The sequence below is a fragment of the Rattus norvegicus genome, chromosome 4, assembly GCF_021556685.1.
Source record: "Rattus norvegicus strain SHRSP/BbbUtx chromosome 4, alternate assembly SHRSP_T2T, whole genome shotgun sequence".
Lineage (NCBI taxonomy): Eukaryota > Metazoa > Chordata > Mammalia > Rodentia > Muridae > Rattus > Rattus norvegicus.
Window position 1 is genome coordinate 170,113,267 of NC_141537.1, and position 143,719 is coordinate 170,256,985.

General features: G+C 47.0%; 3 protein-coding genes and 2 long non-coding RNA genes across 8 annotated transcripts; 3 read left to right on the forward strand and 2 right to left on the reverse strand.

The window, feature by feature from the left end:
- Positions 1-25,387: 25,387 nt before the first annotated feature.
- Fam234b (family with sequence similarity 234, member B) lies at positions 25,388-66,642 on the forward strand. 4 transcript variants are annotated; one of them, NM_001108652.1, is made up of 13 exons: positions 25,388-25,457; positions 37,267-37,665; positions 39,845-39,943; positions 44,332-44,523; positions 46,085-46,215; positions 52,390-52,537; positions 52,864-53,005; positions 54,118-54,261; positions 54,445-54,526; positions 56,443-56,598; positions 62,006-62,123; positions 63,664-63,884; positions 64,376-66,641. In NM_001108652.1, the coding sequence occupies exons 1-13, from the start codon at positions 25,421-25,423 to the stop codon at positions 64,379-64,381; spliced, it is 1,875 nt and encodes a 624-aa protein (NP_001102122.1). In that variant the 5' UTR covers positions 25,388-25,420; the 3' UTR covers positions 64,382-66,641. The 4 variants fall into 4 exon arrangements, with proteins under 4 accessions (NP_001102122.1, XP_087514411.1, XP_087514412.1 ...); XM_087658285.1 differs by having other exon boundaries at positions 25,399-25,836; positions 39,815-39,943; positions 64,376-66,642; XM_087658286.1 differs by having other exon boundaries at positions 25,399-25,836; positions 64,376-66,642.
- A 1,117-nt stretch (positions 66,643-67,759) lies between these two features.
- Positions 67,760-84,033, reverse strand: Gsg1 (germ cell associated 1). Its single transcript, NM_001013166.1, has 6 exons — positions 83,857-84,033; positions 74,436-74,754; positions 72,378-72,548; positions 71,732-71,884; positions 70,668-70,779; positions 67,760-68,179 (listed from the first exon to the last, which is right to left on the reverse strand). Exons 1-6 carry the CDS (start codon positions 83,902-83,904, stop codon positions 67,834-67,836), a joined length of 1,149 nt encoding a protein of 382 aa, NP_001013184.2. The 5' UTR covers positions 83,905-84,033; the 3' UTR covers positions 67,760-67,833.
- Positions 84,034-96,751: 12,718 nt separating this feature from the next.
- On the forward strand, positions 96,752-100,408 carry LOC147995110 (uncharacterized). The gene is made up of 2 exons (XR_015686215.1): positions 96,752-96,900; positions 99,361-100,408. It is a non-coding gene; the product is annotated as an uncharacterized LOC147995110 (long non-coding RNA).
- A 32,368-nt stretch (positions 100,409-132,776) lies between these two features.
- Positions 132,777-134,071, reverse strand: Pbp2 (phosphatidylethanolamine binding protein 2). The gene has a single exon (NM_001105756.1). It carries the CDS (start codon positions 134,020-134,022, stop codon positions 133,459-133,461), a length of 564 nt encoding a protein of 187 aa, NP_001099226.1. The 5' UTR covers positions 134,023-134,071; the 3' UTR covers positions 132,777-133,458.
- On the forward strand, positions 132,788-142,455 carry LOC147995111 (uncharacterized). The gene is made up of 2 exons (XR_015686216.1): positions 132,788-133,369; positions 141,813-142,455. It is a non-coding gene; the product is annotated as an uncharacterized LOC147995111 (long non-coding RNA).
- Positions 142,456-143,719: the final 1,264 nt, after the last annotated feature.

Here is a 143,719-nt window from a genome sequence, read left to right on the forward strand (position 1 = left end):
GGTAGGGGTTGGGGGATGTTGGCCATGAAACCGGGAAGGGGAATAACAATCGAAATGTAAATAAGAAATACTCAAGTTAATAAAGATGGAAAAAATATTCAAAAAAATATTTAAAAAAAGAAAAAAAAAAAGAAATGTACCATGGAAAGTGTATCATTCTCACGGTGCCTTAGGCTGTCTGCTTAACCTAAGCCTATCCATTTGCTTTCTAGTTCATTTGTTTTCTCTCTCTCTCTCTCTCTCTCTCTCTCTCTCTCTCTCTCTCTCCCCCTCCCTCCCTCCATCTTCCTCCTCTTTCTCCTTCTCCTCTCCCTCTCCTCCTCCTCTTCTTCCTATCATTATTATTGTATTATTGTGCATGTATGCTACCTGTGCAGATGCCCATGAAGAACGGGGGTGGGCACCGGATCTCGTTGGTGCTGGAGGAAGAGAGAAGAAAACCCCCTTTTCCTTCTAAGCTGTCTCCACAGTTCTTACTCATCCTGTTTCTTGAGGGGCTGAGGGAGTTCAAGACAGGGATTCTCTGGGTAGCTCTGGCTGTCCTGGAACAAGCTCTGTAGACCAGGCTGGCCTTAAACTCAGAGGTGTGTCTATATTGTTCTTTTTCTCTCTTCCAGACGTCTAACATCTAGGAAGAAGACCTCCAATGTCATAGTCTTCACACTTGCCACTTTTCATTCCAGTCATCACAAATGAGACCTTTTCTGTTCGATTCTTTTTAAGTCTTGCTCTTTTACCCCGGCTGCCCTGGATCTCACAGCAGTGAGCTAGCCTCAGCCTCCCAGATGATGAGATGGTGGGTATGAACCACCATGCCCAGGGTTATCTGAGAAAAACACCTTACTAGCTTACCTCATGGCCATCACATAAGCTTCTGGTAGCTGTTAGGAATCCCCAGGAAGTCCCATGGAATGCCCATAGGAACTGTTGGCTTCAAGGGAAGGGATGTTTGCTGTTGGTTTATCTTGAACGTAATCCTGTACATTCCTAGTCAGAGACTGCTCAAGGCATGTTAACGCTCACATTTTCAGCTTTTAGAAAAGGGATTTCCTTCCCCAGCCCTCTTCTATCTCCGTCTGTCTCTGTCTCTCTGTCCCTCCCTTCTCCATGTCTCCCTCTCTTTGTACAGTATCTTGCAGCGTAGCCCAGTCTGGTCTGGAACTCATGTGCTTCCCGACTGCATCAGGAATGCTGGGGTTAGATGCACGTGTGGCTGACTCAGTCATTTTATACAAGCTTCAGAGACAACGATCGATGAGGGTCTTTAAAAACTTTAATTATAAATGTTAAAAAACATTAGTATACTGTGTGACAGTGGCTCTGTCTATTGCATCTAATCCTATGTGGAATGCCCCATCTCTGTCATAAGACTCCCTTCAAACTGCTTCCTCGGCTTTTCCTGATCTCAGGCTCTAGCGTCTTCCTTGTTTTCTAGCCCCACCAGGCAAGCAGACCTCCTGCTCACCAAGGAAACGACTCAAGTCACTGAGGCTCCAGAGGCAAATGTGGTAGAGTGAAAGTCGTCCCTAGAGGTCCTCGTAGCTCCTTAGTTGGTGTCATGCTAGGCGACCTTGCAGAGAGATGGCATCCGGTTAATACAAACCAGAAGGCGTTTCATGAGTCACCGCTCCTATTTCTTTCTTGTTTTCCTTTTTGAGACAGAGCTTCACATCCAAGGCTCACAGTGAACTGCTGACCTTCCTGTCTCTACCTCCCAAATATGGCATCACAGGTATGGACTGCCATACTTTCCTGGGACTCCTATTTCTAAACCAAACCTTTCTTTCACCTAACTTCTTCAATTTTTATTCACTTCAACTTTATTCACTGACATACTTACTGCTCAAGTCTCTGTATGTGTGCATACGTAATAGTTTAAAACATCAACTCCAACGACGTATTTACTTTATTCTTTCCTTGCACACAGGTACAGTTTTCATACTAGTAATGATAATCGTTAACCATTGTTAACAATACAGTCCACGGATATAATTCAAGATTCTTTGATGTTTCCTTTTTGTTGGGGTCTTTTCTCTGTAACCTAGGCTGTCCTAGAGCACATAGAAACCTGCCCCCATGCCCATCTCAGCATTTAAAGAGCTAGGGTTACAGGTTGAATGATCACACCAGGCTAAAATATTTTTGAAATACTATTTTGCCTAGTAATAGATCTTATTAGAGGAACAAGCAAATCACTGAGTTTTTTTTAAAAGTTATAGGTTTATTTATTTATTTTACATATGTGACTACACCGTCCCTCTCTTCAGACACACCAGAAGAGGGCATTAGATCTCATGACAGTTGGTTGTAAGCCACCATGCGGTTGCTAGGAATTGAACTCAGGACCTTAGGAAGAGCAGTCAGAGCTCTAAACAGCTGAGCCATCTGTCTAGTCCCTCATTGAGTTTTTTAAAAGATATAATTTATATTTTAAATAGTTTCTCTCTCTCTCTCTCTCTCTCTCTCTCTCTCTCTCTCTCTCTCTCTCTCTGTGTGTGTGTGTGTGTGTGTGTGTGTGTGTGTGTGTGTGTGTGTGTGTTGGCTCCTCTTGAGTTACAAGAGGTTGTGAGCCATGACATGTGTGTTAGAAATCAAACTTAGGTTCTCTGGAAGAACAGTACTTGCTCTTAACCTCTGAGCTGTCTTTCCAAACCATGTTTTTTAATTATTTTTAAGTGTGTGTGTGTGTGTGTGTGTGTGTGTGTGTGTGTGTGTGTGCCTGTGCACACACACATGCACCTGTGAGTGCAGGCACCTGTGGAAGGGGCTTAGGACACTCCTAAGCTAGAGATGTAAGCCACACAGTGTGGTTGCTGGGAACTGAGCTTGGCCATCTGCAAGAGCACTGATGCTCTCTCTAGTGCTTTGCTGGGTTTTGAAGTCCTCAGACTGATTTCCTCTTTGTGGTGAAGCTGTCACCTTGATATGTTTGCCATTTGCTTTGAACTTTGAGGGATTGCTGTCTTCTCATCTCAGCTTAGTTTTGTCTTATAATTATAAAAGCCTTACACGTATTCACAAGTCCAGTGGTGTAAACAGAGCATAGTCAATGATATTGGTTTTGTTCTCATATGCTTACCCTTCCCTTCTCTATAGAACTTCAACTTTCCCCCCTGAATGTTCAAATTTGTTACAGTTAAAATAAACGGGTAACAGACTAATGAGAAAGATCATAACAAAGTTAATTACCTGTAATTTTATTTGACATGGGAGCCTTTAGACCTAAGACCCAAAGACCCAGGTATCTTACTCATTTTTCCTCTTAGGTTGGATGGGGCATGGGCAGACTTGTAGATCAGAGATTGAGCACAGAGTGAGGAGCTCACGCAGTGCATGGAGGGCAGGTGCCCAGCAAGGATGTGCGCATCACATTCTTCTTGGCTCTTCAGTAACAGCATTTCTTCTTCCTGGTTGTGGGGGACAGGGTCACTTCTGGAATGGGAGTCTTACAACTTAAAATCAAACAAATGGTGTTATATAACTAGCTTATTTAAAATTAAAAAAAAACTGTGTGTGTGTGCATGGGATGGTGTGTGAATGTGTCTATGTCAGTGTGTGTGTGTGCATGTGTGTATGTGTGTGAGCACATGTGTGTCTGCCTGTGTGCTTGTGTTCATATTAGTCTGAACATAGGATATAACATGGCAAGTTTGTAGAGATCAGACAGCTTTTAGGAATCAGTTCTCTCTTGTTATCATTTGGGACCTTAGGATCAAACTCAGGTCTTCAGAGGCAGCAAGCACCTGTATCCTCTGAGCCATTTCACTGGTCCCTAATTATTAGCAGGCTTGGAGGTCATTCATGATTGGCAGCTTGTAAAACCTAGAACAGACACCATAAGACTCGGGAGGCAGAGGCAAATCATCTCTGAGTTTGAGGCCAGCCTGGTCTACCAAGTGAGTTCCAGGACAACTGGCCACGGGGGTGCTACAGAGAAAACTTGTTTCAAACAAGAGAAACCACCAAAAACCTACCAAAGCGCTGCTGCTGGAGAGAATGGACTCTGAGCCACGCCTCTGTCCTTGGAGGAAGGAAGGCCTGAGCCACGCCTCTGTCCTGGGAGGAGGGGCGGCTCTGAGCCACGCCTCTGTCCTGGGAGGAGGGGCGGCTCTGAGTCACGCCTCTGTCCTGGGAGGAGGGGCGGCCTGAGCCACGCCTCTGTCCTAAGAGGAGGGGAGGCCTGAGCCACGCCTCTGTCCTGGGAGGAGGGGCGGCTCTGAGTCACGCCTCTGTCCTGGGAGGAGGGGCGGCTCTGAGCCACGCCTCTGTCCTGGGAGGAGGGGCGGCTCTGAGTCACGCCTCTGTCCTGGGAGGGGCAGCTCTGAGCCACGCCTCTGTCCTGGGAGGAGGGGCGGCTCTGAGCCACGCCTCTGTCCTGGGCGGAGGGGCGGCTCTGAGCCACGCCTCTGTCCTGGGCGGAGGGGCGGCTCTGAGTCACGCCTCTGTCCTGGGAGGAGGGGCGGCTCTGAGTCACGCCTCTGTCCTGGGAGGAGGGGCGGCCTGAGCCACGCCTCTGTCCTGGGAGGAGGGGCGGCTCTGAGCCACGCCTCTGTCCTGGGAGGAGGGGCGGCCCAGGACATTTTGAACTGACTGGAAGGTCACTAATACAAAATTATCTAAATGTTACAAGATCGTTATCCAGTCACAGGCTTTGGTCAGCGGACAATGCTGTATCAGTGCTTCCTTCCATAAAGATCAATCAAACGAGCCCATCAATCACTTGGACAGGAAAAAGCACAGCAGGAAAAGCCGTCTGTTCTTAAGAATTGATAAATTTCATAAAGCCAGTGCCACTCTTGCCCTGAGAGCGGCCCTCTCTCCTTTGCAGTAATCTACTGACCACACTGTGTCTGTCCTATCTGAATTCTTTTGATGGCTATCGCCAAGCCCAGGAAGCCAAACAGAAGCTACAGCTATGCCCTGACTGGGAGTTCATTTATGGTCAGTTCTTATTCAGAAAGACAGGGGGAATGTAACTATTTTGAGGTTGGCTGGCTTCAGGGAGGATTCTGGGTTCTATGACTTGCTTTGGGAAAGAGAAATTTGAACTTTTCAGGGCTGTCTCAGCAGAGACTGGTGGGTAAGAAGCATCAAGGGCCAAAGAAAACTTTTCTCCTGAGGATGCTTCTGCATTCGCTTTTTTTTTTCTTATTGCTGTGTCAAAATGCACATCAGAAGCAACTTAAAGGATTTCTTTGGCTCAGGGTTTAAGAGAATGTAGTCATCATGGTGCATTCCTGCAGACAGGGTCATGTGACTGGGGCTCTCCACACTTCTTTTTCTGTCTTTGGTTTTGGGTTCATGGGAACCTGTCCTGTGGGGATGGTGCCAGTCACAGACTGGGTATATCTTCCCTCTTATTTAAAATTGTCCGGAAATTGTCTCACAGACACGCCAAGAGGTGTGTCTCCCAGGTCATTTCTAAATCCAGTCAGCTTGCGATGATGCTCAACCATCATGCTTTGGTGTGCAATTTAAGAAAAGTGTTGGGCAATCTTTCGTTTCATTACAATTCATTAATCAACTTTTTGAAGTATGCATGGATGTTTCAAGTTCCTAGCCTTTCTTATTAAATGGTAGATGATTACTGTGGAGGTTCAAATAGGAACGGTCCCTGCAGACTTGTGTATTTGAATGCTTGGTTCCTGGGGAGCGGCACTATTACTATTAGAAGGTGTGGTCTTCCTCTGATTCCTTCAACGGGGGTCCTATTCACAGTTCAGTGGTTTGCTGCTGGCATTCGCCTATGCATTTGCTGTATTCTGGCTGTGTCTCTCAGGAGAGATCTACATCTGGTTCCTGTCAGCCTGCACTTCTTTGCTTCATCCATCTTGTCTAATTGGATGGCTGTATATGCATGGGCCACATGTGGGGCAGGCTCTGAATGGGTGTTCCTTCAGTCTCTGTTTTAATCTTTGCCTCTCTATTCCCTGCCAAGGGTATTCTTGTTCCCCTTTTAAAGAAGGACTGAAGCATTCACATTTTGATCATCCATCTTGAGTTTCATGTGTTCTGTGCATCTAGGGTAATTCAAGCATTTGGGCTAATAGCCACTTATCAATGAGTGCATACCATGTATGTCTTTCTGTGATTGGGTTAGCTCACTCAGGATGATGTTTTCCAGTTCCAACCATTTGCCTACGAATTTCATAAAGTCGTTGTTTTTGATAGCTGAGTAATATTCCATTGTGTAGATGTACCACATTTTCTGTATCCATTCCTCTGTTGAAGGGCATCTGGGTTCTTTCCAGCTTCTAGCTATTATAAATAAGGCTGCTATGAACATAGTGGAGCATGTGTCTTTTTTATATGTTGGGGCATCTTTTGGGTATATGCCCAAGAGAGGTATAGCTGGGTCCTCAGGTAGTGCAATGTCCAATTTTCTGAGGAACCTCCAGACTGATTTCCAGAGTGATTGTACCAGTCTGCAATCCTACCAACAATGGAGGAGTGTTCCTCTTTCTCCGCATCCTCGCCAGTATCTGCTGTCACCTGAGTTTTTGATCTTAGCCATTCTGACTGGTGTGAGGTGGAATCTCAGGGTTGTTTTGATTTGCATTTCCCTTATGACTAAGGATGTTGAACATTTCTTTAGGTGCTTCTCAGCCATTCGACATTCCTCAGCTGTGAATTCTTTGTTTAGCTCTGAACCCCATTTTTTAATAGGGTTATTTGTTTCCCTGCGGTCTAACTTCTTGAGTTCTTTGTATATTTTGGATATAAGGCCTCTATCAGTTGTAGGATTGGTAAAGATCTTTTCCCAATCTGTTGGTTGCTGTTTTGTCCTAACCACAGTGTCCTTTGCCTTACAGAAGCTTTGCAGTTTTATGAGATCCCATTTGTCAATTCTTGATCTTAGAGCATAAGCCATTGGTGTTTTGTTCAGGAAATTTTTTCCAGTGCCCATGTGTTCCAGATGCTTCCCTAGTTTTTCTTCTATTAGTTTGAGTGTATCTGGTTTGATGTGGAGGTCCTTGATCCACTTGGACTTAAGCTTTGTACAGGGTGATAAGAATGGGTTGATCTGCATTCTTCTACATGTTGACCTCCAGTTGAACCAGCACCATTTGCTGAAAATGCTATCTTTTTTCCATTGGATGGTTTTGGCTCCTTTGTCAAAAATCAAGTGACCATAGGTGTGTGGGTTCATTTCTGGGTCTTCAATTCTATTCCACTGGTCTATCTGCCTGTCTCTGTACCAATACCATGCAGTTTTTATCCCTATTGCTCTGTAATACTGCTTGAGTTCAGGGATAGTGATTCCCCTGGAAGTCTTTTTTATTGTTGAGGATAGTTTTAGCTATCCTGGGTTTTTTGTTATTCCAGATGAATTTGCAAATTGTTCTGTCTAACTCTTTGAAGAATTGGATTGGAATTTTGATGGGGATTGCATTGAATCTGTAGATTGCTTTTGGGAAAGGACTGAAAGAGCTTGAAGGGGCTTAAGACCCCATATGAACAACAATGCCAACCAACCAGAGCTTCCAGAAACTAAGCCACTACCCAAAGACTATACATGGACTGACCCTGGGCTCCAACCTCATAGGTAGCAATGAATAGCCTAGTAAGAGCACCAGTGGAAGGGGAAGCCCTTGGTCCTGCCAAGGCTGGACCCCCCAGTGAACGGGATTCTTGTGGGGGAGGGCGGTAATGGGGGCAGGATGGGGAGGGGAACACCCATAGAAAAGGGGAGGGGGAGGGGTTAGGGGGATGTTGGCCTGGAAATGGGGAAAGGAAATAACATTTGAAATGTAAATAAGAAATACTCAAGTTAATAAAGATGGAGAAAAAAAGAAGGTGTGGTCTTGTTGGAGGAAGTGTGTCACTGTGGGGGTGGGCTTCGCGTACCCCATAAAACTGCAAAGCTTCTGTAAGGCAAAAGACACTGTTGTTAGGACAAAATGGCAACCAACAGATTGGGAAAAGATCTTTACCAATTGTACATCTGATGGAGGGCTAATATCCAACGTATACAAAGAACTCCAGAAGCGAAATAACCCTATTAAAAATGGGGTACAGAGCTAACAAAACATTCTCAGCTGAGGACTATCAAATGGCCAAAAAGCCCCTAAAGAAATGCTCAACATCCTCAGTCATAAGGGAAATGCAAATCAAACAACCCTGAGATTTTACCTCACACCAGTCAGAATGGCTAAGATAAAAAACTCAGGTGACAGCAGATACTGGCGAGGATGAGGAGAAAGAGGAACACTCCTCCATTGTTGGTGGGATTACAAACTGGTACAACCACTCTGGAAATCAGTCTGGAGGTTCCTCAGAAAATTAGACATTGAACTACCTGAGGACCCAGCTATACCTCTCTTGGGCATATACCCAATAGATGCCCCAACATATAACAAAGACACATGCTCCACCATGTTCATAGCAGCCTTATTTATAATAGCCAGAAGCTGGAAAGAACCCAGATGACCTTCAACAGAGGAATGGATTCAAAAAATGTGGTACATCTACACAATGGAGTACTACTCAGCTATCAAAAACAATGCCTTCATGAAATGCATAGGTAAATGGATGGAACTAGAAAATATCATCCTGAGTGAGGTAACTGAATCACAGAAAAATACACTTGGTATGGACTCACTGATAAGTGGGTATTAGCCAAAAAGCTCAAATTACCCAAGATGCAATCCACAGAGCACAGGAAGCTCAAGAAGAAGGATGACCAAAATGCGGATGCTCCCACTCCTTCTTAAAAGGGGAAAAAATATCCATAGGAGGGGATATGGAAGCAAAGTTTAGAGCAGCGACTCAGGGAATGGCCATTCAGAGCCTGCCCCACAAATGGCCCATATATATACAGCTACCAAAACTAAATAACATTGATGACGCTAGAAAATGCATGCTGAAAGGGACCGGATATAGATCTTTCCTGAGAGACACATCCAGAGCATGTCCAATACAGAGGTCAATGCTAGCAGCAAACCAAACTGAGAACAGGATTCCCTTTCGGGGAATTAGAGGAAGGATTGCAAGAGTTGAAGAAGCTTGCAACCCCATATAAACAACAATGCCAAACAAATAGAGCTTCCAGGGACTAAACCACTACCGAAAGACTATACATGGACTGACCCAGGGCTCCAACTGCATACGTAGCAGAGGATGGCCTTGTTGGGGCACCAGTGGAAGGGGAAGCCCTTGGTCCTGCCAAGGTTGGACCCCTAGTGCAGGGGAATATGGGGGGGCAGTAAGGGGGATGTATAGGGAGAATATCCATATGGGGGAGGGGGAGGGGGAGGGAGAGGGGGGAGGGGAAGGAGTAGGGGCTTATGGACAGGAAACTGGGAAGGGGAATAACATTTGAAATGTAAGTAAAGAAACATATCTAATAAAAAATTAAAAGAAAAAGTTTCTCTCTAATAACTCTGTCTTTAACACATTTTTGTTTGTTTGTTTGTTTGTTTGTTTAGAAAGACCCACCCCTGATAGCATGGGCTGGCCTTGAGTCTTCTGTCTCCTGATGCTGGGCTCACAAATGTGACTCACCAAACTCAGATGCTTTCTCTGTCCTGCTGTAATTCTTAAAAAAAAAAAAAGGTTTGCTAATTCTGACTGAATATGGTGGAGCACACCTTTTATCTCAGCACTTGGGAGGTAGAGGCAGGTGGATTGCTGTGAGTTCTAGGTCAGCCAGGGCTACACAATGAGACTCTGTCATAAAAAAATGTATTCTTATCATTCGTCAAAATAAATGGCTATTTCCCTTTGGGTGGCCATGCTGCCTTCTTGGCAGTCTAGTTCTAGTGACAGTCTGGAATGAACTCTTGCACACGTCGATGTGCATGCGTACAAATGCTTTTCTGCTTAACTATTTTTTTTTACTTCACTGAGAAGTACACACATATAAAATTGAAATGAGCTGCACTTTTTATTCATTTTAAAAACACACAATCATCAGAATAGCTAAGCATGTTAATATATGCTTTTAACCTTGGCACTTGGGAAGCAGAGACAAATGGGTCTCTCTGAGTCTGAGGTCAACTTGGTCTCCACAGTGAGTTCCAGACCAGCCGGGGCTACCTGGTGAGACCACGACTCAAAACAAATAGATAAACTAAGTAAGTGATCTCAGTCATTGATGCCTGCTATACCCCTTCTTTTTTAAAAGTTCATGTATTTTTATTTTATGTGCATCGGTGTTTTGCCCACGTGCATACCTGTGTGAGGGGTCAGATCCCTTGCAGCTAGAATTTCAGACAGTTGTGAGCTGCCATATGGGTGATGGGAATTGAACCCCAGTCCTCTGGAAGAACAGTCACTGGTCTGAACTGCTGAGCCATTTCACTAACCCCCACCCCTTCTTTTTAATGTCTCTAGTTTATATTTTAACCTGTCCACTAAAGAGAACCACCTACAGCTACATACAGTAAGGGACTTACAGAGGGGACATTGGTGACAGAAGCAAAGACACTCCCATACGTGACCCTTCCAATGAGGAGATAGAGAAAAACATACAATACTCTTTCAATTAAGATGGCCTTCCTCTACACAAAAGAGAAACAAGCCGAGAAAGAAATTAGGGAAACGACACCCTTCATAATAGACCCAAATAATATAAAGTACCTCGGTGTGACTTTAACCAAGCAAGTAAAAGATTTGTACAATAAGAACTTCAAGACTCTGAAGAAAGAAATTGAAGAAGTCCTCAGAAGATGGAAAGATCTCCCATGCTCATGGATTGGCAGGATTAATATAGTAAAAATGGCCATTTTACCAAAAGCGATCTACAGATTCAATGCAATCCCCATCAAAATACCAATCCAATTCTTCAAAGAGTTAGACAGAACAATTTGCAAATTCATCTGGAATAACAAAAAACCCAGGATAGCTAAAACTATCCTCAACAATAAAAGGACTTCAGGGGGAATCACTATCCCTGAACTCAAGCAGTATTACAGAGCAATAGTGATAAAAACTGCATGGTATTGGTACAGAGACAGACAGATAGACCAATGGAACAGAATTGAAGACCCAGAAATGAACCCACACACCTATGGGCACTTGATTTTTGACAAAGGAGCCAAAACCATCCAATGGAAAAAAGATAGCATTTTTAGCAAATGGTGCTGGTTCAACTGGAGGTCAACATGTAGAAGAATGCAGATCAACCCATTCTTATCACCCTGTACAAAGCTTAAGTCCAAGTGGATCAAGGACCTCCACATCAAACCAGATACACTCAAACTAATAGAAGAAAAACTAGGGAAGCATCTGGAACACATGGGCACTGGAAAAAATTTCCTGAACAAAACACCAATGGCTTATGCTCTAAGATCAAGAATTGACAAATGGGATCTCATAAAACTGCAAAGCTTCTGTAAGGCAAAGGACACTGTGGTTAGGACAAAACAGCAACCAACAGATTGGGAAAAGATCTTTACCAATCCTACAACAGATAGAGGCCTTATATCCAAAATATACAAAGAACTCAAGAAGTTAGACCGCAGGGAGACAAATAACCCTATTAAAAATGGGGTTCAGAGCTAAACAAAGAATTCACAGCTGAGGAATGTCGAATGGCCAAGAAACACCTAAAGAAATGTTCAACATCTTTAGTCATAAGGGAAATGCAAATCAAAACAACCCTGAGATTTCACCTCACACCAGTCAGAATGGCTAAGATCAAAAACTCAGGTGACAGCAGATGCTGGCGAGGATGCGGAGAAAGAGGAACACTCCTCCATTGTTGGTGGGATTGCAGACTGGTACAACCATTCTGGAAATCAGTCTGGAGGTTCCTCAGAAAATTGGACATTGAACTGCCTGAGGATCCAGCTATACCTCTCTTGGGCATATACCCAAAAGATGCCCCAACATATAAAAAAGACACGTGCTCCACTATGTTCATCGCAGCCTTATTTATAATAGCCAGAAGCTGGAAAGAACCCAGATGCCCTTCAACAGAGGAATGGATACAGAAAATGTGGTACATCTACACAATGGAATATTACTCAGCTATCAAAAACAATGACTTTATGAAATTCGTAGGCAAATGGTTGGAACTGGAAAATATCATCCTGAGTGAGGTAACCCAATCACAGAAAAACACACATGGTATGCACTCATTGATAAGTGGCTATTAGCCCAAATGCTTGAATTACCCTAGATGCCTAGAACAAATGAAACTCAAGATGGATGATCAAAATGTGAATGCTTCACTCCTTCTTTAAAAGGGGAACAAGAATACCCTTGGCAGGGAAGAGAGAGGCAAAGATTAAAACAGAGACTGAAGGAACTCCCATTCAGAGCCTGCCCCACATGTGGCCCATGCATATACAGCCATCCAATTAGACAAGATGGATGAAGCAAAGAAGTGCAGGCCGATAGGAGCCAGATGTAGATCGCTCCCGAGAGACACAGCCAGAATACAGCAAACACAGAGGAGTATGCCAGCAGCAAACCACTGAATTGAGAATAGGACCCCCGATGAAGGAATCAGAGAAAGAACTGGAAGAGCTTGAAGGGGCTCGAGACCCCATATGTACAACAATGCCAAGCAACCAGAGCTTCCAGGGACTAAGCCACTACCTAAAGACTATACATGGACTGACCCTGGACTCTGACCTCATAGGTAGCAATGAATATCCTAGTAAGAGCACCAGTGGAAGGGGAAGCCCTGGGTCCTGCTAAGACTGAACCCCCAGTGAACTAGATTGTTGGGGGGAGGGCGGCAAGGGGGGGAGGATGGGGAGGGGAACACCCATAAAGAAGGGGAGGGGGGAGGGGGATGTTTGCCCGGAAACCGGGAAAGGGAATAACACTCGAAATGTATATAAGAAATACTCAAGTTAATAAAAAAAAAAAAAAAAAAGATGGCCTGGAGGTGGTGGCACACACCTTTAATCCCAGCACTCAGGAGGAAGAGGCAGGCGGATCTCTTTGAGTTCCAGGTCAGCCAGGGCTACAGAGAGAAACCCTGTGGTGAACTCCTCACTGCCCCCCAAAATGACTGATATGAGAGCTCGAGGGGTGACTCACACCTGTAACTCAATGACTTGGGAGACTGAGACAGGAGGATTAATAAGAGTTTGAGATCTAGCCTAGGCTGTATAATGAGTTCTGTATCAGTCTGGGCTACAGAATGAACCCTGTGTCAGGCAAACAAGCAAAACAGAACAGCCAAATAAACATAAAAAATAAAGTGGATGGAGTTAAATTAAAATGGAGTTAAAATAAAGTGGATGGATAATTAGAAAGAAAGAAGAATTGATGGCTGGAGAGATGATCCATTTCCCAGCATCCCCATGGCAGTGCACAACCTTCTGTTTGCAGCTCCAGGGTGTCAGGAGCCGTTTACTGGCACGTGCACACACACACACACACACACACACACACACACACACACACACATACACACACAAATACACACACAAATACACACACAACACACACATACACACACATACACACAAACATACACACAGACACACAAACATACACACATACACACACAACACACACATACACACACATACACACATATACACACACACATACACAAACACATACACACACATACACACATACACACACATTCATACAAACATACACACACATACACACACATACACAAACACATACACACACATACACACATACACACACATACATACAAACATACACACATATACACACACATACACACATACACACATACACACATACACACACATACACATACACACACACACACACATACACATACACACACACACACACACACACACGGTACATAGACGCACAAGCAGGCAAACACGTAAAATAGAGATAAATCAATCTTGGGAAAAACAACAATTAGGAAGGGATTCTTACGACAGATGCCAAACTCCCAGCACCTTTTTCTGGGGTGCTTCCTCTTTTGGGGGGCTGGTCTAGGAGAGCACAAAGGGTCTTTGCTCTTCCAAAAGGGAACAAACTCTCAGTGTCCTTGAAGGCGGCAGAGGAAGAGAAAGGAGGATGTGTCTGGGATGGGAGGCGTCCAGTGGTTCCAGATCTGTTCTCTTTTTAAAAATCCTTATAATTCCAGCCAGGGAAAGTCTGGACTATTGGGAAGTCATCCTGGGCCAGACTGAGCTACATGTGTACACACATACACATCTCAAGCAAAGAAAAATGAGATGTGTGTGGGGTGTAGTTTGGTCTTTAAGCCCCTACTATAGATACAGAATTTCCCTTATACTATTAATTTTTAAAATATATTGTGTTTGTGTGCGTACACAGAAGCAGGTACCGGCCTGTGTCTGGTGTGCTTGTGGAGGTTGGAGAGGACTGTGGGTTGAACATCAGGCCTGATCACCACGCATCTGCATTTGCTGAGTCATCTCCCCAGCCCAGCTTTAGAGTCCGTATCTAGAGCCATTATTTACAGCCCAGGGGTGGGAGGAAATCCTTCTGACTCATTACGTCACTAGCCACATCTCCCGGGATGCGTGGCTTGATTCCTGAAGAATCAAGGAAAGACTCAAAGGAAAGACCGTTCAACAAGAGAAAATTGAGCGCACTTGAGGTGAAGGGAAGTGTGTGTGTGGAATGTGGGGGGCGGCATTTTTGAGATTTTGAAAACAGCTTTAAGCAAAATTTATTAAGAATCTTGAGTCAGAATTCCTGGCTGAAATGGCATGGGAACTAGGGATTAGACCTGTTTCCATGCCTTCAAAAAAGTGCCATCGTCGCTGGGTGGCACGGGGACAATGTTGTACAACAATGGGTGTGATGGTTAGCCTTGAGGGTCAACTCGACTGTCTTATAGTTGCCTAAGACCTCTACAGACCTCTGACTGTATCTCTGGGGCATTTAGTTGAGGAGGAAAGACCCACCCTAGATGTGGTGACACTACCGTAAGGCTGGAGCCCTAGATTGTGTACATAGGTAAGAAGGAGAAAGTGAGCTGGTAACCAGCCTTCATCTCTCTCAGCTTCCTGACTGTGGGTACACCCACCAGCTACCTCATTCTCTTGTCACCAACCTCTTGGCCATGATGGATTAGTATCTGTACTGGCTGGTTTTGTGTGTCAACTTGACACAAGCTGGAGTTATCACAGAGAAAGGAGACTCCATTGAGGAAATGCCTCTATGAAAGCCAGCTATAAGGCATTTTCTCAATGAGAGATCAAGGAGGAAGGGTCCAGCCCATTGTGAGTGGTGCCATCCCCGGGCTGGTGGTCTTGGGTTCTATAAGAAAGCAAGCTGAGCAAGCCAGGGGAAGCAAGCCAATAAGTAACATCCCTCCATGGCCTCTGCATCAGCTCCTGCTTCCTGACCTGCTTGAGTTTCAGTCCTGACGTGTGGAAGTGTCAGCTGAATAAACCCTTTCCTCCCCAACTTGCTTCTTGGTCATGATGTTTGCACAGGAATAGAAACCCTGACTAAGACAGTATCCCTTTAAAAACTGTGGGTGAAACAAAGCTTCTTGTTGGGGTTGGTCTAGTGCTGCTATGTATTCAAATGCTAAACACCGTATCCCAAGACCCAGTTGCCCCAAGACCAGTGAATTCTCACACACACCAATTTTTGCTGTGAAATATTGCCCCTAAGTTATCCTTGATTGGTTAATAAAGGTGCCTACAGCCTGGGATAGGCAGAAGAGATGGAGGCATATCAAACGTTCTTGGGTTTGGGGGGCGGTCTGAGGCACCAGGAAGAAGAAGGAGGAGGAGGAGGAAGAGGAGGAGGAGGAGGAAGAGGAGGAGGAGGAGGAGGAGGAGGAGGAAGAGGAGGAGGAGGAGGAAGAGGAGGAGAAGAAGGAGAGAAAGAAGAAGTCAGCATGTGGTAGTGTAGATCTTGAGGCCTGGCCTGATGGAGTAGGAGTAGCCCACACAGAACATGCCAAGTGTTATCTCGGGGGCCACCACAGGCAAGTAGACACAATAGCATAAAAAGTGGCTACCTGTCCAGCTCTAGTGCTTTCAAGCTTATTATAAATCTAAAGGTTTCTTTGTCTTTTTTTGGGGGGGGGGATTAAATGATTGAAGTGGGGTAGAAACTCCTAATAGATATTTAAAGGCAACAACCCCCAGAGCAACAATTTCATAACAGCCTCTCCCTTTAAGTTTCTTCTGTCCGATATTTTGTCACAGCAAGGCAAAACAAACAACAACTACTACTATGACCGTGGACACTAACCACATGGCGTCAGCTCTCAAGAGCTAATGGAGCCCAAAGAGATGGACTGCCAGGATACAGAAGCAATTGCTACTTCCTGTGGATTAGATCCGTAGACTTCTGAGCTACCATCCAACTCTTAAGTTCCTGTATTTTTAAAACCACACCTGTACATAAATCCCAGTCACCAGGGCTAACACTGAACCTGGGTAGAAATGAGGTAGGGTGGCTGTGTGGGGATGAGAGACCAGAGAATTACTTTCCAGTTAGGCTCCCTCCATACAAACGGTTTGATTTTAAGTGGAACATTCACTGCATGGACCGTTGGGTGGAGGTAGGGTGGAAGAGTCACCCAGAAGCTCCGTGAGGAAGGACAGATTGCTGCGGTTGGCTAAGGTGCCAACACACCTAGTGCTCTCAGGCACTGGAAGGGACCATGAAAATCTCAAGTCGGACACCCCAAAGCATGCCCTGAAATGGAATGCCCAGAATACAGGCCTTTCTGCTCCACTGTGAAGGCTTCAGTCTGAACCTGCCAGCCGGGGCTCACTGAGAAGTCATGAGGTTTGCTCGGTAGGTAGACAGCTCAAGTATTACACTGTGCTTAAGATACAGGAAGCCGACTGGGGATATAACTCAGTGGTAAAGCTTGGCATACCTAATACCCTAGGTTTAAACCTTAGTAATTCACATGCCCGAGTGTGTGCATGAATGTGCACACACACACACACACACACACACACACACACAAACACCAGAAGTTATTTTTTATTCCATTTTAAACTAATTACCCATTTTCTCCCTCAAACCTTTATTAAAGTTATAATTTGAGAATAGGTAGCCTTGAGGCTAGAGATGTAGCTCACTTGATCTTATCTAGATGCACACAACACTGGGTTAAATCCCCGAGGTACAGTGGTTTGTGCCTTTAAGCTCTGGGGATGTGGGAGTGGAGGCTGAGGCCAGCGAGGGATACCATAGTGAGATAGTGTAAAAACAAATCTAAAAGCAAACAAACAAAAACAACCCCCCAAGAGATTGCATCCTTGTTCTGCTTTGATGCTGTTGGAGGTCAGAAAATGAATCTCCAGACTGTGGTGCTTTGACCTGCTGAGAACTTGAATGAACAGACGCTGGAGGTCTTTAGAAGCAGCCTCAGAACCAGGGTGTCTCTGCTCTCCCCGCCCTAACCTGCCTCTTGTCTTTGTTCTTTCCCAACATGAATCCTAGAAGTCAAACTTCTTCTTGCCCAAGGCAGGCCATAGAAAAAATATTCCTCTAATCTTCCCTCACCTTCCTGGATAGGGAGCCCGAGATAATAACTTCTCTGTGTAACACTGCGGTAGGCAGCTCTTTCCAGTGATCCTGCTCCACACAAAGGGAGGCTGTGAGGGAGGCTGTGAGGGAGGCTGTGAGGGAGGCTGTGAGGGAGGCTGTGAGGGAGGCTGTGAGGGAGGCTGTGAGGGAGGCTGTGAGGGAGGCTGTGAGGGAGGCTGTGAGGGAGGCTGCAAGTCAGGGGCCAAGGACTGAGTAGAGCGGCCATGCTGGGCTCATCTCCTTGGTCTCGCCCAGTTAGTGCTGTGTTTTCTGTGCACTCATGTTTCTATACCTCTCTTCATGGTTCAAAGTTAAGTCATAAAAATAGATAAATTAATAGGGGCTGGGGATTTAGCTCAGTGGTAGAGCGCTTGCCTAGCAAGCGCAAGGCCCTGGGTTCGATCCCCAGCTCTGAAAAAAAGAAAAAAAAATAGATAAGTTAATAAACGTACTTTTTTTTTCAGAGAAAGGTTTTTGTCGTTGTTGTTGTTGTTGTTTGAGACAAGGTCTCTCTTAGTCCTGGTTGTCCTGGAACTAGCTATGGAGACCAGGCTGGCCTTGGGCTTACAGAGAGCCTCCTGGCCCTGTCTCCCAGGTGCTGGAAATTAAAGTCACACAGCACCAGTCCATCTAGAGTAGTTTTATATATAATCTACCGAGACTGTATTCCAATCAGTCATTTCCCCATGAGATTAGTTATTCTTATACTTCCTTGTATGCTGGGATTGAAGACCTTGGGTGTTTACTTACCTGACTTTAAATATTTTTTATGCTATACATCTATAATTTAAAAAATTGTGATAGGGTCTTACTACATAGCCCAGGATGTTCTCCAGCACACCATGTAGACTAAGGTGTTCTTGAACTCAGAGATCTCTGCCTTCCTCTGCCTCCTAAGTGCTGAGAAAAAGGGCATGTGTTACCTCTGGCCATTTAATTAATTCTTTATTTGTTTAGTTAGTTTTTTTATTTGTTAGTTTTCTAGAGATAGGGGTATTTTTGTGTAGCTACCACTGTCCCTCAACTCACTCTGTAGCCCAAGTAGGTCTCGAACTCAGAGATCTGCCTGCCTCTGCCTCCAAAGTGCAGGGATTAAAGGCACACAGCACCACCACTTAATTTTTGAGACAGGATCTCTCTATGTAGCCCTGACTGTCTTAGAACTCTTTGTATAGAGCAGGCTGACCTTGAACTCACAGAGATCAGGCATGTGCCACTATGTCCAGCCTTATATTTTTATATTTATTATTATTATTATTATTATTATTATTATTATTATTATTATTATTCTTTATGCATGTCTCGGTGTCTATGTGTATGCTATGTGTGTGTCCAGGGAGGTCAGAAGAGGGCTCAGAACAGATAGTGTTTCCCTGGACAGCTGAGCTATGGATTCTGAAGTTGATTCTAAGCCTGGTGGCAAGGACACAGGACAGATGTTAGCATACGTGTTATGTGATGCCTTTGCCAGAGATGGAATGACAGAATAGCGTCATGGTGGCACACACCTTTAATTCCAGCACTCAGGAGGCAGAGGCAGGTGGATCTCTGTGAGTTCAAGGGCAGCCTGGTTTACATAGCATTCCAGCAAGATGCTGCTGGTAAAAAGAAAGAGAACAACCTCCATTCGATCTCTATTTCATAGGATCAGTCTATCTTCAGGTGAGCAGCCTAACGTAACACAATGTCAGCCTCTAGTTCCTCACTGAAAGGTTGGGCGCCTCCTACACAGTAGGGCTGTTGCGACAGTGAAATAGATTAATACTGGAAGAACAATGTCAAGAACATTGTATGGGTATTCTACAGCATGGAGTGACCGCATCCACGGTAAGTTGCCTAGGAGATGGAGGTGAGTCCAGCCCATGTCAACGTTCATAGCAGGAAAGATGGCAGGAAAGAAAACCCAAGGGCAGAACGGACCCACATGTGTCCTGCTGGAGGAGACACAGTGATGAGACCAGAAGCAAAGACCAGGGAGAACAGATGGGCCTAACGGGTTTTTGTTTTTGGAGTAATGATGAGGGTCATGACCTCTATCTCCTTGCTCGTAAATCATCAGGAAAACAACTACTCAGGTCCCAGTTTGGCTGCTCCCTGATCGTTTTTCTGAAGCTGATGAAGTGGTTGAGGTCTGCTGCGAGACTAACATGGGTCCTACACAGTGTGCTTTCTTACGGGTGATAAGGGTTCGCCAGTGATAGCTGTCACCTCCTGCGCGCCAACCTCAAGCGTGTCACAGGCGGATGAACAAGCCCCACTGAATGGTAAGGTGTGCGTGTGTGAGTGGATCTCGGTTGGATTGGGTGGATCTCTCCTTAATTGTGCTGTCATTCTCATACAGATGTCCCAGCCAGGGACTTAAGAAGCCTTTGTTTAAATCTCAGGGACTAGAAAGCACTTGAGAGTCTGGATAAATCTAGGTGTGTATAAATCTGAGCTGACGAGCCTTTGTGCTTTATTAAAAGACACTCTGAGAACAGGAACCTGTTTGTCCTCTCCAGCTGTGCCATTCTGGGTCTGACTCAGTTCCCTAAAAGAAGTGAATAAGCCACAGGCCACAGCCTTCTTCCAAGTTCCTGATGCAAGACTGATTTCTCCAGTTTCTTGACACTTGCATTTAACCTCTAAATGTTCTTGGCTGGGCTGCTTTTGGGGGTTCTCTCCATCTCCCCACTGTTTGGTTATGGTCTTTTCTTTCCTTCTGTTTTTAGGTCTCCTCCCTGTTCCTGATTCCAGCCTGAATCTTTCTCTTTAGCCCCAGGATATCAGCTCGTCCTTGGCCTTCAGAAAACTTTCACCAGAGGAAGAAGTTGCTTCTAGGGACAGGTTTATTTTTTTAAGGTAATAATTTTTAAAAATAATTTATTTATTTTTATTTCATATGCATAGGTATCTGTCTCTGTGAGGGTGCCGGATCCTCTGGAACGGGAGTTACAGTTGTGAGCAGCCATGTGGGTGCTGGGAATTGAACCCTAGTCCTCTAGAAGAGCAGCCGGTGCTCTTGACTGCTGAAACATTTCTCCAGCCCTTAGGGACAGCTTTATTTTAGACACAGTGGCAAGTGGCAAGCTCCTAAGCCAGGAGGACAACCTCAGCTCAGGGACAAGGCCTGGGATCTTTCTCTATATGAAGGGCTCAAGTTCCTATTTATTTAGTTTGTTTATTTGAGTTACTCACCACACTGCTTTAATATGGTCAGTACCTCACTACGTAGCCCAGACTGGCCTCATGCTCACAACGCCCTCAGTCTCTCAGGCACTGGGACTAGAGACGTGTGCTGCCACCTTCTTTCAAGCCTGTATTCTGCAAACACGAGAGGTTCTTAACATAACACAGTGTATCAATGTGTCAAACACACTTTCTTTTCTTCCAGGACCGCAGCAGGAGCTGGGATGCAATGACCCTAAAGAGGCCCCCAAGGCCTTAAGATAGAGAAGCATTAAACAGAAGGAGCCCAGGTCCCCAAATGACAGGGGAGAACAGGGCCCAGTGTTGCCTGCCCTGCCCCCTTACTTTGTGACTTAACTAGCGATGGATTTGTATTCTCTAATGTCGCTGCAACCTGGAGGTTATTTGTTCTGGCAATTGCTTTCCCTGGTTGACTCACCCACTAAAATTGGAAAGGGCTAATGAAAATGCTCTGTTTGACCTTGAAGAACAGACAGAACAGGCATGCAATTTCCTGAATGTAACCTAGGAAGAGGGAGCCAGTGTTCTCCACTTTCGCCGTACCACAGGGCTTCTACATTTTTACAGCACTAACCCCTGAGAGCAGGCAGAGTCTGGCAGTCCCAGAGTACTGACAGCAATGGCTGGAAGCTGTTGGTGGACTCAGTGGTCCTAGATCCTAGAGGAACACAGTAGGAGGCTGGTCAGGACCATCACAAGTGTCTATGGTGTCCACTGAATAACAAATATTAGAGAACATGATTTGACCTTCCTTTGATTAAGTGCAGGAAACTCAAGAGATTTAAATCGATGTATCAGGTGTGTCACCAAGACAACAAGAGGTGACAAATGTGGGTTCCTGTAAAATGAATTGAATTATACCTATCCCTGTCTAGCTTACAAATGAATAAAACTCAAGCTATGATTTATTTATTTAGCTTTTGTGCAATTACTGGGGGATTACCCCTAGTCTAATTCTCTAATGGCTAGAATGGCTACTTCCCAGCTGAGCTCCCCAAGTACTTGCTGTCGTGTCTTCTTGCTTCACTAGCCTGTCCTCTTTGTCCATTTCCCTCGGGCATGTGCTTCTGGTCCATCATATTTAATGAAGACCTCCTATTCTATCTCTCCTGTTCTATCTGTCCATCTTCCTCCTCCCTCTCTCTCTCTCTCTCCCTCTCCCTCTCTCCCTCTCTTCTCCAGGTCCCTACCTGCCAGATAACTGAAAACCTACCCACCTCTCTCCCCTCCAATAACTGCCTGTAGCCACCTTTGGTGTACTGGGAATTTGCTTGTCCTGGGTTACAGAATTTAGCTTGAATACATAGTAGCGCCAGACCAACCCCCCAACAGGTTTCTTCTGTAAGCGACTGAGATGTGTGTCCGCTTGGGATCAATGCGGCTTTAATTGTGATTTCTAGAACAACATTTTCTATTCCGAGGAGGCGCGGCCATCAGGCGTGACAGGCTGTTCCAGGTCACCTCTCTCAGTCACCTTTCTTTGACTTTCCTTGGAGGCAAGCCAGGTTCGGAAGCCAGGGAGTCCCGGGGAATCTGAAGTTTCTGTAATGACCTCAGTGGGTGTTTTGGCATCCAAGATATTCAGTCTACTGCCAACGAGTGAGAAGCTCACGGGTGCTTCTGTGGCAGAGGCAAGGATCCTGATATCTTTGGTGACTGCTTTGAGGGTCCCCCCACCTTTAAATTGAGAGGAGAGCCAGGAAGCAGAGGCAGGAGGGTTGACCCATGTTACTCAAACTCAGTGAATTAAGAACCAGCCCGGATTCTGTCCCCAGAAGACTCCTCCTCCCAAAAAGAAATGCTAAAACAAACTGGGGGTGGGAGGAAGGCCAGTTACATTTGAGAGACCTGATTCTGAGCTGTAATTCTCACGCTTAAATGGGGAAAATGTGACAAGAGGGAGGCATCTGAAGGGACAAGGCAAACAAAGTGGATAAAAGCCAGGAGCCACGGATTCTTGGCATCTTGCACATCTGGCATGTGTGTGTGGGCATATGTGTGACTACACAGGTGGAGTCTAGAGATCTAGCCCAGGATCACCTGACCAGGGGTGGCACCGCCCACAATGGGCTCTCACAGCAGTCATCATTCAAGAAAATGCCCAGGGGCTTGCCCACCGGCCAGCCCGATGGTGACACTTTCTCAATTGAGGCTCCTCTTCCCAGATGACTGGAGCTCTGTCAAGTTGATAGAAACCAACCAGCACTCTCACTGAATCTGAAACTCAATGTTTCTGCTAGTCTGACTGGACAGAGAACCCCAGAATTCTCCTGTCCCCCAGCCAAGCGCCGGGACTACAGGAACATGCCATCAAGCCTAGCTTTTATGGGGGTGCTGAAGATCTGAACTCAGGTTGTCATACTTGTCCAACAAGCACTTCACCACTGAACCATCTCCCTGGATCCTTTTTTTAAAAAAAACTGAGATAGTATCTCTTTACACAACCCAGGCTGGCACTGAACTGGATCTCCAAGCTGCCACAGCCTCCTGAGTATTGACTTTATAGGTGTGTCGCCGTGCCCAGTTGCGAAGTTTTCAAATCGAAATGTGCACAATTTGACTTCATTTGGACTACACGAACAGGGATATTCTTTTATCTTTTCACTACGGAAAGTGCACGGGCCCTTCTCCTTTCGCTACCCCGTGTAACCTGGCTATTCAGGGTCACCTCCCTGCTCCATGTGCTCGATTTCCTGTCCTTCTATATCCTCATGCTCTGGGGTCACTGACATCAGTCTTCATATCTCTGAATGTGTTCTTTAATTATTTTTTATTTATTTATATTTTTAGATTTATTTATTTATTATATATAAGTACACCGTGGACAGTTCAAATAATTATAGAACATCGAAAGCGTTAGCACATTAAGGGGCCAGTGACATGGCTTAGTGGTGCTTGGGGTCAGCACTGACTACCTGAGTTCAATTCCCGACACCCACCCAGTGGAAGGAGAGAATGGGTTTTCAAAAGTATGCATATACCAGACTCACAGACACACACACGCGAGCGCGCGCGCGCACACACACACACACACACACACACACACACACACACACACACGATAGATAAATGTTTAGGAAGAACTAACACTTAAGTCATTAAGCCAAAAATTATTATCATTGTTGTTAATATTAATTGTGATGTATGGTGGGTTACTCCTTTTATGTAAGAAGTTTCATTTATTTTTATGTGTCTGAGTGCTTTGCCTGCATGTTTATCTGTGTACCATGTGGGTGCCTGTTGCCCAAGGAAGCCAGAGTAGGCACTGGTGGAGTTACAGAAGGTTGTGAACTGTCATGTGCCAGGGGCTGTGGTACATGTCTATAATCTCAGAACTAGGGAGGCAGAGGCAGGCAGACTGACCTCTGGGAGTTCCAGGCTAGCCTGGTCTACATAGTGTGACTCTGTCTCAAATAACAACAATAAGACATCAACCAGAAGGACACTAGGTTAGTGATGAGACATCACTTGTGGTGCTAAGTGCTTTGCACTTTTACGTTTGCTCTCAGACAACTCTTGTGGAACAGGAGGGGTTTATCAGCATTCAGCAGATGGTGGGGGGCCATGACTAGATAACCAAGAAGCTCCAGGGTCAAGGTAATGGTTTCAGGATTTCTGCACTACAATGCCGAACTCTTGGTGCTTGTGAGTGAGAAACCAGTCAGCTTCTGTTTGCGGGACCTTGCAAGCCAGGAGCAGCAGGTAGAGTGGACGTAGAAACCTGGAAAAGAACTGAGATCAGGACACCCAGGTCAGAGCCTCAGCACGCCTCAGCCTGCACTTAGGATGGGGGAAAGAGTCACAGGAGCTGTGTGCTTTGAAAGGATGGCGTTGCTTAATTCTCTAAGCAACAAGGAGATGGCATCATTTTCATTTCAAGAGAGCCGGCCAGGTGTGGTGCTGCATGTCTGCAATTCCAGCACTTACACAGTGAAGGCCGGGGATTAGGAACTCCAGGCCAGGTTCAACTAAACGGCCACCTCAGTGCCAGTCTGTACTACATGATCGAAATATACAAATAAGTAAACAAATAAACAAATCTACAAGTGAGTAAACGAACTAATGAATACATCTATGTATGTGTATATATGAATGTATGAATGTATGTATGTATGAATGTATGTATGTATGTACATATGTTATGTATGTAAACATGGTCTCACTATGCAGTCCTGACTGGTTTGGAACGCTATACAGACCAGGTTGGCTTCAAACTCAGAGATCTTTCTGCCTCAGAAAGGCAAATCCAACCACACCAAGCAACGGATAAATAAGTTAAACAAATTTGGTGCTTGGAAGTGGAAGCAGAAGGATCAGGAATTCAAGGCCACCCTCGCCTATAAAGCCAGTTTCCATTGAGACTATTGTCTCCAAAACAGATGGATAGCCTGACTGACAGACAGGATGGACAAACGAAGAAAGCTGAGTCTCAGTGATTTGCCAAGATGGTCCAGGTAATAAATAGCGCGGGCAGGCTTCAAATCCAGATTGTTAATTCCAAACCCACGAGAACTTCACAACCTGGCACCTTCCTAACTATCTACAATATCATTCCAGTCTCTGCACACAAAGGTTAAGGAACGATGACTTTCCTTACCGGCTGCTGAAGCACGAGCGACTCAGAGAGACTCAGCCTGGCGCTGGGCCCGGCGGGTGACCAGCGACAGTGGGCGTCTCCTCCTAGCCTGGCTCGCGCAGGTTACACCTTTCCCGCCCGCAGCCCCACGCGCGGCCCGCAGCGAACTACACTTCCCGGCAGGACGCGGCGCGCGCACGCGCACGGGGGGCCTCCGCCATGGCGACAGTGCTGTCCAGGGCTCTCAAGCTCCCGGGTAAGGAGTCTGCAGCCCCGCGACCACGCTGTGGAGACATGGCTTGGGGAGAGAGGCGAGGCGAGGCGAGGCGCGGCGGGGCCTGGCTGTTAGCTGGGAGGGCTGCAGTGTCCGGGGAACAGGAAAGGGGCGCCTGGGTGTGAATCGGGGACCGGGGACGCTCGGGGACACTTGGGGACTCTCGGGGACTCCCGGGGCAGACACTGCTGGAGGCGCGCGGGGCCGGGTCGAAGGTGGAGGGGCGCGACAGTGACTGTCAGGTCAGAGCGCATGTCGCTGTGGTCTCCGAGGGAAGGCCGGCCATTGGAGCATCCTTCCCTGAGCACCGGGACTAGCTGCTGCTATCTGGACCAGAGGGGGAGCCGGGGGCTGCAGGACTGTAAGTGAGTGGCCTGGGCGGAACAGCATCCACTTACTGACAGCCACCTTGCCGCTGTGAGCTAACCCAGGCAGGTGTTCTCCTTCCTCCTGTGTGGAAGAGGAAAGATTAGGAAAATGGCTAATTGAATTACACGGGGTCACACAGCAGGGCACTGTGCTGTTTGAATTGCACTGTTTTAACCAAAGCGTATTTATTCTGTCGTTAACCAATTTTAAACATTTAGGGCTTTCGAAAAGAAAAATCGTGGCTCCACTTAAAAAAAAATTAAACACGAAGTTATAAGCGTTTATTGGCCTATCACTTAAGAGGGAAGCAGTTGTTTCCCCTGCCACGTTAGAAAGGGTATCTCTGATAGTTAATCAGCTTGAGGCCCTAGGAGTGCTGCAGGGAGGGACCGTGTTCTCAGAGTTTCTAGTCTGCTACCTTGAAAAAAAAAAACGGCCTTGTGTCTTAGATGACTTGAGACTCCATGTCTTTAGATCTTTCTCCCCTTCACTGGCTGCTTGGAACACTGGAAAGGACATTGATAAGATCTGCCTCCAGTGTGTACATAATACTGAAATTAAGAGTGAGACAGGTTTCCCCTGAAGGATTCATTTACTTTGAACCCCGATGGTTTGAATGCTATCTTCTCAAAGGCATAATTAAATGGCAGGCGTTTGTTTGTTTGTTTGTTTTTTAGAGTCTTTGTTTTATTTCAGCATAGATGATTGTTATTCTCCGAGAATAAAACTGCAAAAAGGGTATGTACCTCAGGGCACGTGCTTACTTACCACCCACAGAGCCAAGTCCCCAGCACTGAAGAAAAAACTAGTAATAGTCAAGAGGAGGTGGGACAAGAGATAATACTGGGATGAATATGAGAAAAGCCACAATCCTTTTGTATACTCTTCAAAATAAGGGGGAGGGGGAGTTTCTTGCCTGTGCTCTTTTGTGTCTTCATTCTGAGAATGTGGTGCATACAGAATACTCCTTGGTCTATTGGGTTATAGTTATTTCACCAGCGGAGAGTCCCGGGTGATGCATTCCTGTGTTTGGAAGTCAGTTTGGCCCTAAGGGATGAGCTGTGATCAATACTAAGGCCTACATACAGTATCAATATTTACTATATGTGATGTGGATTTTTTTTTTTTTTTCTGTCTTCTGGCTTGTTTTTCTCCTGTTCTCAACTCAGCCCTTTTCCTTCACTACCCCATATATAATTTGTGGCTTTTGTATTAGGTAGAAGTTGCTTTCTCAAAGCTGTTCTTGGATACCTTGTAACTGGGACTGTGAGATTGCAGTCCTGGCTGTGTTACCTTAGTTAACTCTCTTACCACTTATCTGTGCTGAGGATCCCATCCTGGGCCTTGTGTTGTTAGGCGTGCAAGCTGCCAGCTGAGCAGCTCAGACGCTGAGCTACATCCCCAGCCATGCCCCAGACTAAATGCATTCTTCACTTGCTTAGCTCTTTAAGCGTTTCTAGTTTCCTCATCTGCAATAGCGGTGTTGTTCTAGAACATTCTCCACATGCCGCACACTACTTCGCATATTTGTCTCACAGGGTTATTTGGAGTAGTAATAGAAATAGTTGTCCTTAGGAATTTAATTAGCTCCTGACACATTAGCTCTATAGTTTTGGTCATTAGTAGCTCATGAGGGTGATACCTGACCGAAGGCCTCATCCAGCGGATCTGCGGACAAAGCTCTGCCGGGGATGCATTTCATAATCAAAAACCTGTTCACTGAGCTCAGGTTGGAAAGGTGTTTGGCTCCCAGGCCTGGCATGAGGTTAATAAGTAACAGAGGGACAATGTGGCCTTTATAAAGCTTGTAGGGTAGCTTATCTCTTAGGTATATGTTTCTTTAGCTTTAAAGTTTGAAGGTCAAACACTGGAGGGACTGTTAAAGCACAATGTTATTGTTGTGGTTTGTTTTATAATATGCGACTTAGAGAGTCTGCGCCCCTAGATAAACTAACCTATACTGGGCGTCATTTACTTTAGTATAGGTACACATCCCATCGCACGTGTAGGTTCAGTATATGCTGGGCTGCCGGCTGTCACAGGGTAGCACGCTCTTCAGTAAGGACAGTTGGGCACAGCACAGCTGCTTCCTCCGCACCATTCAGGGACACTATTGAGTCACTGTCTCAGCCTTCTAGGAGGAAGAGCAGGCTCTGCAAAGCTTTTATGTCTGTGTTATGAAACCATCGTCTTCTCTTATATTCTTTGCAGACATAAAAAAGTTAATTACATAAATGTGTATGTGTCTGTGTCCTGTGAGTGTGTGTGTGCCTGTGTGGGTATGTTCACGTGTTTGCAGGAGCCCCTGGTGGCTGGAGGCATAGCATCCCCACCTGGAGCTAGAGGTACAGGTTTCAAGCCTCTTCACGTTGGTGCGAGGAGTTCAGTGCAGGTCCTCTGCAAGAGCGGTGCATGCTCTTAGCTACTAAGTCATCTCTCCAGTGCCTCTTTGCAGACATTTCATTGGGTGAAAACTGGAGCCTGGGAAAATGCCTCAGTGGGCAAGAGAGGCTTTGTACATGCCTAAGGAACTGAGTTCGAATTCCTGGCACCCACATAAAGAGCTGGGCACAGCCACACGTAAACCTAGTAACCCCAGTGCTAAGGTGGGTAGAAATGGGAAGATTGCTGGTGCTTGCGAGCTTCCAACCGAGTGTGGGTTCAGTTTGAGATCTTTCTCCAAGAATATAAAGTGGAGAGCAATGCAATAGGGTTCCTGGCATCCTCTTCTGGTATGTACATACACATCAGCATGTATACATTGAACATATACCACACATGCACCCTTCTTATATCATACCACACACACATACTGCACATACATATACACCATCTATACATACACCACAATACACATACATACACAATGCACACACATATATACCATGTATGCATACACCACAGTAAACACACTGCACATACATATACACTATGTATATATGATATATATCATACATACACACACCATATACATGTATACCACACACACATAATATACATCACACATCACATGTGCACACCACACACACACACACACGTACACACACACACACACACACACACACACACACCTGTGCTCACTGAAAGCAGCAGAGTCAGACTGAGTCTGGCTCCTAGACTGTGCAGCACAGGTTCAAGTCTGGCCCGAGTATGGCCTAAGGCTAATCAGAGACTTCTTGTTCTGCTCATTCATTGTCTTTCTGTGAATAGAAAAAAACCCTTTGCCTAGCCAAAATTTGCAGTCTGTAGTAACTAAGCCAATGTTTGTTTCCATACTCTGTGTTAGTGTAAATGCAAATATTTATCATGCTCTGAAGGTTGGTCTAGATCTGTCCCCAATCTCCTGGGATCTTTTAAAGGCAGCAGCCAATGGTGGCTCTATGATCTGGGGTGCTTACTTCCTACTTCGGAGGCCCTGAACTTTATATCATAAGTTCTTTCCCTGAGGACTTTGTAGTTCTATTACTCTCTTCCCACTATTCATGTAGCCTAGGCCGGTCTGAAACTCATCACACAGCAGAGATCGACTATAAATGTCTGATTCCCTGCCTCCACCTCCTAAATGTTGTGATTGTAGGCATGTGCTAGCACCTAGCAGAAATTAGCCTAGTAAAAGGTTTTTTTTTTTTTTTTTTTTTTTTTTTCTGGGGCTGGGGACCGAACCCAGGACCTTGCACTTCCTAGGTAAGCGCTCTACCACTGAGCCAAATCCCCAACCCCGTAAAGGTTTTAAAATACATTTATTCTTTTGTGTGTGTACAGGAAAGGAGTCAGTTTATACCACGTGGTCTTGGGGATTGAACTCCGATTGTCAGGTTTGGCACCCACTGAGCCATCTTGCCATCCCTTTCCCAGGCCGTCCTCAAACTCTTGAACCTACCGAATTAGGTGCTTGACTGCACCCCATTGCCTTTTGTCATTGTTAGGACTTGAGTCCCCTAAGCCTAGATGGCATGCTGTATTCCTTTGTCCTTCCTGAAGCCTTGTGCTTCTATGAGAATGCTCAGTGATGGTTATTCTGTACTGGGTTCCCTTTGGTCCTTGTGCTCCATTTATTCCAGTTAATTGCCTGTATCCCAGGCTTCTCCATCTTCCTTTGAATCTCCTTTAAGTACCGGGTCCATTTTCTTTTCCTCTTCAGTTATACGTCTCTCTGTATTGATCAGTTTCTTGGGTTTGTGTTTGGTTTGAGGTTTTTAAATTTTTTTTTAAATCATGTGTATGTGTTTGTGGGCGTGTAAGTGTAAATGTGTATGTGTAAATGTAAGTGCGATGCCTGTGGAGGCCAGAAGAAGTCGTCGGATCCTGAGTTGTCAACCGCCTAAAACAGACAGCAGCTGAAGTCATTGAACTCCTATTCCCTGGGAGAGGCCTGTGTGTGCTTAACTATTGAGCCATTTTTCCAGCTCTGGATTGAATGTCTTGGGACTGGGTCTCCTTTTGAAGCCTGGGTTGGTCTGAAACTCACTAAACAGCCCAAGCCAGCCTGGAATTCCAGGCAGCCTCCCACCTGACCCCCTGCCTGCCTGAGCCGGCTGAGTTCTGGAATACAGGCCTGAGGCTCCACACTTGGTCTGTTTGAAAGCTTTGACCTTGGGAGGTAGGAGGAGGGAGGCCAGACTGCCTCAGTTGGAACTTACTTGCTTTTTAACTATGTGGGCCAGTTTTCCAAATGCTCCAGCCTCAGTTTCCCCCTCCAGAAAATGGGAGGCATTTCTGTCTTAAAGCTGTCACACAGTTTCTTGAGGGGAGATATTCAAAGTGACCAGAGGAATGGCCATTTGTGTAATTTAGGAAGGTTTTGCCTTCAGAAATACCCTTTTTTCCCCCTAATTCTATAATTTTCTTTTGTTGTTGTTGACTTTTTTGACACAGAGTCCTAACCATGTAGCCTTCAAATTTATGGTTCTCCTGCCTCAGCCTGTATGCAGACTGGGGGTGTCGGACCAGTAAGAATGTCTTTTCTAAATTTGCTCTGTTGTTGTTTTCCCGCTGTTCCTGGCTCCTGATAGTTAACTTTTCATCTCCTGAACTGTGGTTGCCTCTTAGACGTAGCACATCTCTTTATGAATCCTTATTTCTGAAAAGTCCTTAAGTACTCAACCTTTTTTTTCACCTTCTGGTAGGATTGGTGCCCCCTCCTCCTGGGAGCTGAGCTGAGGGTAGAACCCAGGACCCCATGCATGCTGGGCAAGGGATAATCTCTGTTCCTACCTGCTGCTCCTCCCCTGACGTCTTCTTTTCCTGAATTTGCATGCAGTGTTTTGTTGTAGCCTTTCTCCAGCCTTTGTAGAACTCTGCGGAGTCTCATGGCGTGAATGCCAATGTTGGTTTCTTTCTCCAGACTGCTCCTGTTTTGATGGGGTAGCTGTGTTACTGGCTGAGTGGGGAGCAGGGTTTGCCAAGGCAGAGAGCTGGGGCAGTTGGAAGCTCGGATTTAATGAGGACTTGGAGCTCAGATCCCTTTCCCAGCAAAGCACTTCCTCTGCGGTCTCTGCTGTCCCGGCTAGCAGAGCGCAGGGGCTCAGAGTCCCGCTGAGACAGCACTCACTTCTTTTGTGCTGGTTTTACATCTCTTGAACCCGTGAACTTCACACTTACCTTTGTTGCTTGAGTTGTGAAAGTAGATCTGGGCTCTTTTTTGTTTCATTGTTTATTCTGTTTTTTGTTTTTGTTTTCTTTTGAAGACTGAGTTTCACTGTGTAGACCTGGCTGGCCTTTTCTCCGAGCGAACCACCGTCCTCCCTCCCGAATACTGGGATTAAAGGCATTCACCACCAGGCCTGACACCCTTTACTTTTAAGATGTGCTCTCCCTGTAGAGTTTGGGCTGGCTTTTTATGTAGACCAGGCTGGCCTGGAACCTGTGGCAATCCTCTTGACTCTGCTTCCCATACCCAGGTGTTTTGTTTTGGAAACAGGATCTTATGTAGCCCAGGCTGGCCTGCGACTCATTTTCCAGATAGGGCTCTGATCCTCCTGCTTCAACTTTAAGTGGGAGGACTGCAGGCGTGTAGTGCTATGCCAGGCTTTGTGTGGGGCCTTGTGCTTGCCAGGCAAGCCCTCTCGGAGTTTTCCAGTTTATGCTTTAGTTGCCACAGCTTTAACTTTTCCAACCAAGATTATGGTTATTTTGCACAGCTTAGCGATATTTTGTATCGAATCCTCTGATTTCTTGTCTGGTTTCTGTCTCCCGGCTGGTCTCTGTCCGTCAAAGCAACCAGCCTCTTTAGGATTGATGATGCCTAGAGTTACTTTCTAACCACTGGGCAGCTTGCATCTTGTAGAGATCTGGGTCGCCAGCACTTCTTGGTTTTGTATTTCTGCTTTGTGTCATGTTCCGTGAAATGGGGCTCATAGGTGTTTCTGTGACCCTAGACTTCATTTTTTCAGGGATGAAATTATTGGTTGGTTTATATATTCGCGAGACAAGGAAGGGTCTTAGAACAAGTGGGCTCTACGCTCCCATGCCTGGGTGTAAATCCCGGGCTTCGCCTCTCCCTCCTAGGTCCTGTGGTCATTAGGCAAATCACCTCTGTGTTTCAATCCTTTTGTCGATAAAATCGGCATTTACCCCTCATATAGGGTCAGCATGAGGATTTGATGAATTAAGACGTCCCAGATGTTCCGGCCAGTGCTGAGGTTGGTAGGCAGTGGAGACATTTTAAATTCTTACCACAGTATCATCAGCACCATTAATCCTGTGGACTCCAGTCCCTGTTCAGGTACTGATGCACGCATCTCCCGTTACTGCAGGAGACGGAATTTCCCGAACTGGGCGGCAATTGTTCATGCATTGTGTGTTGGGGATGTATTTCGTTCTCCCTCCTCCCCTCCCCCCACTCCCTCCCCGCCTCTTGTTCTTTTTCTGTCTCCTCCTCTCTTCTGGTTTTAAGGAAGGTTCAGTGACAGACGCACCTTCCAGGACATTATTAATTAGACGTGTGTATTCCTACAAAAGAACATCCACTAATTATTTTTTATAGATTCACTAAAATTGCGTTTCCATAGCATGTGGTGCCAGGGCCTCTTCCTTCCCAGTAAAACCGAATGGCCTCTCAGTTGTTCTGCTCACTGGGTCTTGTCAGTGGATTCAGTTGCGTTTCTTTGGGAGCCTTGGGAGGCAGAGACCACCAAGGTCGATGGAAGTAGGTGCTGCTGCTAAATTTTTCACTTGGTTCTCAAGACCCAGGGCTAAGGGGATAGATAGGGTGGCCTGGGGGTGGTTCAGAATCCAGGAACCTTTAGGAGGATTGGTGTGCGAGGCTGCCAAGACGGCTGCCAACCTTTACTGAAACAGTGAATTATCTGGAGTGTGATGGCATGGCTCTGTCCTGTCTGTGGCCACACCACACCCTTGCATTTCTTTCACTTCCAGAAAACCTATTTTTTAAAAGTATGGGCATGCCACACTGTACAGAGAAGGGTCACCCAAAGCGCTTCCTCAAGCCATGGGTTGAGGAAGGTGGAGAGGTCTAACCTGGAGACAAGAGGCTGGGCAAAGGCTGTTGACGCATTTAGGCAAAAGTAATAGAGGCCCGAATTGATTCTGACCATAGTCCGGGCACCGAGGGCCATCCGTATGGCCTTACCTAAGCCTTGTAACAACCAGGAGGTAGGAATGATAATTATTGTTTATAAGTGGGGAAGCTGGGGCCCTGTGGAGTTAGGAGAAGGAAGGACACGCGTAGCTGGTAAGTGAGACAAACTGGTCTTTACGTAGTGAACAGCCGAACCCTTTTCGTTTGGGACGAGAATTCCATTAGCCCTGCAGCCCAAGCTTGTGTACACTCACTATGTAGCCGAGGCTGTCCTTGCCCTCCTGACCTTCTATTTAATAACGAGGCTGTCTTGGCCTCCCATATGGTAGATGGAGACCGGTGGGTTCCCTGACACTGGTCACATTCAGCTGGGTGCCAAGTGACTGCTCGTCGGATGTTTGAAAGGAGATACAGTTTGAAACAGGGACTATATGAACTTTTAAATTTCACCCCAGGATCAAGATTCGATATGTTTTCCTTGGTTGTCAGGAGTATTGTTTTTGAAATTATTTATTTATCAGGCTGGGCAGTGGTGGCACACACCTTTGATCCTAGCAATGGGGAGGCAGAGGCCTGTGGATCTCTAAGTTTGAGGACAGTCAGGGCTACACATAGAAACCTTGTGTCAAAAAAAATGTATCTTAAGTGTATGGGTGTTTTGTCTACATGTATGTATGAACCACAATGTATGCCCAGTTCTTTCAGAGGCTAAAAGATAGCATTGGATCCTCTCGAAGGGGAATTAACAGACAGTTGCTGGGAGTTAAACCCTGGTTCTCTGGAAGGGAAGCAAATACTCTTAATTGATATGCCGTCTCTCCTTTTTGCTTTTAAAAACTTTCTATGTGCATGGTTGTTTTACATGTATGTATGTATGTATGCATGTAGTGCCTATGGAGGTCAGGAGAGTATATAAGACCTGCACAGACTGGAGTTACAGATAGTTATGAGCTTACCATGTTGTCTGGGTTAGCCTAGAACTCAATATATAAACTAGGCTAGCCTCAATTTTGGGTTGGTCCTCAATCTTTTTGCTCTGCCTCCAGTGTGCTTAGAGTCAGAGATAGGAAGATCCTGAGGGTTTGCTGGCCAGCTATTCTATCCCAAAATGGTCAGCTCAGTTTTAGTGACTGTGTCTCCAAAAAAAAAGAGAGAAGACCCCAAAACTTGACCTCTGACCTTTACCTAGGCACATGCACAGGCAAATGCATCCCAGCCAAGCATGACGGCCTGCAAATATCACTCCAGCATTTAGGAAGTCAAGGCACAGAGTAAGATAGACCCAACCTAATAAACAAAAGGTCAAATTCGATGTTCACCGTATACAACGAATAGCTTTGAAAAACGAAATAGGGAACTGGAGAGATGGCTCAGCGGTTAAGAGCACTGACTGCTCTTCCAGAGGTCCTGAGTTCAATTCCCAGCAACCACATGGTGGCTCACAGCCATCCATAATGGAATTCGATGACCTGTTCTGGTGTGTCTGAAGAGAGTGACAGTGTACTCATATACTCATATAAAATAAATAAATAAATAAATGAATAAATAAATAAATAAATCTTAAAAAAAAGAAAAACAAAAATAAAGAGAAACTCCTAGTTAATTGATTACCACATTACCTAGTGTAGTCCGTGTTTTTGGAAAGTGCTAAGTGCTGTAAAATGATCCCGTGGGATGCTGTTTGATGAACAATTTATTATACCGATGCTAAGTTTCACCCTGCAGGTCTCCTCTCACATCTGGTCTCCACCTCTGTTTTCCTGCTCTGTTTTGTGTAATATGCACACAGAAGTAATATCCCCAGGGGTTTCAGCAGACGGAGACCTGTACCAGGAATCCGTCCTCCTCTATCTGGACTGCCTTCCCCTTTTTAACTGAGTTAAAGGCTTAACAGTCATTCTCATTAGTCATAACTTGCCTGGTGGTTTCCAAAGAGAAAAGCTTTGCTCAGCCATAGCCTGACATGAAGGCACAGGTCACCCCCTGGGAGCCAGGGGTCTGTGTGGGCATGCACCCAAGCCTCTCTGTAAGTTATCCCTTAGAGTCAACGTAGAGTCTGAGTAGTAGCAGTATGCAGGCCATCTGCCACCTCTCCCAGGACGCATGCTCAGAATAGCCGTCTTTCCCCCTCTAATGAAAGCTGTTCTTAAAGGATATTCAAATCACAGGACAGTTCTAAGAAGCGAGGTTTTGTCAAACTTCTTCTTTTTTTTTTTGGTTCTTTTTTTTTTTTTCGGAGCTGGGGACCGAACCCAGGGCCTTGCACTGCCTAGGTAAGCGCTCTACCACTGAGCTAAATCCCCAGCCCTTGTCAAACTTCTTTAGCTGCCATGTAGTATTTGACTTGCTAACTTGTTTCCATAGAAACAACAGGAAAATCATAGATATTCTGTGAGAGACAACGTACAGATGGGAATTGTTCTAGTTTATCAGGAACAATCACGCCTCATGGCTCTGAGGAAATCTAATGCAGGAACAGACTAGGTATGAGGAAAGTTTGCTCAAGAGCCAGAGCCTTGAGCTGGTTGTGGGGGTGCACACATATAATCCCAGCACTGAGGTAGGAGGGTCACCACAGGCTCAAGGACAGCCTGGGCTACATAGTGAGTCCCTGCCTCAAATTTATAGACGAATTCATGCATGCATACATGAATAAATAAATTAAAAAAACATTAAAAGTCAAAGCCATGGCCATCTTTGGTAGTGACGTTCAATCGAATTAAGAAGCTAATAAGAGGAGCAGGTGTTTGGGCTGGCAAGACGCTCTGCAGGTAAAAGCGCTTGCCTCCAAGTCTGGTGATCTAGTTCAATCCCTCGGACCCACAGGACAGCCATAGTTATAGATTATGCTACAGAACGTTGGAGGTTATTTTCCTATCCAACTGCAGCTGGTAACAGCTGTTCTGTTCTTCTCTTTAAAACAAGTATTTATTTGATGTGTACGGGCATTTTGCATATTTGTAGGCCTGTGTACAAACACGTGCCTGGCGCCCAAGGAAGTCAGAGGAGGGCTGCAGAGCTCCCAAAACTAGAGTCACAGCTAGTTGTGAGCCACCTTGTAGGTGCTAGGAGTAAAACCTGGGTCCTCTGAACCGCATCGCCAGCTTTGCCTTCATTTAATAAACCGAGAGTCTCTTACACAGCAAACTGGCCTCACACTAAGCTGAATTTCAGATTCTGCCACTGGTTCCCAAGTGTTAGAATCAGAGGCCTTCACCGCCATGCCTGGTTTCTGTGGTACTGGGGCAAACTCAGAGCTTTGTGCATGCTAGGCCAGCATTTCACCTTAAACTGACGTCCACCCCTGACTCCTTTTATGTTTATTTTGGGGGACAAGATTTATTCTTATTGTTACATTTTAAAAAACTATATGTATTTGCATGGGAGTGAGGTCAGATGACAGCTCATGGACGTGAATGTCTCCCATTGTGTGGGCCCTGGGGATTGAACTCAGGTCACAGACCTGGCAGGAATTGCCTTCACCTACTGAGCCATACCACTACTAGCCCACGGGAAAGCCCATGTAGCCCAGGCTAGCCTCAAACTCATGGCAATTCTGATATAGCATCACAAGCATTGATTGATATTAAAGGCGTGAATCATTATGCCTGGCTCCCTGCTCTCATGATTACTGCCTTAGCTCCCACACGGGGGAGCATGTATCTGTCCACACCTGGCTTATTTTGGTTAACACAGTGTATTCTTCTTTAACCCTGGTCTTTTCAATTTTCTTACCCACCCCAAGACAATAATTCTGGAACAATGGACTCCCGCTGACCTCCTCCTGCACCACCTAATTATACAGAAGGCCACTGCAGTCTAAATGCTTTGAGGCTAGGTTTGTTGTTGTGATTTTGCTTCCCTATCTGTCTGTCTTTCCAGGGAAGAAGAGCCCAGACCTCGGCGAGTACGACCCCCTTACCCAGGCCGACAGTGACGAGAGTGAAGATGATCTTGTACTTAACTTGCAGCAGAAGAACGGAGGGGTCAAAAACGGGAAAAGTGCCCTGGGAGACCCGCCAGAGCCCGACTCCGATGCGGACGTGGCTGGGGCTTCAAAGCCACATCTTTCAGAAGTCACACCGGAGGGTTTCCCCTCGGAGCCCCTTGGGGGTCTGGAGCAGAAGGCCACGTCTTCCCTGGTGTCCTACGTGCGCACATCTGTCTTCCTGCTGACACTGGTGATCTCCATGGTTCTGGTCCTCCTCTGCGCCTTCCTCATCCCCTGTCCTCCCAGAGACCTGCATAGCACTTGGAGCCGGCGTCTGGGCTCCCAAGGAGGTGAGTTGCGGGATTTTAAAGAAGTAAATCTGTAAATTTTCATATGTTAGTTCCCCTCTGAGTCATTCTGTTTTTGTTCTCACTTAGTTTAGTGTAGTTTAGTTTAGTTTGTTTCCTTGAGACAGGGTTTCACTGTAGCCCTGGCTAGCCTGGAACTCACTGTGTGGACCAAGGTTTTGAACTCACAGAGATCTCCCTGCCCCTGCTTCCCAGGCAGTCAGAGTAAGGGCATACACCCCCACTCCTGGCCTAGTAGATTTTTGGAGAAAGTGTCTCTTTCCCGTTGCCCTGATTGGCTTAGAGTTCCCTGCGTAGACCAGATGGCTTCCTGCCCTCACCTCCCAAGTGCCGGTGTCACAGCTGCACACCACTCTGCCTGGCTTCCCTCCAAATCTTAAATTAATGTGTGCCGTGCAGTCTTTTCCCCTGTGCATAGGGTTGCTTAGGTGGTAGAGGTTAGACATGAGACAGAAGGCTAGACCTCTGGGCCTCCGACCCCGCTGTCTGAGTTCCCCGGAGATAGCTTGAGTTTTCCGCCTTGCTGCTGCATCCATCACCCACCTGAGGAAACAGAACATCGTGGAGGCCTTCCAGTCCCCCAGCCACATCCCTGTCTGTCCCCAGAAGACTCTGGCCCTGGATTCAGCCAGATTACTAGTTGGCTTGAAAGCTTTGCCACACTGATATAGACACTGATATGTTCATTAATTTTGTCTCCCTTTGAATTTCATATATACAGAACCATAGCTCTCTCTGATTTTTGTTCAACATAATTTTTGTTTCGGGGGACAGGGTCTTACTGTGAGGCCCAGGCTGGCCTTAGCCTTGTAACTTCCTGTCTCAGTTTTCTGAGATTATTGCCATGCGCCGCCACTCCTTGCTCGTCGATGCGAGTTCTGTGCTTGTTTGTTCCTGAGACACCCTCCTGTGGTTCAGGTTAGGCTTGAACTCGGAGAGTAGCTGAGTCTGACTTTGAGCTCCCGATCTTGCTTCCACCTCCAGAGCGCTGGGTTACAGCATCTGGTGCCACTGACATAGTTTGGATTTTTTTTTTCCTGTGCTGGAGGTTGAAGCCAGAGCTTCATGCATACCGTCTATAACTACTCTGACACTCTAAAGTCCCCATCCTTTAAAAAGAGACGTTCCTGAGGTTGATCTATCCTGACACACTATAGCTAGAGTCCGTTCATTTTCCCCATGTTAGGATAGCACAGGCTTTGCTTTTCTAGGGTGAGAAACATTTGAATGAGTTCCGATCTTTTTAAAATAAGCGATTCTAAGAACATTTTTATACACTTCCAAAGGGTTATGCACAGATTTCTCCAAGGCAGAAGCCTAGTAAAGTTGCCCCTCGGAGGGAATGGACGTGTTCTTTCTAAACAGTTGCCCCTGTCTGCTGAGGTGGCTGTACCCACTTGTGCTTCCACTCTTGTCTGAGCTCCCTGCACATTTGGCAGGCATTCTCTGACTCCTCAGACACAAGGAGGGGATCCTCCTCCCTCACCTCTGCTCTGCACAGGCCTCTGCTGCCTACTGAGGAGGAAGGCCAGGGCTGGCCGGGTAGAGCTTCAGACTTCCCTCCCCACTGCAGGTGGGATGGCATTTCCCACCCCCACCCCACCCCTGTGCCTATTTTGGCCTCAACTCTGGTGGGAGGGGAGGGTGACATGGTGGTGCCAGAACAAGGTTCCATTAGTCAGGTTCTGCAGCCTTTGCTGTGGGGGTGGGGGTGGGGTCATTATTATCTATAGTCAATTTGCCTTGCCAGGCTGCACCCTTCCTGGGCCTCTGTCCAGGGAAGCAGGTTCCTTAGATCTGCAGTGGCCCCATGGCAGTTGTGAGTTCTGGGTTATTTCACTATACTTTATCTAGTTTGGCCAGAAACCCCAGGGAATTCTATACATTACTTTTCCTTAGGTCTTGCAATCTCTAGTCAAGCTGACTTACCATCCCCTCCTTTCAGAGCCTGTCTCTGCTTGCTTTACATATAATGCCCAGGGCTCTGGGCGGGCATCAGGGGAGATGCTTATCTCTGCGGTCTTATCTGGGAACAGGCCGTCCACCTGGGCTGGGAGGGGTGCTGGCGGCATTTGTGTCTGTCTTCTTTCTAACCCGGCAGAAGAGAACTAGTCTGTGGTAACTGGCTCAGGCCCTTTTTGTTTCATTATGTGTACGCCAGGCGGGGACCTGTCTCCCCTGGAGTTGGCTGACGTGAATAGAGATGGCCTGCGGGACGTGCTTCTCACCTTTGTGACAACCAGGAATGGGACTGAAGGAGGTAAGAGACACATCTGGAGGCTGCCACAGGAGAAGTGTCAGCTGTAAGAAAGCATTAGTCAGCTTCCCAGGGCCAGTGCACAAGGAGGTCTGCAGGGGACAGGTCACTATAGGTCTGCCATGCGTAATGAGCCCCATCAGAACAGTCCTGACGTAAATAAAGACCATTTCGAAATAAAAGATCATTGCAAGAAACCAGGGCCCAGCGTGATGGTGCTCGCACACACACACACACACACACACACACACACACACACACACACACACACACACACACCTTTAGTCCCAGCACTCAGAAGGTGGAGGCAGGCCAGCTCCTGTGAATTTGAGGCCAGCCTGCTCTACACACTGAATTCCAGGACAGCCAGTGTTAAGAGGGGCCCAGTCTCAAAGTACATCCCTCCTGCACATACATAAAAGGAAAGAATGAAGGAAAGGAAGAAAGGAAGGAAGACAGACTGAGGCATAGCTGAAGGGACTTTGAGTGGCCACCCAGACTGTGAAGAAGCCAGTTCTGAGAGGTGACTTGCCCATACCTTGTAGTGACAGCCTTAGTAATTAGATGTGTGTGTGTGTGTGTGTGTGTATGTGTGTATGTGTATGTATGTATATGTGTGTGTATATGTGTGTGTATGTATGTGTATGTGTGTATATGTGTGTGTGTATGTGTGTGTGTATGTATGTGTGTGTATGTGTGTATATGTGTGTGTGTATGTGTGTGTGTGTGTGTGTGTGTGTGTGTGTGTTTGTGTGTGGTGTTCTTGGGGGCAGAGGAAGCCTCAGGTGTCATTCCTCAGGAACTGTCCTGTAAATGGATTTTAATAAACTCTAGGAGTTATTAATGACCCGGATAAGCCCCCAATAACAGCGGCAGAGTTCTCTGGGTTTATTTAATCAGCTTAGCGCGATTACTGGGGGATTAGCCCAAATCTACTTTTCTATATGCTAGACTGTCAATTCCCCAGCTGAGCTCCCCAAGTTCTTGCTGTTTGAGTCTCAACTGGGTTATTTCTGTTCTACCAGCCTGTCCTCGGGGTTATTTCTCCCTGGGTCATTTCTGCTCTATCGTCTGTCCTTGGGGTATTTCACTCAGCCAAGTGCTGCTGCTCAGACACGTCTCTTCTTTCTCCTCCTCCTCCTCTCTCTCTCTCTCTCTCCTCTTTGCCTCTGACCTGTGACCCCAGCTCAGTAACTGAAAATTCCACGTACCTCTGTTTTTTCCAGTAAGTTACTGTAGCTGCTTTTATTTAACCAGTGGCTTTAAATTGGGAAGCAACATTTATATAGCATCACTAGGGGTGAGAATCTGCTAGTGGGACATGGTAGGGACAACCAGATTTTGGGGGCCAGTATTTAGCATTTGAATACATAGCAGCTCTCAACACAGTCCACATGATGTCTTGAGACAGCGTCTCTTACTGGCCTGGATCTGACTAGCAACCCTCAGAGGCCGCCTGTCTACCTCCCCAGCACTGCAGTTACAAATGCGCCACTTCTCCAGGCTTTTTCTGTGGGTTCTGGGGATTGAACTCAGGCTTTCTTGCTTTTGTAGGAATCACTTTGCCAACTGGGCCATCTCCCCAGCCAGTTTTCCAATGCCCCCTGGTTACAGTGAATGCTGCTTCTACCTTGCTCTCTCTGTCCTCGAGGGTTTGGTCGTCACTCACGGTCATCACACAGATGAGTGGACCTGTGGCCTTCCTTTCCCCTTTCAGTTAGTTTTCCAGCTTTGTCCTCCCTGGGAAGGCTAGACAACGTGGAGGATGTTTATCAGCTCCCTAGCCTTGTGCGAGAGACTGAGGAGAGTGACTAACTTCCCTGCTTCCCTCACAGCTGAGGTTGGCCATGGGTCAGAGCTGGTCTCAAGTTGCCCCTCTTAGAGGACTTTCTTTTTTGTCCTCCTTTGTCCCTGGGAACATTAACAGCTTTGAGGGCCTATGCTGCCACAGTGGGGTCCTACACCCTGACACACCTCTGTCAATAGTCTCTTTATTAAAGCCTCCATAGCTAACACATGATAAGCAACCAAGCAACCAACCAATGAACAATAACACCCCTTACCCCCAAACCCAAAAAAGCAAACAACAAGAAGAAGCAAAAATGCCTCATTTCCATGATCGCTACACAGGGTCCTGGTTTGCCTGCAATGGCTACTGAATTGGTAATGACTACAGTATGTCGGCTGATGGAAGACCCCACCAGGAGGGCGAAGAACTCCTAGCAAGTGCGTTTTGATCATTAGACCCAGAGTGAGTGTCCAGGCACGCATCAGACATTTCCGTGGGTGCATTTGCCTGACATCACTGAAACACCTTTCGGAAGCATGTTTGATATATGGATGCAACTTCGTGACAGGGAAAGCTGCTGGGTTTGGAGCAGACCTTCCTGTGATCTTACCTGATGGCATGCAGTAGGGTGAGAGATGCTGAAGCTGTGTGAGATTTGCTCTATATCAAGATACATAGTGGCAAGACTGAGGGGCTTGGATACTATGTAGACAAACAGGATTTGCCCCCAGGTTGTAAAAGTAAGAATATAACTATATTAGTAACTTCTGTGTGCCTGTGACAAAATATACCATGACCAAAACCAATTTACAAATGAGTTTATTTTTGGCAATGAATTCTTAAAGCCCTCCCTCCCTTGGTGATGTACTTCCTCACATCTTAAAGGTTCCATAATGTCCTAAAATGATACCACCAACGGGGGACCAAGTATCCAAATACCTGAGGCTGTTGGGGACATTTCTCCCTCAAATTGCAACAATAACCACCATTAGGAACTTTCGGTGTGCTGCGCTCTGTTGTAGGCACATAGCCCAGGAGAATAGATTGCTTCTCAACACAATCTTACCAAGTAGGCTAGTATTGCCCCCCCCTTCCAGATAAGGAAACTGAGGCACACTGAGGTTGAGGAACTCTTTAGAGTCCCACATTTGGTAAAACAGACTTGGAGTTCAGCTCCAAGTATGAGGTTCTTTAATTCATCTCCCCAACCCTCATGCCTTATGGATGCTCCACTGGAGCAGAGGGATAGAATCAGTTGCTCATGATCCATTCAACAAGTGTGCATTGGCTACAGTAGGCCCTGTTCATCCTCTCTTGGTTCAGTGATTCTCCTGTCTTTGCCTTCCAAGTGCTGGGGTTAAAGGCATGTACCACCATGCCTGAGCCTCTCATTGGGGTTCTTAAGTGGTAAGACTAGCATAGGACTGGTCTGGAAAAGTCTAGAAGGTAGTCTGGGAGGTCTAGCCCAGCGAGCCACATCCTGTTTCCCATCTGAGGGAAGTTAGTAGCACTGAGGAACAGGAAGACTGAAGCCTAGAAATTTGAGATGTCTAAAAGTAGAAAGCCTAAGTGAGTCAAGATGCCCGGACCTCAGAGTGAAAGTAGGACTGGCAGGAAGTGTCACGGTTACTAAACTGTTACTAAGTCACTCACACCCTGGCCTGAGCCCCTGTGGCTTCCTTTCCCTAGGACCGGCATGGTCTTTTCCTGCAGAGGGCGAGACCTGCTTGCTGCTCACCTCTCTGTAAACTGCAGGTCATTTCTGAAAACCTGCTTTTCCGTTTCGGGAGCCTTTGCTGCTGCCCACTGGGTTTAGGATTTAAGCCCTGCTCTGCACAGATTCTAGGTCAGCCTAGGCGTCCCTGCACATTCCTTTCCTGCCTGAGTGGCTTGGTTTTCGCCCTCAACAACTACGACGTGCTGTTCTGGATTCTGCTCCTGCCTTTTGATTTTTTTTAAATTACATTTATTGTGTCTGTGTGTGTGTGTGTGTGTGTGTGTGTGTGTGTGTTGCGTGCACACATGCGTGTAACAGAGCCCATGTGGAAGCCAGGGGATGACTTTTAGGAGTTGATTCTTTCCTTCTCCTTTGTAGGAATGCTGGGATAGTGCTGGGGGCTGGAGACTGAACTCAGTTCTCCATCCTTGGCAGCCGATGCCTTACCCCACCCACTTTGCTGGCCTTACCCCTGTCTTTTGCCCAGCAAACAACCGGCAGCTCTGTGTATCAGGCATCTTCTGATGTGCTGAGAAATCAGCTATTACTGTCTCTCTTTAAGGATGCCACTGTTCAGTGCGGGCTAAGGTGGCAGACAGGTAAACAGATACGTTGGCAAAGGTGCCAAAATGGAGACGTGGTAAGGCAGTGTAGAGGCGCCCACAGCAGCTGGTCTCATATTTGTCCTACACGAGGTGTGAGGCAGGAGAGATGACAAGTTCTGTGTTCACACCTTGTCAAAACCACAGGAAGGAGCTGAGCACACAAGTGTGAGCTGCTGCTTCACCACCCACCGTTCACGGTTGGCGTTTAAGTTAAGCACGTCTCGCTTCTCCTCCCTGACTTCCCCTCTGCCCCTTCCTCACCTCCCTTCCCTGCCTTTAGGCGGTGGCTCACAACCAACAGCAGATCTTGTGTGCCTTTCGGGGATGAACGGCAGCACACTGTGGTCCAGTCCCCTCCCAGAGGAGGCTCAAGACGTCACATGCTTAGATCTGATACCGGGAAGCGTGGCCAAAACCATCTGCCTGGTGACGGGGACTCGCAAGATGCTCAGTGCATTCAACGCAACATCAGGTAAAGAGTGGCCTTGAGCGCACAGTGTCACCTCCGCGAGACTCTAAGATTTGAGCAACCTGCAGGGGAAAAGATGGTTGTCCTGTAGCAGGCTGGAAACTGCTTTGCTACTCTGGTTCAGAAGGTGGTTATTAAGGGTAAGAGATAAGGGGCTTGGGCGGACAGAGTAAGTAGATTCTTGTTGGAACCCGTTTGGTGATAAGACAGGGTTAAATAAACTCTTACCCAAACAGATGCTGCCTGGGGGCCTGGGCTGTAAAGAGTGTCTCTGCTCTGGTCTTTGTACAACAGGCAAGAGAGTATCACCTCCATGTCTTTGAATTATGCTGGTCTGTATGTGACCCTGGGTACTGGCTGAACGCTAGGGAAAAGAACGCTCAGTCTTGCACTGATACGGCCTTTAAGCTTATTTCCTGTTTTAGCTTCACAGGCTAGCAGTGATGCACATGAGTCTCGTATGAAAAAGATATCTCCATATACTATACTCTTCTATAATACACTATAATGTACTATTCTATGAGCCATAATCTCAAGAGAAGTTAAATAGTGACGTCCTTCCCACATCAGAGGTACCAAAATGGGGTGCTTGAGACATGGTTTTACACTGTACCCCAGACCTTGAATTGATGAGATCCTCCTGCCTCAGCTTCCCAAGTGCTGGAGTTGTAGGTGTGAGTACCATACTTGTCTAGTGGGGTACCTCTGAGTGGGGAAAATTTACACACATACACACACACACACACACACACACACACACACACACACACACACACAAACACACACACCACTTTGTAGAGCGATTCCTTAGCATGCACCAAGTCCTGAGTTTGACTCCCAGCAGACACAGGTCTGTAATCTCAGCACTCATTTCAAGAGGTAGAACTAGGATCTAAAGTCAGGGACATCCTTGGCTACATAGTAAGTTCAAGGCTAGCCTGAGCTATATGAGCGCCTATACTTAAAACAAATCCTCAGAGTGCACTTACTATCCTAGCTCAGGACTGAAGTTCTTGATAGCCTTCTGTGGTTTCTCTGGTGTGGGCTCCTTAGTGCCTGCAGTGTCCTATGACAGACACATTCCTCAGCCCTAGTAGAGTGAGCCCCGACCTGCCAGGAGGACATAGACATCTCTCTTTGATATGCAAAATCCAGATGGTTAGGGCTGGAGACATGGCTCAATGGTTAAGAGCACTGGCCACTCTTACAGAGGACCTGGCTTCAGGCCCCAGTAACAGGGCAGTTATAACCAGCTGTAACTCCAGTTACTGGGGTTCTGATGCCCTCTGCTGACTTTCCAGGGCATCACCCACACGCGCTGCACAGGCAGGCAAAGCAGCCACCCACATAAAACAAAACAATAAGCAAATAAGCTAAAATCCGATGGGAGGCCATTACACGCACATGCAGCCAGATGCTTGAGGATTTCAGATCCCACGTCCTGCTTCCTTTGTCGTCAGACAAAATCTAATGGGAAGATATGGGGGGAAGTTTTCGCTTCTGGACCTGCCTTTTGCTGAGACAGAAAGTGGAAGTGATGCTTTACCTCTGTCTCCCTCTCTAGGGAAAATCCTCTGGACTCTAAACCCAAACTATCTGTCCAACGGTACCTTGGCTGCCCCGGTTGTGGTGCTGCCAGACCTGGATGAAGACGGTGTCCGAGATCTGGTGGTGCTGGCCATTGGAGAGTTGCAGGTACGATCGGTCTCTAGTGATGGTCACTGTAAGTGCCGCGTAGGCCTTGTTGTTGCAATGGCTTAGGCTGAAGTAGATTCTCTTGGTGAGGGGTAAGTGAACCAAGAAAACTCTAAGTTCATTTCCTATGATACACGGTGGTTCTGAGGACTGTGGTTTAGGAGTGCACTGGAGTGGACAGATGGCTTGTGTGTGAATTCCTTCTATACCACTCTGTAGCTCTGTGGCCCAGGGCAAGTTGTACCCTATCCATGCACGAGTTCCTTCACACGTCTACAAGAGAAAGTTCATCTTTCCCTGGAGGCCGCTTATGAAAATGAAAGCTAACAAATAAAGTCCTAAAACACTGCGTATTTTCTACTCTGTAAACGTAACGTTAGTTTTACTATACGTATTTAAAGTTTACTTCAATTGTAAAGCAGGGTGGATGGACAGAAGGCTCATAAGACGTAAGTTTGGATAAAACTTAGTTTGGTAGCGTGATGGCTTAGCACCCATGAAGCCCTTGTTTGGTCCCCTGCAATGCATAAATCAGGTGTGGTGGAGATACTCCTGCACTCAGAAGCTCTAGGTCATCTGTGACAACATAGTAAGCTTGAGACTAGCCTGACACGTGTGTGGGGAGACCCCCAACAGCAGCAACAACAACAGCAGCAGCAGCAACAACAACAACATCATCACAAGCAAATGCTTCACCCTTGTAATCGCAGCACACAAGAGGTTTGAAAGTTCCAGGTGAGCCTGGGTTGCACAATGAGACCTGTCTAAACTTGTAGCTTGTGGTTTTAAACATCCGTACCACCTTTTCCTTCATTGGACTGAGCTCTGGCCACTCCCTGCTTTCCTTTTGCTTTACCCAGCTTAGCTCCAGGATCTGCTGCCACCAGCCCTAACCTGGACACACACACACACACACACACACACACACACACACACACCACACACACATACACACACACACACACACACACACACACACACACACAGAGCTCTGGTACCTTTTAATTTGCCTACTAGGCATAATTGCTGGGCACGGATCACTCCTGCCTAGAAAAGTGTGCCCTTACCAATTTATTATCTCCATTTTCCTCCTGCACCAAATGTAGTGGCTCGTTCCACCTAGTCCCTGCAAACATCTTTGGCCATCTTCCCATAGTGGAGGCCACAGGCCCTAGCTGCCCCCTGGGGCCTTACATGATTGCTGTGTTCTTCTTCCAAAGTACGACAGATCTGCCACTTTCCTTCCTTGTGTTGTCTCCTTTTCCTCCTGGGATCTGGAAGTCCCACCTGTACCTTCCCCACCCCTCCTCTCCCGCCCCTCCTCCCCACCTTCTTTATTGACACATCAAGAACCAATTGATGAGTGGAATTTTAACATCAGGACCTCCCTCTACATAAACTAACCAGACTAAAATCCTTTCTGATTCATCAAGGACCAAAGGGAGTGCCAGAAGAAGACAGATTTTCAGTGTGGATGTGGTAGCTCATATTTATAATTCTAGCACTTGGAAGCTGAGGCAGGAGAATTGTTGTAAGTGCAAGGACAGCCTGGTCTACTTAATATGTTCTAGTCTGTCCAGTATACCACAGTGATGCAATGCCTTGATTTCCTCCCTTCCCCCTCAAGAAAGATGAACTTTGATTCCAGCACAGTGACCTCATAAGTCACAGTTCAGACGTTGTGGAGCAGCCGCTTGGTACACAGACGAAATAAAAGACCTTTTCCCCAGTCTCAGAGAAGATCAAATTAATGAGCAGTTATCTCAATTAAAATTTTGTTTGTTCTTTTGAGACAGGCTCTTACTATGTAGCCCCAGCTGGCCTCAAACTCACCTAGATTCACCTGCCTCTGTCTCCCAAAGGACTAGGAGTAAGGTATGTGCCACCGTGACTGGCTTGCAATTTAAATTCAAGCTATATGCAGCTGGGTGGTTGCGGTGCACATCTTTAATCCAAGCACTCGGGAGGCAAAGGCAGGCAGATCTCTGTGAGTTGAAGGCAGCCTGGTCTACAGATTGAGTTCAAAGACAGCCAGGACTATACAGAGAAACCCTGTCTTAGAAAAAACAAACAAACAAAAGGGGGACTGTATATATTTTATTGTATATATGGATGCTTTACCTCCATATATGTCTTTGTACCACTTGTGTGCCTGGTGCTTTTGGAGAGGAGAAGTGGGCACCGGATCCCCTGGGACTGGATTTATCGACATTTGCGAGCCACCATATGGTTGCTGGGAACCAAACTCAAGTCCCCTGCAGAAAAACCCATCTTTGCTGGTCCCGCCTTTCTTACTTTAAAGATCAATATCACTGGCTCAGTCTGTTTTATTTTTATTTTTGAGACAGGGTCTCCTTTTGTCCCCCTGCCTCAGATTCAGATTTGCCTGCCTCGGCTAAGTCATTGACCTGATATAGGAATTATTCACATAGAGTTTTATTTTAAATAATTAATTTCTATGTACGAGAGCCCTGTCTGCTAGTACACCTGCATGCTGGAAGAGGGCGTCAGATCCTGTTGTTGGAGAATTGAACTCAGTACCTTTGGAGCGGCTGAGCTATCTCACCAGCCACCTCACACAGCGTTTTTAAACTTTGTATCCTAGCCAGTATTCAACGTGGGGGTGGAAGGACTTTGTTCCTGCTATAGGACGTGATTTTCTGAAGGCGTGAGAGTGTGGGAAACTGCTTTCTGACGGAACCCAGTTCTCATAGCCCAGCAGGCCTCATTCTTGTGCATCAGCACATTTGGAGATCTCGGTTCTTTTGTTTGAGATTTTGGGGGACAGAGTCTCACTGTTATCTCAGGCTTGCCTTAGTCTTCTGATAAGTTTCCCTAATACTGGAATTTCAGGTCTATACCACCAGGAGTAGCAGAAATTCTAGTCTCAATGCCCCGTCTGCTTCTTATGCCCGGGAATGTGAAGGGCGGTGGGCTAGGCTTTTGAGACTCTCCACACTACAGGGCCCTTGTGAGAGGAATCAGCTCGCCTGCTCTTAACTCTGACCCTACCTGTCTGTTGGTCAGCTGTCCTCACAGAGTTTACTCATTTGAGCAGTAGTATGCAGATGATATAAGAGTCTCCATGTTGCCTGAAAGTGACAGTTACGGGATGTTCCGAGAGAGCAGATGGATTTAGGCCGTGCCTACTGCCCGCTTCTGCCTTGATTACAGGCAATGAGTGGGAGGAGCTGTGTGAGGCACAGACATAGAAAGGGAATACATTTAGGACTGTGACTTAAGAGTAGACGAGTCCTTAGGTCTGGGAGGGGTATGAGCTGAACCTGGCAGAAGAGCCTGCTTCGGTACGTGGGGACCAGTCTGGTCCAGAATGTTATGGAGAAGGGACCTGAGAAGCCTGTAGCCATTGCAGTCACACTGTGTGTCGGTGTGAATGTGAGCCCAGACCCATGGCCCTGTGTGTCCTTCTCACGCCCCAGGCTAACGCTAATGGCACTGATGTGTGAGCCCCCTTGCATTGCTAATCAGCTCGTGGGCTGCAGTGTTGGTGGAGGAGTTTATGCTCCCAGCCTCCATTCAGAGTTCCACTTCACAGTTCCCATTTGGCATCTTGGAGTGAATCGATCTCCATCTAGCTCAAACCCAGGGACTGCCTGACCCCACTAAGTCAGTTACTCCAAAGGCTAAGTATCCATTGCTGACACAGTCTCCTCAGAGACAGGGTGCTCCTCTTCCCCTGAACCCCATCTGCCCATAGGTTCTTTAACATCCGCAAAGAGCTCTGTTCATGGTTACCTCCACCCGAGGATACCATTACTTCTTTTAATGCAGATTCAATTTCTGTTCGTAGCTGAAGACTTTCTAACATTTGCTCCTGGCTTATAGTCACCAAATGAGCTCCTCTCTTTTCATTAATCAATGTCTCAGTCAGGGTTCCGTTGCAGTGAAGAGACATCACGGCCAGGGTAACTCTCGTGAGGTCAACCTTTAATTGGGGCTGGCTTTAGGTTCAGAGGTCCAGCCCATTATCACCAAGGCAGGAGCATGACAGTGTCCAGGCAGGCATGGCAAGGGAGGAGCTAAGAACCCCACATCTTGATCTGAAGCTCACTAGAAGATGGATTCCCTCAGGCAGCTAGGAGGGGAGGGTCTCAAAGCCCACCCCCATCATGACACACTTCCTCCAACAAGGTCACACTTGCTAATAGTGCCACACCCTGGGCTAAGCATATTGAAACCACCATAACCAATTAATTGGTAAAATGATTTCTTCCTATAATTTTGATTCATCTTCCAACCTAAGGCCCTTTAGAGCATTAAGTTTGCTATATAGTGTTTTAGCTGTGCTATATGCTTACTCTAGTGATGTAGTCTTTGACAGGATGTTTTAGGACATACAAGAGCAGAGTGCTATGACCTTCCCCTAAAATCTCCCCTCTGGTATTGACAGAATAAGTCATTTTTGATGCGTGTGCTGAAAACCACACTGGTCTATCTTTTCTATAAGAATTCATAATTATAAACCTTGTCAAGCACTTTATCGAGGGTCTGGGGCAGTGACTCAGTGGTTGTGCTTGCCTCTCTTTCAGGGCACTGGAGCCTGGTACCCAACCCTTGCGTCACATGACTCTCAGCTGCCTGTAGCTTCCCTTCATGGGGATCGAATGCCCCCTTCTGGGCTCTAAGGGCACCTGCTCACACACAGCATATACTACCCGTGTGCACATGCGCGCGCATGCACACACACACACACACACACACACACACACACACACACACACAAAATAATGGAGAAACAGAGTCTTTAGAGCTCAGGCTAATAAGCTGTGGCCAGTGGGTTAAGTTCGTCCCACTGTTGGTTTTCCCACATAAATTTTTGTTGGAGCATAGTCATTTCCTGTTCTCCCTGTGACAGACTCATGCCAGGAGAACAGTAGAAAGCAGTTGCTACTGAGACCTCACCACTGGAGAGGCCTACAATATCCACCAGCTGGCCATTTGCAGAGAAGTGTTACTGATTTCCAGAGCGAACTTGACAGTGGCCAGGCCAGACATGTGACGTTGTAGGAGAATTCTGTGGGCTGATACAGGGGCACACCAGTGTGTTAGCCACTGCTGAGATCTAATACCTGGCAAAGTCATCTGAGGGGAGGAAGGTTTCACCGTGTCTTACAGTGTCAAGAGCCAGGATGCGGGGAAGGCATGGTGGGGGCAGCAGAAGCTGAGGCACTGTCACATTGTATCCACAGTCAGGAAGCAGGGAAGTCCATGCTCACTCCTTTCTTTCTATTGCAACTAAATTTCATTTATGTGTGTGCATGTGTTTGTATGTATGTCTGTATGAGTCTTTGTGCACACATGTGTGTATGTGAGTGTCCTTGGGAGGCAGATGAGTTTTGATCCCAGAGCCAGAGTTGCAGGGATTCATAAGCTGCCTGACTTCAGTCCTGGGATCGGAACACCGGTCCTCATGGTTGAACAACAAGTACTTACAACAGCCTTCTCCGTAGGCCCTGATTTTTTTTTTTTTTTTAATTTTTGTTCAGTTAAGACCCCAAGCTGATAGGATGAAGCTGCCCACATCTAGATTTGGTCTTCCTACTTGATTAAACTTTCTAGCTGGAGAGATGGCTCAGTGGTTAAGAGCACTGACTACTCTTCCAGAGGTCCTGAGTTCAATTCCCAGCAACCACATGGTGGCTCACAACCAACTGTAATGGGATCCGATGCCCTCTTCTGGTGAGTCTGAAGACTGCGACAGAGTAGTCATATACATAAACAAACAAATCCTAAAAACAGGATACTTAAGATAAATATTTTTAAAAAAAAGAAAAAGAAAAAAGCTTTCTAGAAACATCTTCAGAGACACCCAGAGCTGTGTTTCCTTGGGGATTCTAACTCCTCTCAAGCTGGTCATTCGGATCTCTCTGGTAAAAACTGGTTATTGAGTAAAGACCCTCCCTTGTATCAGCATCGTATATTTAACTCTCCATCTTTAGGCGATGACACAGTCGATGACCACTGTGATTCCTCATCTGAGGAATCTTAGATACTCTTCATACACATCTAATCGGGAGTATGCATTCGCCCCGGTTCTTATCTCCGGGGGAATGAGCAAGCACGTTAGGCTTCGTGCTCTCCAACCACTTAGCTCATGAAGCCTTCGGAAATGAAAGGCTCTATTAATACGGCTCCTTTCTTTTACTTCTTCAGCCAGATCTGTGTTTCCTGCTCGTATCTGGCCGAACAGGGAGTCCCGTGGGCCGACCTGTGAAGTATAACATCGTGGGAGTGGGGAATCTGATTGGTCCCCAGGTTTACATCACCGCCAGTGGAGCTGTCTACATCCTGTTTGGCTTTGGTAAGAAGCAAGGCTGGCTTTGGCTTCTGCTCCCCTGGTGTAGGTGTCCTGGCTCCTGTGAGACAGGGGCTGCTGGCGTTGGCTCTTTTCCGTCTCCATTATAGGGCCTGTCCCCTACTGCAGGTCATGAACTCTGCCTCCCCTTGATGCGGTCTCTGGAGAGGGACAACCAGCATCAGCTTGATCACTTTCCCATCACTCCAAGTGGGACCGCACTGGGGTGGGATCCGCCCTGTGTCCCCTGCCCAGAACCCCACCCTGGGAGATAGCCTGGGCGAGTTCTTTTAAACCCAGCTTCTCAGTGTTGGCTCTTCCTGTGGCACTAGGAAACATACAAGCCGTCGCCCTGCGGGACATTTTTGTTCAGGCCCAAAACCGAGACAGCTCACCACCCTCTCTGCAGATAGAAGAGCCCGAATGGGAGAAGCACAGATCTGTCAACCTTTCTGAGCTCATCGATGTTTACAGGTATTGCCCATCCATGTCTTTGACTGTAGAGAGGCCTTCTGGAGACTCATACATCATGGGGTCTCTGAGTTTGCGCTGACTAGTGAGTGAGGGCAGAGGTGTGGGGAAGGGGAGCTAACCTTAAAATACCAACCTATGCCAAACACAGCGAGGAATCGTGTCTCTTGGTGTGGAATGTTGGCTGTAGGATTATGTCATACATAGACTATAAGGATTGGTACTAACATGGTTAGGACAGCTAAAGGATGCATTTATAAAATGGCTGGAAAGCTGTGTGGAAGCTTTCACCTTTTCTTCCCTGTATTTTCCTCCTAACCAAAGATTCATCATGATAGACCAGGAACAGGATACATGAAATAAAATATTTTAATTTTTATGTACTTCTCAACTTGTGTTGTCATATGCAGTGATCTATGTATTTTACCTACACAACTCTTGGCTTGAGTAATAATTGTTTTGTTCCTTTCTGTCAGAAGTTGCAAGTCATTTCTAGCATTTTCCCTCCTCCGGTATTATCATGTTATTTTAGCGAATTTGATGGAATGGTTCCAGTAATGTAGAAAAAGAAATAATTTGATGAAGTCAATGCCAAGAGTTACTGCCCAAGCTTAATGACAATTTCAGGCCACCTGTTCCCATCTCTGCCTGTCCTCTGTGTCCTTGTCCTTGGCTCTGTTACTGTCCCCAGAGGGTCCAAGTAGAGAGGATTTCCAACCAGGAAGAGTTGGGAGTCCACATCATGGACTGCGGTTCACTCCTCTGCAAATTGAAAATATTTGGAAAGAATTGTGTATGCACCCAACACGTACAGGCCGTTTTTTTCTTGTCATTATTTCCTAAAGTGTGTAGATTGCAAACATTTATACATTGTACTGAGAGTTATGACTAATCTAGACATGGCTCACATTACATAGGAGGATACTGGTTGTATGGAGAAAATGTATCGTTCAGTGTAAGGATGATGGGCATGTGAATTTGGTACCTGCAGTAGGTCCTGGCACCAGACACTAAGGGACAATTGAATACACAGTTGTCATCAAACATCAAACATCAAACTGAACACATTTCTCATCCACACCAGAGAGTGACTGTTGGGTTTTTGTTCAATGTAGTGATGGAGTTGAGCTTCTCCAGTTGGTGAAGGCACCAGATTCCAACAGCAGCAGCCTCCTGATTACAACCAGACAAGGCCTGGTCCTGCTTAGGGGACAAGACCTTACGCCTCACTGGAAACTGAATCTTCAAGGCCTGCGCAGGTTCGCAGCGCAGAGCACCCTCGGTGACTGCTGTTCTGAGCAACTCTCCTCAGAGTTAACTCTCCCGGGTTAAAATTATCTAAACCGATTGCTCGTTGCCCGAGGCTGGTGCAGGGGAGGGGAAGGAGGGAGGCGCCCTTTCTTTCTGTAAATACTGTTGATTGCCCCCTTGTCTGTCTGCAGCCAGCCCACTCCTGGGTATTTCACTGATGACCAGACGCTGGACTTCCTTCTGCAGACACAAGACGGAGTTGGGATGAAAAAGGTAAAAGAGGGTCTCGAATCAATCAGAACGTTCGGAAAGAACGAGCTGTGTCCAGCCCTGGGTGAGACACTGGGAAGAATAAGAACTGGAAGCCTGGTCTCTCCCTTCAGAGAACTCCAGTCTAGTAGATGGATAAAGTGGAAACTCACAGACCTTTGCTAACATCTGCAATAGCAGCTTTTTTTTTTCCATCTTTATTAACTTGGGTATTTCTTATTTACATTTCGATTGTTATTCCCTTTCCCGGTTTCCGGGCCAACATCCCCCTAACCCGTCCCCCTCCCCTTCCCCTCCCCATCCTCCCCCCATTACCGCCCTCCCCCCAACACTCACGTTCACTGGGGGTTCATTCTTGGCAGGACCAAGGGCTTCCCCTTCCACTGGTGCTCTTACTAGGATATTCATTGCTACCTATGAGGTCAGAGTCCAGGGTCAGTCCATGTATAGTCTTTAGGTAGTGCCTTAGTCCCTGGAAGCTCTGGTTGCTTGACATTGTTGTTCATATGGGGTCTCGAGCCCCTTCAAGCTCTTCCAGTTCTTTCTCTAATTCCTTCAATGGGGGTCCTGTTCTCAGTTCAGTGGTTTGCTGCTGGCATTCGCCTATGTATTTTCTGTATTCTGGGTGTGTCTCTCAGGAGAGATCTACATCCGGTTCCTCTCGGCCTGCACTTCTTTGCTTCATCCATCTTGTCTAGTTTGGTGGCTGTATATGTATGGGCCACATGTGGCTCTGAATGGGTGTTCCTTCTGCCTCTGTTCTAAACTTTGCCTCTCTATTCCCTGCCAAGGGTATTCTTGTTCCCCTTTTAAAGAAGGAGTGAAGCATTCACATTTTGGTCATCCTTCTTGAGTTTCATGTGTTCTGTGCATCTAGGATAATTCAAGCATTTGGGCTAGTGTCCACTTCTCAATGAGTAATAGCAGCTTTTCTAGACTAATTTTAGGTTCTTTCTGGAGCCTGTACTTTACAGTTAGGTGGGAGGGATCATTTACAAGTCTGGGTAGGGAAAGGTAGGTATAAATGGATGTCTTATTCCAATACAGTCACAATCAGGTTTAGAGAAGTCAGAGCTCAGTGTCTGGGCATGTGGGAAGCTTTTGCTTAAAGACATGGGTAGGGTCTTTAAGATTGGATTTATGCTATGCACAGCACAGATAACCAGGTCAGGAACACTAAGACCAGAGCTCAGAGGCAGAGGTGCCATGACAGGTTGAGGGATGCTGACCCACGGTGTGAGCATTTCGCCTTTTCTGCAAGGTTGTGTGTAGGCGGACGCAATGCTTTGGCAGCCATTTTCCATTCAGTGTTCAGAGTTATAGAGTTTTTGTGTTCCTTTGTTTTGCTTTTTTGAGAAAGGGTTTCTCCGTGTAGCCCTGGCTATCCTGGATCTCTCTCTGTGGACCAGGCTAGCCTTGAACTCACAGCAGCCCTCTTGCCTCTACCTCCTGAGCACTGAGATTGAAGGTGTGCACACCGCTGCACAGCTCCGAGTTTTAGTTTTAAAAAACAACCTGCCTAGATTTTATGTTGACAATCAAAGCCAACCAACTAGGGGCCGAAAATGGCCAATAAAACTGTTTATGCTTCAGCCTTGCAGACTTTCCTCTTACTATTTCTTAAGTAGCACTGCAACAACTGTTGATTTGGCGTTCATTACCCTGCAGTAGGTCCAGCAGGTAACCTAGAAAATGATCTAAGTGCACACGAGAGCGTGTGTAGCTATGTGCAAATGCTTGCCCTGTATAAAGGGACTGGCTCTGTCCCCATGTCATGTCAGGTATTGGAGCCCAGCGCCTCACAAACATGGAGGAGGATGAATACCCGCTCTCGGGAGTGTTTGCCTTAACGTCTGCCTTTGTGCTTTCTTGTCCTCTGCTCTCCTATGGACCGGCTCTCCCCATCTTCTCATTCGCAGATGACGGTGGTAGACGGCAGCTCTGGCTCCATCGTCTGGAGTTACAGGGTTCCATGTCACGTGAAGGAAACCCCAACCACTTCTGCAATCACTTCAGACCAGAAGTCCGTCTTCCTCTTCTGGGCAGAAGCGCTGACTGCTGCCTCTCTCAGTTCTGTGAGTGAGGGGGGATAGAGGGATAGGCGGTGGGAATGGGGGAGGGTGGGGCAGTTCCCTTCTCTGTCTCACAGCCATAGCTGCGGTGGCTCCACGGGGCTGACTGGGGCTTGTGATGTTTTCTCAGCAGTCACCTTCTAAGGGCTTGAGTGGAAACAGATTTGTGCTCCCCAGGTGGTCTTCCCCTTTGCCTTCTCATGAAGGATGCGAACACTGGCTGCTGCCCTCAACTACAGACTGACTACAGTGTCCTCAACTACAGACTGACTACAGCGTCCTCAACTGCAGACTGACTACAGTGTCCTCAACTGCAGACTGACTACAGTGTCCTCAACTGCAGACTGACTACAGTGTCCTTAACTACAGACTGACTACAGTGTCCTCAACTACAGACTGACTACAGCGTCCTCAACTACAGACTGACTACAGTGTCCTCAACTACAGACTGACTGACTACAGTGTCCTTAAGTACAGACTGACTACAGTGTCCTTAACTGCAGACTGACTACAGTGTCCTTAACTACAGACTGACTGACTACAGTGTCCTCAACTGCAGACTGACTACAGTGTCCTCAACTGCAGACTGACTACAGTGTCCTTAACTACAGACTGACTACAGTGTCCTCAACTACAGACTGACTACAGCGTCCTCAACTACAGACTGACTACAGTGTCCTCAACTACAGACTGACTGACTACAGTGTCCTTAAGTACAGACTGACTACAGTGTCCTTAACTGCAGACTGACTACAGTGTCCTTAACTACAGACTGACTGACTACAGTGTCCTTAACTACAGACTGACTGACTACAGTGTCCTCAACTACAGACTGACTACAGTGTCCTCAACTACAGACTGACTACAGTGTCCTTAACTACAGACTGACTGACTACAGTGTCCTCAACTGCAGACTGACTACAGTGTCCTTAACTACAGACTGACTGACTACAGTGTCCTCAACTGCAGACTGACTGACTACAGTGTCCTCAACTGCAGACTAACTATAGTGTCCTTAACTGCAGACTGACTATAGTGTCCTTAACTACAGACTGACTACAGCGTCCTCAACTACAGACTGACTACACTGTCCTTAACTGCAGACTGACTACAGTGTCCTTAACTACAGACTGACTACAGCGTCCTTAACTACAGACTGACTACAGTGTCCTTAACTGCAGACTGACTACAGTGTCCTTAACTACAGACTGACTACAGCGTCCTTAACTACAGACTGACTACAGTGTCCTTAACTGCAGACTGACTACAGTGTCCTCAACTGCAGACTGACTACAGTGTCCTCAACTGCAGACTGACTACAGTGTCCTCAACTCAGACTGACTACAGTGTCCTCAACTGCAGACTGACTACAGTGTCCTCAACTGCAGACTGACTACAGTGTCCTTAACTACAGACTGACTAACTACAGTGTCCTTAACTACAGACTGACTACAGTGACCTTAACTACAGACTGACTACAGTGTCCTCAACTACAGACTGACTGACTACAGTGTCCTCAACTGCAGACTGACTACAGACTGAGTACAGTGTCCTTGACTACAGACTGACTACAGCATCCTCAACTACAGACTGACTACACTGTCCTTAACTGCAGACTGACTACAGTGTCCTCGACTGCAGACTGACTACAGTGTCCTCAACTGCAGACTGACTACAGTGTCCTCAACTCAGACTGACTACAGTGTCCTCAACTGCAGACTGACTACAGTGTCCTCAACTGCAGACTGACTACAGTGTCCTCAACTGCAGACTGACTACAGTGTTCTTAACTACAGACTGACTAACTACAGTGTCCTTAACTACAGACTGACTACAGTGACCTTAACTACAGACTGACTACAGTGTCCTCAACTGCAGACTGACTACAGACTGAGTACAGTGTCCTTGACTACAGACTGACTACAGCATCCTCAACTACAGACTGACTACACTGTCCTTAACTGCAGACTGACTACAGTGTCCTCTACTGCAGACTGACTGACTACAGTGACCTTAACTACAGACTGACTACAGTGTCCTCAACTGCAGACTGACTACAGCGTCCTCAACTACAGACTGACTACAGTGTCCTCAACTGCAGACTGACTACAGTGTCCTCAACTGCAGACTGACTGACTACAGTGTCCTCAACTGCAGACTGACTGACTACAGTGTCCTCAACTGCAGACTGACTACAGTGTCCTTAACTACAGACTGACTGACTACAGCGTCCTCAACTACAGACTGACTACAGTGTCCTCAACTGCAGACTGACTACAGTGTCCTCAACTGCAGACTGACTACAGTGTCCTTAACTACAGACTGACTACAGTGTCCTTAACTACAGACTGACTACAGTGTCCTTAACTACAGACTGACTACAGTGTCCTTAACTACAGACTGACTACAGCGTCCTCAACTACAGACTGACTACAGTGTCCTTAACTACAGACTGACTGACTACAGTGTCCTTAACTACAGACTGACTGACTACAGTGTCCTCAACTACAGACTGACTGACTACAGTGTCCTCAACTACAGACTGACTACAGTGTCCTTAACTACAGACTGACTACAGTGTCCTTAACTGCAGACTGACTACAGTGTCCTTAACTATAGACTGACTACAGCATCCTCAACTACAGACTGACTACACTGTCCTTAACTGCAGACTGACTACAGTGTCCTTAACTGCAGACTAACTATAGTGTCCTTAACTGCAGACTGACTACAGTGTCCTTAACTACAGACTGACTACAGCGTCCTCAACTACAGACTGACTACAGTGTCCTCAACTGCAGACTAACTATAGTGTCCTTAACTGCAGACTGACTACAGTGGTAGTCATGGGTGGGTTAGGGGTAAGAAAAGCACCGTGAGGTACCATGTACAGAACCACAGGACAATATGCTGCCGTGGACGAGGAGAGATCATTGTTTGGATCATTGTTGGGCAGAAGTTGGCCAGACTCTAAATCAGTATTTTTAGACAGCAGAGTGTAAGAAGGGCGGGAGAGTGCTGGGAGCTGGGTGCAGAGGAGGCCTAAGCTGAGGGGTCGGTGGGAATCATGGGTAGGAAAGAAGCTCTGATACCTTGAAGGCAGATGTCAGTTTTTTGTCTCATACCGCAGTATCCGGGTGGAGTGTGTGAGCAGCAGGGTGGGGTGGGCGGGGCTGCTCTCTAGAATGTGTTGGAGCTCAGCCGTACCCAGCTGACTTAGTCCAGGGGAATGGGAACGCACTCTGCCTCATTTGTTATGTGCCAGATGCTGGGACTATCTGTGGGAAACTGAGCTTAACAGGAACCTCTGGAGAAGGCAGGGGGTCCCAGGACAGGGGGGCATGGTAGACACACAGTTCTGAATTTGTCAGCCATGACCTCCCTACAAGTTACTTTGTTCTTTTTTTTAAGACCCTCTGTTCTGTACTCACAGAGATGCTAATCTGTCCCCTCGCTTTGAGGATCAGACTTATCTGAAGTCCAGGGTATGGTTCTAGTTCAGCCATGCCCTCAGTCCTGGTTTCCTCATGTACTAATGAGGGGATTGGACCAGATGCTCTTCCAAATGAACTCCTGTATGGAACTCCAAGGGTATCTTAAGAACACGGGGGCCCAGATATGAACTGTGGATGGGGCTGGCAAGATAAAAATGTCCTTGTGAGTAAGTTGACCAAGGTTGACAACCTGAATTCAACCCCTGGGAATCCTGTGGTAAGAGAGGAAAACTGACACCCCTCCCTCCTAACCAGGAGTCTTCCAACCTCTGCTTGCACACTGTGGCACATGGGCCCATATACGCATACACACAACATACACAGGTGTGTGAACAAAAGAAGGGACATTGATTTTAGTCAAGGGCGATTAGGGAGTATTTTGTGAAGGAGGTTGGTTACAAGTTAGGGCTGAGGACGAGAGGTTATATAGGAGGCTGCGGTGGGGAGGGTGCTTAGATGGGCGGAGACAATGTGAGTGATTGGCACTGGCTCTTTAAGGAACCAGAAGGATTTGATGTGGATGGAGAATATCCTCAGAAGTTTCTTAAAGCACAGGGTTGGTAACAAACAAGTGCAGATGGAGTTTAGAGTTCAATGATGTGAGAGCATTAGCTTTTTGTGTGGTCGGTCGGTTTTGCTTTTGTTTTCATTTTGCTTTGCTTTTGAGATGGCATCTTTCTACATAGCCCTGGCCATCCTGGAACTCACGATATAGACCATGCCGGCCTTGAACTCACCAAAGTTCCTATGCCTTTGCCTCCCAAGTGCTGGGTTTAAAGCATGCTGCGTGGCACCCAGACTGAAACGCTTCAACTTTTGTGCTGCGAACGTTGGGCTCCATTCTGTAGGCGTGAGGGAAGCGTTCAGTTATTTTCATGTCATGTTAGCTGAGCCTATGGTCTGTCCCTCCATACATGGGCAGACAGAAATGGATTCCTCTGCTTTAAGGCCTCACCGAGGGAGTGTCCTGGACCCGCTTCCCCGTCAGAAGGGTGCTTCTCATATAGAGTCCTTGGAGGCGGGATCCAACTATCTCTGTACTTTAACAAGTGTGTGGCTGTCCACACATGGGCTACCACAGTCCGTCCATCCCCACTCAGAAGGCATGATGATAAAGTGCCCCTGTGGGTGTTTCTCCTGCTGCCGGTTTCGTCAGCACTCAGATCTTAGCACATTGTATTTATAATTGGTGGTTTTCCTTGGTTTAGTAAGTCTGGCTCTCTGAGGGGCTGCTAGGTGATTCTGGTATTTACCCTGATGCTTGCTATTGCTGTCAAACCAAGTCTTTATATACGCTAGGCAAGACGACCATGGAGTCATATGCTAGCCCTGTGCAGTTGGTTTTGGCGTACAACGAAAGGAGAGAGATGTGGCTACTGTTCAGGACAGTTTTTCTCTCTGCAGAGTCTTACCTGCTGTAAGGATGAGAGAATTCCAGCTCTGCCCTAGGTCGAAGACAGGAGTCTCCACAGACTTCCTGCTCTCTCTCCTCTGCGTTCCCTCCTTTCTGCTTACACGTGCAAGTCTTCTCTTCCCTCCACCTTCCCTTCTCCTTCCCTCCTCCTCCTCTTCCTTCCTCCTCTTCCTCCCTTCCCTGCTCCTTTCCTTCCTTCCCTCCTCCTTTCCTTCCTTCCCTCCTCCTTCTGTCCTCTTTTCCTTCTTTCCCTCCTCCTTTTCTCCTCCTTCCCTTCCTTCCTTCCTTTTTCCCTCTCTTTCTCCCTTATACATTGTTGGCTGCAGACGATGGCTTAGAGTCGGGAGAAACCTGTGCTCTGGCCTCTGTGTAATCACACGGTCCCTGTAACTGGGATCAGGACAGGGTCTGACTGGACCCCTCTGCTCTGCTCCTTCCCCTGAGGGTGTCCCATGTGGGAAGTGTGGTCACCCGTGCTCTCCTTTTCTGTGACTGTTGCCAGGACGACAGCTCAGGAGCCGAGCCTTCCGGTCTTTACCACCTTTACCTGCTGCATCCAGCCTTCCCCTCTGTCCTCCTGGACCTGAGCAACACCACCGGCATAGTGACAGCTGCGGAGGGTGAGTCCCCGTGACACAAGAGTGTCCTGCCGATCGATACCTTTGCTCACCAAGGGAAGGATAAGGGCATTCCAAGAGGCAGTAGTGTTACTTCGCTTGGTGTACCCCAAACCAGGGCATCGCTGGGGAGCTTTCTCAGAGTTCTAGGGTGAGAATACATAGTCTCTGGATGCGCTGAGAGCTGAGGGGAGGTGTACCCTCACTCCAGGACTCCAGGGGTGATGGTGGAGCCTCCACTGTGTACCCGATGACTGTAGGGTTTAGGATTGGCAGTTAACTGTGTGGGGAATAATGGAAGGATAATGGAAGGATAATAATGTTGGTTTAGCCTTGCTTCTGTGAATATTAAATACATTGTATCGAAAGTGGAGTCAACAGAAGAAAGAAGCAGAGGAGAATTGTTACCGATAACCTGACCACTCTGAACGTTTGGGAGTATTCTTCATTGTGCATCTGTCTAAGTCAACTATAAAGCAGACTTGAGAGCGTATCCTGGAAAGACATCATTCAGGAACCTCAGCCCTGGAAACAGGCCTACTGCTGTCTGCGGGTCTCAGCTGGGTGGGCAAGGAGAGAGACCAGTCTAGCCACATCTCCCCGGTGTCTTTCTTTTCCAGCTGGGGAGGGAACAATTTGACAGGCCTCATACAGAGCAGGCTGACCTCAGACTGGTTCTGTAGCTGAGGATGGCCTTGAACCATCCTGCCTTTACCTCCCAAGTGTTTGATTGCAGGTGTGTAACTCTCACACCAAACTCCTTCATGCCTTTTTATTGCCTCCCGTCAACTTGCTCCTTACAACCTTGAGCTGAGGCAGTACCATCTGCTGTCCTCTACGCCCTGGGCTTCATGGGACAGAAAAGCTCATCTGGAACGTGCAGGCTGTCAACTGGCTGGGGAGTGGGTGGGCGTCGGCTTGCAAATCCACGCACGACATATAAATAAGCTGGTTTGCAACTTCTTCATGAGACTCGGTAAATAAGAATCTCACAGGCCGGGGATGTAGCCCACTCGGCAGAATGCTTGCCTGGCACGCAAGAGGCCTGGGGTTTGATCCCAACACCGGGGAGGTAGAGGCAGGAGAGTCAAAGGTTGTCCTTGGCTACAGAGCCAGCTCAGGGCTGCCTACCAAGCTAGGCCAACACTCTGCCCTGTGGTCTGTGTGTCCTCCAGAGTAAGTTGCCTGAAACCCTGGGCAGAGAAGAAGAGAAGAGCAGCTATAGAAGAAGCAGAGCGAGCTGAAGCAACGGATGGGAGGGACACTGGCTGAGTTTGAAGCCCATAGTGACAGCGTAGTAAGGGGAGGTGCCAGTGAGCCTGACAGGGAGTAAAGCTCTACAGTTGTATGGAAGGAGAAAGGAGGCAGAACCTCACGTTCTTCCCTTTCAGACTAGCACTGCTAATTCCTATTTTAAAGCCAAGGCAGGGAGTCGAGTGCAGGAGCTTGTGCTTGTTGTGCAAACCCACGCCATGATGAGCTGCGCTGCTGGCCAGAGCCATCCCTCTCCTGCTAACTGCTTCTCGTCCTTGTCCTTCCTCAGTTGGAGTCAACGACATCTGGAAAGATGCCTTTTATGTCACCAGGACAACCGGGATGAGCCCCGAAGGACACACTACCTCTCTGGTGGTCAGCAAGCTTAGCCTGCGCTGGGGACTCATGGAAGGCCAGATGGTTCAGCTGAAGGAGACCACCCCGAAAATCGGCCGTGGGGAACTGCGAAGATTCCTATCTAGGATAAAGTTTGTTGATTCTCCCTACCAGGTAACTAGCTTATTAATTACTTCTTAACTAAAAACGAAAAAAAAACTTTTTAAATCACATCTACGTGTGAGGCTCACACATGTTCTGACACAGGTTTAGTGGTTAGTGGACAGTTACAGAAGTTCGTTTTCTTCTGTGTGGGTTGTCAAGCACTTACAGATGTGGAATTTCTTAACCACCCCAGTGACTGGATGGGGTAGATCTTCCTGGATCTTCCTGGCATTTACTTACGTAGGGACCACTGATGTTTACGTCCATGCAACTCCGGTTGACAGAACCTATATACTACAGTTACCTTGCTAAACACACCAGCCCTTTCCCTTAAAAAATTTTGTGCCATGTTCAAAGTTGAAGAGCTTGTCACTGAGAAGGACCAAGTCCCTGGGGCTCGAGCCAAGCTACAGGACTGGGAAGAAGCATTCCGATCTTTAGATTTCCCCCTGCTTTGGAAATCCCATTTAAAGAGGGTAATAACAGTCCTTTCCCCACAGATGTAGTGCAATGGAATTCTTCAGATTCGGAAGAACTCTCCGGCCCGGCCCCTGTGTCAGTTCCCTCAGGATGACCACCTCGGGGCCACGCAGCACTTGAGACCACTGTACTTTGGCAGCCAGTTGGAGCTGTGAGACGTAGCGTGGTCCGCTTAGCTGGGGAGTCTCGAAACCTTCCTGTCCTTGCACTAACCCCTTCTCCTGAGAACTCTGTGTGGATCATTTGGAAATGTGACTTAGAGCTGTTCTATTTTTTATTTTTTTTTTGTACCTTTAATTTATAAACCCTTGTGGGGAAATCCAGAGGCCTAGAGCAGGATAAGTGTTGTTTTGTATTAGGCCCTGTGTGTGCGTGTGCGTGTGCGTGCGTGTGTGTGCGTGTGTCTGTGTGTCCAATGTTGTAACAATTTCTTTTGAGATACGCCCCAAGCTTCAGGGATCCCATTTCTTGACCTCGTGAAGTTCGTCTGGCTCAGCCATCTTGCTGTGTCTGGATGGCCTATCTCTGATCCTGAGGGTCACACACTACTGTTTTCCCTCCGCCTGTACTGTGGTTCCTCTCCAACTCTAGACAGCAGTGAGAAACACTGGACGTTACGATGGGGCTGGTTATGCAGTAGGCTCCTCTGTCTGTCTCCTAGACTCTCCACCTGTTGAGTGGCCATGAGAACAGACATGCTTCTGTCACAGAGGGGGTAGGGAGGGACTTTCGAAGACTCCACTGTCCAGGTCCTTGTGTCATGCCCTTTGCGCTTAGATGGCGCTGCAGCTATGAGCTTCGATTCTGCAGTAACGGCAGAGGGGTTGCATGCACACTGTCCTCGACTTAAAGGTTGGCAGTCCCACGGCCTTGTCCTGCCGCCGCTCTACCCTCTTGCTCTGAGTCTTCTCTGAGGCATCTCCATCTCTTCCCGAGTCCTCTTTCATTCAGGGATCTGTTTCCGCTCTGACCCATGTTCTTTCCTCCTTGTAGAGCGTTGGAGCATATTCTGAGTTAGTTCTCTTGTAAATACTGCAACTTTTTATAATAGTCAAGTTCTTCAGAACTATCGCCATCCTTTTCTGCCCCTTCTATGTAAATGCGTGACCTCTTTTAACTCTTTCAAATGTCTGTCATTATCCGATATGTTGTCCGTTCTCATGGTGGCCAATGAAAACTTGTTCTTGAGGAAAAAACAGGTTCTCTCCTCACTTGGGCGTGTGTCTGTTTAGCTTGCGTTAATAAAGAAATCCCAGGAAACTAGATTCTAGGTGTAAGGGGCTACTATGAATTGCCTACAATAGGTGTTATGGGTAACAGAGGTTGGTACCTGGTCCATCCTGCAGACTGGCCTCACCAGACTTGGTGGTACCTCTGCCATAAAGGCCAGAAAAACATATTCCAAAGTCATATGGGGCCAGGTTGGCTTTGAGTAGGGGAAACAATGAATGGGATCCTTTTAGAGTCTGAAGATGGTTCTAGGTTCATTTCTAGTAAGTTGAATTTCTGCCAATAAAAGGGCTTAGAATATAGTTTGGGTTGTGGACTAGTTTTCAGTGGACCAACATGTCAAATGGGTGGTTGTCATAAGGCCTGGTTGAGTCCCCGTAGGCACAGGGTGTCCTCTGCAGCGATGTTCATGGAGAAGCCAGTCAGTGCAGGAAGGGGTAAGATACAAAGCTGCCCAGGGGAGACCTGGTGTCGCTGGAGGCTGTTTATGCTGGCTGAGTCTTAGGGGAGAGGAAGCGACACAGATGCTGTCACTGAATGCTCCGTGTTCTGGTAAATAACACCCTAACTTCTCCTTACTAGAAGTGTGAGTCGCTTCCTCACTGAGTGCAATGGAAACTCTAGGCTTACCTCCTGTTGCAGCTGGTACAGAAAGGTAGCTAAGGGCTGAGACAGCTTCATCCGGCCTCGTGTCAAACGCCTTCCTAAACTTCCTCCTCCTCGCAGGCAACGGCTCACCCAGTTATCCAAGATAGGAAGTGTTCAATGTGGCAGCCCGCAGAACCAACCTGAGCACTCCTCGGAAGTAGTGCCCTGTGCAGGGCAAGGGTCTCCCCTCCTCTCGGCTTCCCCTTTCCTTCCTTCGTAAGCCCCCCTCCCCACCCTGCACATCCTCCTCACCAGCCCCCGAACATGTGGCGAGGTGACACCAGTTAACCCCAGTAATGTGAACGGCTGTCCACGTTACCTGCGTTGAGGAGCAGCCGGGTTTGTTGCCGGAAAGTACCGTTTAACATGTAAACTGCTACAGAACAAATAAACGCTGTGTACAGGCAGACACACGTGTGCCCTTCTCGTTCTTCTTGCTAACCAGGATTCTACTTCCCTTGTAGAATGAAGGTGCGTAGACGGCTGGCATCCCTTGTGGGTAAAACAGGACCAGTTTGAGATGGACAAGTGGGTCTCCATAGGGGAACATCTGCCCGGTCTCAACGGTAGAATGAGACTGTGTGAGACTCCTCTGGGAGCCCGGGAGGCCATTTCTAGAAGGGATCCTGATGCTATAGGTTGTAGAAACCTCCATGTGGTAGCATGCTACCCTCCTAATGGCTTTTAGGGCCATATTGTTTTAAAATTTTATTATTTTATGTGCCACGGCACGTGTGCAGACGTTAGAAGACAACTTTTAGTCCGTTTCCTTCCACTGAGGGATCCAGGAACCCACTTCAGGCTGTCAGGCATGTGTGGTAAGCACTTAACCTCCGAGCCACTTCACCAGCCTAATTTTTTAAAAAGCTGTTTTGAGATTTATTCTGTGTATATGGGTGGTTTGCCTGCCCGTATGTCTGGCCCATACGCACATGCTTGTGCCTGTGGGGGCCAGGAGAGGGCGCTAGATCCCCTGGAGCTGGAGTTACAGATGGTGGAATGCCACCGTGAGTGGAACGCAGGTCCTCCGCAAGAGCAGCCAGGGCTCTGAACCACCGAGCCTTCTTTCCGACTCTAACCAGCCCGTTTAATCATGCTTTACTGGCCACCACGAGGGCTCGAGACACTTGTAATGCAAGTGCTCAGGACGCCCTCGTGGTGCCTCTATCTTCCTGCGCCTGACTCCCTCAGGGATCCGAGCACATCGCAGATAAGCCACCATCAGATGGCTCAGCTGTGTTTCGTCAACTTCCAGACAGCTGAGCAACCTTTACCAGACTCTCAAAGGTAGGAACTGTCTTATACTTGCCCTTTTTATCTGCGTCACGTAGTCTAGAACCTGCCTTAAGTGATCAGGGAAGAGAAGGTGGTTCTGGGAGATGGATAGAGCGAAGCAGTGTGAAGGGGAAGGAGGCAGAGCAATGCCCTCTGGGTAGTGGTGGTGCACACCTTTAGATCCCAGCGCTTGGGAGGCACAGGGAGGTTCTCTTAGGCTTAGCTTCTAAAAATAAGGCTCAGGAGACAAGTTTGCTTAAGCAGATGTTGATAGCGAATGACACCTATGGTAGGGCTTAGCCTGCTTCCCAAACCCACTTAACTCCTAACACTGCTCTTCTACAGATGACTCGGTCGCTTCCTTTAGCTCCTGGCTGTTTTCTTGTTGAAACTTCTTGTCCTGTAGCGCGGCGGCCGAGTAGAGGTCTATACTTTCGGAGACAGAGCGGATGGGATGGCTGGGGTGCTGATGGCAACTGGTCGAAGGTTCCCCTGCGTGGACTGCGCAGGTCAACGGAGGAAGGAAACAGCGGTGGTGCTGTGCCCGGCAACTGGGGTTGGTGTTAAAACTTGTACCGTGCCTACACTTGAACTCCAGCACCATCCTGGTGTAGGTGTTGAAGGTGGTGACTGCTGATACCATACAGCAGGTGAAGGAAACCCAGGCCGTGCTAGGGGCAAACACAGGAGGGCCAGTAAGAGTCTGACTCTGGAAAGAAAAGTGTCATGCATTCTACCAGAGATGAGGTGCTGTCTTTAGGGTCATATGGGCGCCTGAGTCTATTGCCTTCTGCCACGCTACCGTAAAGAACGGCGACCAGAGGACTTCATTGGCCTTCGTTTTGTAGTCAAAGAGGAAACAGGAGGTCTTCTGCACTGAATTCCCCAACTTGCCACTAGCTGTGCGTTGATGCCTCCCTGTGGTGTGTTTATTTACCCCTATAAAATTTCCTAGATCCCACAGACTTCAGGCTCTGATCTATGTGGTGGGCAGGCTCTGACACACCCCTGTCCCCCCTTCATTCTTCCCTCCTTGGCCTGTGTCAAAGGGATCCTGAAGTAAGCCTCCCTCCACTGTCCAATGTTGTTGTTTAGAACTTAACTGTTTCCAAGCTGAACCTTTTGAATCATTCATGAAAACATTTTACTACAGCTCTGAAGGATTCAATTATTATGGATACTGTGGTTCTTGGCACAGGGTAGTTTACAGTGGAAGCTGGGTGGATCTGAGAAAGGACAAAGCACTTTCCTAAAGACCAGGGAGCCAAACCCCTAAATCTCCCTGTCATCTTGGGAAGCCCAGGAAACAGGAAGTTTTGTGAGGTTAGGACCAGATGCCTGGGGACCAAAGGCTGGTAAAGGCAGGCCCAGGGCTGTCCTATACACTGTTATCCCTGACAGTAGATGCCTTGCAGCCTGAGCCCCAGAGTTCTGTTTCTTTGTGTGTGTGTGTGTGTGTGTGTGTGTGTGTGTGTGTGTACAGCCTCTTGGATCTGTCCACCTTATTTGAGGCTGCACGTTTTTTGTTGTTTGCCACTAAGTACACAGTGCAACTGGCCTGTGAGCTTCCAGGAATTCTCCATGCCTCCCATCCCTCTCCATCTATACTGCTCAGGGATTATAGACACATGCTACCGGGTTTGCCTTCTATATGGGTTAGAGTTCCATAGATAATGCATGCCGTCAGTCTCAGCACTCAGGAGGCAGAGGCTGGCAGATCTCTTGTGAGTTAGAGGCTAGCCTGGTCTATAAAGCAAGTCCAAGACCGCCAGGGCTACCCAGAGAGAGAGAGAGAGAGAGAGAGAGAGAGAGAGAGAGAGAGAGAGAGAGAGAGAGAGAGAGAGAGAAGAGAGAGAGAGAGAGAGAGAGAGAGAGAGAGAGAGAGAGAGAGAGAGAGAGAGAGAGTATATATATGAGAATGGGCAAAAGGCTGACAGGTTGGGGCAAACAGCAAAGCTGACATGGGGCTGGTGGGCTGATTCAAGTCCTCAATGGTAAAACATTGCAGCTTGGGAAAATGGCTAGGATCTGACGTGGGAAAGCCCCAGTGTCCCTTGATTCTGATGGAAAGGTGAGCCCAGCAGAGTGTATATTCTGTGCCATTAATGCCCTCGACATTTTGTTGTTGTTGCAGTTCTAATGTAGGTTCTCAGGAAAAGTGAGAAAGGACGCCTGAAGGTGGAGGGGCTCCAAGTAAAGATAACGTTCAGCCTGGATGCATGGCATACACCTGTAATCCCAGCACTTGGGAAATAGAGGCAGGAGAAGCAGGAGTTCAGGGCCAGTCTTGGCTACATAGTTAGAGGCTACCTTGGGCAATGTGAGGTGTATCCTACGCCCCACAAAAGAAATTTGAAATGATTGATTTGAGCCCTTTGTTTTCAAGGTTAGAATGTGGAAGGGAATGGTATTGTGCGAGGCAACTGGTGTTGGCGGGCGCTCATGCTGAACTCCAGCACCGACCTCATGGTGACAGCTGGCACCAGACAGTTCTATTTCTAGCAGGTTTGGTAGAATTTGAAACTCTGGAGTTAGGAAGAAGTTACTCTTGGAGTAACGGTGTATATACTGGATGCAAGAGATTTCAGTGGAGGCTCATGGGCAGATCAGATGGAATTCCATCCAAATTTCAAGATTATAATTATTGTCCGTATTTCTCTAATACTCCGAGTCATAAGCTATAGAACAAAGTTCCTACAAGCCATGTAAAACCAGCCTTGCCGCTCAAGGACAGTGTGTAGATCAAAGAAGCCACTGTCACTGCCGCTGAGCAGAAAACCTGACCAGATTGCATCCTAAGAGAAAGAATGTTCTGTGCACCCTCTGAAGCCAGAAAGAAGAGATAGATAGATAGATAGATAGATAGATAGATAGATAGATAGATAGATAGATAGATAGATAGATACAGATGATAGATAGATAGATGATAGATAGATGATAGATAGATAGATGATAGATACAGATAGATACAGGTGATAGATAGATGATAGATAGATACAGATGATAGATAGATAGATATATAGATATATAGATAGATAGATAGATAGAGACAGAGACAGAGAGAGGAGGGGGTCTCCCTGGTCCTGCTCTGCATTTGACTGGCGGATGAGGCGGACCTGGAGTTGGGTTGGGAAGGTCCAAGGCATGAGGGTTACTTACTAGAAAGCCCAGCCATAATTCCAAGAGTGTGGTCTCCAGTCCTCCGGACCCAAGTTGGCAGTTGCCTGGAAGACTTGCAAATATAGCATATGAGCTACCATCCCCAGCAGGCCTACGGAGGAACAAGAAAGCAGAGGCTTGTGTGGCATCCAGCTGTTGGCACCCAGGTCAGTCTGCCCCAGGCATCTCCTCGCACACCTACAATGGTCAGGAGCTGTGACAAAATCTGAGTTGGTCTCATGGCCATTGCTCATTTTGAGTTCTTCCTAGACGTTGGTCTTCACCGTGTGTGTGTGTGTGTGTGTGTGTGTGTGTGTGTGTGTGTGTGTGTGTGTGTGTGTGTGTGGTTTTATTTCACTTTAAATTTTAACCAGCCATGACAGGGAGGTAAAGCTATATACTCCGGTTGGAAAGTAAAGCCAGCCAAAAGTTTTACACGTTGAGAAAGCTTGCAAATAAAGGAACCTAGAAGTGAGGGCATGTATGAAGGACAGAACACAGTTTCACATGCTACCTCAATTTAAAGCGAAAACTTAAGTTGCCTTACTCTGTCGCCTCTCTGTGTGTCATTGTAGGCACGAGCGTGCGCGGCTGCCTGTGTATATGCACGAGGGTCCTCAGGTTTCCCAAGGTCTCCTGCTGAATTTGGAGCTCACCACTCTTTGCCTAGGCTAGCTGGCCAGCAAGTGTTAGTAATGCCCCTGACACTCTCACACCCAGAGCTGGGGCCGCAGGTGCAGGTGGCTGAGCCCAGCTTTTTATGTGATGCTGGAGATTCTAACTCAGGTCCCCCAACTTGAGCACCAAGAGCTCTTACCTATTGAGCCACCTGCCCAACTCCTCCCCCACCTTTTCTCCTTGCCCCCCGGGCCTTTCCTCCTCTCAGGGACACAATTCCAAGCCTTGAAGGTGGCTCTTCACGCTGACCCCTGTGAACCAAGGCATGGTGCTGTACACCTCGAATGCCAGCCCTTGGAAGTGTGAGGCCACCCAGCACTTGAGTTACTCTGTGTAGTCTTCCTACCCAGGAAGGCCCTGGGCTGTGTCGCTGCTCGGTCACTCACCTGACAGGACCAAGGAGACTGCTGCAAAAGCGCTTAGCTTGAGCCCACAGCCAGGGTTGCTGGTGAGCAGCAGATCTGTCAGTAGCAGGAGGAAGCTGATGAATTGAAGTCCGATATAGGCAGTTTGTGCTCCCAGCGACAGCCAGAGGACCTCTGCAAGGAGCCAGGGAAAGAAACCCCACCCAGACGGTGAGCAACCACTGTGGACGCACGTGCCCACTAGAAGTCAGAGGCCCAGAAGAGCAGGAGGAGAGAGACAAAGCTGAAACAAGCACCCAGTGTCCACGAGGAACCTGTGTGTCACTGTGTGTGTGCGAGTGGGAACATTATGTTTTTATTTTCTGGTCCTCTCTCCTTTTAGTAAGGAAAAACTTGGATGAGGCAGCGTCCACCTGTAGTCCCAGTGGTAGAGACAGGAAGAGAGTGACTTCTCAAGGCCAGCCCAGCTACAGAGACCCTATCTCAAGGAAACAAAACCAAAGGCAAACATCCCCTCCCCCAACACTAAGAAAATAGGGAGGGAAAGGAGTGCCTTTTGCCTTGTGAGCTGCATTCCCACATGTGAGAGTGAGGTAGAGAAAGGAGACCACAGCGCAGTTTAGATCCAGAGAGGCCCAGGTCCACGGTTACCGAACACAGCACGTACTTGCCAAGGGCCCCCAGGGGAGGTAGAGGAGAGAAGCCATCTCCATTAGCCACTCCCCTCCAAATCGGAGAGTGGGGTGACATGAGCCTTGCAACGTGGCAAATTCCAGTAGTCCTTTCTCACCTCTCTGGGCTGGTGGTGTGAGTTCAATGAAACGTCGGCACTTCTCCCCTGAAACACATAAGGGTCAGTGTCACAAGGCGCTTCTGGGAACTGTGGCATGGAGATGGCCCACGGAACCCTGCTCCATGTGCTCTGGCAAACCGGAGCAAAAGCACTGATGAATTAGGCATCATTTCCTGGCCTTCACCTCTGATTGTGAAGAAGAATCTAGGTCAGAGCTTCAATTTCCTGTCTTGATGTTAACAAGTCCTTCTCTGATGGACCAAAACTATGTGTAGAACTGGGACTGGGACAGGGTCAGATACCACAAGGCTATGGGTAATAAGCATCTGTGCTCTCTCTCCTCCCTCCCTCTCTCCTCCCCATCCCTCCTCTTCCTCCCCTTCCCCTTTCTTACCTCCCTCCCCCATTTTTATTTCTCTTCCATGTTTTTCCCCCTTAGCCCACTTGGTAGAGATTTTAATACCAAGTTGAACATGATCTCAGGTTTTAGCCCCAGTGTGACTTTTAAATATTCTGAATGGGGAAGAGGAGGTGGAAGCAGAATATGGGTGTCGTTCTTTCTAATCAAAGGCATACACATTGACTGGTGTGAGTTGAACAGTGTTTTTTTTCAGAGACTTAGAAACATCTATCTGTAGTTCCTCCAGGGCATCCTAAAATCAATCAATCAATCTTCTATATTATCTCTATAATATCCATCTTTTATACTATGTATCTATCATCTATCTTTTATATTATCTATGTATGTATCTAAGTATGTATGTATTTATCAATCTGTCTCTTTTCATCTATCTATCTATCTATCTATCTATCTATCTATCTATCTATCTATCTATCTATCTATCTATCTTTCCATCCATCCATCCATCCATCCATCCATCCATCCATCCATCCATCCATCCATCTATTTTGAAACCCCAGGAACCAACACAGGGCTTGCACATGCTAACTATTCAACCCCAGCACTACATGTCCAACTCTTTTCAAGACTGTCTCACTAGACAGTCCAGTATGCTCTTGAAATCACCATTTACCTCAGGTCTTCCTCAACTCCCCATCCTCCTGCCTCAGCCTCTGGAGTGTTGGTTCTGTCTATAGGAGCATGCCACTATAATTTCACCTTACCCTTTAAACTGCAACACTAGTGCTTAGCCAAAAAGGGAGGAGGACTGAGGCGTGCTGTACCTCCGCCCTTTTATTTAACAGGAGCGTCAAGTCCTACAGGAATGAAGTTGCTCATGCAGAGGTCTGGTTGGGCAGAACTAAGGTTGTTTCTAACAGCAGTGGTAGCCCGCTTGAAGGAAGATTCTAACGATTCTAATGTGTCAGGTCTGAAAGCCAACGCATTGTTAAGCCAGATTTGCTGAAGTTAGAGAAGATGAGAAGCTTCAGGGGGATTTTGACTGTATTAAAAGGGGCCACAGAGAAGAGGTAGCAGAAAGTAGAGCTTGGGCGTGAGGCCCATGAGGGTTTGGGAAAACATACACCTTCCCTTTGCTGCTCTGACTCTCCTCAGCCCATTGGACTTTCTTTGCCTGCATAAGATCCCAAGATTGCCTGCCTTAGCCTGGTATGGTGTCTCATATCAAGAAGCCATAGCAGGAGTTGCGGAGTTGCGGAGTTGCGGCAAATTCTAGGTCAGCCAGGTATACACAGTGAGTTCTAGGACAGCCTGGGCTACCAAGTGAGTCAATGTCTCAAACATTTTTCTCTTTGAGAGGGCAGGCAGGATGGCTCCAGTGCATGCTTGCCAAACCTGGCTACTTGAATTCGATCCCCTGGTCCCCCAGCTGGAGGGGGAGAATGGATCCCTGAGTACTGTCCTCTGACCTCCACATGCACATGCAAACCCCTGTACACACCCACACACAACACAAAGAAAATGTAATGGAGAAAGCAGGTCGGGCCCTGCAGCTGGTGAGAGAGAATTACCTGGCTCTTCCACGGTTTCCTCACAGGATAGCCACATGCCACTGCGGAAGGTAAGGAAGGAGAAGCGGTCATCCCCAGCCTCCCAGGTGTATTGTACCACCTCCTGGGCTGATGCGTTGGTGATGCCCCCATCCAAGGACATCGGCATGTCAAAGCACTTGGCTGCCAGACTTTGCCCGCACAGGGGCTTGGGCACCTTCTGTGCCCCCACAAACCACTCGCTGCTGAGCAGGGATGCTGTGGAGAGGCCGAGTGATAGCATGTTGAGGATGGCAGAAACGAAGGTCCGCTGGTCAGAGGGACCCTTCTGGAACTCCATCTGCAACACACAAGCAGGGGAGGACGACAGAGCTGAAGAGTGTGCCCCACTCTCTCATCTTCCCTTCAACACTGACGAGCAAAGCCTGCCACTCGAGTGCTTTCTTCGGGAGCCCCGTGGAAGCCTTGCTTCTACGTGGCCAGGAGCACTGTAGTGATGTTCGCCATTAAATTGGACCCCGTGTGGCTCCTGCAGAGCAGCAGTGATTTTCATAGTCAGAACAATGGCTGGATAGACCCGGGACAGGCTTCCAGAGGGACAAAGGTGATACCAGACGGGAGACATTAAGGTGGGGGATTCTAAAGTCAGAGTGAATTGGATGTGAGCAGGGCAGTATCTTACCTATCTGCATCTGGAGGCAGGAGAGTTCCGTGTTTGCCTGGCTTCTGGCTGGCAAGCCCCAGGGAATGTGTGCACGTGTGTCTGGGTGGAAAACCTCCTCAGGACCCCACTTAGAGTTTGCAGCCTCAGGTAGAGGCAGCAAGGGGACAAGGACAGCTCATTGCAAATGCTCTGAGCTGTCAGCCTCCTTTTGCATACTTTTCACAATTATTTGTTCATGTATATAAAGTAGTAGGTTTTATAGTGACATTTCCATACTTACATATTATATTTTGCTTAAATATTTCCCTAAATAATTTATTGTTTCTAATTTCATGTCATATGTAATATACATCAATCTAGGGTCTGTGTTTAAGAGAAACATGCATTATGTCTCTCCTCTGTTATCCCAAGCCATTCTTCTCTCTCCTTTTATTCACCTTTTATTCTTCTGTTTTTCTATCCTGTAGACATATATTTATTCATATATATGTTATATATATTATATATATATGGGAAAAATGCAATATTTGTCCGAGTCTGGCTTACTTTACCAAGTTTCGCTTGTTTTCCTATAAATAGGTTTATTCCTTACAGCTGAAGGTAACTCCATGGTGTGTCTGTGTATGATCAAGTTGTGTGACCCCAGGGGAGGCAGTTGGAACTTCTGCTGCCTTCAGGATAAAAGATGGCAGAGTGTACGTATCTCATTCTGAGAATGCTTGCTTAGAATGCATGGAGCCCTGGGTTTGAACCCAGCACTGTTTAAATCCAGTGCAGTGGAGCATACCTGTGGTCCCAGGACCTGAGGAGGAGAGGCAGGAAGGTCATTCCTCGCTACTTTGAAGCCAGCCTGGGCTACATCAGATCCTGTCTCAAAAGTAAAGACCAGTGTTAACCGTATCAACCTCATTACGATGATGCGATTTGAACTGAGTTTGATTTAGAAAAATAATCGTGGTCCGTTTTGAGCACCATAAGGTTCTTTAGTAGCCGGGGAGCAGCAGAGAAGCCTGCGCTTAGCTTCCAGATGGTTCTTAAAGCAGACCGCCCTGAGCTTCCATGAGATCTCTCCCATCAAAATTAATCAGGCCCAAATCTGCTTAGCTTAAGGATGTAGATAACCTCCCAGGCCAACACACAGACTCCACAATCTCCGTGTACCCCAGCTTAGCAGAGTCTACATCTAACAGCTTATGAGGGTGACCCCTCGCTCTTCAGGATCTCCGGGGATGGGAGCACTCCACATCGCATGCACCGCAAACGTGACACTGATTCCGCACACAAACATCCAAAACATAAAACGCAAGAATAAATGGCCCCTGGAAACTGATCTGCTAATATGGTTTTTAAAAAGAAGCACCCAACGCGTGAACTCCACCAAGAAACATAAGTCTTCGTAAGACTCAGGGTGACCTGGACTGAGGACAAATCAGTTCATGGATCAACCCATCTAGGAGCAGGAGGGATGGTGGCTTGCCAGGGTCCACCGTCAATTGCCGTCTGCTCCACAAGCTCAAAGACGTTATCTTCCTTTTGGTCTCCAAAGTTATGGGCTTCCACCCTCGTTCCAGCTTCATGAGCTACCCTCGTGGAGTATTCTGTTTATTGATTTTCATAAATTAGCAGCCAACATAGTAGGCTTCACGGTGGCATTTCCCCTTTGCTCTTGCTCTTTGTCCCCAAGTCACTGCCCACTGCCACCAACCCCTTCCTCAACCCTTCCATTCTACGACCCACTCCCTCCTTCCTTTTAGAGCTTTTCTCCTCCTCACGATCCCTTTATGGTCCACGAAACTCCTACGTGAAAATAATCAGAGCACCTGTAGATGAGAGAAAGGCAGTGTTTTCTCTTCTGGGTTTGACTTACTTACACAACATATGTGTGTCCACATCCATATATTTTCCTGCAAATTTCGTGATTTAATTTTCCCTCCCAGATGAATACAGTTCCATTAGGTATGTACAGCAGATTTTCCATATCCATCTGTGGTAGTCATGTAGGTTGGTTCAGTGCCTTAGCTCCCATGAAAACTGTGGCATTGGACATGATGTGTGAGCATTTTTGTGTGTGTGGGTATCCTTTCTAATTATCTGACATCCATGGCTTGAACAGGAAAAGAACTTCAGGTGAACATCTTTAATCATTCTATAAAAAGACCAAACCTGAGATTTAGGCAATTCCCAATCTCCACCCAAGGGTTCTATTTTAATAGGGATATTGAGCCATCTACTCTCATACCAGACCAGCTCTCGGCTTTATCATTAATCCGTTTCAAGTCACATATTTACATATGTCCCTGTAGGTTATTCAGAGATAAAGAATATCGAGGCTTACCTCAGGGACGTATACCTTGTGGCCTCAAGCAAGATGCCAAGCAGATAATGAAAGAGAGGATGTGAGAAACAAAGGATGAATAACTTGAAAATGACCCAAAGAGGCTCTTTCCAGACAGAACACCCACCAGGGATAGGCGTTGTCCTCTCTCGTGTCCCCACTGGTTGGAGACAGGGTCTCAGGTCGCTTGTGACCTCAATCTGACTACGTGGCTTTGTGCTTTGAAGCTGATCCCCAATCCTCCCGCCCCACCTCTCACGTGCTAGAACTACATATATGTGCTGCCTTGTCCAGAATTGTGAATGCTGGGCAAGCGTTCTACTGAGCTCCCACAGCCCCAGATTGACAGTTAGAAGGACATCTCACCAGGGAGACTTTTCAACAATTCCTATCCCCCATGCAGCATCTTTCGTCACATGACTTCTCTCTGTAGTTGACACTTCAAACTTGAAGAACAAATCTCATTTCCCATGTTCCTTAGGTGTCTTCTAGAGTGACAGAACCTAAGAGCTCTCTCTCTCTCTCTCTCTCTCTCTCTCTCTCTCTCTCTGCATATGCTGACAGATCCCTTCCCGAGGTGACCCTCTCCTCTCTAAAGAGACAGGGTACAAGCCCTGTAACTGGCACAGTAACATCCATGTACATTAACAGAAAAACATGGCATTAGCGAATGACAACAAGGACAGTCGGTTGACGGGGTTCACCTCTTCACAGAGCCAGGGGCTAAGGTTTCCCCTGCAAAATCAAAGGGGGAAGCTGGTTACCTTGGCCATGGTCGGCTTCTGGTGGCCTGTCTGGAAGGGTGGACAGATTTCATCTGCACAGGTCTCTTTGGTGCAAAGCAGCAAGAGAGAATGCAGAGTTCCCTCCCTCCTCCCTTGCCTTCCCATCCCTCCCCTTTTAGCTCATAGTTTGAGGAATGCCTCTTGATTAAATGCTGCTATGCAGTGAACGTGGGCATTTAATAATTGACAGTGTAATCACAGCCCAGATGTTCCTGGAGATTATGCCAGAGTCCAGAGCAGCACAGATCTGCACTTGCAGAGGGGACATTCTGTACAAAAAGCAAAGAGCGATTGAAGTTCCCTCTACCTCTTGTTCCCTAGGTGAGGGGTGTGACCATCCAGGGCTAGACTTTTCACAGCAATACACAAAAAATATTGATCCGCTCTAACTTCTCAGTGTCCTGCAAGAAGCAGCTTTAGGGTTTGCATTGTTAAAGCTTCAGGAGCCACAGATAAGACTACTGGCTTGTTCAGTGTGCAGTCTCCCTTTTCTGGGCAGTTCGTGAACAGTTGCTCCTCTCCTCTCATGGTGAATGTGTTGGGTGGGGACGAAGATGAGGATGGGGTGGAAGAGAGCAGGTCTGAAGATCTGGAGAAGAGCTCAGGGTCTGATGGTCCTATAATGACCATCATTTTTTCCCCAACTTTCAAGCAAATGGACATCTTTTTATTTAACCCAAACAAGCTACGACGACAGCAGCAACAACAACGAATCCAGTCAACTGTTGAGGAGTGGGTCACATCTATCCTTTGGGCAGTCATTAGAAACACAGAGCATTCTTTCCGTCATCACAATCGAACAGACCTACATTTTCCAGCAGCTACTCTCTTCCTTCAACCCAGAATGTCTTCAGCTTCTTCTGACACTTCTCACTCTCTTCCTCCAAAGAGACAGGGTTTCTGTGTAGCCCCGGCTGTCCTGGAAGTTGTAGACTAGGGCTGGCCTCGAACTCAGGGACCCTCCTTCGGCTGCCTCCTTCTGCATGCCGGGATGAAAGGCGTGCTCCACCGACACCCCGCATTCTTTTGCCCTTTCAATTTTAGTGTAAAAAGTCATTCGCTCTTTGAAAATGGTTTTCTCCTCTTTGTCTTTGCTGCACCATGCCTTTCCTGATACTGTTTTTGTTCCTTTTCGCAGTGTGTGTGTGTGTGTGCATGTGTGCGTAGCAGGGGCGTGGCACATGTATTGAAGAGGACTCTGAGTTGGTTCTCTTCTTCTAACATGTGAGTTCCAGAAATCAAACTCAGGTCGTCAGGCTGACAAGTCCATTCATTGGCTCGACCATCTTTCAGCCCCCCCACCCCACCCCCCAAGATAACTTTTATGTGTCACCCAAGCACCCGTTTATTCATTGTGACACAACTCGATTTGCTTTGGGAGAAGGAGACAAGAATTTTGTGGTTCCATTTGGCTCTGGACTAGGCATTCCTGGATGCATGGTTTCTTCATGCCGCTGGGTGGCGCTATACCCCAATACTTTCTTCTTTCCTACCCTTTCCTTTCCTACCAGTCAGCACAAGGCGGGTAGAGGTGGCTCGTCTCTGCAGTACTGCTCGTTTTGAGTTCCCTTGGCTTTTGACCAGATACAAATCTACAGACTGCCATGTGTCAGCCTTATGGAATTCAGGACTGAGAATGAAGATTGGGGGGTGTCCAGCCACTCCCAGCAAGACCTTTCGAAGGGTTATTCCCTGTAGTTCATTTTTGGTGGCCAGTTGCCGTTCTCAGTGACTCAATAGATCCTCGAATGCCTCCCACGGGAAACGCAACAACAGAAAATAGTTAGCCAGCGTCTCCGGATGGAGTTTTGTGCACATGTTTTTCTCTTTAATTGTATCCCCTTTCTCTCTCCACCCGAGAACAGTGACCGATTCTTTTCCCTTCTTGACGCTTCCACCCTTCAAATACTTGGAGACGCGTCTCATATCCCGCCTTGAGTCACCGCTTGGCACAACACCGTGTCTTTGGTTTTTATTGCCTCTGCTCATAAACCGCACCCCCGAAGCCTTAATTGCCTCAAGTTTGCCTTCTTCAGGGAAAAGGGGATGGGCGTGGCAGGGTTGGATGAGGAGGCCCAGAGGTGGGTTTAAAATGAAGCTAATGAAACCCTACCTCTTCGGCCCCTCACTTATTTGAGCTGCTTCCAAGGGCCTGTTGCCCAATCCAAACTTGTAATTTTGTATTATTTTCCTTAAAGGTTTCCAAAATATTAGTTTAGGCCTCCACAGCAGCTCTGATCCACCCATTCCTAGGGTGCTTGGCTGAATACTTGGTGGATGTGACCAGTGTTAGTTTTCCTCTCTCTGAGGCCCCAAAGTCCAATTTCCTCTTTTTAACAAAAAAAAAAAAAAAAAAAAAAAAAAAAGCAAGCAACCAAGTTTCTGTGCTTTGCCACACAAAAAAATCAGAACACAGCATCCCATTCACTTCCTTTCATTGTAATTTGGGCTTGCTATTTCCTGGACCCAGACCCTTTCTTTTCCTCTTAGAACAGAAAAAGTAACTACTGGTCAATGTAACAGATTTAATTAAGCTTGTCTCCAAAGCTCACAACTCAGTGTGGAGACAAATATCCCGCATCTCAACCCAGTGTTTAAACTTGCTGTGTTGGGACTGTTAGTGGGAAGTTATGCTTTCCTGGGGTCATTCATGCACCTTGGCATTCATGACATCACAGTGCCAAGGCCTGAGTCTGGCCGTCACTTGCTAAGGTTCTCAGTCAGCCTTCTCTGTACCGTAGGAAACCATTTTTACTAGCTGTGCATGAGAGAAATGATGGTCTTGGGACGCCCATACTTTGTAGGCAGAAATTCAGTTTATTGCATGGCGAGTATGCTGTAGATTAGAGGTGAGTCAGAAGGTTGAATGAGAGCTGGTGTGCTCACCTCTTCCCTGACACGAGCCTGGGGCTAAGGGATCTAGTCATTTTGTCTCCTAAGCTGCCCACCTAAGACATCTTGTTTGCCCTGCCTTGAGTTTCTCTGTCCTCCCAGGGGCCAGAATTCTTGACCCATGGCCTCATTAAGTAATTCCTTTCTGCTACCCAACAAGCAAAGAGCTGGAGTGGAATTTAAGTCCTTCGGCTGTCACTGGCTGACACACAAACAGCTCTGCTCTCTGCACCTCCACATTCTGACAGGTACACACCTTCCCTGTAACTCATGTGCCCTCTGTATCTGTTGGCTCCTTTGACTCGAGTGTGGTAAAGCACTATGTTTTAAGGATTGCTGACTCCAGCACTGTCTCAAGTGAAGGAGTTTGGTATGGCTAACGAGGCTCACGCACATGTGTTGGGAAGCCTACCGGCAAAGACGTGAACACAGAACATGTGTGCAAACATCGTCAGGGACACACCACTCTTCCCAGTTCTCATAAAAAAAGCACCCGGGAGCCACAAAAAGACCCCAGAGCCCTGAAGGCGTACCAAAGGCCCTTCTACACGGATGCCAAGTTTTCAGACAGATATGCCAACACAGTTCTTCACACCTGTGAACATTCCTGCTTTTCCATGAGCAAAGGCTCAGAAAATAGCAATGATCTCATTACCAGTATTATCTTTAGTCTGACCAGAGGACAAACCGATCACTCATAACAGTGACAGATCGGAAATGTTCTGAACATTTCAAGACGGGTGATTCCCTACAGATTAGCATCATGTCATTTTGATGTGGCTGGAGCCTTCCGAACTTTAACTGCATATCGTGGGACATCGAACTCCTTCGTTTGATGAGACTTTGAAATGTTTCCCAGAGGACATTTATGACCTTTCAGATGCCCGCTCCGTATTTAACTCAGGACCTCCCATTTTACCCCACTTTTAAGGACCCACATAACCCCAAGTGCTCCCACGGTGGGTCACAAATACTGGCAATTCCCTCATTTAATGCTCATTGGGAGGGGCCAAAGGAAAACACTTGGGACCTCCCTCCAGCCTTTCCCTTTCCGCTTTGTCATGGAATTGTTTGAAGGCTTTTGCTTTGGCAGTCATTTCCAGGAGAGGAAGCCCTCCTCCCCTCCCTCTGCCTTTCTTCCATGCCCTAAGCTACTGGCTGGCATGAATCAGAGGGACAGCCACATCTGCACTTCCTGTGGGGCAATCTTTCACGTGCAAGTGACTGCTTAGGACACTAGGCTGGCTCCACTCCGGCTGGCTGCCCGGGTGTCTCCGGGACTGAGGGATTCAATGATGAAGAGGGGTGCCAGGAACGTAGCTTTCCCTAGAGTACAAGCTCGCCCTTTCCCACCCTAGCGTGCATTCCTTCGTTGCATGTTTTCCTTCCCTTTCTCCCCTCATCTTCACCCTCTCTGTCTCGGTGCCTGAGCCAGAGGAGATTTCTCCACGCTTCCCCATGAGTAACCCTCCAGTCGGTGTTTACTACGGCGCCCCAGTTGCCTAGCAGCGGGCGTGGTTGCCACGGCGACGCACCAGGACGTGTTTTGAATTGTTTCGCAGTGCCCCGCCCTTGCGCAGCCCGCGCTTATGACTTCTAGGACGGGTGTGGCAAGGAACCACGAGGTTTCTTCCTCTTTCTCTTCCTGGGGTGGGTCCTGCGTCGGTCGGCCTACCCGGCAGGCAAGGACCCGCCCAGGGGAGAGACCGGATCCTGGGGTAAATTCCTCACACCAGGTGGGACAAGTGTCCTGCTTGCTGTCAAATTTCAAATCAAGCATTTCCCTGTTCCCCCCAAAATGCGGTTCTCTAGGTCCTTTCTGAAGAAGGGGTAAAGTAGGCCTGCCTCGTTTTGTAGATAGGAGAGGTGAGAACATGAACCCCTCAACACATCTGAGGTCTAGTGGTTACCTACCTGCTTCCCCAAGGACTGACGGGGGAGGAGGGGGGTCCTCTACAGTTTTGACCTGAAGATCTAAAGAGGTGGAAGGAAAGCGGAATCTAAGGAAAAAGCATCCCATACTACCGGGCCAGGGGCTAGACAGTTCGCTAACCGCTCCCTAGGCCCCTGTACCCTACCAGATACAGAGGCGTCTCCATTGTACCGCTTGAATCCGGTCTTTGATTTGCACGAGATCACAAATGTAGACATGGCAGTCGGCATTCAGTCCTGCAACCCTAGAAGGCTCATTGCTTTTGAAGGAACGTGCCCACACAACAAAGGGCAGGCAGACACTTTTAACAAAAGCTGCAGATTTCGGGTGGCATCAGGGAAGGGCCTCCAGAATGAAGCGAGGGTTCAAGTATTCTGGGCTTTCTATTTCTTAGCTCCATGTCAACAGACTTCCCTGTAAGCCTGCCCCTTCTCTAGAGAACCAATCCTAAAAGATAATAAAATTTCAAGCTCTGACTGGCTTCTGCTCTCACGTTCATATGTGTAAGGGCTCCCCCAGTTGATGGTTGATATCGGGTACTTTTGGGTCTTCTATATGAACTTGGGGAAGCTGCCTTAGCCCACACTGCCGGCTCTTCTCGGTTTTGAGCTCTGCCCCAGTCTCACAGATGCTCCTGTCTTAGGCTAGCTTGGCCTTCTGAACACACTCGTTCACTGCGCCGTAACCATATATTACTCCCCCCCCCCCCCGTGTGTGTGTGTGTGTGTGTGTGTGTGTGTGTGTGTGTGTGTGTGAGTTCATGCCACTAGAGATCAGGCTCAAAATAGTGAATTAATCAGTTTTCACAACATTTCCAAAAGCTGTGTACCTACCTCCTGGGTGAGACAAACATTTTGAGTCAGCTGACAGGAGTCGCTCATTCACTGTTGAGGTTCTGAAACAGGTGTCTCAGTTTCTGCTCCGACAGGTCTTAATTAGTTTCGTGGCTCAGATGTTGAGGGAGAGGATGCACCAGGCCCCCCTCTTGCCAGCAGAGGGGTAAGGTGGTGTGTGGAGAGCTGAGCGAGGATGAATGCCTTCAGTCAGGACATCAGCTTGGGTAGGGCACGGGTTACTATGATGTCACTCTGTGATGTCATAGTAGCAGGCAGGGTTCTCTCCCCTGGATGCCCCACCCACTCCCCTCCCAACCCTAGAAAGACCAGGCTGGGAGAAGGGCACCCTCAGTACCTCTCAGAAGCCAGATGTCTCCTGAGGTTTTTTTTTTTTTTGACCCAATTGATAAGATATAATTGCCCAATTAAACATACAAAGCCCAGTACCATCCATCCCTTAGGAGCATTAATAACAACCTGTAAATACATAGAGCAGAATCTTAACGTCACCTGCCATGGCTTCTCACCCTCTTCTCTCCTCCTGAGGTCTATCAATCCGTACTTATTGTGTATAAAAAAAGACCTGGGGAGTTCATTCAAACATAAATCTGAAGGCTAGGGATGGTTGGCATATGGCACCAAACAGATCACAGTGGCTTGGGAGGCTTGCCCACTGCTGTGAAAGAGAATTACAGTTGTGAGTCCCATAAATCTTAAAATGTTCTAACACCCCCCCCCCCCATTCGAAATAGCAATACCAGTGAATTCTTACCCAATGCTGGGTGACAGCAGAGCCCCTCCCCCAACAACCACTTGAAGAACATATTGTTCTTAAAATGTAAATGCATTAAAATGAAATATAACAACTTAAGTTGTACCATTTCCATTATGAGGGCTCAAAAGCCTCATGTAGTAAGTAGCTACTGTGTTGGACTTTCTAACTTTAGACCATTCCTGAAGAGGCCATGATGCACAGAGTGGCCATTTTAAAGGACCACTGTCTGGAAATCTGGGAGACATTCACCACCAGGTTTATTTTTATTTGAAACAGGGCCTTAAACTGAATCTGGCCTTGAACTCTCTCCATCCTCCCCCTTCTACCTCCCAAGTGCCAGGATGACGGTGGCGTCCACCACACCTTGAGATTTCAGTCTTGCTTTGCAACAGGCTCTGACCATAGCTAAACCTGGTCTGGAACTCACTATATAACAAGATTGGCCTTCGACTCATGGCAATCCTCCAGCCTCGGTTTCTTGAGTACCAAGACTACAGGTGTGAGCCACCATGCCAAGTTCATGCTGAGTTTTAGTAGACGCAATTCAGTTGATGCTGATGTACAACTCAGAACTGAAAGGATCTGTCCTGTGCAACACGGAACCCTCAGACCCTCTCTGAGATCCTTTCTCTTCCTTACCAAGGCATCCAGATCCTAACCTCTGGGACCCTTGATTCTAGACTCAATCCCCTTACTCCAGCTGCAAGAACTCTCCTTTCCCTCTGAGCTTCTATAGCATGCCTGGTCTGCCGACGCAAAGATTTTTCTTCTTTATTTCCTTTTCTGTTCTCTTTCCATCCCTTCCCCTCCTATTTTCTCCCCTCCCCTCTCCTCCCTTCCCCCGTTCACTTCTGTCTTAGGGTTTCTATGGCTGAGAGGAGACATTGTGACCAAGGCATCTCTTATAAAGGACAACATTTAATTGGGGCCAGCTTATGGTTTCCTCCAGTTCATTATCATCATGACGGACAGCATGGCAGTGTCCAGGCAGGCACGGTGCTGGAGGAGCTGAGAGTTCTACATCTTGTTCCGAAGGCAAACAGAAGACTAGCTCCCACATGGCTAGGAGGAGGGTCTTAAAGCTTACCTCCTAAAGTGGCGCTTCCTCCAATAAGGTCACACCAACCCCAACAAGGCCACACCTCCTGGGACAAGCAGATTCAAATCACCACATTCCACTCTCTGGCCCTTATAGGCTAGGTCAAACCTGTCTATGGAGGCCATTCCTAGCCACAGCATAATGCAAAATACATTAGTCTAACTTCAAAAGTCTCATAGTCTATAATAGTTTCAACATTGTTAAAAGTCTAAAGTTCAAAGTATTTTCTGAGATTCATTCAATCACTTAACTGTAATCTCCTATAAAGTAAAAATCAGAAAGCAGATCACATTACCTTAAACACCATAGGATATACATTACCATTCCAAAACATCACAGTGAGAAAATACTGGACCGAGCAAGACCAAAATCCAGCCGGGCAAGCTTCAAACTCTGCCATCTCCATGTCTGATGCCAAAGCGCTCTCCAGATCTCCAATTGACTACGACAAACTTCTCCTGGGCTGGGCTGGTTCTACTCCCTGTTAGCAACTTTCCTCGGCAGATAACCCATGACTCTGGCATCCCTAACATCTCAGGGTCTCCAAGACAACTTCAACATCACAGCTTCTTGTTCTAATGTCCGGGACCCACACATGATCTTTTGGACCTCTCAAAAGGACTGGCATCACTTCTCCAGCTCTGCCCTCTGTAGCACTCTAGGCTCTGGTTGGCTCCACTCCACAGCTGCTGCTGTTTCTAGTGCTCCTCCCACGGTACTGGCATTGCTAACATGCTGGGGGTTCTCACTGCAACTAGGCTTCGCCAATAGCCTCTCAAAAGGCTCTCTTCATGGTGCCAAATCTCAACTTTTTTGCATGACCCCTTCAGTCCTGGGCCGTCAACTGCAACTGAGGCTGTACTTTCACCAATGGCCTTCCCTGACCTCTCACAGTGCCAAGCCTCAGCTCCTCTCCATGATCCCTTCGTGCCTTCAAAACCAGAAAGACTTGGGTGATTCTTATACAACCTTGGCTATCTCTGGGACACAGTTTTGTGCTCTCAGAAAACACTTCCAGAAGATTTCACCTCAGTGAAATCAGTCTCTCCTTAATCATCACCAATTTCTTAGCTCCAGTTAACCAGCATTTGTCCCAGTAGTCTTCTTCTACTCTTGATTCTAAAACCAGAGCCATATAGCCAAAGTTGCCAAGTTCTGCTGCTTACTGGAGCTAGAACATGGCCCCCCTTGTTCTATTACATTATCACCAGCTTTCTGTTTTCCAACTCCTTCACTGCCTAAACTTAGCTGTCCTGGAACTTGCTCTGTAGTTCCAGACCTTGAACTCAGAGATCTGCTTGCCTCTGTCTCCTGGGACTAAAGGTGTGTACCACTGTGCCCGGGCCTAAGCTTTTCATGGCCACTATTCCTCAAGATCCGGATCACAGTTGCACTCTCAATTTCCAAATCAGAGTTCCTTTCAGATTAAAAGCCCAGTGAGAACGATAACTAAGTCCCTTGTTCAACTGCAAATACATAAACAATAAGCTTAGCAGGGTGGGATCTTGCTTCGAGCGTCGCCACTCCCTTAATGTGTTTTTATCTCTTTGAACATAGGATTCAGCCTAGTTCTACTTCCGGGTGCCCCTTTATTCTTTGAACCAGATGGTCTACATTTTTCTTTTCTCAGCTTGCTCCTTTTCATTAAAATGTTCCTCAGAAGAGTGCACTTTACTAACCACACAACAAAATTTATACCAGGCTGTTTTGAGACCTCCTTTGTCAAAGCAATTCATCTAAATCTCTTCACCTTAGCCTCAGGCGGACTCTTTGGGCAATGGCAAAAAGCAGCCATATTCTTCACTAAAAAGCAAGAACAGCCACATACTAACACTCTTCTCCTTTGACACCTCTTGAGCCAGGCCCCCCACAGTTCAAATCGCCTGCAACACCAACGTCTTCCATATTCCTTCTAGGATGGCCCATTAAGCCCCACTTAGAGCATTCCACTACTTTTCAAAGTCCCAAAATCTACATCCTTTCAAACAAAAGCATAGTCAGGCCTATCACAGCAATGCCCCAGTCCCTGGTACCAACTTTTATCTTAGGGTTTCCATCGCTGAGAACAGACACCATGACCAAGGCAACTCTTCTAAAAGACAACATTTAATTGGGGCCGTCTTTCAGGTTCAGAGGTTTTGTTCATTACCATCATGGTGGGAAGCGTGGTAATATCCAGAGAGGCATGGTGTTAGAGGAGCTGAGAGCTCTACGTCTTGCTCCAAAGGCAAACGGGAGAAGACTAGCTCCCATGTATCTAGAGAGAGGGTCTCAAAACCCACCAACAAAGTGATACACTTCCTCCAACAAGGCCACACCTTCTCTAACAAGGTCACACTTCCTAATAGTGCCACTCTCTGGGCCAAGTATATTCAAACCTCCAGACTTTCCCTTTCCTTCTCTTCCCTACCTCTCTCCTTTCCCCTCCCTTCCCTCTCTTCCTTCTTTCATAGCAGTGTTTCCCTATGTAGGCCAGGCTGTCCTCACTCTCAGTCCTCTTGCCTCAACCCACTAAGTGCTGGGATTAGAGATGGGCACCAGGAGCACCTTTACATGGCCACTTGGACTGTTTGCCTCATTAGGTGGCTTATTCTGTTTCTGTTTCTTTTTTTTTTTATTTCCACAACACTCTAAGATGTTCAAAGATATACCTGCTCCACCTCTGTGATGTTGAGTATAGTGTCGATGGGGTGAGAGTTGTTCAATAAGCACGAATCTAGTGAACGACCTAGAGTATCCAGGCAAGTAAAGAAGAATGTCAAGCCAACACAGAAGGAAAGCCTGCCTTGTTCTTATTGTGTCTCAGTGGTTGACAGAATCTCACTGTGTAGCCCTGGCTGACCTGGACCTCACTATGACCAGGATGTGCTAATGTTTGCCCCTAATCCCACACTCAAAAGGTAGGAGGAGGAGGAGGAGGAGGATTACAGCCATTCAAGGTTGTCCTGGTCTCACTGACAGGCTCCAGGCCGCAAAACCCTGTCAAATAAAACAAAACGAAACAGCAATCAATCAAACAACAAACAAAAAACCCAACCAATCAAATAAATAACGAACAACAATTACGACATTACTCAGAAGATTTAAAAGTGGATAAATAAATAGAACTAGCCCAGTGGCTCACTCCTTTAATCCCAGCACTCCAGAGGAAGAGGCACGGAGATCTTTGTGAGTTCAAGGCCAGCCTGGTCTTACTGTAGGTCTACAGGCTGCGTTAGATGCCTTCTCTCAGCAACATTCAAAAGCTTGGCAGCAGCCTCCTGCTGAGGGTTAGGAAGAATTACCCTTTGCTCTGCTTGCTGATGGAACATGAAGAGGAACACGGAGGAGCATTTGACAGCATCTACCGAAACTACGTGTGTGTTCTCTCTCTCACCCCAGAAACTACCTTTCAGAGATTTACCCTGAGGACACACTCCCCACAATATAGAAGTACGCATGCCTGAAATTATTCGTTCCAATGTTGCACAGGACGCGACCCAGACCACGGTGGAGTAGTGTGATGCTATAAAAACGCAAAGCAGCACAAAACACTGGTGGCTTCTGTCAACTGACAAGAGCTGATTCTAGGCAAAATCAAATGAAGTCTTCCAAGCGCAGGAAGGACACGGAACATGGTATCTTTCATGTAAGAAGGGAAGGCACAGGGTTCTGGGGAGATGGCTCAGCAGTTAAGAGCACTGACTGCTCTTCCAGAGGTCCTGAGTTCAAATCCCAGCAACCACATGGTGGCTCACAGCCGTCTGTAATGGGATCTGGTGCCCTCTTCTGGTGTGTCTGAGGACAGCGACAGTGTACTCATATAAAATAAATAAATCTTTTTTTTTTTTTTTTTGGTTCTTTTTTTCAGAGCTGGGGACCGAACCCAGGGCCTTGCGCTTCCTAGGTAAGCGCTCTACCACTGAGCTAAATCCCCAGCCCCATAAATCTTAAAAAAAAAGAAAAGTTAGTTGAGACTGCTGGTCTTCTCACGGGGCTGCCCTCCTCCTCAGCTTCCTCCAACTTTTGAGAACAGCCTTAGACAGTGTGAAGTGAACTGGGGGCCCGGTTTAGATTTTCATCTTGTGGTAGGTATGTGGAGTGTTTGTGAGACTGGGCCAGATGTCCTGAGGGACAAGAGAAATCAGAAAATGTGTTTGGGGCTGGAGACATGGCTCAGCAGTAAAGAGTGCCTGCTGCTGTTTCGGGGGACTGTAGGTCAGCTCTACAAGAGAGGACGCACCACCCTCTGCAGGCCTCCTCTGGCACTGCTCTCATGTGTGCAGCACATACCCTCAAGGAGACGAGAAAATGTACACGTAATTAAAAATAAAATAAAATCTTAAAAGCGCAACGAAAACTGACCTCAGCCCTGAGGCTTAGGTAGACGCTGTGCGTCTCTAGATATGAGTCCTGGGAAGGACACGGCGTCACTTCTGCAGTATCCAGCTGAGGAAACAGCCCATGGTTCCAGAGTGACAGCCCATACTTAAAACTTTGATTTGTGTTGGGGCAGAGGTGGCATACGCCTTTAGTTCTATCACTCAGGAAGCAAAGGCAGGGGGTTCGTTGAGCTGGAGACCAGCCTGGCCTGCAGAGTGAGTTTCAGAACAGCCGGGTCTACACAGAGAAACTTAGTTTTGAAAAAAAAAAAAAACAAGTAAAAAAGGAATTTGTAATCTTCAAATATGTTAACTTTAAACTGATGTGAATAAAAAGGCCCAGAGGAGACAATTCTCTCCTGTTTTCTGGGGGCAGATGTAATCATCTCTAAAACTTCTGGCTTTAGACTCTTCTAGGGCCAAGGCTTGTGACTTCTGATGCTACGCTCTCTTGGCTTCTGATTTGCAACATCTTTTTTTTTTTTTTTTTCATAAGGGGAAGTGGAACTGTGATTTCCCCCAAGTTATTCCTGAAGGCAGGAAACTGGCTCCATTCCTACAGCTAGGAACATGGGGCTTGCTCACTAAACATTTGCTGAATGAAAATGGATCAAACATTTCCTAGTATCTGGAGCTTCGTGTGGAAGTCTCAGACTGAGCCTGTTCTAGTCAAGGAGGGCGGCCTGGTCAACGGCTTCGGTGAGCTCTCTGGTTATGGAGATCGTGGAGGAGATGTAAATAAGTCTGGATAAAGATTTTAACAGGAAACGTAGTGTGGTGAGCACAGCACCTCCCCTGTAATCTCAGCACTGACAAGGCAGAGGCAGGTGGATCTCTGTGAGTTCGAGAAATCTAGCCAGGGCTCCATAGGGAGTTCCAGGCTAGCTAGGGCTGTAAAGGGAGACCCTGTCTCAAAAAAAAAAAATCAAACAGAAAACAAAACTCCCCCAAACAAACAAAAAAAAATAGTAGTTATGGTAGGCTGAAGAGAGTCCCGTAATATTCAACCTTCATTCCTGAAGCTTGTGAGTGCTGCCTTCTGTGTCTAAGGCTTGATTAAATATGAGAGTGTAACCAAAAAAAAAACAAGACAGGCAGGGGTCAATTGAGATTCTCCTTGATCCTCAGAGTGGTCCCCAAATGCAATCCCATGCGCCCTAATGGGTCAGAAGTAAAGACAGCCACTGAGGAGAGGGTCTCAGAGGCAGAGATGCCAATGATGAGGCCCTGGAGGAGGGGCACTGAAGGAGGTACCAGGTACCAGGGTACCAGCAGCAGGGAGCGGCCACAAAAGACCGTCTTAGAAATGGGCGCTGGGCAGTCTGCTGCTGCCTTAACTGTGGCTTGCCGAAACACATTCCAGGCTTTTGGCCTCCAGAATACTCGGAAAAGAAGCTTCTCTTGTTTTAAGCCACGAACTTTGTGGTAATTCTTAGGAAGCCAATATAGTCACGAAACCGGAAATGAGTTTGTTTTACTGTAGCGCATATGTAATACTTTGAGGAGAGGCATGTTTCATGCTTTTAATTTTGCCCTCTCCGAATCTCCCTACTTTCAATTAACCAAAAAAGAATACAGGGGCCTGGGAGCATAGCTCAGTTGGTAGCGTGCCTGAGAAGCATGCAAAGAGCCCTGGGGCCGATCCTCGGGACCTTATAATCCGTGCAGTGGTGCAAGCCTGTAACCTCGGCACTGGGAGGTGCAGACTTTGAGGATGAGTTCAAGATTGTCTCAGCTACCCACCAAATTGCAGGCAAGCCTGGGCTCCATGAGACCTTGTCTCAAAGAAAAAAAAATAAAGTAAATAAATAAGAAAGAGAGAAAGAAATCCAACGGTGTGAATTTGCTAGTTACACTATTCTTAAATTTAATATATTTAAGATTATCAGGAATAATAAAACGTTGAATAGCTGATCTTTATTGACCGTTTACAATGTGTCAATCACTGTGGTATGATTCTTTTCCTGTTTGCTTTTTAACTCAGTGTCTTACTATGAATCCCCTTCTGGCCTTGAACTTGACATCCCCCTGCTTCATAGTCTCCCAGAGGGATAGGATTACCACACCTGGCTACTGTGGGTGTCTCTTTCTTTCTCTCTTTCTCTCTCTCTCTCTCTTTCTTTCTTTCTTTCTTTCTTTTTAGGTTAATAGAGATACCTTAATATAGAGGGGTAGAAATGCTCTCAATTCAAAATATACAAGTATGAAATCAAATAACAGCAAGAAAGAGATTTTAATATAGATTTAAGCATAAGGGCTTCAAGAAAGAGAGGCATGTGGAGAGAGCAAGGGTGTGGCCTTCTCTAAGGGAGACTGACGCGCCGTCATCCTTTTGTGAACAGCCATATATAGAGGACTTTGGTGGGTTTTAAAGCTGTTATCCTCACAGAGTCGCTCATTGGAAGCAAATAAGTAAATAAGACCGTAGGGCGGTTGCTGAGAGCGCATGTCAGGGTTATAATGGTGGCTAAGACAAAAATGTGAGCCACTAGGGGGCAGGAAGCTAGGCTGTCTCTAGTGTAAACCAACTTAATCTTTCTGCTTTCTTCCTTTACATTTTTTCTTACCCCAAACCCCGTGACTTTTTATTGCAAATCATTAATTTTTAAAAATCCGTTTTATTTTACTCTGTGGGGGAGGGGCGTGCCCCAGCAAGCACGCAGAAGTTAGAGGAGAGTTTATGGGAGTCAGTTCTCTCCTTCACCACGTGGGGTCCTGAAGATTGAACTCAGGTTGTCAGGGTTTGCAGGCAAGCAAACTAGTGAGACAACCCACTGGCCCGCAAATCAGTAGTTTTAAGGAGGACATTTACTGGGCTGGAGAGATGGCTCAGTGGTTGGGAGAACTAGCTGCTCTTCCAGAGGATCCAGGTTCAATTCCTAGCATCAACACAGCAACTCACAACTCTCTGCAGCTCCAGTTCCAGAGGATCTGGGACTCTCATGAAGACATAGGCATGCGGCCAGAACATCAATGCACACAAAATAAATACATCCTTAAAAGGTTACATTTATTCCTTCATTCCTTTGGGGTGTGTGTGTGTGTGTGTGTGTGTGTGTGTGTGTGTGTAACATGCACATACACCATGACACGTGAAGGTAGAGTACGTGAATGAGTTATGGTTCTGGGGATCAAACACAGGTTATTAGGTTTGGTGAAAATAGCCTTTATTCACCAAGCCATCTCACTGATCCAAAATTGATGGTCTTGACTGAGGTTCGCAGAAAAATGTCTGGGAGAAGGAATGGGGCTTTACCTAAGGTCATGTACATTCAGGCTTTAGGCCTGATTTGTTGCTCCCTTACCACAAGACACCTATATCTGAAAATAATGTTGTCCCTACATTAACAATCTTTACAGCCAATGCTATTGAATATGATTTTTTTTTCTTTTCAGGTGAGGAGAATGTTCCTCTAGCTTTCCCCTTCCTTGTTTCCCCTTCTGAGATTTTGAGATTCCTGAATTTAAGAATCAACAAAGGACAAAGTCTCTCTGCTGTAACTTCCTCCACAGGGATGTAGACTTTTATTTACCTATCCAGGGATCAAGGGTCTTAACCGAGGGCTAGAGAGATGATGGCTCAGTAGTTAACAGTACTTGCGGCTCAAGCGTGAGTACCAGGGTTTTGATCCCAACATCAACATCAAAAGAGCCAGCCATGATCTGGTTCCTGCATGTAAACCCCAGGACTAAGGAGGGTAGAGATAGAGGAGTCTCTGGTGCTTGGTGGCTGCTAGCCCACTGAAAAATGCTAGCTCCAGGTTCAGCTAGAGACCCTACCTCAAAAAAACATGATGGAGAGTTGTAGAGGACAGAACCCATACACCATACACACACACACACACACACACACACACATACACACACACAAACACACACACACACACGCATGTACTCCAACACACACACATGTACATACAAACCCACATGCCCATACATGCAGCACATGCACACACACATTTGGATACATGTGTACACACATCCACACACATGCACACATATGCACACACACATGCACATACACATATACACAAACACACAAACACACACATGCACAGGAATACATGTACACATATGTACACATGCAACACATATACACACGTGTACACATGTGTATGTATACACACACACACACACACACACACACACACACACACACACCAACCTATCTGATCTGAGGAGGAAATGACAGGCAAGAGCTCAGAGATCGGAGGTTCATCATTTCAAGTCAGACCGGAACAGAGGATGTCATTACTGAAGTCATGAGACCACATGAACAATAAAATGTACGACAGATTGTTAGGTCTGACATAGTTTTCAGAGGCAGTAGCACCTTTTATCATGAAATAATGATTAGATTGTTAAAGTGTTAGGCAGCCTCTGACAGAGATTAAATCTGGATGCATAAACCCCTGAGGACTGAGGACACAGAGCCCCAGTTGTTAATACTTATTTAAAGTTCAACTAAAGGTGCAGGTTCCTTTGTCTTGCCCTCAGAACACTAAGGGCCTTTAGGTCTTGTAAGGCAGCCGTCCTCTTTGTCTTAATGTTTCTGTGTTTTGTGTGCACACAAGTACAGTCCCCCTAGAGGCCATAGAAGGCCTTGGGCCACTCCAGTGCAGTGTAGAACAGAACAGGGTCCTCTGCAAGAGCAGCAATTGCTCTTAAAAACTGAGCCATCTCTCCAGTTGCTGGATTTGCTTTCGTAATGGTCACCGTCTCTTTTAATGTCTACAAGGCAATAAGGCGGGCACTGTAAGATCATTCTAATGAAGGGGAATCCAAGGAGGTCATGTCACCGATGGTGGCATGTGTTTTTCTGATATGATGTGACCAGACCGCAGGTCTTCTGGGTGTTTGATGGGAGCAGGAATTTCCCGGCCTAGGGGCACACACACCTGGCTCTCTATGGTACTTAACTAATACAGTGGTGTTTCAAAGACCGTGAGTCTCTGTGAAATAGAACTGAAAGGGGGGAATCTGCAGAGAGAGGAGTTTCCACAGCATCTGGAGTTCTTGTAACCATCCAGGATCCAGACAAGTATCCTGTCTGAAAATGGACAGGTGCTCAAAGGTGTCTGCTCCTGACTCTGAGGCAGCATCCAGGGATGTGTTCTTTCTTTCTTTGTCTTTGTCACCAGCTGTGTTCCCCAAGGGGCAGACGGCAGACACGTTAACATTTGGATCACATCTTACCCACTTAGCGATGAATTTAAAGACTTTGAGGATTCCACTCCGGCTTATCTGTCCATCTCAAGCCTGACTGTAATATCCTGGCTACGCCCTCTTGCTGTGATGCTGGCTGGTTTGATAGGGAGATGATGGTATGGGTTGCAAATGAAAGACAATTGTAGGGTCTCTGCTGAAACCCCAAAGGAACTCACTGAACCTGCCTGTGGTACTTCACTCTCAATGGAGGCTTTGATAAAACCTTCCTTGCTTGCCCCACAAGGATGCCATGAAGCGAAACCAGGGAAAGACAAACCTCTTAGGAACTTTGAATTTAGACAGATGTCTGTACACTTTGCCTCTCCACACTTATAAGTCGTGCCACTTTGGGGGTGCGTATGCCCCACATTTTACTCCCTAGTCCTCAGTTTCCATATATAACCCTGGAGGGACTTAATTAGGGTTCATTTTAGAATGCCAGGCACAGAATAGACATCGAACCGGTGGAATCTGTTATCAGTTACCACAACTTATGGAAAAGAAATTTAAAAGTGAGAGGGAGTTTGGGAATGTATTAGTTGTGTTGTCCACCAGGTTCATGAAATCAGAGCCTGCAGTCAAGTCTGCGAGCGAGGTTTTACTCCTTAAGGACAGTAAGCCATAGGAATATGTTTGATGCACAAATGTGCGTCCCCTGTGTATGCAGTACCCACAGAAGCCAGAAGAGGGCGCAGTGTCACCCTGTAACTGGAGAGTCTGGACCTCGGGAACGGGAGTTACAGACACTTTTAGCTCCTTGGTGGGTGCTGAGAACTGAACTCGGTCCTCTGTGAGAGCACCCAGAGCTGAGCCATCTCTCTCCGACTCCCATATATAGATTTTATGCTCTGGGTCTTTTGCACGCTGTGTGACTTGATCTTCTACTTCCCCTCGAGAATAAAGACAGCGTTTCTCGTTGGCCACAAAGCCCCGCCAGACTTCCGAAGAGTGGTGTGGATGTTCAGATATATTAACTACTAATTGGTGCTCAAGGAAAGCTGGGGTTGTTAACTTTCCCAGCCATGAGATTCCCAGCTGTTGTGTGCTCATGGGGAGGGCACGGTGCAAAGCTAAATCTTTACCAGGGCTCTTACAAAAGGAACGTGGGCGTAGCTGTCTTCCCGGGGCCTCCATTCACAGTGGCATGAGTGAAGGTGAGCTGTCCACAGAAAGAGGCTTGGTTAGGTTGCCTTTTGATCTCTTTTGAAGTGATGCCGGTCCTTAATTCTCACACCAAAGTCCATGCTCTGACTCTCTATCTAGCCTTGGGAGCTTAAATACATCAAGAAGCCACTTTTGAGCCTTTGGGTTTCTGAGTTTTTAATACAGGAATGTTAATATCCGGGTATGTTTGCTTCACAAGGTTGCTAGGAGCGTCTGAGATTGACATCTGCCGGAGCCACGCCCACTGTAAAGCCCAGCACACTATGAGGTACTATTATGATGTCACTCATCCAAGGCCTAGAAATTGGCAGCCTCTTGCTTTGGAGCTGACGATGAGCTATTTGCAAAATAACAACATCCCTTCGGTTTTCAGAAGAGCATCTCTACAGTAATCTGGGAATGAGGTCCTTGGTGGCCCTAGTTCCAGAAATGAGGTCCTTTCTTGGGTCCTAGCTCTCCACAAATAGCCGAGATAGGTAGCCCGGGTACAGCCACGGCTGTCTCTCAGGAGTGGGGGATGTACAGAGATTTATTTCCCCGTCCAAACGTTCCTACATCTGCCCTGACTGGCCACGGTTTTATCTAGAACCCCTTGGAATGACTGATGGATATTCAGGCCAGGGCTGTCTGTGAGTAAAGCCTGGAACAGATTTCCTGAGGGAAGGTGACCGACCAGCCAAGATCTGGTCAAGCCTTAGTGCTGTACTTTATTACGCCTCCCCTGTCCATTATGATATGGTGACTCACTTGGATTCCAGGTCCTGCAGAACCATAAGTCTGTTCTCCTGTTAAGATTTGAACATGACAACGAGCCCCAGACTCGTGTGTTTGGACCCTAGGTTCCCAGCTAATGATTGATACTGTTTTGGAAGATCGTGAAAACCTTTGGGACACAGGGTCTGGCTGCAGGGACAGAGGCAGGCTGTGTTAAGAGAGACTTAACCTTCCTCCAGGTCTAGTCTGGCTTTCTGCTTCTGTGTATGTGTGTGTTTTGAGACAAAGGCTGGCCTTGAACTCACCATGAAGTTGAGAATGACCCTGAACTTCTGACCCTCCTGCCTCCACCTCCAAAGGGCTGTGGTTACCCCCATGTATCACCAGGCCTGGGTTTCTACAGCTCTGGAGACAGAACCCAGAACTTTGCCCATGCTAGGCCGACACTACCAACTGAGCTGCATTCTCAGCTCCCAGCTCTCTGCTTCTCTCTCACTCTCCCATCAGCATGGACCAGGAAGCGTCACCTTCCTCCCAGCCTCTTCTCTCTGCCTTCCTGACATGATGAACAGACATCTCCAAACCCACGAGCTTCGAACACCCTATTCCCTGCTGAAACTGTTTCTGACAGACATTTTGCCCAGTGACGGGCTAGTAACAAAATAATTCCTAACCCCAGCCAGCTCTCCTCTGTGTCTTACCTCGGGTCTGTCAGGGGAAGGAACACATCAGTCCAATCACACCCAACAGCTAACTGATTTGAGGGGAAATTTCCAGAGGCGAGGGTATCTGAGATTGCCTTTTGGAACTCATAGGATGCAGGATGGGACAGAGGCCATTTGTCCCCTGGAAGAGGCTTGGGACTTCTCTGTTTGTGTTCCTCAATGGCTCTGTCTCTTTCCTAAATGCATCAGGAAGCTCACAGACAACTTACCCCCTGCTGGAGGGGGCATGACCTGTTGGGGTGGCCACAAGCTCCTTTAAGCTTAACTAACGGGACTCTCTGAAACACAGCATAAGAAGGGGCCTTGTTAATGCCGGCTCGAAGGCTTCATGTGAGCAGAAGCCAATGTTCACAGCTGGGCAGCAGAGAAGAGCCACCTAATTAGTGCTTTGATACTTCTGGCTGAGCAGAAATCCCCCCCACCCTCACCCCAACCCTTGCCCCGCACTCTGTATTTTTGAGACTCATCCTCCTGAGTGCTGGGGTTACAGGTAGGACCCACCACATCTGGCATCTGAAGTTCCTCCTTGTGATAAGTAAAGATCACACACCAACACCCCAACCTCTTCCAGCAGCAGCAGCAGCAGCAGCAGCAGCAGCAGCCATGCCGCCACCACCACTACTGAGCAAACCTGAAAGGTCTTTGCTCCACTCTTCTAATTTAGGGAGCATCAACTTGGCACCCAGAACTTACAAACTTCTCACCTGTTTCTCTCTCTCTCCCTCTCCTTCCCTCCCTCCCTCCCTCCCCCCTCTCTCTGTGTGTATGTGTGTATCCCTCTATTCTGTCCTTGTCTCCTTCCCCTTCTGTCTTTTGAGACAGGCTGTCACATAGCCCAGATGAACCTTGAACATGTTATGTAGGCCAGGATGTCTTTAAACTTCTGACGTCTGTCCCCACCTCTCCAATGTGGGGAGGGTAGATGGGTGCAGCCATGCATGGGATACTGGGGGTTGAACCCAGGGCTTTCTGCAGGCTAAGCAAGCATTTACCAATGAGCTACATCTACAACCTCCTTTTCTTTCCTTTCCTCTTCTTTCCTTTCCCTTTCTTCCTTTATTTCTGTTTTTTTTCTCCTCTTTCCCTTTAGCGCCTCCCTCCTTCTAAACCTGCATTTTAAATTGCTATTCTAGTTCCTACTCGTGTGAGGCATTTCCTAAATTGTGGAATGGGGGAGACAGAAAAAGCAAAAGAGAGTTACGTTGTAGTGTGTGAATGAGTACAGGTACAGCCAGTTACTGCTCTTTCCCTGGCACGTGGGGACACCAACCTGGGCATTCCCCCGACTCCTGCTTTGATCATTCACTTGCTTTGAACCCAGGTCTGATCCCTTTCAAGTCCCCCAGGTCAAGGAGCAGTCTGTTTAGGTGGCCCTGACACTCCTTGACACTGTCCACCCGCCTGCCCTGCTGTGGAAATCTGAATCAAATAGAGCTTTCTTGTCTTTCCACACAGCCTCACATTCCTGGACCGTTGCTACAGAGGGCAGGCAGCTAGCAGACAGAGAGAAGCAGAGCCAACATGAAGAAATGTGTTCAAGAACCACCGAAAAAATGATGTAGAAAGTGATAAAGGAACCAGACTCCGTCATTACAAAACAGAAAAAGGATTGGTACTGTACCGGCAGACATCTTAGATGCAGATGTTAAGCTTACGTGCTTGGAAATGCTCTGAAACCTGCACCAGCTGCCTTGAATGTCCTCTTTCTGATGAGCAGCTCTTGGGGCCCAAACCAAGAGCTCTGGACTGGGAAAGAAAGTTACAAATGGTGGCAGTGTTCTAGCTCTTGGTCTCTTTTGTTTCTAAACTAAGACTAGGCAGAGTCTGTTGGTCTCTGGAAAGTTCTGGGCATTTCCTGAAATCAGTTTCTTGTCATATGAATTCTCCACCTTGGGAACAACAGCTCTCAGTTTTCTCCTCAAAAGAATTGATTAGTTGCTGGAAGGCTCTTCCTCCCCACCTTCCCCTCCTGTTCTTCCTGCTTTCTCTTCCTTGCCCCACATCCTTCTCTTCCTCTTTTTAGCTTTTCAGCCAAAGTCTCATGTGGCCTGGATATCCTTGAATTCTGTATGTAACCGAGGATAACCCTGAATCTGATTTTCTTGCTTTCACCTCCTAAGTACTAGTGTTATAGGCACGCACTACTATGCTTAGTGATTTTTTTGTTTTGTTGTGTTGTGTTGTGTTTTTGCGTGTGTGAGATAGATCTCATTAGATAGGCCAGGCTACTCTCAAATTTGCAATCCTCCTGTCTCAGCTTCCTTAATGTTGGGGTTGCATATATGGTCACCATTCCCAAGGCTGGCATGATTTTTTGAAGTGGCAGAAACTGCATGTCCCATAGTTGTTTCAGGCTGAAACCTCACCACAGCCCTCCGGACTGCAGGTGTCTTTGTGGGAGGATAAAGACACCCACGGGCTGTCATTAATCCCTTTCAGGCAGCTGGGGCCTTTCATCCTGGAGCACGCCAAGACCCTAGAATAAAAGAAGCAAGAACTGTCATTAAAACGCTGACATTTGTGTGGCCATACGGCAAGTCTTCATGATAGAGCCCATTATCAAACGCACAGCTCTGGGAAGCTTTCAAGTTCTTTTAAGAGGTTGGCTTATTCCCAGTTGTCTTTAAATTTCAGTGGCCATAGAGCTCACCCTTCTGCCTATTTCCTTCCTGGTAACCTGGAGACCAAAGCTAGGTCTGAGCATTTTCTCTACTCAGTCTCCTGAAGTGGGGAAAGCAAGGTAAAAAGCACTGGGGACTGGACGGATGGTTCAGGTGTGTGTGTGTGTGTGTGTGTGTGTGTGTGTGTGTGTGTGAAGTGATGATCATACAAGCTTGATCTTCCTAGTTTGGTCCTTAGAAGCCACATAAAATGCCAGGCACAGAGTTGTGTACTTGTCACCATGATGCCAGGGATGTAGGCAGGTGGATCGGCTAACCCAGCCTAACAGGTATGCTACCAGCCAAGGAACACATCCTGTCTCAAAATAAGGATGACAGTACCTAAGTAACAGCGCTGGAGGTTGACCTCTGGCCTCTCGGTGTGTGCTCATGCACACACATGTGTACACACATATCATGCATGCACACCTGCAGATTCATACACAGATATGTATACATGGGCTCACACACAAACACACACACAAACACACACACATACACACACACACATAGACACATATACACACAGAAACACACACATACACACACACAAACACACACACATAGACACACATAGACACACATACACACACAAACACACACATACACACACACAAACACACACATACACACACAAATACACACACATACACACACAAACACACACACACATAGACACACATAGACACACATACACACACAAACACACATACATACACACACAAACACACACATACACACAAACACACACATACACACACACATACACACACACACACACACACACACACACACACACACATACACCCCATTTATTATCACCATCCTTTACAACAAAATTACTCCAGGACCAGAAAGGAAGGGAGCTGTATACTGAATCCTTGCAACAGGCATCACTGACAAGAGGGAAAGGGGCCTTTCATCCTGGCATCTCAACTCTCTGAACTCAACCTGTATTAATATCTACTGTCGGCATAATTGTGCTTAATTTGTGGACATGGTATTTGGACTTCGCCAAGCCGGGAGTTGCACATCTTGGGCATAAACAGCAGTTGCAATAAAGTATTGCCTTAGTGAAAACATCACCATTGCTTCTGATTTTTGTTTTCTAAATAAGCCATCAGTGTTCACAAATAAAGGATGTTTGAAATATTGACTCTGGATCCAGTTCTGGGCAGGCTGGTGGGCCTGGCCATCCATACTAGACTGACCATATAGTGGGTCCTTTGGAGGTGGCCACACACAGAGCGAGCAATAGTGGAAGTCTCCTGCCCCAGCATGCAATGGCATTTAAATCCCTCGTGGGCTACTAAAACTGAGAGATGAATTTCATTTCCCGACCACCATGTGCGCCATCTGCCTGGAGACGAGTGAAACCTACTGGAAAGGCCAGGATCTGCCAACGAAGGCAGAACTCTTCACAGGATGAGTGTTCTTCAATTTGTCCCCATCCCCAGTGTCAACAGATACCATTGAGTGTCCCAATGTGACCACTGCTTGCAATGACGGACCTTGCTCTTGTCTGTAGCTTACACCTGGCTTTGCTCTGATCCTTTATTTCTGGCTGATTTGGGAAGAGGGAAGAGAGAAGAGAATTAACATTTGGCAGCTGCTTTAAGAAACACGTACATGTGTGAAATCACCTCATTTTGTCTCACCAGTTTTGATGTTACCTGGGAGGTCAGAGGGCAGGATGGTTCTGTGATCCTCCTCTGACACACCAGAGTCTAACATTGACATGCTTCCACCTGGGCCACTTCTGTGGTGTAAATGTTCATTTATAGGTTTGGGAAAAAAAAGACATTTTGCTTTGTGGAAGAAATATCACCCCCATAAGGACAGTAGAGCTTGGATCAGAACCGATGGCTCAGCAGCTGACGCATTGACCTTTGTCATCTCTTGACAGAGGTGTTGTTCCTTAATTTACCCCAAGTCTGAGGATTATAGCCTGACTACCAGTCCAGAGCACTGCCTTCATCCCACATGACCGGTTATCTTAGAGGAAATAAATAACTTTCTAAATAATACAATATCTATTTGTAATATCAGCCTTATTTTGGCTCCCATTGCTTTGTTTTTGCTCATTAGATTCATTGCTTGTTGACTGCAATAGCTTAGATCTTATAATTCCATTAACATCTTTTTGAAATAGATAACATGCTTTGTGGCTCAGAGATCCCGAGAACAGGGAGACGATGTGGCTTCTGGGACTGACCTAACTGTTCTTGTGGTTGACCAGATGGCCCGTTCCTCATGATGAATTGCAGGGAGGAAATAATGTGAATGTCTGCAGTTTATTTTGCATATATTAGTACTAAAGTTTGTGTTTAATAACACACTCAGGGCAGTTGTCCTGTGAACACATTTACTGCTCAGGCAGCCTCCGATAAATCCAGTGGGCTCGCCCTTCGCAGGCAGCTCTTACCAGCCTGCCCTCTCTCCAGGCTAGAAAGCCTGTTCCACAGCAGCAGTAAAACTGATTAAAAGCAAGCCACATTCTTCCCTACTGACTTCTTGTGAAGCCTCCCTGGTAAAAATTATGCAGAACAATGACATGTGAGATACAGTCCCCTAGATACAACCAACTAACAAGGATTTGTGGGATCTTTTGTGGTCCTCCCAGGAACTAAGTAGAGATACCTGATCCAGAAGAGGTGGGGGAGGTGACCCTTGTCCTCTCACACACATGAACAATCAGATCATGGAGCTAAAAATAACACCCAAGAAGGAAGGATACAAAATGGTGACCATGTATATAAATTATGTGCCTGACCTCTTCCTAGAATATTTGAAAAAGTTATCCTGTAGATTAAGAGATGAAGGGCCGGGGAGATGGTTCAAAAGTGCTTGCTGGGGGTTGGGGATTTAGTTCAGTGGTAGAGCGCTTGCCTAGCAAGCTCAAAGCCCTGGGTTCGGTCCTCAGCTCAAAAAAAAAAAAAAAAAAGAAAGAAAAAAGAAAAAAGAAAAAAAAAAAGTGCTTGCTGTGCAAGCATAATAACCTGTGTTTGAATCTTCAGAACCCACATGAAGCCAGACGTAGTAGCTCACCTGTGTAATCCCAGCAGCCCTATGCAGAACTGGGAGGCAGAGGCAGGAGAATCCCTAGAAACTGATTGGCCAGCTGCAGACCATGGAAGAACAATAGAAGGAGCTTTGTCTCAATAAGGTAGAAGGCAAAGATAGTCACCCGAGGTTTTCATGATCTCTACTTGTTAACTGTGGCATATATATATCCCATTAACACACACAGCAATCAGTGTACACACACACACACACACACAAAGAGAGAGACAGAGAGAGAACGAGAGAGATAGACAGAGACAGAGACAGACAGAAACAGAGACCCAGAGATCCAGAGAGAGAGAGACAGAGATAAGGGACTTGACTTTGCTTGCATTAATAGTAATAATTATTATTTATAACAGAATAAATGCATTGGTAGTGAGCATGATAATCCTCTGAGATAGATGGTGGAAGGAAGAAGTAAGTGTGTGTGTGTGTGTGTGTGTGTGTGTGTGTGTGTGTGTGTGTGAACTGTACATCAGTTAACACCTGCACAGGAAATGGATTTGAGCAGAGAAAAGGAAACTTTGCCCGAGGGAAACCCAACCCTTTCATAGTGGGCAGAAGACAAGCTTGACTCACATTCCAAAGCAAAGCATCGACTTTCTCTTCCAAGGCAGCTTCCCAGACAGATGTCTGCAGAAAGACTCCCTGAACCATGTTAAAAACACGAGAGGCCCACAGAGACACGTCTCTCTGAAAAATCTCTGAGTTTCCCAGCTCAGAAGCATCTGGACTTGGATTAGAACCAACGCTGGATCAGATTGTTAGTGATCTTTAATTGTGGCCCTTTACTCCAGGCTCCCAGACTCATGTCTGTTACAGTTTTGGGACCCGAGAGCTTTCTTTTTGTTGATGGCCTGGGTCACCTGGGCATCTCCACACTGATGTCAATGCTCTGTCCCCACCCTATGGGGACAAGCTCTCATCCTGGTTTCTATTGTGACATCCTTTGTCACACTCTCAGGACGGAGGGCCTGCCTTGGTCTTTGGCCCCTTCCTACAGTTCCGAGAATTCAGCTGACACTTTTATCTCACTGGTGACCAGCATGGTTGCTGGACTTTTCTAGATGTGCCAATGCACCTGGTCACTTGTCACACATGCATAACCCCCTTGGTGCTCACCTGACCACTGAGATCTTTATCCTGCCCCTCCTTCCACTGTCCTATGACTTGCTCCACAGGGCCAGGGGAACTCCAGGCTGCCTTTCCCATCACGTATGCTCACGTATGCTTGTTACCTCAGATAGTACGCTTCTTGCTGGGTCGTTGCCCAATCCATCTGGATGGTTATCACAGAAAGTTGTAGACAGGCTTTCTTTCTTGTACTTCTGAGGGCTGGGTACTAGAGGAATGGGTCACTGGTGAGAAGTTATTTTCTTTCCATAGATGTTTGCCTCCTTCCTCTGTCCTCAATTAAATGGTAGCGTGGATGAATTGGGGGTCCCTGTATGTAGACATTAGCTGCATCTAGGAGCTAATTACCTGTAGGCATCCTCCTTCCTAATACTGTCACATGGTGGGTAAGGGTTTCAAGATATAAATTTGAGGTCGGGTACCAAACATTCAGTCAATAGCAGCTATCATCCACGTGGGTTACTCGGGCTCATCCCAGTCAGGGAGAGAGGTGGTGATGGCAGCTGTATAAACTATGTACTAGAGTGAAACGTGGGTGCTCCCAAAATCCAGAAACCAGTCTGGAAAATGGACCTCCCTGCCCATTATGTAAGGGGAAGGACGAGAAGAAGAGACTTTGTAAGACACATTCAGAAAGCCAAGAAAACTCAGGCTAGCCCGAGGACTTCATGGGAGTCTTGATGGCTGGAGATAACCCAGGACCTGGAATCAGGGGGACTGGGTTTGCATCCTGGCTCTATAGCTCACAGTGGGTGTGACCATGGAACGTTGCTTCTATACTTCAGGGTTGCACATCCACAACCCTGTGGCAATTATACTGACCTTGCACTGTTATGGGGTTGTTGATACATTGTCTTTTTAGTGGCTTCAGATTTCACTCATGCGCCAAGCATGCCAGCAGCTCGTTGATGGGAGAGATGTTGGGGTGGACAAACTCACAGGCCCGGATCTGGGCCTGGGCGGCAGCTGAGTTGTTAGCCTGCCGCCTGACAGCTCTCCTGCCTCCTGTCACCCCAAGGCTGAGCTCTCCAGCACTGTCCTAGCTAGCCCGTTCAGTGCTATAGCCAGCGCACAGGCCGGGGTAGGGGCAGCTCTCTGGGTCTCAGGCCTGCAGGCCAGCTCACCTGAGCTTCCCCATCAGTGCCAGCTATATTATGCAGTCCAGGCAAGGTGCAGGGCCAGCTCTTCTGAGTGAAGCAACCAGTGAGGGGCAGGGTCAGCCGTCTGGTTACCATGAGCCCAGGCTAGCTCTCCTACCTGCTGCAAGTGTGTGTGTGTGTGTGTGTGTGTGTGTGTGTGTGTGTGTGTGTGTGTCCATGTGTGTCCCAGTACAATTTGTGGGGGCTGGTGGTTTTCTGCTTCAATCCTAAAGATCAAACTCATGTCATTCTAGCATAAACCTTATTATTTTAGACACTCGAGGAAAAAAAACAAAGCCAAACAAAACGAAACAACCCCTTCTCCCAACCATGGGTTGGTTTGCAAAATGGCACCCTGTCCATTCTTGTCAGTCTCAACAGACTCTTACTCACAGACCCCCTGCCACTTGACAGTGCTTGACAGAACACAGACAAGCATGCTGGTTGGTGATGGCTGCCAGCACCCAGCAACATCCCCCAGAGCCACAGACTACTACGTGTGGAATTCTGGAGTGTCGTGGTGGCACTTTCCCGTCTTGGCAGACATGGACCTGTGATGCGGGCAGCCTGCCTGCCCCAGAGCCTTGCTGCCTCCATTAGCCTCTGTCAGCCCCTCACTCTGCTGCCCTTTCTTTCTTTTTTTTTTTTTTTTTATTAACTTCAGTATTTCTTATATACATTTCGAGTGTTATTCCCTTTCCCGGTTTCCGGGTCTGCTGCCCTTTCAAGTTGCTTCCAGTTCCTGCTTGCCCTTGGGTCTCAGCTTACCTGCTGCTGTTTGCTCAGACTTCCCAGATGACCTCCCGAGGTGAGCTGACTTGTCATAGGCATCTGTAATGCTGGGTGCTTCTCCTCCATCTCCTTCCTTCGGCTCCTTTACCCATAGCCCACTAGGTTGTCTCTAAGCAGTGGATAGTTTATCTTGTTCACCAGGATACCATTCAGAGTCTGGCAGATATTCATCAGTGCTGGTTAAGGGACCAAAGAGGCACCTAAATGCAATAGTTGGACCGGGAGTTTGGAGCCACGACTTAGCATATTAAAAAGGCAGTAGAGGAAGCACTGGGGAGATAGCTGTGACTAAGAGCACAGGCTGCTCTTTCAGAGGACTTGGGTTTTAATTTCCAGCATCCGTGTGGTGGCTCACAGCTGTCTGTACCTCCAGTTTCAGCTGTCCCCATATGGTCTCTGTGGGCCTCACACATAGGTGTGGTGTAAGATATACACCATTAAAAGAAAATCTTAAAACAAAACAAAAAAAACTTAGCGAGGTTGTGGTGATGCATGATTCTAATCCCAGCACTTGGGAGGCAGAAGCAGGCAGATCTCTGTGAGTTCAAGGTCAGCCTGGTCTATGGAGTTAGTTTCAGAACAGCCAGAGCTACACAGAGAAACCTTATCTCGAAATAAAAAAAACAACAAAACAAAATGAAAAAACAAAGTAAAACAACACACACACACACGCACACACACACACACAGACATACACACACACGCACACTCACATACACACATACACACACATGTACACACACATACACACACAGACATACACACACACTCACATACACACATACACATACGCACACACACACACACGCACACACACAGGCACACACATACACACACAGACATACACACACATACACACACATACATACACACACATACGCGCACACACACACATGCACACACACAGGCACAGAGAAATAGAAAGGGAGTATGCTCAAGTGAGAGCGCTGACCCCCACGCCCACACATGCATATGCACACACTTGCATGTGTACTTGAAGGTACACATGCCTACTGACAGGTACATATACCACACACAACATGACACTCAACTAAATGGTAAGACAATGGTCTCACAATGAAGAAGAGTTTGCCAAGATAGGCAATTAGGAAGCCATGTTGCTCTGTGTGTGCTGTATTAGACATATTGCATGCCTGACCGAGAAAGCGCATTGCACTCCTCTACTTTTGGAATCCCATGTTTCATTAACACTTCATCAGGGACTCACTTGGTCCAAGGACGGGCATTTCCAAACCGCTATCCTAAAAGTCACAGCCATCAATTAAGTGTAGCAATTGCCATTGCTCCACTACGCTGAGGAAGCAGATTTCTAAGTCCCACAGGTTTCCATGACGGATTTACCAAATATGCATTCTTATTTTATTATCTCTCAGCTCAATTTTTATCCTCAGTTCTATTTTTTTTTAATTGAAAAGCTCTCCTTCGTTGCTTTGTGGCTTATTTAGCGGGCAGGGTGGCACAGGATGTCTAGGACAGGGAGATGTCAACACTTAGAGACGAAGGTCATTCCTTTGGGAAGTAACCAAACCCTCGGTAATGTGACTGAAATACCCCTGCCAATTCATGGCCCCTGTAGATTTACATGCGTGACCCTGTTTAGGGAAGTGGTGTGAAGACAGAGAGACAGCTGTGAGGTGACATCAGTGACTCCCAGCTGAGCAATGGATTCACTCTATCACCAAGCCACAAGCCTACGTGGGTCTGACTTTGTTACACAAGGCCATTTGCTTCCAGTTGACACAAAGGGGACAGAGCTGGGACAGAGCTCCCTCCCTCCTTCCTCCCCTCCTTCCTTCCTTCCTCCCTCCCTCCCTCCTTCCTTCCTCCCCTCCTTCCTTCCTTCCTCTCTCTTTCTCTTTAAGATTACAAAAAGGTGTGTGTGCATGTGTGTGTGCATGTGTATATGAGTGTGCTCTCGAGCGTGAGATCGCAGGTGTCCTTGGAAGCCAGAGGCATTGAGTCCCTTGGAGCTGGAGTCACAGGAAGTTGCAAGCCCCGTTGGGCCCCAGCCCAGGTCCTCTGCTCCAGCGGTGAATGTTCTTATTTTGAAGTAGATTTTATTTGCTTGGCATAGTGACTTTCACTAAGTCATTCTACTAACCTCCCTACTCCACTTTCTCCTCCCATTCCTCCCATTCATTCCTACAAACAGCTACGCTTCCATTTCTCTGTCCTACAGACACACAGGGTTTTGATTATATAAGACCTAGGGTCTAAAAATGAGAGAAAACACATTGCATCTATTTTTTTCTGAGTCTGATTTTCTTTACCAACTGTCATGATCTCCAACTGCATTCGTTTTCCTGAAAACGTTGTAATTTTGTTCTTTATGGATGAGTAAAACTACATTGCGTATACATATTACATTTTCCTGATTCTTTCCTCTTTGGTGGACCCCTAGACTGATTCTTGGTTACTGTGAGTAAAATGCTTCAGTAAAACATTAAGTGTGCGGGTACTTCTGTGGTGTGCTGGAGTCCTTCATGGGCCACAGGGCAATTCTAAGCATTAGAAAATATTCTTATTTACTCTCTGTATGTGTGTGTTTGCATGTGCGCACACATGTGTAGGCACTCAGGTGCAAAAGCACATGCGTGGAGGTCAAGGAACAACTTTTAGGAGTTGGTCCGCACCTTGCATTTTTTGAGGCAAGGTCTCTCTTGCCTTGGCCGCTGCAGCACGCACTCTAGGACGATTGGTTTCTAAGCTTCTGGACAATTCTGTTTATGCATCCCACCTCAGCACGCTGACGTTAGAGATGCGTCCCACCACTGGCTTTTTATGTAGGGGATCTGAGACCCAGGCCATCAGGCTTCATGTGTAGTTAGCTGTGTAGCTGGTACCTTTTCTTGACGAACCATCTTCCCTCTCTCCCCTCGATATGACAGTTTTCGCTGTTTGAGGAACCCCCGTGCTGACTTCCACAGTGGCCGGGCTAATTTACATTTCTGCTCCCATTATCCCACAGCTTTGCCAGCATGTGTTAGGTTTTCCTAGGGATAGCCATTCTGAGGGATGAGTTGAATCTCAGTGTGTTACGCGGTGGCTTTCTTTCTCTAGAAAAGAAAAAAAAGAGTAGGTCAATGGACACTTGCAGGAGCTGGTTCTTTCCTTTCACCAGGTGGATTCTGGGGGAGGAACTCAGGTTGGCAGGATTGGTGGCGAGTGCCGATTTGCAGGATTCACGGGATTGGTGGCGAGTGCCGATTTGCAGGATTCACGGCAAGTTCCTTTCCTGCCGAGCCCTCTTGCCAGCTTCACCTTTTCTTTCCTTCTTTACTTTTCAGTTTTTTTTTAAATCGCATTAGTAAGAAATCAGCTAATGCTTTGTGTCTGCCATTATAGTATTATAGTAAAGAATTTCACTACTCAAATCCTCCGCCAGCCCCTACTCACCCCTCCTCCCTCCTAACACCTGATCTTTTGACTCTCTTTACAGTTTTGTCTTTTTCAAAATGTCACGCAGTTGGAATCCCACAATCCGTGTTTCTCTTGACTGGCTTCTCTTCCTTAGTCATATGTATTTAACACTTAACACCTCTTCTTATGGCTAAAGAGCTCCTTATGTACTTAATAGGATTCTACTGTCTGGATATAGCATAGTCTGTCCACTAACCTGGGGCGTGGGGAGGTTGAGAAGATCTTGGTTGTGGCAATTAAGAATAAAGCTGTTATAAGGCCTGTGTGCAGTTTGCTGGTAGACCAGCGGTTCTCAACCTTCCTAATGCTTTGGCCCTTTATCACAGTTCCTCATGTTGTGGTGACCCGCCCCCCAACCATAAAACTATTTTCGTTGTTATTTTATAACTGTGATTTTCCTACCATTCGTTGCGAATCGTAATATAAATATACAATCCCACATAGGGTCTCGACCTACAGGTTGAGAACCATCGGGTTAGATGAGGTTTAAGCTTATATGGGCAAATACCAACAGATCCAGTTTCTGTGCCCATCGGAAAGGCTGTGTTGAGTTCTGTAGGAAAGCACCAGACTGTCTTTAGTGTACCTGGTCCCCTTTGCATTCACACTGGCAGTGGACACATGAATTCTTTCTCTCCACATCCTCGTCAGCGCTTGACACCATTTGAATGGTGCGCTAAGACACGTTCAGGGACGTTCCATTTCAGTTCGCAATTCTCCAAGGACATGGGAGGCAGAGTATCTTTTAAAATCCTCGCCATCTCTGATCTTCTGTGATGTGCTAGCTCTGATAATCAGGCCCATCTGCCTTCAAATTATATTCATTTTCTTCTGCTCTTTGCATTTCTTATTGAGACAAGGCCTTTTGTAGCCAAGGCTGGCCTCAAACTTATGTAGCCGAGGCTGACCCTGATCCTTCTGATTCTTTCTCCTGAGTGCAGAGAATAGGGTTTTCATCGTGCTCGGCTTAGATTGTTTTCTAATTGTTGAGTTTTAAGGGTTCTTTGTATGTGGTGGACAACAGTCCATTCAAACAAGTCTTTTGCAAATATCTCCTGCCAGACTGGGGCGTCTCGTTCTCTTAAGCACCTACTTATTTTTAACGTTCAACTCAGAGGTGATCGTCTGTGACGCTCGGCCATCCTCTTAGTCCATTCCTGTTGACTTTGTTCCGTTATTCTGCCTTACACAAACATTTATTTTTCTGTAAATATTTATCTACTGGGCAGTGAGATTCTTGAGAAAAGGGTCATATTCTCTCTCTCTCTCTCTCTCTCTCTCTCTCTCTCTCTCTCTCTCTCTCTCTTTCCATTCCCAGAATTTGGCACAGTATCTGGCACTAGTTATATTCCTATCTGTGAATGAACAGAATGTGAGAAAATGAGGAGGTCAGTCAGACACAGTTCCCTGGAAGGCTTGGAGGGAGTCATCCCTTAGTGGAGAGAGTGGGAGCTCACCTTGTGAATAACAGCCTTCTCTTCTTGGCTGCGCTACTGGACCTAGAAACAGGCAGGTTCTGTTTGACTTCAGCCATTCCTCCCGAAGGTCAGGGCAAGAAGACCTGTGTTCTCATGCTCTCCAGGCTCAGCAGCACTCCCATCAGATATATACAGTCTTTTAAAGTATGTGTCAATGCACTCAACTCTTTTTGAACCTCTCCCCCTTCCTTCCAGTCAGTCAGAGAGAATCTTCTTTCTGTGGTATTATTTGCTGGTCCATCTGTTTGACCATGGGCAATCCCAGACCAGGTGGGGAAGGGTCTCTAACATTTTGTCATAGGTTAGAATCGTGCAAACTTACCCCCCACCCCACCTCCGTCACCCTTCTAGCTGTCACCCTTACCGCCCTTGCATTTGGGTTGCAATGCTTTTGCAAAAATCTCCCCTCACTGACCCCACTGGCATTTAGCTCAGAATTCATTCTATTATGTTTAAGATGACTTTGCCTTCAATTGGGGCTTCTATTGACACCAGACTCTGCATCTAGAGTTGGGCTGAGCCCTGGGGGAAGGCAGTTGGGAGCAGAAAGACCGTTCTCACATGATTTACAGGCTTGTGACCATTTGATTTGCAGACACGAGCGCTGAGGCGCTCACATGAAAAGTCAGGGAGGAGCTCATAAAAGATCAGCAGATGCTCAGCCCGAGAGACTGAAGCTTTTGATGTGATGCAGGAAACCATGTGGACGATTGGCTGAACTTTAATTGCTCACAAGGCATTGTAGAGATATTTAGGTAATTACCATTCTCGGTGTCTTGGGTCAGTTTAGACAATTTAAACTTATCGAAGTGCCTCACACTCGTGGTAAGAAGTCCAAAGAATGAAGATGTTCTCTGAGGAGCACACGTGACTCTCTTCCCTCTCCCTGCAATTTTACTGTATTTCCTCTTCCCCCTCCTCCCCCTCCTCCTCCTCCCCCCTTTCCTCCTCTTCCTCTCCCTTCTCTTCTTCCTTTTGACACCCCATTCTGTAGCCCTGGCCAGTTCGGACTTTACTATGCATGCAGACCCAGATTGGCTTTGAACTCCCGCTTCTGCCTTCCAAATGCTGGGATTAAACGCATGCACTGCCACAGTTACCCTAATTTTATTTTATTTTTTTGATACAAAGCCGTGCTACATAGCCCAAACTGGCTTTGGACTCACTATGTAACTCAGGCTTTGAACTTGTGACAGTTCTCCTGCCTCAGCCTCTCCAGTGCTGGCATCATAGCCATATCCAGCAATTTTCTCTCTTGAGATGAGCTCATTGACTGACTGTGTATGTTTGGGGGCCTTTTTCTCGCTGTGCATTTACATCCACTCCTGGGTCTGGTATAAGCCTTTATGGGAACTGTCAGGTGATCCACTTCATTCTGTGGTGTTTGTTCTTCAAAGAGTCGTCGACTTTGCTGGTCATTCACGTCAGTACAAGCAGAGGCACTCCTGCCTTCAAACAGCTGGATGGAGGAGTCTAGAAGCTGAGTGCACTTTATAATTCATATTATCACACATAGAGTGCACATTCATTTAAACACATTATCATTTATGGCTGTCTCCTTTGGGTGTCTGCCTTTCCTTTTTTCTTCTTCTCCTCCTCTGTGTAGTTGTGTGTGTGTGTGTGCGCATGTGTATGTGTGTATGTGTGTGTGTGTGTGTGTGTGTGTGTGAGAGAGAGAGAGAGAGAGAGAGAGAGAGAGAGAGAGAGAGAGAGAGACACGAGCCCTCACTATGTAGTCCAGATTGGCTTTAATAATGTAATCTTCCTGCTTCAGCCTCCCTAGTTCTAGGACTGCAGAAATGGGTCCCTAGGTCACTAAGATTGGCTCTTTTCTTTAATTTATTTCTTATTTATTTGTTTACTAATTTAGTGCGCGTGTGCCTTGCACCTGTGTGGATGTCAGAGGACCACTTGTGCCGGTTGATTCTTTCCTTTCACTGTGCAGAGCCCACAGACTGAACTTAAATCCTCTGCTCCGTAGCAGGCGTCTCTGTGCACTGAGCCATCTCACCGGCCCCCAACCTGGCAATCTCCTCTATGAATTCCAGGTTTCCCATCTTCTTTATGAAGATTTTCTCCAGCTTAGCCTTATTTTAAAAGTTCCATTTTCTCCCCCTCCTTGTCCTGATAATTCTATTTTTAATTTTAAAAATCCAAATGAAATCATATTGCATGTAGGAGTTCATAAAATTTAATTGCTTGCGTGAGAAGCTAGCTGTGTCGAAGCCAAAGTCTCTTTGGAGATTATGGGCTGTAGCTTTTGACTGAAAATGTTTCTAAAATGCACAGGAAATTGGGAGTGTGGGAGAGAAGGCAGCCAGCAGGGAGGAGAAGTCAGGGGTAGAAGCAAGGAGAAGGCCAGTTGTGTGTGCTTTAAAGATTTATTTTTCTTATGTGTATGTGAGCCTAGAAGTATGTATGCATACAGTGTATGTGCGTGATGCTCAAAGAGTCCAGAACAGGGCATAGATTCACTGGGACTGGAGTTACAGACAATTCTGAGTTGCTGGGAATTGAACCCAGGTCCTCTGCAAGAGCGGTCAGTGCTCTTAACTTCTGAGCCGTCTCTCCAGACCCCAGGTCTAGAGTTTTGAAGAGAAGATTCTAATGGTCTTGTTCGAAAACTGTTTTGAGACAGGATCTATTAAGGCCCAGACTGACACCAAATTAGTGAGGCGGACTTTGAACTTCTAATCCTCCTGAATTTTAGGCCTAGCAAGGGCAATTTACATTCAATCCACAACTCAATCTGGGAAAATCCAGTTTTCCTGGGTATAGAGGCACACATTTGTAACCCCAGCACATGACACATATCAGAAGTTCAAGGTTATCCTCAGTTACATGTGGAGAGCAAGGCCAATCTGGACTACACGAGACCCCGATTCAGAAATCTCATTTAGGGGCCAGAAACCATGGTGCGTGACTTCAATTCTAATACTGGAGAAATAGGCTGAGTTCTGTAGTTTTGAGCCTGGCCTGGTTTATGTAGTGAGTTCCAGACTATCCAGAATGACCCAAAGAAATTCTGTCTTTAAAAATTATCAATCACATTCAATAATTTTAGAATTATGAATACGCCAGGGATGAGGACCACTCCTGTAATCCCAGTACTTGAAAGGCTGAGGCAGGAACCCTATCTCAACACCCCTCACCCCAACCTGCAGCAAAGAACAAGGGAGATGGCTCAGTGGGCACAAGGCTGCTGTACAATGGGAGGTCCTGAGCTCAGATGCCCACTACCCACCTAGAGATGGGCTAACATGGGCCTTTCATCCCATGGAGCCTGGGCAGGAGACTGCCTGAAAGTTCATGGCGAGCCATCTTGAATTACACAGAGGCAAACAAGGGAGAGATCCTGTCTGAAAGCAAGGACTGACACCCTAGCTCGTCTTCAGTACCCTTCCTTCTCTCTCTCTCTCTCTCTCTCTCTCTCTCTCTCTCTCTCTCTTGTTCGCTCGCTCGAGTGCGGCGCGCGCGCGCACGCACACACACACACACACACACACACACACACACACACACACACACTCTTAAAGGATGAGATGTTTATCAATTGCCGCTGGGAGAATTTTTATCTCCAGATGAAGCTGTTCAGAATGTCTTTGCTGAGCTCTTCGTACACCTGATTTTGATTAAGAATGACAATGGGTCTCTGTAATATTAGATACATCACATGTATACACACATATACACATATAAACCCAAGATTTTATAAAGAAATTTCCTTAAAAATTTTATCATGTTTAGTGTGTGCCTGTGTGTGTGTGTGTGTGTGTGTGTGTGTGTGTGTGTGTGTGTGTGTGTGTGTGTCTGTGCATGCAGGTCCCTGGGATTGAATGTGGGCTCTCAGTCCTGGTGGCGAGCACTCTTACCTCCTGAGCCACCTCTGTGGCCTAAGAGTTGTTCTTAGTTGGAGGAGTCTGAGTCGATCATGTATCAGATGAAGACCAAGTCAGAAGAAAAACTATGCTATTTTTAATATACCTCATTGGCATTTCATCTAAGCTCTGCCCCACAGGTACCTGGCAACAGCCAGGTGTGCTGACTCACTATAAAAGAGGCTGCTTGCCCCCTCCTCATTCTCTTGTCTTCTTGCTCTTCTTCTCTTCCCCTTTTCCCTCTCTGTCCCTTCTCTCCCCATTCCCTTTCCCCCCTCTCTCCATGTGTTCATGGCCAGCCTCTAATCCTCCTCCTCTCTCTCTCTCACCTTCTCCCTCCCCCTCCCACTCCCCCTTTTACTGCCCCCCTCTCTCTGTCTTTCTTGTCTACTACATCCTCAACTCTCCTCCCAATGCCCTAAAGAACCTCTATTCTATCCTATGCAGTAGTGTGGCTGGTACCTCAGCGGGAGGAGATGCTTCAGCATGGGCCTGCCCTGCACCCCCTTCCCCATACCATGTGCGCCTCCTTGGCTTCTTTTTCTTTTTTATAAAACACAACACAACCAGTGGCCTGGATGAGGATAAATGACATCATAGAATTGTTTCCCCAAGGGAAACTAGGAAAGCCATTGTCATCGTAAAACCCTGCTGTATGAAGACTTCAGCTAAGAACAGAGCTCAGAACCCCTCAGTTCTTTCATCTGGAGATGCAAACACAGGTTAGCAAAATCTCTCTGCCATGAGCAGGGCAATGCAATCATTGGTTGTTTTATAGCTGACAAATTGGAACCTGAAAGAGCTCAGGCAACCTGGCCAAGGTCACTGGTGAGGCATTCGCTGACTCAGGCTTGAGGCTGAAGAATTCTATCCTCTGGTCCTGCCCTGACTTATTGCAGTCAATAAAGGAGCTCTGGCTCCCTAGACTGGGAAGAGGGAAGAAATGGGTTTCCACAGTTTAATGGGTTTGCTTTGAGTTTGAGATGGTACCAGGTCTCACCAAATAGCAGGAGTCCTGGATCCAAGGCTAGCCTACCTCATGTCCTCCCACCTGCCTCCTGCATCAGACTATCATGTTAGCCTCTGGGCTGATGGGCTGCATGACTGCAGCCTAATTGTTTCTTGGCAAACTGAAAGAATCAGGATGCTTTATTGTTACTATTAGTTAATATACAAAGCAATGGGTTTCCTTACGATACTCTTATATATGCATATCATTATGATATGATATAAAAGTATCCTTATGATAGGATGTAAAAGTTCCCTTATGATACTTTTATATATGCATATCATTGTACTTTGGTTATATTTGACCCCCAGTACCCTTCCTACTTAGCCTCCTCCTCCTGATGTCACTGCTGCCCCCAAACACTCCCACCACAGCTTTCGTGCCTTGTATTTGTCAATACGGACTTCCCACATGTCAGGAAACAAAGTGGTATTTGTCTTCCCTTTTCCTGTTTCCCTCTTCCCTTTTCCCTCTTTTCTCCACTCTTCCTCCTCACAGTGCAGATCAGGGATTCCACGGGCTTGTTCATCTGTCTCCCAAGCCCTGTAGCATGAAGATGGGAGGCTCACATTCTGGGAAACTCAGCCCTGCTAGACTGACTCTGCAGTGAATACGGACACTCACGGATCCAGAGGGAGAGGACTGTTAGACCCAGGGCACCAGTGGGGCACATGACTTAACCTGGGGGAGGCACACCCCTGTAATTTGAGAACTGTTGAGCTCCTCTTTGCCTGGCTGGCTTTGTCTTACAAGTGTCAGGTCCTATCGTCAGGAGCCATCTTTCTGGGTGACACATGCTGAGATAGTCTACCCATCCCAGGACACATTTATATGAATCCCATATATGTGGCTCTTAGGACACTTGGCTTATCTGGAGCGTGTGCTTACAAGCGGGTTCAGTCATCTTAAGCTCAGATACTAGGGACAAGGGCAAGTTCTTGGCGAGGTCAACATGACCATCAAAAAGGAGCAGGGCCTGGTGGCTCATGCCTGCCACTCCAGCACTTGGAATACGGAGGCAGGAGGGTTTCTGTGAGTTTGAGGCTCAAACTGGGCTACATAGTAAGTTCCAAGGCAGCCTGACTACAGAATGAAATCTTACATCATAAAATGAACACACCCCATCCCCCACACTCCTGTAAGTAAGTCTAATTAAACTCACAGTTCACCAGTGATAGTAATTAATTAATTAATAAATCAGAAGACATGAAAATAGAATATGGAGTGATAGGGAAAAGGAAGGGGATTGATTACTAGGAGGGGAAGGGGAGGGGGACAGAAGAAGGTAATGGGGTGGACATGACCAAAATATATATTATATATGTATGAAATACATCCTAATGAAACCTCTTTTGTATAATTAATATCCTTTTTTGTTTTTGTAACAAGATCTGTCTATATAACCCTAGCTGTCTAGGAACTCACTATGTAAACTAGGCTGTCCCGGAACTCACAGAGCTCCTCCTGCCTCTGGAGTGCTGGTATTAAAGGCACCTAGCTTAATATCCATCCATGTGAAACTCAAAACAAGTGAACAGAAAACCAGGCAAGCTTTCCTGCTATCATTCCGCCCTTCTTAGACACAGAGAGGCCCTTGGGATTCCAGCGCGACTGGATACACTTATCTGATCTTCAGCAAACTCGATTAAATGGTGGACGACTTCAGAAACCATGGCAAGAAGCTAGCAGCTTCGCCGTGAGGCAGGATGCAGGAGGGTTGGGAAGAACAAATAAGAGTGCAAAAGACAAGTAACCAGAACCAGAACCCCCAAACTCAGGGGGGTGTTGGTTTTCTTCACCCAAATTCAATCTTGGATGTTATAAATATTTGTTCCACAGAGCAGGAGATAGCATTGTCCACGTGCATGCTCACTTGCATGTTCTACCTGCACACTCCACCTGCATTCTCCATCTGCATGCTCCACTTGCATGCTCCACCTGCACACTCCACCTGCACGCTCCACCTGCACGCTCCACCTGCACGCTCCACCTGCACGCTCCACCTGCACGCTCCACCTGCATGCTCCACCTGCATGCTCCACCTGCACACTCCACCTGCACACTCCACCTGCACACTCCACCTGCACATTCCACCTGCACACTCCACCTGCACACTCCACCTGTACACTTTACTTGCATGTTCCACCTGCATATTCCACCTGTACACTCCACCTGCATGCTCCACCTGCACACTTCACCTGTACACTTCATCTGTATGTTCTACCTGCACACTCACTTGCATGCTCCACCTGCACACTCCACCTACAGGCTCCCCCTGGCCCTTGGGTACACAGTTGCGTCCTCACAAAGGGTAGTGAATTATGCTGCCCAAACTTTGTTTAGCAAAGCAGAGAATAACACTATATATTTAGAAAGAGTTCCATTAAAAAGAAGAAGAAAGCTTAAAAGATTCAAACGAAAGATATAAGCCCCACGGATTTAGGATGCACGATAGCTCTTTCTCCACAAGCCCTAACGAACGAGGCATCAGTTACATTAGCATGACATGGTTACTAGTTTTAAACCAAGAACAGTGTGCACATGTGTTATTGTCTGAAGACACAGATGTCTACCTCACCCTTTAATTATTGCCAGCTCCTGTGTATGGCACTATGTATTTTAGTTCAGTTAATTAAGCCTGTACTTCGTGGAGTGGGAAGACCGGGCACCAGCTTAACTGGGTCTAGTGCCTGGAAGTGACGTGTGTGAGACAGGAGAAAGGAAAGACACAGAATGGGGGTGTACACAACCTTTTATTTTCTTTTCAGCTTCTCACAGGGCGAGCCTCATTTTGCACTTCTCTCCACACCTTCTCTCTTGCTTCTCACGTGTGAAAATAAGGGTCCAAGAGGAATAGGTTTAATGGAATTAGAGTGGAGGGTGGAGCAGCCTGGGAATGTACTGAGCATTTAAAATAAAACAAAGTGAAATGCCTCTTGGTTGCCAGAACAGGAAATTTCTGCCCAACTGGAAGGGCTGGTTGCTGGAACTGGAGTCCTCCAGGGGCCCTTGTGGGAGGGGTGGAGGCATGGCTGGGAGATGGCTTCTGGGGTATTCACACCTTGTACAGACAGGCTGGGGACTGAGTCAGGCATCAGGGGGTTGGGGCACTGAGATCCCTCTGACTCATGGGGGCAGGGGTGGGGGTTAGGTCAGAACGTGGCCACCTGTTGGCAGGTATCTTTGTTACTAGGTACTGTGGTCACAGCAGGTCAACTGAGCAGAACCCAAGTCAGCCAGAGCCAGCACCAAGCTATGTGAGCTTTACCCTCACCTCGCTGGCATAAGACTTTCAGATGGACGGATGGACGGATGGACAAGTGGACAACTTTGTTACTCTCCTCTTACAGATAACAAGACATGGTTTTGATAGTGTTAGCCATTTTTGATTTATCCTTCGAATGCATAAATAAAACACAACTACCCATCCTGACCTGGAACCTCTCCCACAGTCAGATCCAAGGTGATTAATCAGATGCTAAAATTGGGAGAAACACTGAATCACACCTGCATTCATTTGCCCACAGAGTGTCAACATTATCCACAGACCGAATGTAAACGTTTACTTATTTTTTTTAGTGAAGGATTGGCTATTTTCCTGTTCTTCCTTTATTTCCTCTTAGTAGTGATGGATGTACTCAGAAGCTTGTGGCTGGACAAGCTTTGCCTGGAGGAGGCAGCCGTCCAGTTATAAGGAAGACAGACATGGCTACCTCAGGGTCCCCTCCCAGTGGGGAGGGGCTCTGTTCCCTGGCTCTTGTTGGCATCGAGGCCAGGGCTGGCTGGTTCTAGGTACTGTGGTGTCAGGGGAACTGAGACGGTGGAAGGGGAACAGGGGCTTTACCTTCTCCCAGCCTTGTGCCTGTAAACCCAGTCTTGGGGGTTGAGGGTGGGGAGGAGTCAGATCCCTAGAACTTGCTGAGCCCCTAGTTTAGCTAAAGTGGCTTTTTCCAGGTCAGTGAGAGACACTGTTTCAAAAAATATAAGGAGAGTAACTGAGTCCTCCAGCCTTGGCTGCTTGCATTTGTGTGCACGGACTCCCACCCACTCATTCTCAATATACCACGAGCACACTCTGGCAAAAAAAAAAAAAAAAAAAAGAGAAGTTGTCACATGGCTGGGTGGAGGAGCCTCACCCCCTTTGGGGATTTAGTCCAGTGTCAGCATGTACAGTGTAATTGCAAACAGCTCAGAGAGCTGCTCATCCAAACCCATGAGTGAATTATGAGTAACTTTTTCTATTGTCATTATCATTTGGACCCTTAAGACAGGGCCTGACTATGTAGCTGGGCTGGCCTTGAACTCAACCACAATCCTCCTGCTTCGTTTTAGGAGTGTTGGGGTTGCAGGTGCAGGGCATGGAGGCACTTGGAAGGAGCAGGGGGAAGAAAGGGGAAAGTGATGTAAATATTATATTTAAATTAAAAATGTGTGAAAAATTAAATTAAAAGAGATAGAAGATATACTTTGTAGAGATGAAAATAAAAATGCTTCTCTTCTCTTCTGGAACTTTCTTCTTACCGAGCTCTCGAAGTTAAATTCATTTCAGTTAAACTTGAAGCATATAAGATGCTAGCCTTAGAAGGTGAAGCTTGCTTCAACGTGTAAGTTGTTTAGAAATAGAGAGGAGAAAAGCCATTACTGCCGGAGGAAATCTGGAAGGCTCCACTACGGAGGTGTCATTTGAACTGGTGCAGGCTGGGTTTGTACATTTTTTTAAAAAAAGAATTCATCAATTAGTTACTTGAGAGACAGGGTCTCGTTGTGTAGCCCTGGATGGTCTGAAATTCATGGTGTAGACCAGGCTGACAGCAAGCGCACAGAGATCTGCTAGCCTCTACTTTCTGGGTGCTGGGATTAAAAGTATATGGCACCATGCCTTGTAGGCTGAGCTTCCTAAACACGGGGAGCAGCCCGCAGACTTACTCGGGGAGTGATCGGAGTTTGTGTTGGCTTGGAGGATGACAGTAGTGGAAGCCGTGCCGGACTTGAAGCACATCACAGGGCTGGCACAGAGAAGAGAGATCGGGAACGCTGCCCACTCTCCATCACTCCCTCACCCCCACCCTCCCTTCTCCTCACCCCTCCCTTCCCTCCACAGCTAACTACTTCCTGAAATGGCCAGATGTGCTCTCTTCAAAAGTGCCTCGCTGGCTTCCACATCTGTTTTCTAGCCAAAGACAAGGGCAGGCTTCTGTTTCCTGAACCTCTTCCCACCCAAGCATCAGCAAGGAATCTGGAGACGTGGAATCCCTCCTTATCTCTCCACGGACCTGGGTTCCACAGTCTTGCATTTCTGCTCGATAGTGAGACCTCGGCTCAGCTGTTCCCAGAAATCCCTGCGCCAGGACTGGGTTGCGTGGGAAGCGTGGTGACATTCCATTTTCTATTTTGCTACTCACTGTGGAGTGGACACATTCAGGGAACGTGGAAACAACAGTCTTAAAGGCCCCGGAAAGAAAGGGAAAGAGGATTCCATGGCTAGACATCTCTGGAGGAATTAAGGAAGCCATGGCGGAACTTCCAGAACGTATTCAGGATAACTTACTTGGGGCACCTAAAGCCCCTGAAAAGATGCTTTGATGATCCGGCCACACATAAGAAAGCATTAAAATGACCAGTGTTTTAAACATGATGAAAATTTGTTTCCCTACAAGCAAGAAAAGCAGTTTAGGGCTGGTACATTCCGTCAACTGCTTAGACCTCAGACTTTAGTCCTAACACTGATGTCTGTGTGGGGTTCCATCTCATAGCCCTGAGACAGCTTGCACCATAGCCAGCAACTAGCCACATTCTAAGCTACAGAAAGAAGGGAGACAATGAAGGGGGAGAGTGGCACCAAGCCACTACCTTGTAGAATGTTCTTGGAAGCTTGTTATTGGCTGGGATTCTGGTGATGTCAACTCTTCAGGCAAGAGGAGAAAAGACAGACGATACTGGCAGCTTCGCCTTACAACTGCCAAGAGCAAGAGTCCATCACTGTGTGTGATTGGACAGATGAAATGCCCTTCTTTCTCTCCGGCCTAATCCGTATCAATGTGAGGGTCCCCGGCAAAGTCACTCATCCTGTTCTGAAGATCTTATTGTTATGATCTGATTCTCAGTTCTCTAATGAGTGCTAAGGAGAGGAGAGTGCATCCTATTTGTTGTCACTCTGGTTCTCCAGATTGTGACTGTCTCCATGAGTGGCTCTCGCCCTCACCACTCGTGGATCTCGCCTGTTAGGATTTCATCCACATCACTCATTGCAGGCAGAGAATGAATGTCAAGGCTCTTTGGAAAGAACTTTCTCTGGTTCCCTAAACACAGGAAACAGCCTGCAGGGGTCTGAATCTGACCCAAGAATTGTCTGGTAAGCTCTCTGAGGACATCGAGCACGTGTTTCCTCTACATAGCATAAATGTGGTGACCAAGGAGAGAAGAGACAGAGGAGGAAGAGGAGCAGGAAGAAGCCAGCCATGAAGTAATGGTGGCTGAAGTGGAAAGAGGAAAAGGGTGGGAGCAGGCCAGCTCTGTATAAACATTCAACCACCCTGTTTCTTTTCAGGACTCTTCCTAGTCTGTGAACACTGTCCCCCTGCTGCCCTCATGTCCGCATTCCCTGCTGGTCACCACCCTTGAGTCCTGTCAAGCACTATTGTGACCAAGCTTCTCCTCCTTCACCCCAATCAAAAGCAACATTGATGACTGTATCTTTAGCCATTTACAAGGTGACTGCTGGGTTTGAGCAATGAGCAGTATTCTGTAGGTCGGTTCTATCTGTCTGTCTGTCTATCTATCTATCTATCTATCTATCTATCTTTCAATTCTTTTTTTTTCTCCTGAGGCAGGGTTTTTATGTGTAGTTCTGACTGTCCTGAAACTCACTCTATAGACCAGGCTGGCCTTGAACTCAAAGATACACCTGCCTCTGCCTCCTGAGTGCTAGGATCAAAGGCATGCGCCACCACTCCTGGCCTCTGCAGGTTCTTACAAGATGCTTGATTTACCTACTCTTTCCTTCCACTCTAATGATCTCCACAGTTGAGGTAAGACCAGTGTTTCCTAGAAGTCACATTTATGTAACAAGAGAACCTTCCTACCTCTTCTTCCTACCTCTACTTTCCCTTCCCTTCCTCCATCCCTCCCTACCCCCCTCATTTGGATTTTTGGAGACAAGACTTTACAATGCAGTGGTGTATCGCTGGCTGGCCTAGAACTCACTTCGTAGACCAGGCTGACCTTGAATTTGCAGTAATCCTCCTGCCTCTGCTTGCTGATTGCTGGCGTCACAGGTATGTCCTATCGAGCTAGGCTTGCAAGAGAAATGTCTAAGTCTAAGCTTGAAGATGTAGTATCTGCTTTTGGTAGAACCCCAGCTAAGAAATGGGTGGGAGCTAGGAGGTAGGAGGTGGTTCTACAGTGAAGGGGATGTAGGACTCTAGAGAGAAAAATGCAGAGAGATGCAGGGCTCACTACCCTCATCAAGCTGTCTAGAGCAGCGTCCATCCATACTAAGTGAGTAATATATAGTGTGTCATCTCATGACAGGAAGTGCAATGATCAACACTTCACAAAACCAAGGGGTGTGCCTGGTCTACACAATGAGTTCTAGGCCAGCATGGGGTACAGAGTAAACCAAGTTTTTTTTTTAAAGGCAATACACAGACAGTGGTGGAAAACACCACCTTCTAGGCCAAACAGGAAAGAGGAGGAGTAGCCATTAGATCCTATGGAACTATGGCTATGGGGTTGGGAAGGAAGAAATGCCCAGATCTCTTGCTTCCCACCCTTCGCTTGTTCCCCTGTGCCTTCTGTTGTCCATGCTCATGGTGCCCCAAAGCTTAAACTACCGGGAAGCCAGGGTAACTTGGTCCAGAGCCTCTCAAGGCCAAGGTGCAGAAGAATGGAAAGTGGCCCTCAGGGAACAAATAACCGAATTTAACAAGTAGTTTTCAGCTTATCAGAGGCAGATAGCATGCGCAGAACTCCAATCAACGGCAGCAAGAGAAGATGATGCACACAGATAAAGTGACTTCATTGATGGAGGATCATCCTGGGAAGCCCAGGGAGAGGAAGCGGGGGGGAGGACCGCTCACTGGAAAGAGCTGTGGCTGCAGAATGATGCAGAGAACCTACTAGGGTCCTCAGCTTCAATGGCACACATCCGATTCATTTTTATTAAACGTTTCCTTTTTCTAAGAGCTGCTGGCTAGCCCTGAGTGTGGTGCACAGGTCTGAAATCCTCAGATGAGATGTATCTGTCAATCTCACCCCTCCCTTCCTTTCCTGCAGCAAATGTTGGTTGAACCTGCTATATGCACCAGGCAGTGAACCCTCGACCATCTCCTTCTGGGAGGTTTGGCTTCTTCCTGGTGCCACATCCTCTTCCCTCTGTGGAAGAGCCTTTCCATGTCTTTTCTGAGCACAGTGGCGTTTCCTGGTTCCTCTGCTATTATTGCCTAGTTGAAGAGAGGAAGGAGGCGAGGATTGGGAAGGAACAAGACACAAGGACCGAAGGACAGGAGAGTGGAAGGAAAGACCAGGGTTGTAGAAGTCTTGTAGGAAAACAGAAAGCCTGCAGGCAGCAGGGAAGAGGGGTCTCTGAGACCCTGAGTCAGGGCCCCTGTCTCTTTTCACAAGGATCCAGAACAGACGCAGAGGCAAGAGAACCTCAGGAACCTCACTCAGCTTCTCTGACTCCCTTTGAGATTAACACCAGGGCATTAGCAGTGTACAAGATCTGTCCCCGCAACCTTAGGAGCCTGGTTGCGTAGGCCTGCTAGCCTCTCACAGCTAGTAGGGAGGCCGAAGCAGGAGAATCAAACTTTCAAAGTCGGCCCAGACTACCAAGTGAGCTCAAGGCTAGCTTAGTGAGACCCTGTCTTCTCCCCCTTCCTGTCCTAAAGTAAAGAGAGGGCTGAGGGAAGTTAGAGAGATGGTTCAGTCAATCAGGTACTTGCTGCACAGCATCTAGATTCCCTGGTACCTATCTGAAGAGCTGGGAGACATAGCACGCACTGCAATTCCAGTCCCGGGGGGAGGCTGTGACAAGATGGTCCCCAAGGCTTGTGTACACACTACTCTAGAGGAACCAGTGAGCTCCAGGTTCCCTGAGACACCCCTAAGTGCTAAGGTTCAGATTGAAAGAGACCATCTCTGGCCTCTATAATACATGTACTCCCTACATGAACACAAACATATGACATGTACCCCACACCTATACACTTCCTCCCTCTCACAATCCAAAGAGGAGGGCTGGGAATGTAATTCAGTGATAGACAACTGAACCCCCATCTTGCCCCCCAGCCCCTAAGAGTCACACAGTAGTAGGACTATGGAGCAACACAGAGAAACTGTGGGACACTTGTCTAGAATGTCTGACTACTTGTCTTGCTCAACTCCCTGCCCCACCACTGTGTCTGGGGGAGGGGACTGTTTATCTTTCCCTGCTGCCACGGGTCAGGGATTTATTTCACCATTTCTCAGGGGACCTGTCTTTCAGTTTGCTTTGCCTCTGACCTTTGGAATCAGCACTCCTTTTCGGCGGTACGTGTGTCTAGTCCCTCTGTGACATTACTCAATGTCCCCGTTCTTACTGCTGTGAGTGACACAATGCACCTCACTGCATTCACAGCTTCTCTTCAATCCCTCAGAGGTCTCCTGACATCCACAGAATTCCCACTGTGCCCCCCACCTCTCACAACATAGGCTGGATGTTGAAGTTGGCTTCTGCATGTCCAGTTAGCCCAGGAAAGCATCTGGGTCCTAGTTTCAAGTTTGTAAAAGGAGAACGATACATAGTTCCACTTTTGCAGAGCTTGTGTGGATTAAGTGAGGACCTGTGTAAAACGCCGGAACAGTGTGCTTTGTGTATTAACATGCTTGATCGTTAGCTTAGTACTAACACGTATTTCTGTATTTGGTCATATGGTCCTCCTAGCATGGCCGTGATCTAAGAGGTCTCATCTTACCTGCTAGTGAAGAATTATGTTCCTATGAGGAAGAGATAAGGGTAGGTTCCGAGCCTGTCAGAGGTAACCATAGGCCCCTTTTGGGCCTTTCTCACAGTCAGAGAACCAACCAGTGTTGGAATGAGAGGTCCTTCAAGATAGTTTAACTCACTCAGAGAATCACCAGATTGAGAAAAAGAGGATCTTACAGTCTAAGCTCACACCAGGACCAGTGGCCTCACACACTAAAGGGTATTTCTTTAACGACTACTGCAGTGATCTTGCTATCCAACTGGTGTTCCCCATGCTATGCTTTCTATCTTCTCTTCCTTCCCTTTTTACTTTCATTCACTTACTCACCCATCCATCCATTCATCTATCCATCCATCTATCCATGTATATATGTATGTCTGTCTGTCTGTCTGTCTATCTATCTATCTATCTATCTATCTATCTATCTATCTATCTATCTTGTCTTCATCCATATATTTCCCACTTATCTTGTCTATCTTTCCATCTATCTATCCACCCATATTTATATATGTGTAAATAGATGTCATATGGAAATATATATATATATATATATGTGCTTTCCATCTACTTATCCACCCAACTGTCCTCTATCTAGCTGTCTAGCTGCTTTCATCACTGTTTTTCAATTGCTATGACCAAACAACCTGGCAAGAAGCAGTTTAAGGGTACAGTGGTAGCTCTGGTTCACATTCTGAGAGTCTATCCACATCACGACAAGGCAGGCGTGATGGAGCGGGTCAAGGCATGGCAGAGAGAACGTGTGGCAGATGCTGTAGATACCACGGGAGATCGGGAAGCGGAGTAAAGGGAACGTCAATCTTCTACTTGCTTTCCCTTTCCTCACTCATACTCCATGCTGGTGTATGACATGGTCCTCCCTCATTCAGGGCAGGTCTGCTCCCCTTGGTTAAACCTGTCTGGAAACACTCTCGCAGGTACACCCAAAAGCATGCTTCACCCATGACTTAATTCGTGTTTTTAATGTCTGTGTGCAGGTATGTGTGTGTGCCCGTGTGTTTGCATGTGCGTGCCCGTGTGTGTGTGTGTGTGTGTGTGTGTGTGTGTGTGTGTGTGCACAGGCATGTGGAGTCCAGAGGCTGTTTTCATGTCTCATTCTCAGATATGCTGTCCTTTTTCACTGGCATTGAGCTCAATTAAAGTCAATTAAAGCAAGGGACAGCGACTCCTCTTCCCTCCATCTCCTCCCTCTCCCCCATCTCCTCCTCCTCCTCCTCCTCCTCTTCCTCCTTCTCCCTCCTCCTCCTCCTCCCCCTCCTCCTCTTCCTCCTCCCCCATCTCTTCTTCTTTCTCCTCCTCCTCCTCCTCCTCCTCCTCCTCCTCCTCCTCCCCCATCTCTTCTTCTTTCTTCCTCCTCCTCCTTTGTCTGCTTGGCCTCCCCAGTGCTGGCAATGCAGTTAGTTGCTCACCACGATGCCCTGGCATTTCCACATGGGCTCTGGAGCTCAAATTTAGCTCCTCATGTTTGCAAGGCAAGCACTTAACTGAGTTGTCTCTCCATTCCCTGATCATTTCTTAACCCCAACTGACTTGGCAGTGCAGATTGCTGTCATCACCACTACCACCACGCTGGCCACCTTTCTGTCTTATTTAACTCACCCTTCAGAATTTTTTCCCAAGACTTTCCAATCCCTGAGTTACGAAGGGTGGGGTGGCTTCACATGCTTCGCAACTTTTCTATGTCTCTTCTGCGCAGAAACTGCCTACATGGCTGTCTTATCTGTACTCTGCATCACTTTCTTTCCTGGGGTTTCAAATCCTGTTGCTGTCTAACCAGTTCTCCTGGTTAGTTTGTAAAGCTTGCCTATCTCACGGGGGAATTGTCAACTGTTAGTCTCTACAGAATGCACTGTGAGGGTCCCAGACAGCTTACCAGTAACTTTGTTCTTTCCCAGGGTCCTGAAAGCAGCCTGATCCTGTAATACCAGCTAGAAGGGAGAGAGAAGTATCTTAGCAAAGGGACCCAAGCCCTGCTTTTATCAACACAAATATTTCTGCCCTCAGCTCCTAGCACATCAGGATCAAGTTCCCCAAATTCCATTTGATTTCCTTGGCTTCTGTGTTGAGTTACAACCGGGCCACAAGGGATCTTGGCACCAAAAGCCTGCAAGGAAAAGGCTGTTTGGTTGAACTTTGTTGCTCAGTTCTGCAGACATTGTAGGGTCAGATAAGGGTGTGGGCGGCCTGTTAATTCTTTCTTCACGTTGCTCTGAAGTGAACCTGAACTATGTCACACTCTGAGATTCCCTGCTATAACTGTAGCAATACCCAGCAGCAGTGCCCGAGTTCATGCCATGGTTTCCCGAGAGCTGTCTCTTCTCACTGTCTTTCTTCCAGCTATACCTTACTGGAAGAAAAACAATTCCAGCCTCTTTGAAGACTGTAGTCCCTAGGTAGCTGTTTGGAGGCATATGTGTGCATGATCTGGCGGTTCACATACAGAGGTGGGAAATCTTATACTTAAGCAACAGAGCCCTTTGCTGCAGGGGTTTCAGTGACAGCTGTGTGCATAGTTTATTTCCCGTTGTGTGTAGTTTTTGTCACCCTGTTTTATGTTCCAGGCAGACTACAGTGCCAGCCCCGCCCAGATGCCCAGATTTGCAGATGAAACACACACACACACACACACACACACACACACACACACACACACACACACACACACACAAGCTTATTTTTCAACCTGCCTTATTGACTCAATTGCAGAGTGCTTCTAATTTCCTGGGGCTAGTGTGCCCCTCCCACTACTCTTAGTTCAGCCCCCTAAATATGCCTTTAACTTCAGTTGCCCGGTAACCTCCTCCTTGTTCAGCAACCCAAAACTGTCCTCAGTTTAGTTGCGTTTCTAATCTCCCACATGGGAAAGCGGCTTATGGCTGCTCCTCCCAAGATCTCACATGGTTGACTGCCTTTTCTCCCACTGAAGTGTGGTAAAAACTCCCTCCTCCTCCTCCTCCTCCTCCTCCTCCTCTTCCTCCTCCTTCCATCGATTAGCCTGTCTGCAGGGACCCAGAAGTCCCACCTTTTTCCTTCCGTCCTGCAATTGATCCCTGGCATCTTTATTGATTGATCAAGATTGAGACAGGATCTTAGCATCAGAGCCAACCCCTACACTTTTCCTACTTTATACAGCCTCGAGTCACCTGAGAGAAAAGCTTCTATTGAGTAATTGCCTAGATCAGAGTGACCCGTGGGTGTGTTTGTGGGGCATCAAGTGGCCCAGCCCATTGTGGGCAGCACCATCCCTTACAAAGTGGTCTTGGGCTGTATAACAAAGTGAACTCATCATGAGTCCAAAAGCAAGCCAGGGAGCAGTGTTCTTCTGTGGCTTCTGCTTCAAGTTCTTGCTTGGGTTTCTTTCCTTAGTGATGGGCTGAGACCTGGAAGTATAGGCCTTTCTTCCCCTGAATTGCTCTTGGTAATAGTGTTTTATCATAATAACAAAGAAACCTAGAACATCCAGCGTGTGTGTGTACATGTTTATGTATTTGTGTGTATGTATGTGTGTGTAAGCAAAAGGCCAGTTTACAAAGCTCTGTGAAGTAGGTGAATAGATTTGTGATTCTTAATGCTGTAGGCCCTGCACATATCTGATATATAGTAACCACCCAGTAAATAGTACACTTAGGAGGAATGTCCGTCTTATTTTAGCCAATAAAGCCACACCTACTCCAACACCTCCTAATATTGCCTCTTCCCATGAGCCTATGGACTCATTTTCATTCAAAATCCCCACAGACATTTTCAGACATGTTATTAAGATAGAACAGTGAGGTCATTAGAGCAAGTGTTTGAATTAGAGTTTGATAGATCCGTTTCATGATTTATTCTGTGTGACCTTGATAGTTTTTCTCTCCCCTTTCAGTGGTCTTTCTATCTGTAACACAAATTTGTAAAATGGGTAAGTAATAATTCATGGCTCCCACATTCATGAACACTAATGATGTTCATGATATTGAAAAAAGCATCCAGTCAGGTACTAGCATACAGCAGACAGGCAACTAGTTATCAGAAGACTGTGTGTGTGTGTGTGTGTGTGTGTGTGTGTGTACATGTCAGTTTATGTGTGTGTGCATAGTGTATGCATGTATGTTCATAGATGTGTGTTCCTGTGCGTGCATACATGGAGACCAAGGGCTGCTCTTGGTGTCCTCCTCGATTGGTCTGCATCTTGCTTTTTGAGGCGTGAAGAGTAGGAAGAGAAATGTGCTGAGTTACCTTCCCAGCCTCTAGGAGATGTTTTTCTAACTCTTCTGTTTCCTAAGAGCCAGGCTCTAGGGAAGAAGCGGACATGGTGAGGGGAGAGGGGCATAGGTAATGGTAAAGAGACTACGAGAGGCATGATAACGAATCTTACAGATTTAAATTTTTGTCTGCAATGAGTCACATTGATGAATGCTGTGTGATTGTCATTTGAAACTAGGAGTGGGTGAACAATGACCCTTTTTCTTTTCTTTTTTTTCGGAGCTGGGGACCAAACCCAGGGCCTTGCACTTGCTAGGCAAGCGCTCTACCACTGAGCTAAATCCCCAACCCCACAATGACCCTTTTTACTTATATCACTTGGACTTTGTACAGAACCCTTGTTAAGATTTGAAAAGGCATCAGCACCAGGGGCTTGGCCATCAGACTGTGCCTTGGGGCACTTTTGAAAAGGAAGCATTTCTTTTAGGCAGATGTCACTGTGAGCCCAGGTATACTCTTCAGTCCCTACTGGCATCCCAGTCATGTATCCCTGGGAGAGAGATGAGCCTGCCAACCCACAAGCTACAATTTGTGGTAAACGGGCTGAGCTCTTGAAGGTGGTAGAAATGTGTGGAGGAATCTTGCTAACTAAGCCAGAAGACTTAGTTCAAATACATCACATATATTCTAACCGAGGATGAGCTTAGGAGACAGTTAAACCCCTGATCCTCAGTTTCCCCACCTATGAGACAGTGTCAAGAGTATAAGGTTAGTTAACTTTTGCTGTATTAGAAATTACCCTGAAAATTGGAGTCTTAAAAACGGACAGGCATTTGTCACATACAGAATCTGTGGACTGAGAACGCCAATGCAAGGAGGACATTAGCAGGGCAGCTGTGTCTCGGGGTCTCTTGTAAGGTCATGGTCCACATGTTTGTGGCCCAATGGGTGCAACCCAGTGATCGAGGGAATAAAAAAGTTTGTGATCGTCCCAACATATATGGAGAGAACACTGGGCAAATCAACACACTTCTGTGATCACGGAACGAGGAAACCAGGACTACATGGGAACTTCGTCCACAAGGTACAGGGCATCTCTGAAAACCCAGGGGTAGCATCGCATTAAGAGAGGAGACTGGGTGGTTCCACAGAAGGTCAGACACATGGCAAGTGTGTTGTCCTGGCTCCTCTGAGCCCAGCTTCTATTCAGTGGATCTAGTTAGGACAATCAGACAGGAGTGGCTCAGAGAGAAAGGAAAACATCTCTGTTCACAGAGGAAATGATCTTTCACACACACACACACACACACACACACACACACACACACACACAAATATGTCAAGGAAAACTAGTCGTTATGGTCTAGCTCTATGGGCTCAGTAGTTAGAAAGCAGAATCTGGAGAATTTCTGTGAGTTCAAGGCTACAGAGTGCATACCAGGCAAATGTAGCAAGACCTTGTGTCTTAGGGTTTTGCTGCTGAGTACAGACACCATGACCGATACGACTCTTATAAACACAACATTTAATTGGGGCTGGCTTATAGGTTCAGAGGTTTAGCCCATTATCATCAAGGAGGGAGCATGGCAGCGTTCAGGCAGGCATGGTGCAGGCTGAGCTGAGAGTTCTACATCTTCATCTGAAGGCCATTAAGAGGACTGGCTCCCATGCGGCTAGGAGGAGGGTCTTATTACTCACCCCACAATGACACTTCTTCCAACAAGGCTCTGCCTACTCCAACAAGGCCACACCTACTCCGACAGGGCCACACCTCCTAATAGCGCTACTCCATGGGCCAAGCATATTCAAACCACCACACCCTGCCTCAAAACCCAAGAGCAAAACAAGGGAAATACCCACAAAACCAACAAGCATGATGGCGCATGCCTAAAATCTCAGCACTAGGCGGGGGATGGGGGGGTGGGGGAACGGGGGGTGGGGGTGGATAGAAGTAGGAAGGTCAGAAACTGGAGACTAGCCTGGGCTACATGAGATATTGTTTCAAACAACAAAATAATAAAAAAACCAATAAACAATAAAACCCCAGAAAACTTTTAAGGAATCCACCAACCAACCAAAGTTCAATAAGATCAACCCACAAAAATTCATCACATTGTTATCTTTGCTTTTAAAGTTTTATTTGACAATAAGCAACAGGATTAACATAAGCAACTCCCAGATTGGCTGTTCTTGTTCAGGGCTGCAACTGGGCTCCTTGGCCAAGCCAGCACATAGCAGAGGCGTCTTCCTGATTGCCTTTTCATGGAGGTCTGCTCTTTAATGGGGTCATAAGACAGACACTTGCCCAGCTGTATGTCTAGGGTTCCCTAGATACAAAGTCTCTGGTTGTGTTGGTGGGAGACAGGACCTAAAACCATATCTGAGAGCACGGAGCCACTGTGTACAGCTCCCGATTCAGAACAGCGGGAGAGCCACCACATCTGTCTTCTTAACGGGTGACACTTGCTTTTCTTTTGTAGGCCTGGTCTTTTGACTTGGATTTGCCATCTTTACTTTTAGAGTTACTGTTCTTTTATTAACAATATGATGAGCCCGTCACAGTGCCAAATCTCCATCAGATGGAGCTTAAATTCGACCAAAACAAACTGGATGCAACTGTTTGGAATCTTTAGCGCAAGCGGCGAGAAAACGTCATCCTAAACTACTGCCCTACAGCAGCTCAAGACTCCCTTACGCAGGTGAGAATGGGAAACCGAAAGGCACGCCACGCATTGCTGAACCTGATAAATGGTATGGCAGGGGTAGCCATGACCGTCAAATGGTTCCCCTATTTCCCAGACAGCTGTTTGTACAGCTTGGGAACATAGCTGTCCCATTCTGCCTGGTAACACGTGCCGGCCACCGGGGCTCCCAGATGATACTTCTTGCGGAAGGCTGCAGCTTTGAATTTCCCACGTTGGTTCCCAGACCGGTTGGTGAGGATGGGTTCGTCACACTTCAGTGGCTTGTCCTGCTGGTACACCAGCCATACATAGCGATGGAGGCCAGTGCCCTTGGGAGGCCCGGAACCCACGTAATCCGAGAGGACCTTGCCGCTGCTGATGTCGTTGCCTTTCATGTTGACCACCAGAAAATGGTGCCATTCCCTGTATATGGGTTCTTTCCTACTGGGAGCATCTGGGTCTGTGAGGATCAAGGTGTAGAGTTTCCCCGGGTCAAGGCCATCCCATGTAATGCTGCTGGGTCTGTTCTTAACCTGGGTGGGCGTCAGCACTTGGCCCAGCTCACTCACCTCCGCCCCGGCGTAGGTGACCCGCAGTAGGTGCTGGGGCTGCTCGTCTACATCCTGTAGGCTCAGCGGCCCAGCCCACACCGTAATGTCTGCAGGCATGGCGAGAGGCTAGAGTGGCGGTTGGGTGCTGGAAGGCACGCGCTGCGCTGAGAAGTGGCTGGTGACCATGCAAACTCTGCAGCCGCGGGAGCACACTTTTTTATTCTTATATTCCTCAGTGAGTGCTCCTAAGTTCAATTTTTTTAGTGCTAAAATTAAAATACTCAACAAAATTTTACAGACACTATAAAAACCATAGTTCGAAAAGTACAAGATATTGTTGAAAGATCCTGAACAGGCTCTAGATAAATAAATGGAAATCACTCGATGTTTGTGGATAAGACTTAGGAATTAAGAAGAAATTAATAACCTCTAAGAAAGTGTGTGTGAAAGTCCTGTCCAAATCTCAGCGTCTTTGTAGAAACTGCTGAGTGGAAATTTGTAAAGGTCAATTTGCAAGGAGCCAGAATAGTCAAAGCCATCTTGGAAAAAGAAAGTTGGAAGATGCCTATGTTTTCTGGTTTAAAGTGAGGATGAAGAGTAGCAATGAGGACAGTGCAGACTGACATGGTTTGGGGCACGCAGGGATCTATGCTAGTACATCCAGGTGTACAGCTATGGAAGGGATTTTCAGCGAACACAGTAAAGTGCTCAGCAGGAGAGAACAGTCTCCCATCAGTGATTCTGAAATCACTGGACATTCACATGCAGAAGAGTGATGTTGGCCCCTAACCTAGCACGAGATGTAAGTCAAATCAAGGACCTAAATGTCACAGTCTAAAAGGCTATAAGAAGAAAACACAGGGTTAAATTTTTATGACTTTGGGTTTGATAATGGATTCTTAGCTGTGACACCAAGATGTGGGTTGGCAAGACAGCTCAGTGGATAAAGGCACCCACTGATGAGCCTCATGACCCAAGTTTATTCCCAGGCCCCATGTGGTGAAATTTGTCCTCTGGCCTCGCAGGCGCATGCACACACACACACACACACACACACACACACACACACACGCCACTTGTGCACCACAATCATCATCCAATCAATCAAATAAACAAACGAAGTAATGTGACAGATCAAAAGCAATCAAATAAGATACACCAAGACATGAGCCATAAAAGAAAAAGACATTGGATTTCATTAAAATAGCAATATATTCTATGTTCCCCGAAGTATTGTTAACAATGAGAAAAGTCTGGGATGGGCCAGCAAGATGGCTCAGTAGGCAAAGGGTTTGCAACCAACCTGACTACCTGAATTTGATCCCTGAGCCCCACAGGGTTGAAGGAGAGAACTAATTCCCACATGTAGTAAAACACCCCCTTAACATCCACATTAAATATTTTTTTTTAAAAAAAATACTTAAAAATAAGAAAAGGCAATGTATGAAGTGGATTTTTTTAAACATCTTTACAAATCCTGTATTTGGTAAACGTTTTATATCTTGAGTCTATAAAGAATATTCACAACTTAATGATACATTCCAACTAATCTAAACAATGGGTCAAGGCTTCCAGCAGGCGTATTTCTCTTAAGAAGATACACAAATGGCCAACAGCACATGAAGAGATGGTGGACATTGTAGGTCATCAGGAAAGAGAAAATCAATATCATACTCCCCCAGGGTGGCCAGAACAAAGAGAGTCAAATACAAGTACTGTTGGGTATGTGGAAAAGTAGAAGCCCTCACAGACTCCCCCGGTAGAGAGGAGAAATGGTACTGTTTGCTCCTCAGGTGACTGCCCGTAAAAATTATTTTACTACTGGGCATCAGTTTCTGGATATAGACCCAAGAGATGTCAAAATAAATGCCCACATAAAAACCTGTATATCAGTGCTTATGGTAACGGTATTCACAATAGCCCAAAGTTGGAAGCAACCCAACGCCCATGAATGGATAGGCAAAATGTGCTTAGAAATAATGGAAGCAAATTCTCTCCAGCCATAAAAGGAAATGAGGTTCTGACATCCGCTATAACATGGATGGTCTTTGAAAGCATAATGGTAGATACCTATCAGTCAGAAACTACCACTCTCTGAGCCAGTGAAAAGACTCAAGTGTGTGAAGATGCTTTCCAGGTAAGCCTAGTGACCCAGGTTCCATCCCCAGAGCCCTCACAGAGCAGGAGAGTGGAGGCTGATAAAGCTATTCCTGCCTGTGGTCACTATGTGGGCTTCTCCATGGGGACTTGGATGTACTTATGGACAGCAGCCTAAGGGAGTGACCCAAGACAGAATGAGGTGAGAATCGCAATAGCCAAGACAGCCTAATCCTGGAGACTGTACCTGTCATTCTCGTAGAGTCTGTTGGTTACACAGGTCAGCCCTACTCAGTGTGGAGTGGCTAAACAAGGGGGACAATCCTTTGGAACCAGTTAGAGTCTGGCTAGCCCCAGCCTGCAGGAATCTTTCACGATGAACTGGGGCATTAAGTATATGATGGCTGATAAACGCTAACCTGCTAGTTAAATAGTAAAGATCCATTTTAATGTTGACCTAGAGTGTGCAATGCAAGATGCGGCTTGTTCATTCATACTTACTGCTTTATTCACTCAGGGCTCTTGCAGAGTCATCTGGGCTCCTTCGGTATCACAAGTACGGTCACTCATTTCAAGGTCCATGCCAGCATCCTTGTTCTTTTTGCTTCCTCCCCTACCCAAACTTCCCCAGATCAGAGGCTCCTCTCCACTCAGCAACTCCTTATAACCCTGCTACTCCTATGATAGCCTCTCTGTCTCAGTCTCTCCCCTTTTCTCTCTGTTTTTCTCCTCCCAGTCTCTCTTCTCCTACATGCCTCCAGTCTTCTCCCTCCCTCTCTGTCCCCTCTCTCCCTGTCCCCCCTCTCTCCCTCCCCCTCCCCCTCTTCCTCTCCTTCTCTTTCCTTCCTTCCTCCCTCCCTCCCTCTCCTCCCCTCTCCCTCCTTCTCCTTCCCTCTCTCCCTCCCCTCCCCCCTCGTGTGTTCCTGCTTCTCTCACGGCCAGGTCCAGTCTTCTGCTATGTTCATTCTACTTCTTTCTCTCTCCTCTGGACTCTTTCAGATGCCTCTGGCTGTTCTCCCCCATATCTACAACAGAATCCTTCCCTTCATGAGACTGTGGAGTAGTGATACTGTTGGTTTATGTACTTCCTTCCACCATGCGTGTTCCAGGGATGGACCTCAGGTTATTGGACTTCGTGGCAAACGCCTTTATTGCTGAGCCATCTTACTAAGCCCCCTTAAGGTACATTTTTGAGACTGTGTTTTTGTCTCTATTGGCATTTATTTAGGTGGCAGGAAGAAAGGCAGATATGATGGGGAATCCGGTAACTCTAGAGTTTACCAGGAACAAGACACAGAGTTCTTTGATCTTTTGGACTCGCTTGTGAAGTCAACACGGCCTTATCTCCCTCCTCACAGCTGAAAGGCAATACTGCAAAAATTATCATGGAGAAGGAAAAACAAGCTCAGATGGACGTGCCCGGTGTCTGGGGAGAAGCACTTTACACACCCGCGCATCTGGCCGTGCTTCAGGCCAGCCCCAGGGGTGCGGTTTCAGACAGGATGGAGAAGAGGGTGTGGTAGCCAGATGTCTGTGACCTGCCAGCTCCCTGTCCTCTCAGCCACCTCTCCCTCCCATCCTGATGGCTTAGAAACAGCAGCACGAAGCCTCTAGAGGCCAGCTTCAAAGGCCACTTCAGATGCTTCCTGGATTCTTTTGCTTAGGACTCTTTCGCAGACAGCCCTTAGAGTTCAGCACAGCTATAAGCGCAGCTTCTGGAGTCCAGGAACTTTTTTTTTTAATTGGCCGTGCATTTCCATTTAATTTTCTTAGTCCGGTACATCATCTCCAGTCAGGGAGTGTCCACTCCCCTTTAGTCCCAGCTGATTCACGCACACACATATTCAAGCAAAGCTGAATGGAGTTAGTATGTTATATATACATACGTGTATATGCATACATGTGGTGTGTGCATTAGTGTGCATGTGTGCATGTGCGTGTGCATGCCTGTATGTGTGTGTGTGTGTGTGCGCGTGTGTGAGACAATAATAAAGAGATCGTGAATTTGGTTTTGAAGGAATTCCATAGCGGGAGAGAGAGGGTCTGGCGTGGAGACTTAGTTACTGGTGGGACCCTGGCATGTAGGTGGTGCCTTTATCCTTGAGAGACTGAGAATGCATGGCTACAAGCTGGCTGGAGATACCATGGCTTTCCATGCTTCCTCCCGATTTACTTTCTTTTTCCTTGCCCTGCAGAGGCCATGGCTTCCTCTTAACGCACAGAGATTCTGCTCTTTCTTAGGGGAGAGTACTTTTAATAATTTTACTGGCCCTGGTGGCCTCCTAAGAGGATTACCCTGGAGGATTATCCAGGAACTTCCTTTGGAAGTTAACGAGAAGACTGGGAATCGTGCCTGGAGACAGGAGATGAGGTTCTGATAAGATGAGAATGAGTTCTGGATTCTCAGTGAGCTCTCAAGTCTCAGGATGAGCTGGAGAGGATGGGAGTTAGCTCAGTGGTAGAATGCTTGCTCAAAGCCTAGGGTGTGGTCCTCAGAGCACTCTCTTCCTCTCCCTGTCTCTCTCTGTCTCGCTGTCTCTATCTCTGTCTGTCTCTGTGTCTCTCTGTGTCTGTGTCAGTCTGTCTTTCGATCTCCCTTTCTGTGTGTGTGTGACAAAATTACAGAAAGACATGAGTAACCCAGATGAGCCCTGGGATTGTTCTCACCTTCGAAGGTTCCTTTAAGTTGGACTTTCTCAGAAGGCCTAGCTTGGCGTCAGCTCCATTGTGGTGCAGGCTCCTGCCCCATGAGGGAAAAGTGCCGTTCCTCTGTGGGCAAGTGGAAAATTTGCCTCATGTAGTGATGTAGTTGCTCTTGCCTGGAGGCCTCTTTCTCAACCAATAGTCCTTATTGTCTGAATCTCATCAAATTATAGCCAACACCCTCTCCCTCTTCTGGCAAATTTATCCTAAAAATTAAACACACCGAAACGAAGTCCTTCCCACCATTTCTCTCTGCTTTATTCTTCCCCCAGCCTTCCAGCTCTTTTTCCTTCCATACCTTTGTAACCTCTGGAACACTTGTGTAGAATGTTAATAGTTTAAGGCTGACTGTCCCCTTCCCACAAGCCCCACACAGAGCAGTGAAGGATAAACAAGTAAGAACTCTGCCAGCCGGTCGGTCATACTTGGCCTGTAGGATTCTCCACTGTCATACAGAGCACACGTAGAGCACAACGGGTCATTAATTCTACCTCAGATTCTAAGTTCTGTATTTTGTTTTCCCACTTCCTGAATTAAAAAGCTATTATTCATAGCTCTCCACTCCCACTCCGAGAAACACCACAGTCTTTAGCTTTCTGTGGGTGGCCCGGAAGGCTTCCTGAGCACATGTTCAGGGATTTGTTCCCAGCATCTGTAGATTTGAGTCTGGGCTGTCAGAGTGGTTTAAAGTTTAATAAGTTGCCACCCGGGGATCTGTATTCTCAGGGCATTCTACCTTTCCCCTCTTGGTTCAGTGTTCTTTTTCATTCATATATGTTTGTTTGTTCACTTAGTTATGTGGCCTGTGTGTGCGAGTGTGGTGTTTGTGTGGTATATGAACATGGGTGGGCATATGGAGGGTGGGGGAGGACATCTGCTGTCTGTTCTATCACTTTTCCCTGTAAGCACCTGACACAGTCTCTCATCAAATGTGGAGTTAGACTACAGTCATCAAAGCCCAGTGGCCCTCCTGCCTCTGCCCCTCTGTACCCCTCCCCCAGCACTGGGGTTATACCTGTCTTGTGACATGAGTGTTGGGATCTGAACTCAGGTCCTCTTACCCAGGTAGCAAGGAAGTGTTCTTGCTTTGTCATCTCTCCAAGAGAACTGTCTGCTCCCTAAGAAAGCAGCATGCTTCTGATGACACAAATCAAAATGCTCTGGTCCTCGAGGAAGCAGCAGAGGGAAGATCATTAAGTGAAACTGGCTGGGTCAAGAGCAACTTGGAAATGATGTCAGACACAGAAACTTCACCAGGTACCAGCGAGCAGGATGGAAAAAAGTTTGAACGATTTGATGAGAAAATCAGAAAAGCTAAAACAAATGAAATGCAATAGGCAGTCAGAGAAGGAAAAAAAAGGAAATGTATTATTTGAATGTTTGAAATGAACATGAAAGATACAGAAAAATGTTACTTTTCATAAGTTAAAAAAAGCTAAAAGTTTGGGACACTTGAGTGTTATATTTTCAAGTTAATATTATTGTTGTTGTTGTTGTGGTGGTGGTGGTGGTGATGACGACGACGACGACGACGACGACGACGACGACGACGACGACGACGACGACGACGACGACGACGACGACGACGATGTCGGGGTCTCATGTAGCCAGACTGGTCTCAAACTCCTTGTGTAATCAAGGATGACCTTGAACGTTTGCTCTTCCTGCCTCTGCATCCTGAGTGCTGGGACTGTATGCATATACCTGGTTTGTGTGGTGCTGGGGATCCCACCCAGAGTTTCACAAGCGTGAGGCAAACAGTCTGCCAGCTGAGCTACCTCTCCAGCCTTCGAGTACTGAAAGTGACTTCTTACACTTCAGCCTGACATTCAGATACAACCATGTTCCTCGTCTTTTCTGGAAGCCCAGTTGGAGGACTCTGAAGACCTTTATGGAGGGGCTAATTAGAAGGGGGCACTTTTCAGTGTGTGTAGGATTTTCAGAGCTCAAAGTACTGACCCTTCTCCTAATGAGTTAGGGGTCTAACTTCCTCTTGTCTGTGACAGCTAATGGCTCCTTCTCTGACACTATGGAAGACAAAAAAGGACTATGATTTGGGAAAGTCACCTGATTCTGTAAGTTATGACGTCAGGGGCAGTGACTCTAGCTCAGGATGCCCCATTCGAATCCAGCCGTAGCTTTGTCACCTGTGGAGTAGCGGGATGCTAACGGCTGTGCAGCCCAGGCTCCAGGTCATCCACTCTGGCTAGGCTTTCTGTGTCTTCTATCTGTACTGCTAGTGGTGCTGGAGGACGGCTGGGCTTCAGTGCCACTATGAGGACTTCAGTTTGGCCTCAAGGAGACTTTGGCTGTCTGCCCTCCATGCCTGAGGCAGAACAGAGGTCAAATGTGCCACCCAATGATTATGGGGCTCGTATCTTCTCCTGACATCATTCGGGGAGCCAGGGGGTCAGTCAGCCATTGAGGAAGAGACAGAGGCATTAATGAAAGGGCTAATTCAGGAGCTTCCACGGTAGATGGGCATGATGAACAACTCTGCTATTTCCCAGAGGTTTCAGACTCTCTCTGGTTGTCACCTTCAGGGCTATATCTACCCAGACAGAGACCGGGCAGGAAGCAGAGTAGTTCACACCCGCCCAGCCAGCTGTGGAGGCTTAATGGCAGGCTACTTCTCCACATCCTGATGAACATAGCCCTGGTTCTGACATCACCACACACTTGGCATTGTGAACTTATTGCTTCAAGGGATTAGTGCCCGAGCTCTGCTTGTAGACCGACAGGACACCATTCATGTGTAGCCGAGCTCATTATTTGAAATGTGACCTCACCAATGATGAACAAGCTCTTAGATTCCAGCTGGATCCACCTTGTATTCATGAGCATCATGTCCAAGGTTAGAAGTGGTGCAGCGCATGAGGCTTTGTTTGTGTCCTGGGGTGGACGTTAGTGTCCACATCTCTGCCACTAACCACTGAGGTAGAGGAAGGACCCAGAGCCCCTTCTCCAGCAATAGATCCTACACTGAGCCTCCCTACCCCAGAGGCTGAAGAAGGTCATCAAACTGTGGCAGTAGTCAAGGGGTAGGATTTGGCTGGGAGGCTTGAAAACAAAAGGTAGGAAACATTAATTCATCTCATTTTCTACAGCCAGATAATGAAGGGTCCTGTTCTTATGTGAAGACTCAGAACCAGAGCTCCACCGCCCACATGGACAAGCAAGCCATTATCTTCATGGCCCCATAGGGTTTCTTCTCCAGCAAGATCTAGGACCCCCTGGAGGCTTTCCAGAACGCTGTAGCCCAAGAATGGTGAGGGATCCATGAACACTGAAGACACAGACAAAGACCTGCTGGACTCCACGCTGAACTCGTGCGCAGAGATCCAAACTGATGTGGAAGACAAGAGCTAGAACAAGAAGATGTTACCCCTTGTGTGGTTGGTCTACCATCCATGGTAACTCTGGATTTAAACCCACCTAGGAGACACACCTCTAGGATTATCTGTGAAGGTGTTTCCAGAGTGTTACAGGAGGAGGGAGGACTTACCTTGAAGTGGGAGTCTCTCAGTAGTCCAGACTACCCAGCTGTCATCTAGAACCTTCACCTCACTGGCACCATCACCCCACCAAACCACAGTGATACCAGACCCCACCCATGTGCAGTATACATTGGGATATGTGAGACAGCACAGACTGTTGGCCTTCCACACTGTGAACCATCATTCTCAGGATGTTTTGCATCTATAGAACACAGATCTGTGAAAACATATAAAAAATGTAAAGGATCTAGAAGCTCTTTGCAGATCATCCATTTGGAAACATGGGCAGTGATAGAGTAGAAGCCCCTAAGAATATCATGGAGACATTTTAAAGTGACATTCTGTACTATTCCTAAGATGTATGTATGTAGTATGTATGTATGTATGTATGTATGTATGTATGTATGTATGTATGTATGTATGTATGTCTTTTGAGACAGGGCTTTTTTGTGTAGCTCTGGCTGTTCTGGAACTCACTCTGTAGACCAGGCTGGCCTTGAACTCACAGAAATCTGCCCGCCTTTGCCTCCAAAATACAGGAATTAAAGGCATGCACAATCAGGCGTAGCCTGTTCCTGAAATTCCTAATAAGAGAGGAGGTATAAGGAGGTCCTGGCTCTAAGCTCAGATCCCCATGTAGCCTCTGTCTAGAGTTTGTCATTGACTTCTATAACCATGATAGCATTGAGTAATGCTGAGGACAGATCTTGAAGGCAGAACCTCAGAGCCCCACAGAGGAACGGAGCATGCTGGGAATGAAAACAAGCTCCAGACCTAAGGCAAGAAGGCTACTGCGTCCAGACTGAGGTTCTCACCCAGTAAAATTGTACTTGCCCTGTGACTAAGGCACATTGACGAGATTCTCTAGGGGCCCAGTGTGGACTCAGAGATTCTATCTATGTTTGGGATAGTATCCCAACAGGAAAGGTGGGGAAGCGTGGAGAGATGGCTCAGTGGTTAAAAGTCACATTACCTCGTAGACGATCTGAGTTTGGTTCCCAGTAGCCACCCCAGGCTGCTCACAACCACTGTGACTCCAGCTCCACCGAATCTCATTTCTCTGGCCTCCTAGGAAGACTTGTTTCAAAATGTTAAGGTGGAGAAGTAATTCAGGAAGACAATGCCCAAGTCTCCAGACCTCTGGCTTTTAGTTGCCATCATGTACACAAGTACAGGTGACACACAGGCAGAGAGACACACAGTCACACAGACACATGCAGAGACTCAGGCAAGACAGACACATGCAGAGACACACACAAGGCATACACATGCAGAGACATACACACATGGGACATACACACTCAGACACATGCATAGACACACACACACATACACAGACCCACACACATAGACACACAGACACACAGACCCACACAGACTCATAGACTCACAGACACAGACTCACAGACCCATATAGACCCACAGATACCCCCACAGACACACAGACCCACACAGACTCATAGACTCACAGACACAGACTCACAGACCCATATAGACCCACAGATACCCCCACAGAC

Bases quoted from the DNA above. Each gene is read 5' to 3' on its own strand.
- Fam234b (XM_087658285.1), top strand. From the start codon at position 25,728: ATGTCGCTGTGGTCTCCGAGGGAAGGCCGGCCATTGGAGCATCCTTCC. The intron at 56,599-62,005 runs GTGAGTGAGGGG...GACTGTTGCCAG, and splicing joins CTGCTGCCTCTCTCAGTTCT to GACGACAGCTCAGGAGCCGA. The intron at 62,124-63,663 runs GTGAGTCCCCGT...GTCCTTCCTCAG, and splicing joins CATAGTGACAGCTGCGGAGG to TTGGAGTCAACGACATCTGG.
- Gsg1 (NM_001013166.1), bottom strand. From the start codon at position 83,904: ATGAGCGACTCCTGTCAGCTGACTCAAAATGTTTGTCTCACCCAGGAG. The intron at 70,780-71,731 runs GTGAGTGACCGA...GTTCCTCCGTAG, and splicing joins AGTCTCCTTGGTCCTGTCAG to GCCTGCTGGGGATGGTAGCT. The intron at 68,180-70,667 runs GTAAGTAACCCT...GTTTGCCCCTAG, and splicing joins AATTATGGCTGGGCTTTCTA to CACGGCCTGGGTTTCCTTCA.
- Pbp2 (NM_001105756.1), bottom strand. From the start codon at position 134,022: ATGCCTGCAGACATTACGGTGTGGGCTGGGCCGCTGAGCCTACAGGAT.